Here is a 141,550-nt window from a genome sequence, read left to right as displayed (position 1 = left end):
AGAAATTTCTGAAAATTCTAAAAACATTATACCTAATACTCCGAAAAGTCCTGCATCTATAATCTTTGAAGTTTTAAAGGGTTTTATATCTACTTCAAATGAAGTATCTAATGATCCCAAAATTCTTATTCAAGAAGCTTCTTCGGATTTGAAAACTGGTCTTCACGTAGCTTCTTCAGACTTGAAAAAAATACCTAATGATTCCAAAATTACCATTCACGAAATTCCAAAAAGTCCTACATCTAGCTCAGATGAAACATCTATTGAATCTAAAATTCTTATTCAAGAATCTTCGAAAAACCTGAAAATTGTTGACGAAACTTCTTCAAGCTCTAATATTATTGTCCATGAAGTTTTAAAAGATTCTAAACCTAGTTCACACGAAATGTCTACTGATTCCAAGATACTTATCCAAAAAGCTTCGAAAGATTTGGAAGCAGTTGTTGAGGAAGCATCCTCAGATCCCAACATTGCTAACTATGAAATTTCAGAAGATTCTAAATCTAATTCAAAGGAAATATCCAATAACTCCAAAACACTTACCCAGGAAGCTTCGAAAGATTTGGATGCAGTCGTTGAGAAAGCATCCTCAGATCCCAACATTGCTAACCATAAATTTTCAGAAGATTCTAAATCTAGTCCAAAGGAAATATCCAATAACTCCAAAACACTTACCCAGGAAGCTTCGAAAGATTTGGATGCAGTCGTTGAGAAAGCATCCTCAGATCCCAACATTGCTAACCATGAATTTTCAGAAGATTCTAAATCTAATTCAAAGGAAATATCTAATAACTCCAAAATACTTAGCCAAAAAGCATTGAAAGATACAAAAGCTGTTATTGAAGAAACATCTTCAGATCCCAAAATTGCTAACCATGAAATTTCAGAAGATTCCAAATCTAGTTCAAAAGAAATATCCAATAATTCCAAAATACTTAGCCAAAAAGCTCCGGAAGATTTGGAAACAGTTGTTGAGAAAGCATCCTCAGATCCCAACAGTGCTAACCATAAAGTTTCAGAAGATTCTAAATCTAATTCAAAGGAAATATCCAATAGCTCCAAAACACTTATCCAGGAAGCTTCGAAAGATTTGGATGCAGTCGTTGAGAAAGCATCCTCAGATCCCAACATTGCTAACCATGAAGTTTCAGAAGATTCCAAATCTAGTTCAAAGGAAATATCCAATAATTCCAAAATACTTAGCCAAAAAGCTCCGGAAGATTTGGAAACAGTTGTTGAGAAAGCATCCTCAGATCCCAACAGTGCTAACCATGAAGTTTCAGAAGATTCTAAATCTAATTCAAAGGAAATATCCAATAACTCCAAAACATTTATCCAGGAAGCTTCGAAAGATTTGGATGCAGTCGTTGAGAAAGCATCCTCAGATCCCAACATTGCTAACCATGAATTTTCAGAAGATTCTAAATCTAGTCCAAAGGAAATTTCTAATGATTCCAACATTTCTATTCAAGAAGCGTCGAAAGATTTAAAAACTGTTGACGAGATTTCTCAAAATTTTAATGTTGGTATCCACGAAATTTCGGAGGATTTCGAAGATATTCCACGCGATGTTCCCAAACGGCCATACACTAATACTCCCAAATCAACCCAAGAATCCGAAATTCAAGAAATTCCTAACAAACCAACAACAATCGTACACGAAACTTTGAAAGCACTTTTGCATGTGTCTGAAAAAGTAGAGCAGTCTATCTCTGTAGCATGTCACATTCCCCAGAGCAACGACAAAATCGATACTTCGCCAATAACTTCAGCAAGTAAGTCTGTCGACTCTAAAGAAATTCGCGAGCAAATTAATATTCATTTAAAACCTGTCAAAGACGATCATCCTCTATCGATATCTCCTACAAAAATTAACGATATAACAAAAGACTCTTTGATAGAGATAAAAAAAGATTCTTCGACGATCGTGGAACGAAATAATTCAAACAAATCGATGGAAACAATCGATGCGAACAACGAGTCAGAAATAGAAAAGAACGACCAAGAGATATTTTCTGACTCTATTTCGAACAAGGTCGAGGCAAATACAACTTGCGAAGCAATAGCGAATATCGAACCGGCAATAGTAACTATCTCGAGTGACCCTCGTATTTCCGGTTCCTCGTTGACCTCGCATTCTTTGGACACCGAATCTGCCGTTAACAAGCTAAATTCTACGGATACTAACAACATTCCTAAGAACCTCGTTGTTCCTAATAACGATATGTCGTATAATGCATCGAACTCGAACGAAGAAAGTCAAGTTGTCGAGCTAAATCTGACCGATACGAATCTCGAAACTTACGTCGTTCCTAACGTGCTTGGAAACGTTAACGAATTTTCCAGTTCGATTCCCTGCAACGATGAAAGTATCACGAAGGATTCGAACAATAACGCGTCCCATTTATATCCGCTAAGCTCGAGTGAAATCGAAGGGAATGAAAGGGAAGAAAATAAGAAAGAAGATGCTGCATTATTTATTAAAGATTCTGTAAATATATTAAAATTCGAATTAAGCGTTAATTCCAATAATAAAAATCCAGAGACAGAGTGTTCGATCATCGATAATATTAACGATGTTCCTCCAGGAGTACCTGAAACTATAGAGATTAAAATCATGGAATCTCCCATGTTAGCGGTGAACGATTGTGCGCCAATAAAGGTTCTAGAAAGTCCATCAGAGAACGAAGTAAAACCGATTGAGACGGCGAAATTGCAAACAGAAAGCGCGACCGAAGCACGCAAGATCGTGACGATTTCGGGAGAAAGCGCGGTAGACGTTGAAAATAATGAAGTAGATGCAAATGAAGTTGATAAGACGGTTACCTCGAGAGTTGCAGTCAAGGAGAGATCCAAATCTCCTGCCAAAAAGGTCGGCAGAAGGAGGTCTCCCGTGAAAGTCGTTAAAAAATCTACCGGCATACCGAGAAGGAATTTTGGAAAAGTTAGCCCGAGAGGCGCGACGATTGCAAAGGCGAAAGATGCCGCGGCTGAAATAACTCGAAGATCGACTTTGTCGAACCAAAGGAGAAGTCCAGGAAAAACAATCGCGAAAGTCGTTAAGATCGTTTCATCGAACAGTTCGATAAATAAAACAAAATCAGCAACTAATACTAGGCAGAAGCAAGTTTCAAAAGGTTCCAAATCGACGGAGAAGAAAGTAATTCCGGAAAGGAAGTCGACAATCTTGAGTACGTTGTCCAAAGGTTGTGAACAAATTAAAAAATCAATCATGAATGCACAGACTAACGATAAAAATAGTGGAATGACGGCTAAAAAGTCTTCGAAAGGGAACAGCGCGTTAAAACATTCTTTCCTTTCAAGGATTCCCGTGTTCACAGCGAGACGTCGACTTCCACAAGTACAAGAGACTCCAAAAAGTTCTCAGCAATCTTCGAAAGCGGCATCCGGTGACGAGTTAACTAACACCTCGGCGAAACCATCGATTACCCAACAAACAGCAAGGAAAAGTAGTTCATCCGGAAGTGATTCGAAGATCAGAGCAGAGCGAAAAATTGAGCCGGATAAAGTCGGAAATTTAAATGACAAAAAGACGGTAATCGTAAAAACTGCAATCACTCGGACGAAGACTTGCGAAAGGAGCGAAAAAACGAAGTCAGCGATGGCATCAGGGAAAAATGACGAGGAAATAGACGTGACTGGGTCCAACGAAGATCAAACGATATCTAAGAAATTGGATTTAAATGATACCACTTCCAGCGAAGAATACGAGCTGGAAGAAGTTTCTGATAATGACTCTTCCACTTCCGACTTCGAGAGCGCAACGGAATCTGAAATATCAGAAACGGGGAAGCAGCTTTCCGATCGCACGTCAGACAGCATCGAAGAGCTAACCGATGCTGAAATCATGCTACAGGAAACAATCAACGCGATAAAAGCAAAAATATCCGACTCTGAATTCGAAGATTCTGAAAATGAATACGTAACTGATAATGACAGTCAAGAAGATTCTGATTCCAGTGAAACTCACGTGAACGTGAAAGACTCTTCTTTCGAAGAGGAAGAAGAAGAAGAAGAAGAAGAAATAAAAGAAATGGAACAAATAGATAATAAAGAGCTAAACTATATTTCGTCTGAGGAGGACGAAACTTTGAGAGCTGATAGCATTGACGTAAAGGACCAACGAAAGCAAATGACAAATTCAGACAACAATACCAAAGAAACATTAAAAAATACCACTTCTAAAACTCATTCCATTAAAAAACCAAAAGAACAGTTAATACCACTAAAGAACAGTACAGACGCAATTAAAGATAAGCCTGGTAAACTAAAGGGGAAACTTGAGATGAACGATAACTCTAGTAAAAACGGGCAGAATAAGACAGATCCTAAGACTGAGGTAGCGAAAGCGAGACGTACGAGCGACAAGCGAGTGAAAGCGAGTCGTAGAGCGAGCACAGGCTGTGATAGAGGGGTAGATCAGGGAGGAACATCGAAGAAACGATTCTCCTTGGTGGCCAGTTGTATCCGTCGGTTCGAGGGCGAAGAAAATACAGAACGGGAATACGTGGAAAGTAGAAGCGGCAACTTGAAGACAGGGGGATCTCCCAAAACGGAGAGGGAGGTCAGTAGACGTCAGTTGTCAGAATCAATTGTCGACTTTGTCAGTACTTGCCGCTGACAGACCAATGTCTACAAACAGCTCGATCAAAAGTGTTGAAACAGCGGATGAGACTTAAAAAAAAAAAATCGCACGAAAAAAAAAAAGAGAAAAAATACCCGAGAGTCTCGTTAAAATTTTAACCCTGTTTTGACTGTAGCTTTTAAGCATACTCTTTTTTTCCACCCAACTAGCGTACAGTTGGCTCTTTCTCTGTTTGCGCGAGGTAAGTACTTCTCTTGTTTCTCCCCGTGACTAATATTGCTGTTGTATAGCATGTCACTTTGTTTCGCGTTGCTCCGCTGTGTGTTTAAATTAAAAAGTAACAGAACAGTGGTGTACACGCGAAAACGTACTCGAGGTTTGTATGCGCTCCGCGAAGAAAGCACACCGAGAGTTTAATTTAATATCGTGGAACACGACTTTTCCATCATCCAATTTGTCGGATGCTTTCGGGGATTTTATAGTAATTTAAACGCACGCGAATAACATGCTCTCCTCCGGCACGATCGTTTCGTTCCAGGGAATAAAACAACATCTCTTGACGTGCTTCAAAGAACACAAGCATTGAGCAATTTTTTATTTGTTTACTATCATTGTGTATTCTGTGTTCGTCATTCTGTATTCTTTACGATCGTTCATTTACGTATTAATGTTCCATAATGTCAATTTCAGTAGTTCGTCCGTGACAAATAAACACGATATTAATATTTTATTCACGGATTTGACGACGTTACCTTAAAAATATGCAGAGCTCGTTTCTAGACGTTGGTGTAGTATCTTTTTATCGTATTTTTGCATGTCCATTGTCCTTGTGTACTATTCTGTGCGTCAATCTTTATTCTAAGTCTCAAATATTCCATAATTTATCTCATAATTTCGGTATTATTTTTAATCGTATTATCATATTTAAATGGATGTTATATACGTGTAATTATCATATCAGGTCCGTATTGTTTGATCGACACAAAATTGACCGACACTGTTTTCGCCGACACCAAACTTAGTCAACATTAGACTTTATCAGGAACAACTTTGACCGACAACATCGATGATCAACACAAAATTCGACAAACTGTTCACAGTGAACTCGGACAAAGTACGAATTTGTTTTCTAGTATTGTATCTCGCTTGAAGAAATCTAGTCCAGAGCACATTGGAGTAGATTTAAAAAAATATGTTTCGACCAAAAATCGGATTCTCTGCCCCCTCCCACGAATTGGTATTGTTTTGGTTTAGACTTGTTCGTGCGAGCGAGTAACGTGACCGATTCTACCACTCGCTCCTATCCAACACAACATAAAACACTTGTCAATCAACGATTCACCGATTGATAGTTGTCGACTAATTCTTGTACGCGGTAGAAATCGACGACACAAATGTAAATATCGTCGATGAAACTCGGTGACGATGAAAACATTGTCGGTGAAATAATTGCCGGTAATCTAAACATATCGATGACTAAATATCGTGGTCTTGATTCGGTGTCACTGAAATCGTGTCGATGACATGATTATCCATGAAATGATTCTCTGTAAAGTAAATGTTGCGAGAATTTCTTCTACACTTTCAGAGAATTGCTCGACGCCTCTTAGCGGAAGGAAAAGCGTCGAACTACGATGAGGCGGAAGTGGCCGCCAGTTTGCTGGCCTTGAAGTTTGGAGACGTCGAGGCTCTTCATGCGGCTAAAGAGTGTTCCAGCGTAGAATCGGCATTGGCTTTCTTGCAACAAGAATGCGAACTTTGTACAGGTCGCTTTGCGATGAGTCAGGTACTCGAAGCAATACAATACCCATTATTTCATCTGAGAATACAAAACTTTTATTTGTCTTTTATTTGAACTGATCATGAGTAGACTGCGAATGTTCACGCATGTGTAAAAGATTGAAGCCTACAAAGATATATGGAATACAGACAGACTGTAACACGTAAGAGTATACAAAATATGCTAAGTAAAGTACTATTTATAACATTGAAAAGATTAGAATACTCAAATGAAACCCTTGTTTGAGTTCTAGTTCTTTGGTAATGTACACAGAAATTGAAATATCCATGAATTTGCAGTATAATTGAACTTTAATTAAATTGAAACACAATTTTAATCCCAGATAGTGTCCATGCTGAAATGCGTGCACCGTTGTTGCAACGAGTGCGCGAAGAACTACTTCACTATCCAAATCAGCGACAGAAATATCACGGACGCAGTTTGTCCATTTTGTAAGGAGCCAAATCTAAAAGACGCCAACGAAGACGAGGTGTTAGAATATTTCAGTAACCTGGACATACAATTGAAAACACTTCTAGATCCTCCGATTCATGAACTCTTCCAAAGAAAGCTGAGAGACAGAACATTAATGCAAGATCCGAACTTTAAGTGGTGCATTCAGGTGTTTCTTCTATATAAACCGTACAATCCTCTTTAGTCAACGATTAGAGAAACGTCATGTGTATTGTTTTCAGTGTTCAAGCGGATTTTACGCCGATCCGGATCAGAAGAGATTAATATGTCCCGATTGTCGATCAGTCACGTGTGCATTGTGTCGAAGACCGGTACGTGCTGACGTTGATAATTACGCGAAAATTAAATGGAAGTTACGTAAGCGCGGACAAACATCCTCTCTGACGGTGGTTTCACTTTCAGTGGGAGAAACAGCACGAAGGAATTACGTGCGAGCAATTTGCTGCTTGGAAAGACGAGAATGACCCGGATAATCAAGCCGCTGGCTTAGCCAAGCACCTCGCGGATAATGGGATAGATTGTCCTAAATGCAAATTTCGCTACTCCTTGTCTAGGGGAGGTAAAGTATTTCAACTGGTTCTCAAGCTTTAATTACTTGGATTGCAATGAATTTTTCTTAAAATGCTGCTAACTTTAAACAAAGAATAGAGCTTTTATAAGCGACATATTCAATTAAGTATAAAGTATTCAAACAATTGCTAAATGAATTTTCCCTGAAATATTGATATATATTGTTATCATTAGACTGCGAACATTTTTAAAGGAATAAAAAGAAATAGAAGCTAAATATAGATTTAATTCACCTACTGAAAATTGTAGCGAATACTCTTACATACTTTGCATATTTTATATATATCTTTATCATTCGAGTAGCCAATTAATTCTGGATAAAAGATATTTCTTAATTTAAATACTAATTTCTGATTAATGTTAACGATAAATACCGAAAATGATACTTTTTCGTAGGTTGTATGCATTTCACATGTAGCCAGTGCAAGTATGAATTCTGCTGCGGTTGCGGAAAGGCATTCATGATGGGAGCAAAATGCTCGGTCAGTCAGTATTGCGCGAAACTGGGCCTTCATGCTCACCATCCACGAAACTGTCTGTTCTATCTTCGAGATAAGGAGCCTATGCAGTTGCAACAGCTGTTAAGAGATAATGGAATCGAGTACGACACGGAGGGTCCGGCTGGCGAGCGCAAGTGCAAAGTGCAATTGCAGAAAGAAACTCCCACCGGTGTTGTAGATGCGGTATGCAATTCAGATGTCGTTGTGGGACACGCTGGCTTGTGCAGGTAATTTGTTTGTTCCCCCGTAACTCTGCATGCGTTCGCCGTTATTACGACCACCACTTTTATAATTGAATACCTTTCTCGATGAAACCAAGGTACCGTTGTAATTATACGAAAAAAAAGCTCGTACAAATTATCATATTAGAGGGCTAAAAAGAATAAAAATGACTAAGAATAAAATAAATTAAAAAAGGAAAAAAGAACGATATAACTTGCGAGTAAAATAGAAAATAATGCTTTTGAGGTCTTCGTGGTTATCGATCTCCTTTCTAATACTTACTAGTTGCTATATTAAACAAAAAGAAAAACAAATCTATTTAAAAAAGTAGGAAACATATAATAAAAATGTTTACTTATTTAAGCTTTGAGCCAACATTGTTCCATAAAAAATAATGCAAATGTTAAAAAAAATAGTGTCCTTTTATCATAACGAGATATTCAAATATTTAGGATCCACTATATCGAATACCTAGTTCGAAAGATCCGGGAGACCCAACTGGAACCGCTTCCCTTGTTAAACGTAGACGATCTCGAGACTTGCGTGAAACGTGCGGGGATCAAATTGCCCCCGAATTGGTACGGTCGTGATCCAGAACATTACAAGAGGGACTTGATCGAGGTAAATGAAAAGGCATCGTGCATTGCACGACTAAATTCTGGGTACTTTTCCCCGCAGGCAGCACTACATTGAGTACTTGGCGGGCCTGGTACTGAAGGGCAAGCTGGATCCCGTGGCGATCTTTGACTTGAACGATGCCAAGCAAGAGCTGCGCCGTCGGGGAAAAGTTCCCCCTGCGAAGGACCAGGAAATGTCCGAGCGGGATTATCTCGAGGCGTGCATTCAGGTGACTAACAACTCCTCTCCTGTACTCCTGCCCCGACACACTGACCGAATTAACAAGAAATGCACGAAAGTAGACCTTCACGCATGACTTTCGCAACCGAAAAGTACGACGTGATGACGCGCACGCGCCTGCACGTTGCCAAAAAATAGAGATCTGCAATTGTGGATTAGAATTTGGTTTTATCCTCGTACATTCTGTTTATTTTTATCTTGAAATGAATAGTAATTTTTCGTACCATTAGGAGGATTTTATTCGTGACATCTAATGTATGGATGTTTTATAGGTTGTACGGAAGGAGATTCCACTGGAGTGATAAATGGGTAATAATTAATGAACGACATTATGTAAGTTCCGCTTCTGATACGTCATGTATAGTGTATTTATTTTATCATATGGACAGTGATGTAGAGAGCAATTATTGACGATTAAAGTAAACAAAGATTGAAAATTGTTTAGTATTTAATGTACAAAAGTAATCAATTTTTTAGTATAGAACTTGAAAACTAAAATATCAATTTTTTTATTCTTCTCGCTATCTTCTTTTTTTGGTTTATGTATAAAAGGGTGACAGATGTTTTTTATGTAATAAACGTGAATTTGTGTTTATAGAAAATTTTATAAAACACTTTAACAATAAACTAATTTTCAACAAAGCTCTGTTAAGAAACTATGTAAACTTTTCCTTTTTGGAGGTGTTACACCTTGATTTATTATGTTTTTTAATCGATTTATATTAATCGTTCTTATTTTCTGAGTTGGTGTAATAAAATTTGCAGTGCTTCCAACTTTTTTTATGTTGGTTTCTTTCAATTCCTTGGTTTGAATATTTCTCTCATTCAAATTTGAAATTCCAGGAACATTTAAGCCAGCTGTTCTATCCTTGGTCCTCTTCTTCTTCCGTTTTTTTGATCTTTCAATACTTTCTGTCCTAATCTTTTGTACTTTTTCCCTTTGTGGTTTATTAAACGATATTCTTGTACTTTTTGAACAAACTGAGCATTTAAGTACCAATTTGTTCATTTTATTTTTTAAACATTTTTTTGCTAAACTTCTTTGAACTTCAGGTATTTCTTTCTTACCGTTATTCATAGAGTGTACAATTTTTTCAATGGATTTAGAAAGTGGTTTACCTTGTGATAATCTAATGCTATGATCTATAGTATTCCAAAGCGATCCACAATATGGGCACATCACAGAAGGACCAAAATTTTGAGACGATAGTTGTATTCCATGACTAAACTTCCTACATCTTTCTCTAAAATACAATAATATTAAATATTTAATATGTAATGAATTTTTTATTCACTCAAAATATATATAAATATTCAAATAAATAAAATACATCTTACATGTAAAACGTTTGCAAATTTCTACTTTGTGAACAATTTAATTTTGTAATAAATTGATTCACGTTCCATAAATGTGTTAATTTTTCCATATCTGTTTGTTTACACACACGCACGCACGAAAACGGAATGATTCATAGAGTATTGTTACGGAGTGTTAGGTTAGAGCTATTTACACTTGATGATAAAATACAAACTTCCGCTTAAACAGTATTTGATACTATTTAGCTTTTAAAAAGTCATTAAATGCGAAAAGTATACTGACGAGTGGAACTGATCGAACTGTGTTAAAGTGTGCTACTATACGAACAGTAGAAGTGGTGTAGTATGACTCCTAAACAGATTACACCAATGCTTCAAAAAATTCTGGACTTTTACAATATCATTACCAATTAATAGTGCTCTTTGTTTTCGTTAGAAAAGTAGATAAAAAAGGAAAAAATAACCTCCAAATACGATTACATTGGAGACGTCACAATTATTGAGTAACAGGGTAGCCAACCTGTGAAAATGTTACAATGCCTGTAGAATTCCTAAACCAATCCATTAAAGATCCGTAATGTTGAAACCAATGTATATCTCGTTTCGATGAATAAGTTTCTGTTCTATGAACAGACAGAACCACGCAGGGTGTTAGAAAAATTTTTATTTTGTCATCCTTGTCATCGAAGCACCGGGAGTACTGTCAAACAATACTTGAAATAAATTGTTGTCATTAAGGGGTAAATTAATAGATCGACATGGGAGACGGGAAGAAGGGCGAACGACAACCGTTGTTAAAAAATGAAAATGTCACTTATAGTTCACACGGCAGCGATTTCGTTGGTAAATAATATTCGATTTTAATCACGGAAGAATTAAGTTTGTTTAATCCGATTGCTTATGATTACCTCTACTATATTTTACTTTAGATGAAGTGGAATCGACTGTTAGTACAGTATCTGCAATAGGTCCTGATGAAGTGCCACCTCCATACGAATCAAGTAGTCAATGTGGCAAGCCTATGGTCACTTGTAGGGTTTGTCAAGCTATGATAGATATTTCTGGCAAAAGAGATCAACATGTTGTCAAATGCTGTCAATGTAATGAAGCTACAGTATGTTATCAAAGTAATTTAATTCACTGGAATCCATTCTCATATCAGAAATAAAAGCCATATATCACTTTTTTAGCCCATACGAAATGCACCTCCTGGAAAGAAATATGTCCGTTGCCCATGTAACTGTTTATTAATATGTAAGAGTTCTTCACAACGTATTGCTTGTCCAAGGCCAAACTGTAAACGTATTATTAATCTTGCTCCAAGCCCAATTACACCACCTGTTTTATCTATGCCTGGAATGTGTAGGGTATGCTGTGCTCATTGTCATGACACATTTTTGGTAAGGATTTACATAAGGAACATTTTATTTGATTGAAATATCTTAATAATTAATATATGTATTATTAAATTCTTTAGTTTAATACCTTAAATAATGCTTTGGCTCGATGTCCACATTGCCGAAAAATATCTTCTGTTGGTCCAGATTTTGCTAGAGGTCGAGGTATTGCATTCACTATCGTTGGATTAATAGCCTTAGTAATTGCAATAGCTGTGACTGTAAGTATTTTTATAACATCTGATATGTTAAAAAAATTACATAATGAAGATTTACAATAATTTAGATAGATTTTAAAATAGATCGCAATTGATACCACTTTATTTTCAGGTTGGAACACATACATATGCAAAAACTAGTGGTGGAATTTATGTAGCTTATGTTGGTGGGTATGATAAAATTTGTTCAAATTGAATTATTAATTGAATATATAAACTTCTTGCATATAAACATTTATTTATATTTACATATTATTTAACTAATAAGTTGTCTTTTTTACTAGGTTTGTTTTTAAAATTTTATTTTCAGGTGCATTTCTCTTAGCACTTTTGTGCTTTGGACGCAGCATTTATTATTGTACAATGAAAATTAGTATGATAGAAGGTCCAATGTAATACCCTAAATGACAATCAGTTGCTAACATTTTTAAACCAATTCCTCTAACATCTATGTCGTATAATAATATATTTAGATCAAATGTTTATAGTAATAAAATGACATAAAGTCCTTCTAGGACAATTGGTACATTCTTACACATACATATGTAAGTTTATATTGCTAGTAATGAGCAATATTCTTACATATACATATGCAAATGTACATGTCACGGATGAAGAGGATGTGTAACTGTAATGTATGACACTTTCTCACATAAGGTAATATATCAAAAAGTACTAGAAGTTGGGGTATCCATTTAAAAAACAAAGGATTGTTCCTCTGCACTTTTATATTGTCAAGCACAGGACCAAGACAACAACCCCATTATATTGTTTTCATATTTGAATGAGAATATACTAATGAAAATATGCTTTCTACATCTACAGTAAATATACAAAATGCACATACATATATACATACATAGATATATATGCAAATAAAACATTCTTGCATGAATATTCCAATTGTAAGCAGCTATACATACAGCTATATATATTGTGTTTGCAATTACGAACTTGCATTGTCAGATAACAAAGAATAAAAATATCTTTCTAAGAAAAAATTATAAATCGATATCGTTTGACAGACGTTTTTGGATTTATGTATTATTTGACATGCAAGTAAAATTATATAAAATACATATGTTGAACTTTACTATTTTATTACCACTGCTGCAATTTAAATTATTGAATTATAACGATATCATTTTTTAGGAATGTAATTCTATTCAAGTGTTGGGTAACAAATAGTTGCAAACATTTAAATTTGTCGAATTTTTCAGATATAACATATTAGATAAAAGAGATTGAAATTAGAATCTTTGATATTATAAATGTTTCAGTAATATTTTTATTACACAAGATATTTTAAAAGAAATAAATAAATGAAATATGTAATATTACTAAATTGATTGATTCATTACTAAACAGCGAAGCTATTTATTACTTCTGTTTTGTAATGACATTCCAATCCAGAAAATTATTTATGTAATACTACATGCATCATATAATATTTGCAATCTAAAACCATTGTTTAAAATTTAAACCTAATTATCTGACAATAAATAGTGATTGTTACAAATTGTAGTTATATTTGTTTCATTTTTTAGTGCAAACTCGACCTAAGCTTATACTTCATGTTCTAGTAACTTTACTCATACTTAGTTATGCATATATGTATATCTCACATACATATGTGTGTAAACACCGCTTACCGCCAAAACTCAGTATGATCGTACCAATAAAGAAGTATTACTTATTACTTAAGTTTCAGAAATATTGATGATTTTTATATTTGTCACAAATAAAAAGTGCTTTTTTGCTATTTTTTAGAGATGGTGAATGTGAGGAATGGGCAATTGTTGAGTTACAAGGTGATTTAAAATTTAGTTCCATGAATATTACGAATGTATATATCGGAGATTTGCACTTTACAAAATCTGGTACACCTATACTTATAATCGGCATTCATGTATTACAAGGAAAAGAAATGGCACTTCAAAAACCATTTGCAGTTTTAGTTAAAAAAAAGAATGAAGAAACTAATACAGCTAATACTTCCGAAGTAAAAACGGCATACATTATTAAAGCAATTGTAAAGAAGAAATTAATTTTTAAGTCTAGGCCAAAACCTATTGTAACAAATGTCCCAAAATGTCATTAAACACATGTATAAATATTGTACCTTATTGATGTAATTTTATGGTATACTGTGCTATTGAAATAAACTATTGTGATATAAATATGAGTGTATTGTTGCTGATAAATAAATTTACATAGTTTTAAAAAACAATTTGCTTTATTATTATTTTTTAGTCTTACGTAATCTTAATCTTAAAAATAAAAAGTATTATCCTAAATTGATTTATAAACATTATGGGAACTAGTCTTTCATTTCTCCTTCCTCATCTTCCTCTTCCACACCTCTTATATACATTACATTATTACATCTGATTAAGACTTCACCAAGGTTGCCAGTACAATTTCCTTCTATATGTTCCTCTGTATTAGCTAATTGTAAGTTCATATATCCATCGACGGAGACAAGATAACCTTTATATTCATGACCCCATTTTAATTTTACCATAACTGGTTTTCCAGTTAAACCATTTAGAAATGGTTTTGGATTTATTGGCATTGTTGCAGCCATTGTGTAGTATTTTTCCTTAATTTCTGCAAAATATATTACACAGTGCATATGTTGTTATAAATATTTAAAACAACAATTTCAATAAATATAAATAGATATAACACCTAAAATATATATGCAAATATAATACATAATAATGAATAACAAAAATGAAGTCAAATGAGATATTGTTTGACAATTATATTAAATGTTGAGGTTAACATTATATATATAAATATTAGGAATATATCAAGAATTTATATATCGTATAATTGTGAAATTATTGTTATTTTTGATGAAACTTTTGTACTTACATATTTAAAAGATGATAAAATGGAAAACTCTTTGAATTTTTTAGAAGTCCTATAAAAAGACGCTCGAATCTGAAGCAGGGTGCAGTTGTGTTGTTAGAATTAGAAATGGCGCACGCTCTTAGAACACATAACCTAAACTAGTCACTTTTGCACTAATTTATGAGTTCTATCAAAATACACGATAATCCTCTATATACATTTAACACGATTTATTAAAAGGATCTATTAATAAAATTAAAAATAAATAGAGTTATGAGGATATCTAATTGAATTTGTTTCCGATAAAGAATTTGTGTTTTTCATTAAAAGTAATTACACTTTAAAAATGAACATTTTACCAAAGAAAAGGTATAATTAAAATTAATTCGTATATAATGAATATTTTCTTCTGGTACATTAAAATAATTATAAAAATTATTCCTTTTAGGTGGCATGTACGTACTAAGGAAAACATTGCTCGTGTACGACGTGATGAAGCAAAAGCTGCAGAAGAAGAAAGACTTAAACAAGAACGAATTCAAAAAGCAGTATGTATGAATAAGAATAAAACAGAAACTAATTGTTCATTGCTTATGTAATCAATGACGTTTGAAATACTTTTCTAGGAAACTGAAGCTAGAATTAATCTCTTAAGAGAGAAAGCCAGATCGAAATACGATGGACGAACAGAAGCATTGAAAAATGATACAGATGCCTCATCTTCAAAATGGGATCATGTTAATTTTTTTGCTGAACTTGAACAAGGAAAACTTGATTATAATAAACCTAATGTAGAACATGAAAAGGAGAAAAAGGAAGAAAAAGAAAAGTATGAGAAACAGATTGGTTATCTTACATATCTTGGACAAGATACTAATGAAGCAACAGGTAGGAAAAATTGGTATGAAGAGTTACCTGAGAGATTAAGAGACACAGGAAAGGATGTAGAAGTACAAGTTGAAAAGAAGACATTACATGATCCCATCCATGATATAAAGAAATATTTAAATATAATGGGATCTGGCTCTATAGAAAAATGTACAAAAATTAGAACAGGAACTATTAAAAGGAAAAGAGATGATTCAGATGAAAGTGATGATTCAGATCACGAAAAATTTTCGAAAAAACACAGACACAAAAAGTCTAAAAAACATAAGAAGCATAAAAATAAAGAAAGACAAAATGTAGAAAAACCGAGTATAGATGTAGAAAAGTTAAGAGCAGAGAGATTGTTAAGAGAACAAACTGAGAAATTAAGGACAGAAGCTTTATTGGCTAAATTGAGAGGAGATCCAGTTCCAACAGTAGCACCAAAGACTCCTCCCAAACCCATTATCAAACAAAAATATAATTCACAGTTCTTCCCTGAAATTGCTAGACAAAATGCTGAAAGAACTCCTAGTGTACATCCAATGAGAGAACAGTAAAATGTAAATCGCTTTTTATTTTATAATTACATGCATTTCTTTTATTGTGCTAATATTGATTATTACTACAATTATGTAAACATCCATATACATATATAGATATTTGTATAAAATTTCATAACATTTATGCTTAGTCTCTAATACGTTGTTATTTGTAAAATATGAAATATAACACAATATGAAGTATGTATATATATATATATATTTCTTAAATAGTATTATTTTATAAAGCGCAATAAAATACAAATAAAAAAGGAAAAAAATGAGTTTTAAATTATTGCCAAATGAAATGTCAAATATCCCTCGTTTTACTAGATTGTGCTAAATTTCGCGGTATGACGTGATGCAAGATGGTGGAATATCACGGATCTCATGGATAATGTATTAAAATTTGACGTTTATGTCATTTTTTCAGTATTCTTGTTCATCACTTGACATAAATAATTTACTCGTAAGTAATGTTCTCTCCTTGTATATATATTAAATATTTCCGCTAAAAATTTTGAAGCCCCATTTTGAAATCTCGAACCAGACGCATAGAACGCGCGAGTTACTTTCGCATAACATGATTTTCGAATTTGAACAGTTATGAATATACTTAATTACGGAGAAATGATAATTTGTGAAAGCTTTTGTTTTACGTCGTTAAAATATAACAGCTTAACTTCAATTATTGTTAGAAAAATTACATTTTTAAGTCATGTTACGAATCGACCTTAAGATAACCTCTTCACTAATTTATACAAATATCGGCATTTCAAAATGTAATTATAAATAATTCACTTATTTTGTATACTTTGAATATAGTGATGCGTACGTTTAGTGTAGTTTATAAAATTTTATATTAAACAGGTAATGTATAATTCAAGTAAATAAATATTGAATATTGTGTTATTGAATAGACTGTGCTATATATATGTATTCTTAAAATTTCCGTGCGAGAATATTAGTATATTATTAGTTATATATTCTACTTTCTATGTCTAACAATGTCAAATTTTGCTTTGTTAGTTATGTTTAAAATCCTTGTATAATAGGTGGAAATAAATATGTACTTGTATTACAGACAAGATGTTACTATTAATTTAAACGTCAAGAATTTTATAACGGTATGATTTAATTAAATATCATCACCATGAATGAGGAAAGAAGTGTTGAAGATTCTTCATATTTAAGTTATGAAATAAATGGCACTAGATATATTTTACAAACTGTATCAGATCCAGCTATAGATATATCAAAAGCTGTATCAAACACTCAAGAACAAAATACAATTAATGTTATAAATGAACCACAAGTAGAAAAAGATGATGAATCAATTTCTTTAATTTGCTTAGATGGTCAGGTTTATGCATTTCAAAATGGAGAATTACAAGAATTAGATTTTAGTCAAGTAATAGACGAAAATGAATCACAAGAAAAAACAGTGTTGCTACCTAAAGAAGATGATAATTGTGAACCACAGTACATTACCAACGAAGGATTAGTAATCGGAAATATTGATGAACATTCTCAAGAACAATATGAAATTATTGCTGATCAAAATGAAAAAAATTTTATAATGGAGAAGCATAATGTAAATGCTAATGATTTTGTGGAAGTTGTAACAGCATTTAAATGTAAGATATGTACTTATACCACTCAAGACAAAACACAATTATTACAGCATTTTCAGAAAACGCATGTAAATCCTAAAGTGGATATAGAGGTGAGCTACAATATTAATTATTTCTCTCCGAATACTTACATTGATATTGCATCTTTCAGATAAAAGAAGAATCTAAGATTACAGATGAAGTAAAATTGTTATATATGTGTGGAGAATGTTCTAATTGCTTTCCTTCTATTGAAGATTGTAAAGAACACATGATAAACGTAATTATTTAAAATTTATCTGGTCTATTATAAAAGGAAGTAAATATAAAGATATGTTAATGCTTTTTATTTTAGGATCATCAATTAACAGACACAGGAGCCAATAGAGGTGGTAAAGAAAATATAACAGATGATTCAAAAGATTCTGGGTTATTAGAGTGTATAGGACAGAGTATTGAAAGTAATGATATAAAACGTCAAGTTAAAATTCAAAAACCTCTAAATTCTGAATATATGCTCAATAAAAAAATGATTGAATTAATGGAAAGAAACATAAAGTATGTATATTATTCTTATGTTATATCAATCGTGTATATCAATCTTTTAAATCTATTATCTATTTTATTTACTCATTAAATTGTATATTTTGCTAGGTGTTCATATAGAGGATGTCCCTACAAATTTTGTACAGAGGAAACAATGCAGCAACATGCACTTTGTCATACGGAATCACAAAATGGAACAGCATTTAAATGTAGCGTTTGCCGCGATATGAAATTTACCAAATGGAGACAGTGTAGCTTACATTTATGGAAAAAGCATCAAATTGGTAAGTATCTAGTATCTATATCTGAACAATAAAATATTAAAACGTGTTTTTTTACTATGTATGTTTTCTTAGACATAGGATTATTTACTTGTAAAATATGTAAAGCATATAAAAGTGCAACAATGGTCAAACTTTTAACTCATATGCGTGTGCATAGTGAGACACGTGAGTATGAATGTTCAGAATGTGGTAAATGTTTTAAACAAGCCAGTCAATTGCGTAATCATAGAGTTATGCATTTGGATCGCAAAACATTGGAAGTAACGCGGTGGTATACTTCAAAAAAATGTGATATGTGTGGAAAAACTTATGCTAATTCCAAATGTTTGAAGAGTCATATTCAAGCAGTGCACTCAAAATTGCGACCATATGTTTGTAATGTTTGTGGACATTCTAGCGCTAGAAAAGCAATGTTGCAAATGCATTTACGACAACACACTGGTGACAAACCCTTTAGTTGTGAACTTTGCGAATATAAAACTGGTGATCACAATACGTTACGACGTCATATTATGCAACACACAGGTATGTATGATAATAAAGATGTGAAATGATGAAAAATATGTGTATAGTACAAGGATGTATTTAAAAATTACAAGTATAAATAATATTTTCAGGTTTTAGACCTTATAAATGCCCTCATTGTTCTTATACTGCAATACAAAGTAGTAGTTATAAAAATCATTTGAAATCTAGACATCCTTTACTGTCTGGTTTATTTACATGTGACCTATGTCCTTTCAAAACTGTTAAAAATCAAAGTTATATACAACATGTAAGAGACCATGAAAAGGGATTAATCAAAGCGAATATGCAAAAAAAAGGTATGTTTCAATCTTTTATTTAAAAGAATTAATGAATATATATAAAAAAAAATAAAATTATATACTTTTTCAGATAGTGAAAATGTCGAAGTTTTTCCTGGTAATCTCGCGGCGGCACAATTGATTTATAGTTGCTTAGGTGCCTTTTCAAAAGTGGGCGATACTTTAGAAGCAAATTTAATGTCTTCCTCAACGTCTGCAGATGGTACATCACAAACGATTACGATACAGATACCATCGAAACATCTTGAAGGTTCACTGCCAACAAGAGAATGTAGAACTAAAAGTAACTCAGCAATTGAACAAGAAGATGAAGAAACAATGCATTGTTTTTTAAAAATTCCAAGGGAAGAGGAAGAAAGTATAGACACAGGTGGTATAACTATACCTGCAGAACCTGAGGAATCAGGCGCAACAACTATTAATGTTGATACATGAAATACGGAATATTAAGTTGCTAATTAAAATATTTCTGTATATTCGAAAACACCTAGAAATTTATACTTCAAAGTAAATGAAGAAATGCTAGTCACACGTTACTTAGAAGGTATGAATCAATTTGTTTTCTTTTGACAAAAAATTAGGATTAATATATTAATTTTTTAAAATTCTAATTCTGATACTATGTTTAAAATTGTATATTATATCAGCAAACACAAACTTAACAATTTAAGTGTTTTCGTTTGAAAAAATTTTAATTTTATACATTATTTTTAAAAAATGATAACATATGCACATTCAATCAATTAATTGCATTCACGGTTTCTATGTTCATATGTGTTAAAAAAAATTGTTATTTTGTCCTGAAACAAGATTTTAGAGTTAAAAGAATGTAATTTTGAGATATTTTATTTTAAATTTTACTAAGAATGTAATTTACTATATATTTAAACACATTTTTAAGATTTTGAATGTATTTATTGATAATTAATAAGAAATTAGTAGAAGTGTACATAAAAATTGTAAAATAATAATCTGGGAACCGTTGTAAAATGTAAATTACAATGTCTCGTATGGTTTACAATACGAGTAAAATAATATTTTACATGATGGAGAAACGCTCTGATATTTTTGACTTAATTATTCATCAGGTAAAAATAATACTTATTGCTATGGAAGATTGAATTTAAAATCTTTTTAAAAGATTTCACATATTAATTATTGGATTTCACAAATATGTCCCCACAAATTGGAATTACGGTATCAATTTGCTTAAGTGCGAAGATTTGTGAAAATGGTAACTGGTGGACATATGTAAACATATTATTTTTAAAAGATCCAATAGGAAAGTTTTAAAATATATTTAACTATATATATAAAATAAAAAATATATAAATTATAGCATATAATACAGTTGCCTTTTTATATGTATTTTGTAAAAAAACGTGAAGTGAAATAAAAAATACTGTTTTTAAGGACATCCTAAGCAAATTGATACAGGTTATTATTTACAGCTAATTATTCATAAAACGTGAGAAGCTCCTTTTTTTAAGCAACTGATGTGGATCTTCCCGGAAATTACACCTCGTATCACAACTAACAGTCTCTGGGCAGTTCGCCATAATAAGCTGTTAAAGCTATTAGTTTTCTGTCAAGAAAGTTTTGTTCCACTTCTACACCACCACCTACTGCGGCTAACATGGCAAGCTGTAAATTTGTATATATATAAATAAAAGCAATTGATGTATAGTGCATTATAAAGTAAAGTAACATAGAATATCGAAATTTTTCGAATCTTCTTGAATCATAAAAATTTACCTGCATTGTATCTACATTTCTAGGTAGAAAGTAGGCCACATGATCTGTGATTTTTCTTGCTATATTAAATAAATTTATACCACCAATGGGATGCATAATATTATTGAGATCAAATGTTTCATTCTTGGTATATTCAGGTCCTCCCCATGGAGGACTTAGAAACACAACATCTGCGCTTAACTTTGATGCGAGTTTAATAAAATCTCCAACAATGAATTCTATTCTGTCTTCAACACCATAAACTCGAGCATTATTTCGAGCAATTTCGATTTTAGCTGGATCTATATCTATTGCGAAAACTGTAAAAATAAAGATGTTGAGTTTCTATGCTAATTACCCACACGCAACGAACGCACCTCTTTCACATGTAAAAGCAAATTGAATAGCGTTCCCTCCTGCTCCACAAAATGCATCGATTACGGTATCGCATTTGCATCTTTGAGCTATGTGCACGGCAATTTTTTCTGGTGTTACAGAGTACCAACTTTCTATAAAGAAAAGAATAGAAAAAAGTATTTTATTACAAAAATTGAAAAGTTCGTAAGCATGTTATCGAATAATTTATAAAATATTTCACTGTTAGTCTTTTGAAGATAATAAATCTTCATTATTATACATATAAATAATATCATAGAACATACCATGATCCAATTTAATGCCTTCATCAAATTTGCTAAATAGGCGGTATCTTTTGAACCAATATTTCATTAAAGTTTTATCATTGTCTATTTCTACTGGCAGGCTTACATTTCTTTTGGGTGGCTTCCTTCGTTTTTTCTTTTGCGTTTTCTTTACACTATCTTCATCTGATAATTTCATACTTTGTATTTCGTTGTTACTATAGTTTTCATCTATATCCATATTGACATTTAATACATCAAAGTTCTCTTGTTCGAAAACTTGATTTTCTGGTACACATTTTGTAGAATCGCTTGTTTCATCCTGATCAAAGTATATATTATCATCTTTGATACTTTGGAAAACATTGCCCTGTTTATCAAATACATTTAAGGTATCGTGAACATCATCGAATTGTTTTTTATCTGCTCCTGAATCTATTGAACTTGTGCTTGGTTTACTAAATACAAATCGTTTTGTTTGTAACTTTGACTTAAGGCTATGATCACATTCATCATCAGAACTTGATGTCAATTGTGTTGTGTAGGAACCTTTTTCAGAGGGTTGTAATTCTGTTTTTGCTGATGGCAAAACAGGACAGTATGATAAATAATGCTTCACCTGTAAAACAAAACACTAAAGATAAAATACTTATATATCTACGTTTTTATTTAAAAAAAATTATTTACTTTGTCTATAGTGTTAGTAATTTCCACTCCGTTATCGTCAAAGTATATATGTTTATTTATTGGCTTGGGTTTATAATATTTCATTTTTAATTGTCTATTCTGTAACCTAATATTTTTTTTTCTATATACTACTTCTCCTTGGAAATTAGATTGTTCGTAATTTTCGTTGAAAGTATATCCCATCAATGAAAATGCTTTTTTTACTGATTCCAGGCCTTCTTCCGTGTCATCATAATCAGCCTCATGACTAAAATAAAATGTATATAAATAAATATTACTTATTTTAACAGATTATAAACATAAATAATGATACTGCACCTCCGTTTTAATGTTATAGGTTTATCTTCATTGGGCTCATCTCCATCTCCTTCATTAGAATATTTACGTTGAATACTATTGTTGCCACTAGTATCATTGGAAATAATTACACCATTTTCATTTTCTGTAGTTGAAGTTTGATCATGTTCTTGTGAACATTCCATTTCATTAATTTTTTCATTTTTATGTGCATCAATTTCATTATCTTTTGCTTCTACTGTTAAATTTTGAATGAGCATTCCCACTGATTCCATAATTAATCGTTTCTTTTTTGTCTTATCTTTCTTAGAAGAAGAAAAATTTTTATTAGGTGCACTTTTACTTTCAGAAATATTAATTTCATTAGATGTGTCTATTTCCCTTTGTGTAAAATCTTGGTCTATACTTTCATCACTTCCTTCCTCTTTCATATCTATATCATTATGTTCCTGGCTATAATTTTGATTGCTAATTTCAGATTGCTCCCTTTTATATTTTTCTATAAATAATTTATAATGATTTTGGTACTCTATTTGGAAATTTTCTTTCCATAAATGTTGCCAATACTTATCAGTATCTTCTGGTGTGTATTCCTGATCATTATCTTGATCAGAACTTGTGTTTGTTATATTGCTTTCAATGGAACTAGTTACAGAACTGATGAGACTAGATGAATTTGTAGAAATAGAGTCACAACTAGAACTAGTAAGGGTCATCTTTGTGACGTTTGTCATAGAATCTGATGTTGCATTTGTTTTTGCTATTGACTCGTTAATAGAATCACACCTTGTTAAAAGTCTTTCGTCTTCCGCATTAGATTGCTGGTTGTAACTTTCTTCCATACTAAAAGGACTTAATGGATTCCAACCATCTCCAGTTTCCAATGATGCTTCAAAATTTGTCAATTTCTTTCTATTATCTTCCGCTTCTTTGTCACTTATCTCTTGCTTGCTTATGTCATCAAATGAAAAATTAATACTACACGTGTCTTTTGCTTTTATTTCATTATTACCAGCATTACTACTTTTGCTAAATATTCCCTCAAAATTTGAGCGATCAAGTTCACAATTTCTGTGCGCTTGACTAGGAAAACATGTATTTTGCTCTGAAAATTTTTCAATAGTATCTTTCACTTCTAACTTTTCATTACTTATTAAATGAGCATTTTGTTGCAAATATTCTGGATTTATATAATCTGCATATTTCCTAATCCAGGTTGTCCAAATTATACGTTCACCATTTTTAGACCAATATTTTTCCCATGCCATATCTATTATACTCTTAGTTTTAGAATACATAGAATAGTATGGATAGTCACACGAGCTATAGTCACAATTGTACTTAAGTTGGACATCTTCCTTATAAGTTTGTATATCATTTAAAGAAACATTTTTAAATATATTATGTATCTCAAAATCTTTGTCTTCTAAAATACATGATGGATTTTCTATATGAAGTTCCTTTTCATTACAAATGGATGGATCATAACTTAAAATTTCAATGTTATCTGCAAGATGATCTGATGAGTGAATGTTTGTTATTTTACATTCAAATTCTACATCTTTATCTTCTTGGTGCTGTGCAATTATATTCACTTTGTCAAATTCATCTTCCAGTTCAGTCTCTGTATTTTGAAAAGTTTTCCCATAAGATGCCAATAGATTTTGTATGCTTTTAGCCTCATGTTGATCATGATATTCTGATAGGTCTGCACCTGAATCCGACTGGTGCAGGCCCAATTTTTGCGTGAGGGAATGTGCAGTAGGACGATGAGCCGAATCACGAACAGAGTCATGTTCATCTGTGGAATAATTGTTGTCTGTGTGTGATGCACTGCAGTAACAGCTCACTGGTTCTTCCTAATTTTAAGGAAGAAAAATATGTTTTTGTTCAAATGCTATATCGAAATCTAATACAGATACCAATGTTACCAAATTAACTGAAAATAACCAATAGAAAACAAAAAACATTCTTACATCGTGCTTCTCTATGGATTGTGTTTCTATAATAGACCTTTTATGGAGGTCTAACATTTCTCCAACACAATCGCTCTCAATATCTTCATCTTTACTAGCATCTTCTAGAGCAAGGGCAGTATAAACTTCTGGGTGTCTAAAAGTAAACAAAAATTCACCTCATGTAAGTTCAAAGCAACATATATGTTATTATATTATTCTTCAATTATATTTATCTTATAAAAAATGGTAAAAATCAATTTACATAGTTTTTATTATATAAATTAGATGTTCAACATGATACAATATCTCAGTGCTTAATAAGTAGAAAGTAATTCCCACGTGGTATACGAATTGTTTATTTTCGATATTTCACAGAATCAAACAGAAAAACAAAAAAATACTTTCGATGACTGTTAACTTCTATACAACTCTATTTTTTAAGAAAACAACATTATCTCATTTCTATTATGTATAGTTGAACAAAGGAAAATAATTATTACTTTTTCAAAAAATACATTGTGACCTAGCTCATTCGAGTGGGTGTCAAGGTTAGGTCATGTGTCACACCACTGATCGATAAAATGGTACTATTTTTAATTTTTGAAGAATTGAATAAAGGCGGTATGGGGTACAGGATATGAAAATGAAACTGTGATGTTCGATAGTATAAACGAGTTATACTGTTGCAGCTGCATTTACCGAATAAATACTCTGCTGCAAAGACAATAAATGTAATGATCAGGGTCAGTAGACTCAGCTTGTTTTGCGATGTACACTTCGGCTAAAGGTTCCCAAAAGCGGTCACTCATGCCGATAGAAGTGTTTAATCGACTACTTGCTCGTGAATCGTCACAACACCCACATGTCTCACGCTCAAATTTTTACAACTTCCTCGAGTAAAAACAATCCGCCATTTCTTAGACAGCACACCATCGTGAAGTTGCTCCTGATTACCATCATGTTCTAATAATCAATCGATAACTGCTATTTTTGGTTAAGTTTCATTTGATTTTGAAAAACATGTGTACATCAAGTATGATGGTGTATTACAATTTAATGATACATCATAATTATACACACTACTTTGTATTATTTAAAAAAAAAATGTTAAATATATTTTCTAAGTAATTTTTATTCCACTCGAACAAAGTATGTAAATTATATTATATGTAGAAATTTATGAAGAACAAGCATTTTTTAAAAATTGGCTTTAGGCTACGTTAGATACATTAAAAATAACGTCACAGATGAGATGGATATATCTTATGCCTTTTTTGTTCTTATGAAAGTAACTTGACTTCCTTACCATTTTCGTGTCACATGCAACATTATCGATTCAGTATTGAAATAAATTACAGCGCCAGAGAAGCGGAAGAATGTGGAACTAGACAATGTTGCAACCGACCTAGTGATCAACAAATGATAGGAGTACTCTTAATCACTGTTGACATCGTTGACAAAAGGTACAGAATAGAGATGACATTCAATGCTTCTTCGTTTTCACGTTTTGGGGATCACTTGACTCCTATACAATTTTCTTATCGCATGCGACGTTGTCGATTTGGTATAATAGTGGTTTGAATTGAAACTAAATTGTTTTATAAAATTACAAATAAGGTATAGAAAAAAATATTTTGCGCATAAAGTATAGAATTCTATACTTCTATACTACTGTAATATGTATATACTCAATTGTAGTCCTTGAACTGTATTACATATGATACAATTATTGAAATGATGATTTCGTGCAAAACCTACTACCTATATTCTTAATGTTTTTCATTTTTATGCGTTCGGACTGTTGATATTTCCTGACATTTTTGAAACAATTAATTTAATAATACTATTTTCTTCTACTCATTTTCACGGAATTTTAAACTTCTTAAACAATTTTTTAAATTCAAAAGATTATTTCTATTACTTGAGTATTAGAAATCAATTTTTAATATGTACCCAATTTTCTAACGAAAACATTTTTGTAAATTAAAGGAGATATTAAAGGAGGTATTGTTTGAAATTAATTTTATGATTTATCATGTTTTCGCATACAATTTACTTGAAACTTAGTACTAGAATCAACTACATATCAATGTATTAAATCTTATCCTATGTGTTAATTTATTTTGCAATATTTTAATAAACATTATGAATGATCACGATTGTGTCACGATTGTCTTGGTTTTCTATATAAATCAACTACAATGCGATAATAATTTCTAAACGAAATCCATAAAAATTCAATATATAAATAGATCAACTATAATTTAAATTTAAATGATTTTTCGCAAGTTGTACGAACCCGCTGCAGCAAATCGCTACCCTCTGAGAATCGTTGTGCTGTCCAGGATAATTAGAGACATTCGCATCGTCGTGTCTGTCACAGAGAAAATAGAATTGCTTCAGATGACCCCTACATCAGAAATCCACGCGGTATTGTCTGCTCCCATTCCGTGGGAACTATTGCCGTTCAATGCACGCCAGAGTCTCTCTGTCCTCCAGGATTTCTGCATAGACGATTCAGCATACAATATAAATTTTAGGTGATGCTAAGCCATGATTGGCACCTAGTATTAGGCAATTACCGGTGTGTTCGAGTTAAAAGATCGGTGTACAGGCGTCCTGCCGTATAACTGGCTAAATGTATGGTTTGTGCCCTCTGTGGTTAAAAGATTGCAAACTCGTAACGTCCGTGAGGAAATCGGCGCAAGATAATTCTGCGCCGGTTCAATTCCGGGACGTAACACCAGACAAAACTATTTGCCTTATCTATGTCAAATGTTACGAGGCACGAACGAAATATATATATATACTTAACGGTGCAGGATCTAACACCACAGATAAGATGGACCTATCGTAACAGATTATAAACTAGCATAAACGATGTACAAGCATAGAGCAAATCTTGTACACTCGTCTGTGGTACCACTGACGAGGTACCTATCATCAGAAGTATTATTTACTAAGGACATTTCGTCGGTGTTACGTTTTAGTACCAAAGGTACCATCCTTGTCTGTGATGTAGTTACTTTCCAGGCAAACAACATGCGCCACAGTGAACTCTGACAGCAAAACTCCTTTTATGTTATTGTCTATATAACACTCTAGTTCTAGCAATAATTCATAAATGGTGCGTGTCGATATTGGATTATAATAATAGGTGTACATATAGCTCATTTTGCCATTTTCCAAGACTCCTAATATGAAGATAAACTTTCTTGTATTGTCCACCGCAGTGTTGTAATAAGGTAGTCAAAACAAAATCTTTCTTTTCCAATTCATTTTAAAAACTTCATTGCAAAAGTACACCGGAGTTGTTGGTAGCTAGTACCAAAAATTTGTTTCGTGTACAAAGATTAATAATGAAATCTAACAATAATAATAATAAAAATAAAAACAAACATTGGTTACTCTACAGAAATGCCGCTATTGAGCACTATCGAGCATCGAGCATGCAGAAAAAGGCGTGGAAAGAAGATGTGGTGAGAAAATGAGCGATTGTAATGTGAGAAAAGTCCTGTAGCGGTGACTCAAACCGCTTTGAGTTCTTGTCCGAAAGTAAAATCCTATTTCTAGCAACAGCTCACAGATGGCGGACGTATCGTTCATGATATAGGAACGGTGTTTTGTTCTTCTTACAGCAGGGAATAAGACTTTACTTCCATATAATATTAAACTTACAATTGGTCTTCATTCAAGATTATCACCAGTTGTTTTCTCATACGTCTGCTCGGTATCAATGTTAGACGCCAATTCGTACATTTCGTTTTATGCGCTTGCCGCATGTCTTTCTGAACATGCGCGTTGCTAAGCTTGCTGTGCTGTGTGTGGTCTTTATTCCCCACAGTTATGTAGTTACCATTCATGTTACAATGTTGCCATTTTCTAAGTTATCGTGCGCGCGGGTTCCGAGTTGTTTTTGTGGCATAATTTTTCTCACAAGTCGAAGTCGAAAATTGGAAATATCATTCAAATAATATTTTATATCATTTTTCCATTTGATATCATTATTATGCACATTCTAGCAATTGCATATATCTTCAGAATTTTAACAACTTTACTGACAATAATTAGGTACAAGCTATTCATTAATTCACAATTTGTTAATGTTGCTTGCAAATATGGCGTTATCAAGTATGGGGGTTTCCTCAGTTTAAGTAAGGAATTTTGATTTGTTAGAAGTTGGAAGTATTTTCAAATATTTATAAAAAATAATATAAAAAGTAATGTAATTTAGAGCTCTCAGACTGTATTCCATTTGCAACCTTTAACAAATGAAATATGAATGTTAAACTTAAGTGTTTAAGATAGTATCATATGTATAACAAGAGAGATGTCCGTAGATTATGTTTATGATACGTTTATTGCAAGTATAGTCTATCGACTAATATGTTTATTTTAGTTGTTATTTGATTTGTATCTTTATCTTAAATAATATTACTTAAATAACAATGTATTCGGACAATACATTATTTTAATATTTATTATTTTATTTTATAGATATTCGTTATTTGATTTCAATAGGAGAGCATTTAGCTCGATTTGATGGAATGTTTCGATATTCAGTTGTTTCTAAAACGAATATGTCATGCAAATAAATATATTTTCCTTTTTATATACGTATATATTATTTTTTTAAATATCTTTTTTCAATGTTACAATTAACTTGCTTCGAACGATCTTTTGAATTATGTTTTATTGCACTTCAATGTTCTGTGTTTTAATTATTATTAATCAAAAAGTAAAAATGATCAGTTATTATAAAAATTATGAATATTTATTCTCTTATATTTCTGAAACAAAATCTAGATAATAATTTTATTTTTATATTAGAATTCTAGTTGTATCATTTATTATTTAATCTTTATTATTATTCATATTTTAAGTTCTTACTATTTTAATTGTTTTCAATACTGTGTTTTTAATAATAAATTATGATATTTAATTCTTTGTTAAACATTTTTCGCAGTCTCGATGTCTTCCACGGGCGATGATAATTATCTTTACGGTGACTTCCTTTGGGCCACTGTAGAGCATTGATTGTAACGTTCTCTGCATCACAGTTCTAATAATCTCAACTGCATTGTATATAAATCTGGCAACGGTGAGAGTCCGGCCTTAATGTAAACATAACCTAATCAGTATGACTTCCCGCGATTTTATGAAATATTTATTTATAGTAATGTTAGTAATATATATATATATATATTATCATAGAAAATAGCAATAAAAAATAATATAATGAAACAATTATAATACAGTGCGACAGAATGTGCAATAGTGTGTGTAACACAGTGCAGGTTTGTTTCCTATTTATGTCAGTTGGCTGATGTTTATTACTGTTCTTTTTGATAACATTATTTCGTCCAATTTAAGGTCAAAATTGTCCAATAGTTATTCGATATATTTTATTTTAATTCTTTTGCTGTAGTATTCTGCAATGAATTTCTCTACTGTTGAATTCTATAAAGTTCTCAAAACTTTACATAATGAGATTTACTATTAACCATAAAAGTTTTTCTATATTCTATAGAAAGATTATTCTTATCAAAATAAAATACTATAAAATTTCACTGGGGACTAATGCGTATGCCAGGATAACTAAGAACTATTTTATTATTGTTTTATACACTAAAAATAAATATATTATTATACAATACCATATATATTTTATTAAAATAAAAGTAGTTCTTTTGTAAAGTATATGATAATTTTTGTAGATGACTGTATATCACCATTTGCAAGTATATCATACGTGAATTTGTTTATCTTGAAGTTTACCTTTGAAATACGTATGAACTAAATACTCACATAGGATTAAATGACTCACTGCTTATATTTTTTAAAATCTTTTCTTTATAGTGATATATGCATTGAAAATTAAGCTTGGAAATTAAGAAAAGTAGGAGGTACTTTTTATAATTCTTTATAAGTTTGCTTATAGAATCTTAGTAAAATATTTTCAAATATACCATTAAAAAGTATAACTTTCTCATATCTTTGAATCTTATTTTCTTAATTTTAAACAGCAAAATCTCTTAATTTTTTGAGAAATAACAATTATACATCATAATATTTCAATTTGAAATGCTATAGTGATTTCCCTTAGAACTAGAGTAATATCGTGGTATCATTAATTTATAAGATTTTAATATGAAAAAGCTACGTAATACTGTTACCTATGTTTATTAATTACTAATATAATGTAACATAATATACTTTAGTGTTATAATTGATTTCAGAAGTCTTCTGATTATTATCATTGTTGTTCTCATTGTTTTCTATTGAGTTATGTTTACTCATTTTTATTTATGTATTCATTAAACTTTTGTGTTTACAATTAGTATTAGTAATGTTGTTCTTTTTATGTTCCTACTATCTGATGTGCTTCTTTATCCATTTTTTATACCTGTAGTTATATCATTACTGTACTTTAACATTGTAAGAGTAGTTTAAGTTTGTTTTATACTTATATTTACTCAGAATCAATATACATAAATAATTTAAATACAAGCGTCGCAACATCGAATCTTCCTAAGAACCACAAAAAAATATGAATACAATATTTACAAAAACTAAAATGCTTATATATATATTACTTTTATATGTTGTGTTTATAGTATTTGTGTGTGTATTATTTATATGTGATTATTTAAAAAATATTGTGTATATTTAGTTGAATTTTTTTAGAAAAACATTAATTACACAATCTGTCAATAAACTGCACTATAAGACTTCTAAGCATTGAGAGTTGAACTATCGATGCTTGCAAGAGGCGGTGTTGCCACGTTCACCGCAGCCAGTGCCGCGTCTCAAGTAGAGACTTGCCTCGCCGCATGTAGCGTGTGTAGTGATGTATCAGGTTGCATGACATATCGTTGAGGCAATCGCTATGAGTCTGCCGCGGACGGGAGACGGGAATTTACCTCGAGACAGATCTCAGCTTCTATACGAGAGTAGCACGGAAGTAAGGCCGCGACGCCGTGGTTAAAACTTAAAACATCTGTAACTTCTAGTAGCAACCTCTGTAAGAAGATATGAGTGCAATAGAAAATCACACATTCTGGACAGAATTTATTGCATTATATAAGAGTCTTCCTTGTTTGTGGGACATAAGGTCAAAATCATATGTGGACAGAAATTTAAGAAATGATGCAATAGATGTTTTGATCGAAAAATGTAAAGAAATAAATCCTTCGTCAGATAAAGATTTCGTTAATAAAAAAATACACAATTTGCGGTGCAGTTTTAGAAGAGAATTGAAAAAAGTCAAACAGTCGAGATCAACAAAAAATGTATATATACCAAGCCTCTGGTACTTCGATATTTTAAGTTTTATAACAGATTGTGATCCAGGGAGAGATACAGAAAACCTTAGTGATGTTAGTATTAATTTGAAAACTGAATGCGATGATAATATGGTAAGTAATTACTTTTTAATATCTTTTAAATAAAAGTTAATTATTATTTGCTCAGTTATTTTATTTATATATTTATACACAATATTTAATTAATCTAATCCGTATAAACATTATTCTCTTTTTCAAATTTACGGCTCCGTCATTATTAAAATCATTTTTGAAATTTTCTCGTACTTCGCGCGAAGAAAAATTTAAAATTCATGCTGTTCGTTGTAAGAGTATCAACACTTTTATAAATTTTTCTATTCCTCTGAATGTGTATTTACGTTATCTTCATATAAGGGAGGACAAATATATATACATACACTATCGTTCGAATGCATCCGAACACATGTTTACTTTTGACAGGATGCAATTTAATAAAATTATAGTTAGATGGGTTTGCAATGATTTAAGTTTTTTTTGTGATCAATACAGTTATGTAAAATAAAATATTATTATATCATAAAATAAAAAAACGAATAGTTTAGATAAAGAAGTTTTTTCTAAACTGATAAAACTATAGACATTACAGTGATATCTAAGATATGATACTTAATGCGAGTAGACAATTTTGTGTGAATAATATTATATTTTAGTAACTTAATTATATTTTAATTTAATTATATTGTAGTATTTAATTATAATATGCTACTGATAACACGTTCATTGTGGATCCAATTTTCATTTCGTACAATGCTGTATGCTAACAAAAAATTTCCATACAACACTTCATATACGTGTTTAATATGAATTATTATGAAAATTTCTTCGTAATTTCGAGATTTTTAGTTCATTTGACACATTTAAGTCGATGCTATACATAATCTAAAAGTATGTGCTCATCCGATTCGAATATGCGTATCGTGCATAATGAACGTATTCAATTCGGTAAAAGGTGCATAATATTACTACAAATCAACTAATTTGTGCAGATATTAATGAGTAATAAGATATTTATTTTATGCATGCCGCTTTAAACATTGTTTAATAAGCAGTAGGTTGTTAATTATTACAGTGGCATTCACATGTTAAATGTCAGTACATATAATAATGAACAAAAGTATTTGCACAGATCAGCTTTTCCTACAAAATTTTCTGTAAATTTATGTATAAAATATACACAATTCTTTTTGTAAAATATACACATAACTTTTGACTTTAAAATTAAAATATCATATGAAACATATGATATTAATTATTAAAAAATCGATACAAAAATCGACTTCATAAATATTTTGGAACCGATTATTAGAACTAAAGAAATTAATCTAGGAGCGACATAGAAACCATAACCGAAACAATAATTTGTTTCTCGTAACAGTTATTCAAAATAAATATTATACATGATAGTTCTAAAAACTGGGATTGATATCTTAACAATTTTAAATCCTAGAAAGTTATATTTTATAAAAAAATTAAATAGAGTCACGTAGTTTTAGAAGCTGTGAAAGGGTTTCACAAGAAAAGCTAATTTGTGTCAATACCTTTGTTCCTCTGTATTAGAGGATTAAAAATATCAAACACTGAAGCCATCAAATGCGTTTCCTTTACAGTGAGCCCTACTAATTTTAAGCTCATAATTAAATATTTTATGTCTTGTTAAAATTTGCTTTCTCCTTTACTCATGAAGGAGCTTGAACACCCACAAATGTACATGATAAGATAAAATTTCTTTCTTTGGGTATTGTAATAAATTTCATTTTGTTAGCGAACTTTTGATAAATTTTGTATTCTGTAAAATTCTTTCGTCTTTATCTACATGAATCATTACAAGTTCATACTTTGCATTGATGGTTTCTGGTACAATAATAATAGATGTTCCTTTATAATTTTTGTGATATGATATAAACTACTAGCTAGTTTTACATATGTTTATTATATATCAATTGCTATAATACATTCATTAGTTTATCATAAGGAGTGAGAATCGATTAAGGCTAGATTAATGTTTTTGAGGCCTAAGTATATCGATTTCTTTAATAGAAAAAGATGGGGGAGAGGACTTAAAATGAAATAAATTTACGTAAGTGTGATATAAAATTTATATTGTAACCAATTATATTTAAATTTCTTGGTGTACAATTTTATGACATAGTTGTTATTTTTTAAATATTTCTTAACATAATTCGCCCGTTGTACTCGTAGAATAAAATGCATTTTTCTCGAATAGCGAAGTCCCTAAGGAGACAAGGCCCGGGGCTATAATTTCGCTCCCTTCAACCTGTGCCTGGAATCGATTGTCATTTCTGCTCTAATCGTAAGCCTAAAAAATGAAGAAATGTATGTATGCACATATCCTTATCTATTTCAGGAAGAAGACGATGTCGATACAGAAGGAAATATGACATCTTCATCTCCGGAAGTATCAACTAGATTAAGTTCTTCTTTATCAACAACTTCTTCAATGACAAGAAATGTATTCAAACGAAAAAGGAAGTGCAAAGATAAGAAAAGTCAACCGGTTGAACTTGCTCATAAAATTTCAAAGGATGCAATACCTAATACACACGTCCGAGAAGATATTTTTGATATTACTGGAAAAAAGATTGCCTGTGACCTTAGAGAATTAAACGAGCAACAAAGAATAATAGCAGAGAAACTTATCAATGATATTATATATTATGCAAAATTAGGTAAATTGAATGAAAATTGTTTAGTATGTCCTACACACATGCGGCCTACATAGCAAATTTTTTTGAGTATGACCTGTCATTTTAAAAATCGGAGTGATCTCCATCACGTATTTTACAATTTTGTGAAAATTTTCGAGTATAAAAAAATATACATATATTCATATATGCATATAGGTATAATATTTATATTAAACGTTAAAGCTGAACTAAGAGATATTTGTTTTAATAGAATTTAAATCCCATAATTAAAGAAATTTGGTAAAACATGTAAATAAAAAATTCTTTAAGAAATCATTAATAATATAGTTTCCTTTTAAAAATTTGTATTATTCACTAGGTTTCTGGAAATATTTGATATAAGAACTATAACGATATAGTGCAGGAAAATTTGTAAGCTTCGTAACTTCATTCGGTAACTAAATATTTAAGCATAGTTATCAGACGTTCTTCTGCAGATATAGTTTCTCGTGTTACAGTATTCGCTTTCTCGATATAAGAAAATGAAATAAAAATTTTTGTCTACATTGTGTGTGGATAATTTTACAAATATTTTGATCTTATTTATCAAACATTTCTGTAATGGTCATATGTAAGATTATTCTTTCTTTTGCTTTTCATCTCAATACTTTCTTTTTAATTTTCTCCTATTGCGTAGAAAGATATTGGAATGCTATTTACTTACCTTAACATTGAGATTAAATGTAAGTAGGTAACATGATACATATTGAGACTGCCTCATCTGGTTTCGAGTCATGTGGCGAGGCCGAGACTTTCACTATGTCTAGGGTACTTCACCGTGAGTCGTCTATATATTTTCGGTCACTTAATTACGTTGTATATTAGAAATTTCGAATAGATACACACACGCAACACTATTTCATATTACTCAGAATTTTATTGCAATTGTAAATAATACTACACACACACATACACACACATACATTATTATTTCTATATTGGTTAAATTTTTTTGTACACCACCGTTTTTGGATATTAATAATATGAAATTGCTAATTAACATAATATTAGTAATTAATATATAATATAACCCTAACATATAATGTTGATAATTAATTCGATTATTCGCGATGGAAAATGGAATACGCAACAAAATTAAAGAGTCATTCAATTTTCGTCGAAAAATTATCAATCTTCGTACTATTGTAACTTCCTTCTTCAATAAGTTCATCTGTGAAAAAGATGCTTTCAGAAGGTTGCGTAGTTCGACTTGTTCTTTCTGTATGTATATTTAATGCGTGGGTATACATGCCTACATACACAGATGTATGTATATACGCACACTAAACATACGCACTAAATTTATATATATATACGTACATATATTACCACATAGAAGTACGCGAAAACTTTGATAAATTTATTTTAATAATAATTAATTCAGTAGGTTATAAATATTTAAATCTGATCGGGAATACAATGTTTTTTTGCAATAAACCTACATTCGGCACTTTGTGAAAAGTTCGTTAGAGGCCGGTCATTGTTCGTTTCCATGCTAGCGAAGTATCATAAAGCCGTATCCCAAAGGATCTTCTGGAATCCAGATGCTCAGTTCCGAGCCTAACGGTTCTTGGTACTTCGTAGTGTCGAGTCTTGACCTAGCGGGATCATCCTGTTGCCAAGCAGCTGCGCCGTTTACCAGCGGTCAGCTCCTTCATCCCTGCTCCAAGGACATATCTTGCCACGATTAGACCGCAACGAAGTGACTAAGGGTTGGTCGCTTTTAGGTATAAGTTAGTCGCTTTTCGAACATCAGTAGTATTTTTTCGTCAATCACTCGCTGTCATTTCATTAGTTAGTTAGTCCTCGTAGTTAATCATATCTTTAATTAGTTAGCAGTTTGTTTTAATTTGTTTGTTGAAAATACATAGATTTTAGTCTTCGACACCGAGTGATTCGTTGAGAAGGTTTTTTATTAAACTGCACACCACGCGCAATTTTCAACAAATTTCGAACTATCCGTTTCTATCGACCACTGGGAATAAAGAAAATTATATGTAATGTAAATTTATTTTTACAATTAAATACGCGATTTATCAATATCGGTCGATTATTTATACAATTGTTTTAAATAATGTTACTAATCGTACGAGCTATTGTACTATCGTACTAGCTCTTGTATAATGTATTGCGTATCAAAGGATGAAATTTGTATATCTTTGTTGTAGAATTATATTCAAGTACAATTTTTGAGTAAGCATTATCTTCTCTCGTTTATATTTCTTTATAACCATACATTAAATTGTATAATTTTGTAACTAAATTAAGTTTTACAATTCGTAGTTTGTTCTTAACTGTTCTGTTTTCATTAGCTCCTAAACTGACAAGACTGAGTTTGAAATTTATGAAGATTAATATTATTGTTTGAAGGTAGAATTTGAAAGAACTGAATGTTGCTTTCTACCTAAGATGTTGCGTTTTAAACAGAATTTTCATCGTATTATCATGAATTTATATTTTTTATGCGTATAAGATACACGTGAATTCCTTAATTACATTTTTCGAAAAATTAAGTTAAAACAGTTATGAACTAGGGTAACAGTCTGTCTACATTTCGTTTAAAATGCAGCAACGCAGCAATGCTTTGAAAAATAAAAAAAGTCTGCCGTCGGTAACATTTGAAAAATACAAGATGTCGATTAACGTCTCTCGATGTCAATGTATTAAATTAATGTTACATTATTATGAACATGAAGAAATTTAATAAAAGGTATTTAATGAAAGGACATTTCTAGTACATGATCGACTAAGTCCAAATTGAACCGTATTTGCATATTTACATGGCCCATTGTATTCAACATAATTTTATTTCACTTTGTTCATCCTTCGAAACTTTGAACTTACGTATAATTTATCCGATCTGGATTTAATCGATCGTCTATTTGATAATTATGCAGTGATGTATATATTAATGTCGACGTTCGAGCTCAAGTGACAATTAACTGCGTTGACAAATTTTCTCACTCTCCTATAAATTTAAAAATTCACGGATCATAATTAATCCTCTGTTATAGTACATATCATTCACGATGGATCTTTTCCGAAATTGTATAAAAGAAGAAGTTAAAAAGTTTCTTATCTATTCATTTGCCTCCGATACTACATTTTACGGGAAAATGTTTTTTATTTTAAGAGCATATATAATCAATATATAGGATATGTATGATTAAATGAAGTTGGTTTATAATTACATATTTTCCATTATTAATATATTGTCAAGGTAGAGCCACAAACGAACTCGACGACAGTTGACCAATCAGGATATAAAATCTCCAGTGATTGTATTGTAATCGGCATCCTAAGAACGCAATACGATATACATGTTTCTCTAAAAATAAACAAATGTAAAATAAAAATTTTACATCCGTTGACTTTGTAGATTTCGCTAATTGGATTAAATACGTATATGTACATAATTCCTATGTAATAATATTTACATACATCCAAATATACTATGTAGATACTTTAAGAGATAGAGGGCATAACAGAACGTCTGATGTTTTGCACAATCGGTATTTCAGAATATGAGATTCGAAAATCTATAAGGTGGCAGATCTGTCTTATACTTTTTCTGTGGTGATATATCAATTCTGCATCTTGTACGCGCTAGAGTAAAAGGAAATCAAATAGCGTCAATAATACTATTAATGTATATCTTGATAGTTTATAAAATCTTCTAATTTTCAGTTAGTTTATCTTAATTTAGTTACAACTTCTAATTTATTTAGATTTGTAAATATAATTATATTTAATATTTCAACCAAGAAGCGCGAATACTAAATGGGAGGTAAATTATATTTTGAAATGCTTTAATTTAAAAGTTACTTCATAATATTGTCGTAGTACAATATAAACGTAAAAAATTAAAGTAACTTAAAACCTTGCAAGATGGAAACATAAAATTATGTATGCTTAGATATAATGAAATAGTTATTGTTAGATATAATGAGCATGTAAGAAAATTTTAGTTGCAATGTATGATATTTATTTTTCTTTTTAAGTACTGTATTAATATATACTAAAAATTTGTAATTTTTTATCATCGAACCATTAGCCTTGTAAAGATTTCTCCTAAACATTAAAAAATCGATTAAGATAATATAAAAATGGCAATAATAGCAAAACAATTATAAATAATATTTGGATCAATATTAGTAATTTCATTATCTCAAGATACGTAAGGATATGTATAGATTCATTAGTTGAATTCAAGGCTATAACGTCATAACATCACGATTATTCACTACGAGAGACTCGTAAAAAGTATACCTGGTGCGTTAATGTAGTAACAGTAGGTTCTTTAATGTATTTTTTATACTTCAGTAGGAAATCTGTATTTAATTATTAATGGTAGAATTAGAAAAACAAAAATAAAGAATATTTAAGTGATAGTTGATTCGTTCCAATTTTGCTTAAAATCCATTTTACCTTCAATTACTATATAAAAATGTTATTTTCCAAAAACATAAGATAATTTCTCTGGTTAATTGATTTATTATTATATATTATAAATTATTGATATAATTGATATATTCATACGTATAAAGATAATTTTCTTATCATCCAGAAGCGGTCATCCTTTTCAAGTAATAGGATTTTAATACAGTTCCGGAATCTACAAGAATAGCAATAGATAGTGACGTATCGGGAAAATGATCATATTCTAGACTGAAATCAAAACTTCCTTGACAAGTTCTATTTTGAATACTGTATGAAATATTTCACCATGAATAATATCAATATGTGTTTACAAACAACTTAAGAATATACACGCAAACCAATCAAAATACCAAATGAATTTAAAACAATTTAGAACTAAGTATACGTATATTTTATTAATTATGTATGAATATATCTATAGAATGAATATTTATGTTCATAAATCTTCCTATAGTTATTTCAATAATTATAAAATAAGTACAATCAAAAACAATAATTATACAGTTTTTACAATATCAATCATTTCTTCTGACCTAATAATTTGCAATTAATAGAACTTGAGTTTTTAAAAGTTGAAACTATTATATATAAAATAATATCTCTAATAGTATTAAAGTAATAATTGTTATTTTATCAATTCCATCCTTGAATAATTACGAATGAAGCAACTTTTGTAGGCAATAGGTATTAATTTCTTTCTAAGTCACGTAAAATTTAACATATTATATAAATTAAACCCATTTAACACATAATACGTACTTTCATATTTTTCATATGATGAATAAACATTACATATGAATAAACATTAGAAGGAAAACATCTATGACAGATATTTGAACAAAGATATAATGATATCGAAAGGAGATTACTACGGTATAGTTCAGCTTTTGATAACTTATTTACAGGCAATTTTGAAGCAATATCCAAAAAGGCATTAATAACAAACAATTTTGTGTGTTATTTAAATAACGAATTAAAAATAATTGACTCTCGAAGGTTGTTATGTTTCACATAATCATCGACACATATTGTTTAAAATAATTACCAACGAATTTCATACACACTTAAAACTTCTAGGTTTTTCCTACAAATTTCTTTATATTCATTGTTTCGAGTCATGTAATAAAGGACATGACTCAGGTATCCAGACCGTTTTGTTTTTCTTGAAAATTCTAAGTACTAAATTCAGAATTTCTTTTCTCGTATAAGAATAAATATCGTTTTGTATTTCTTTTTTTTTTGTAGAATTTGATTGGTTTTTATTCCTTGTTTAATTTAATATAATAGCGTTAAATATACATATTGATATAATTGCATGTTTATTAAATACATACAGTGATAATTTCTCCTAATTTATTATAAGTGTATATTAAAAGGGGTACAAAAATTTATATTTAAAACAAACATTTACAGTATATACGTATTTCGTCAATATATTTCGATCCTAAAGTTTTATTCCTTGCTTGCAATTTGTCTTTATTGAAATATTTATTATTTATTAATTACAACTTAATTAAAGTTGTATTAAAAAGTACTTACTATTATTTTTAAAATTTCCTAAAAAGAAAATTACCAATCGTATGTATGGAATATAAGAAACTGTTTCTTTCTTAAACTAAATATATCGTGTAATCATTAATGAAAATTTAATCGCGTGACCTATGACGCTTGTAAAATTTCCGTTCTGTTATATTCATTCAAAAGTTATAAATTCTGAAAATATCAAGGAACAAGTTATCATAGGAATGGGACAAATATACAACGAGAGAACAAAAACGCAAACTACAATTTTCGTCACACAGTTGAAAAATGTGTAGCTAAATATTGTTACTGCTCAGAATCGTAGAAGCTTGTCAGTTTGAAATATCAATAAAACTCTAAGCAGGCTGCGCAAATGTATTTGCGTTATAGTCTAAATTCATCGATGACAACTAAATTATAAATGTGCTAGTTTAAAATTTGTAGCAGTTTGTTTACTGAGCTGTCGGGAATATTGATACAGTAATTTCGAAACCCACGTTCGAAACCTTATTTCATTTTCCTTAATTATTAGGAACATATATTTAAAGAGCGTGTTAATAAAATACTTAACGATGTATAAGAGGAAATATTTTACTAATAATAGCTTTATGTAACGCGATTATTTACATCATATTTTAACACTGAATTATTTCCAATAAAATACACTTATTTCATGCTTATGCGGTATGCAATAGCGTAGGTAATTGTTTTAAGTGATTCGTTCTGCTGGCGGACGTCATTCGATGTGGCTATATTACCGGTAATTTAGAAAATCCCCGACCGTGGGTGAAACAACTAATTTACTAGTTGTCTCTCTAATTGCATATCGGTATATGCCGCGCATATTATGCCGTACATTGCATATCAATGTCAGTGAACAAACTAGTAAACTTTGTATCAGATTCAGCTTCCAAGAATTTTGTTTCCATATAGGAAAACAATTTGTATCTTACCAGTAGTATATTTGGTAGAATTAACACGGAAAATGGGTATATCGTATAATGTGTACAATTGTCTTTTTTAATCATTATCAATCGTATGTTACCTTTCCTAGGAAGGGAATATGAGTTTTAATATGAATCTCTGATTAAAATAAATAAAATTTATGTATAAAATATAAAAATATATGTATGTTGATTTTGTTGCTGAAATAATTATTATAATACTTGTGATGGGCATTCATAAGCTTAATGTTAACGGAGCTATGAATCATAAAGCGAAGAGTAACAAAAAACCATGTTTCTTGTAAACTATAATATTATACTTTCTTATGTTGTTATGCCTTTATAGGAATTAAAATACATTGTTTAAATTTTCCTTATCGCCGTATGGTGAAAAGTGACGATTTAAGAATTTCGTTATCTTTTTGCAGATGAAGTCAATAAATTAAAAGTCTAAATTAGTTAAAAAAGATAAACTAAAACACTCTATACTGTTAATTATTCGTGCGTTGCTAAATTTACTTTTAGGACATTTTTAGTTGAAAAATTCATTGAACTTTTAAATATATAATTTTATCTTCCATCCATCCTTTTTATTTATATGTACGTGGGAAAAATCTTTTAGCCGTTATTACACGTGCAGGTGATTACGACAGTGGCCTAAGTAATATACGTGTATTTTTTGCTCTGAGACATTTAGTTTTGCATTTAATGTATCAATTGAATTTTTTTTAACGACGCAACAAATAACACCAACCAGTGATCCAGTTTCTGTTACTTTGCAATAATAGTTTCAGATTATTGTGACGTCGATAGACGCGACGCAAAATAGCCGATGAACTCGTCTTTTTTAGATTCTTGACATAGGTCACTTTCACAATCATTGGCATATATCTATTTTGAATTGCTCGACTATTTACTATTTACTAAGACTTAACACTATTTAAGAATGCATGTTTATTCCTAAGAAATAAAAATAATTAATTGATTAATAATTAATAATGTTGTAGCTTCCTACACGCAACCATTCATCATTCAGTCGTGCATTCTTGTACTTGAATGAATATATAAATGCAAAAAGTGGAATTGACTAGTCACGATGCACATCGGAAAATGATTTATGGGATTGTGGAAAAGTACGAACGTTGAGTATAAATACAAATTAAACGGTGTGATCGCGTGAAGCACAATTATAGTTAGGGGCAATCAGATTTTTTCTATGGTTGTAGATTAACGAAACAACGATTTATTATTATTTTTATTCAAGTAGCATTTTAAAGCTACGATAAATCTCTTAGAAAGATATTTCATCAAAGAATAAATCTATGCATATTAAAAAAAAGAGTTATATGAACCGTCAGATGCAAAATTGTGCCATACTTAATAAAACACTTAAAGATATAAAAATTACTGAAACATTTCTAGCTACTTTCCAGAAACTTTTACTCCTTTCAATCTTTATTGAGAAATGTGTTCATCGAATTCTTTACTATTCATAGATATCTGTATAGGCCAAGGTTATGAAAGATTAAGATTCTAAAACAATCAACAGGAAGAACATGATGCGATTACTTGGCTGATAGCTCTTAAACTTCTACGATTCGTACGAATCGCATCAAACAGTGATCTCACCATTTTGCTTAAGAATCTCCATAAATTATCAATCAGGCAGACACGAATCAAAAAGAACCGCAGCTGTAGATGTACAATTTACGGTTTTCCTAGTATCTTATTTGACTATCTCTGTATATCATCAAAATGAACACAAATTACATTGTTGATAGTTCATAGAAGGGGAAAAGTTCGTTCCTGTGAATTAAGAAGTTGCGCAAGTATTTTCTTTGTATTGTATTATTATTGCATCATTGTGTTATTTCTATTTCCTTTATTTATTTGGTATTATTCCGTATTCTAATGTATTAGAACTTTTATTTTTTTTTTTTTTTAATATAAAATATTCTACCTTTAAAATCCGGCTAATCGTGATTCTCTAAAATAAATAAAATTGTCTACTATATTATTCTACATTCAGGTTCCAATTTACATTTATCGGAAACACATTTCGTCGAATTGAATTTTAAAAATAGTAACGTGTAAATCTTCAAATATTTTCTTAGCTAACAATTCCGAAATCGATTTATTTCTTGCGAATTATAATTTTGTGAAAATACGCTCTTAACACGAGAAAGATAAATCGTGACATAAACTGTTATAAAAACGATCATGATACTATAAAAAGTATATTTATTGCATTCATGTAGCGCATTTATGTGAATCATACGCTTATTTAGTATTCTGTCCTTCTCGAGGTCCTCTGTACCGTTTACTCATTTTAATATCTATTTCTACATAAGAATGTTTATCTGCTTGTTTATGCTTCTCTATATGCGTTTTTCTTTGAAAATAATATCGTAATTTGCGTATTTGAAGCACATAAAATTAATAGCAAGCGTTTATCGAACAACCACGATATTCCAATTCAAAGCCGTTGTAACTTCTAATGATCGTTACTACGAGTCATTGAATTGAATCGATTTGAACCTTCATACATAATAATGACAAATTTATCATCAAGATTGTAATATCCGATTATTTTCTTTTGTAATATTTCATTATTCCACTGTAACATTTTTTAGTAACATTAAGCGATGATAAATTGATATGATGATAAATACAATGTACGACAAATTCGAGGACAAATATAGGAAGCAAGAAAACGGTTTCAGTAAAACTAACGTAAAGTACTAGATCTAGATCCAGATTTAGATAATCGTTAGATTACTAGACCTTTTCCAGTGATCTATGAATATGTATATATGCATACTAGGTAATTATTGATTACGGTCGAATAAATTATAACATCTACTACGATGTTTCGAAACTGTCTAACTATTAAATTTATATACCTTAATTCAATTATTATAATTATCTTCTAACATTCTTTTTATTATTACTTACAACAATTATTAGCAAACAATATCATTATTTGCGACATATTTATTTTATCGTTATGTTAAAAAACATCGTTTATTTGAAAACAGTGATCATTGGCTATTGCATACAACATCTCGCGAGATAACGATGCTCAATTCGACCTTGAATAAATAAAATGCAATCCTTATTAATTAAAAGAAAAAAAAAGGAGTTATTAACAACTGTTGTCAGTATATGCATATATGAAGTAAGTCTTTACATCGTAATTTTACATTTTTTCTTAGAAAGGATTATATGAACTTTAAAGACCCATACGAACGTGGATACTAGTTTTCAATCATTTCTGCTCACTTCACAGATATTTTAATTCGAACCTATTATGCAATCGAAATAATGGCAAACTCAAGAGTTTTAAATGGAAAATAAAAGGCAATTTTTGTACGTTTTATTTAAAGAATAATATATATCAAGACAGGAGAAATTACTAAATCTTTGTCAACATCACAAGAGAACGTAAGAAGAATTGTCGTCTGTTTCTATGACAGAAAGTTATTTGACAAGTAAAAAGATCGTCAACTTGATGTATATTATCAGCAAGCTCTTTTATTATGGAACGTTATATTTTTATCACTAGATGTTATTTTTTAACGTTCTTTCTTGATATCTTGACGTAAAAAGTTTATGCTACATTTTATCAAACATAATACGTTCATTAGGGTCAAACATAGTCTAACTGCTGATGTCATTTAACGCGTTCGAAGAATCGATAGAATAGTTACTTTTGATTTCACTAATCTGTTTGGCATAACGAGAAGGTTATGTTATCGAGATAGTTCACGCGATGCTTTCAGAAATTCAATATATGCACATGACAAACACATTTCACAAGATAGTTTTTAAGATTCGATTATTGGCGTGTATTGTTTCCTGATTCGACACTAATTACATTTCTTTCAGTATCACCTAATTAACTTACGGCCGATTTTGTGATAATCGATAAAGCGATAAACACGTACACTGAATTCACTTGAAAACAACATTACAGTGCGCATGAACGCGTGAAACTGGAATTCCCACGGAAAAACCAAAAATATGAAGTTGTAATGGTAGTAGGTAAATGGAAAAAGGATGGGGAGGAGGCTCATCGCATTACTCGTAATGTTATATAATTGCTTTGAAGTAGTGCGTGTATAAAGATCGATGGCTATAAAAGCAGTAAGATGAAAGATCCGATGCACAGTGTGATCTGAGAGTTTCGAGCTCTCCACAATGGATCACGAAACAACTAGGAGTATTAGGAGCTTGCTCCTACTTCTCCTTATTACAGTCGTATCGGCTGCACCAACTATAGGTGAGAAAATATATATTGCATGTTCATATATGCAAATTTCTTAGAGAACCTAACAATAATTTTTTTAAGAAGCTTAACTTTATATTTTATCCACATTGCATTGTAAAGTCAGTGGAAGCGATATAAACGAGGTTGTTATATCGGTCAAGCGTTAAAGTTTACATGTTTGAAGATCTAAGTTAAGTCACTTTAGGGAAGATGAGGTGTTCGAGCCTTATCCAGGACCGTACAACGTTAACTCGGAACTACTTCTTTCTTTCAAATGGGTAGGTCGACAGTAATGAATCTTTGACAGTTGTTGTCATGGGACATGTACAACATACATGAGTGCGGTTAAATCAATCGGTGTGTTCGTTTAATCATTTAACGTTTTAATTTACGACTTCACTGTATCGTTTCCACTGGCTGTACGTTGCATGTATTCTTTTGTTTAATAGAAGGTGTAGAATAATCTGTAGTATTTCAAAAAGGTTTTACATCATCATTTTGTTCTATATAACGTCATATTATAAAAATTCTGTTTAAGATAAGAAGTGAAAAGTGTTTTATTGTATCATTTTTATCACGTATATGGTTGAAATGAAGGTAGTAATCGCTTTTTTGTAACAAACCTTTAGAAGAATTATCGACTACAGTATCTTCCAATGAGGAGAATACTACTTTATCGACCGAACTTAAACCTCCTCCTTATCCGCAAAAAGAAGAACACCAGTATATGGTTTTCGTTATAAATCTTTTTGGATTGAAAAATGCTAGTGGTGAAACTTCTGAAGAAATGTTTGAAAATGAAGTCATTCAAAGTGTTCCAGAGCTAACAGGTAACTAAAAACGAATTACACTTTACATGAAATATAAAAAAGGAAAAGAAGAGAAGCGTAAAAATTTGATTAACTTAAGCATAGCTAACGAAGTAGTTTACAAAGTGATAAAACTGTCCAACGCATGTATTGCATTTGATATTGTATGATACATTATATTAACGTTACGATGATACGTAATATTAACATTTTATAACATTTAAATTAAATATTAAATATATATATCATCAATTAAAAATATAAAATATGTATGCATATTCAATTTTGGAAGTGTACAAGTTAATATTATAATTAAATTTTGAATTTAATCACGTATCTCAATTCTTACAAGCATCAATCTTTCAGTTTCATAGTTACCTAAATTATAATCTTACTCTCTGCCATGATGTGTTAATGATTAATAGAATACTATTCCATGTAAAACAACAATGATCTGATTTACATCTATGATTTATGATTCTTAGACAGCTATGCACGATAGAAACAATTGAGATATCACATATATTATGAAGAAAGTAATCACTATGAACTAACTATAATTCAATTAAAATAGATCCATTGGCAACTGTACTACTAATCCTCGAGGTAGACGACAATGAGGAAGACACTGGTGTACTAGTTGATCTGGATGAAGTTGCAGATGAATTAAGAGATAAAGAGGGTTTGAATGTTGAAAAAATGAACAATACTGGTGAAGCCAAACTTATCAAAGTGAAGCTTTATAAAAATGACGAAGGAAACTTATATCCATTAAAAACAAAATTAAATGAATTAAGCAAAAGTCGTAAGAGGAGAACATTGTGCGTCAAATGTGGGGGAGGCGGATATCCTGGTGGTGGACTTGGAGGCGGATTCGGAGGTGGTGGCGGATTTGGAGGTGGCGGAGGATTCGGAGGTGGTGGTGGATTAGGTGGTGGTGGAGGAGGATATCCTGGAGGAGGATACAATAAAGGTGGCTGCGGATCTGGAGGATGTGGAGGTGGAGGATATCCTGGTGGAGGAGGAGGTGGATATCCTGGCGGTGGTGGAGGTGGATACCCTGGCGGTGGTGGAGGTGGATACCCTGGTGGAGGTGGAGGTGGATATCCTGGTGGAGGTGGAGGTGGATATCCTGGTGGAGGTGGAGGTGGATATCCTGGTGGTGGAGGAGGAGGACATAGCGGAGGAGGCTACGGAGGTCATCCCAACGGCGGAGGAGGTAAGATACAATTTAATGTTATTTTATTTTTTTAACAGTGATCATCTGTAAATTATATAGATTACATAGATTTAAAATTTCGCTTAACACGTTCGGTGTCTCGTGTAACATTTACTTGATAAAATAATAAAAAATAACATGTTAATATCACATTCCATCGTTTCGGTACTATGACAAATCGACAAAAGGCATTAAATACTAAACGTAACAAATTGATATAGATATTATAAGAATGTAACTGCTTATTTTCTAAATTATTCGATAATAAATATTAGCTGTATCACCTGTTACTACAAATATCAATGGTGGCGCAAAGTTATTGAATTAACAGAGCCCTTTAATAAGGATACACGAAATGATCTCACGATTTGAACTATATTTTAACGTGTTGGAATTGAAACAATAACCAAAAATAACAAATTACCGTTAATCGTAAGAATTAACGATATAGTATAGTAAGGGCTTCAGCTACTTGGTATTTGAAATTTAACAGATTCATAATTTGGCAACTTATCAAATAAGCGTTTATTGCAATTGCTTTACTAATACTTCAGATTTTTATGCATGCGATTTATAATATATTAACAGCATTGCGAGCATACGCGTAATCATATGCTGTGGTACAATGGAACATAATGATAAATTATTAATGAAAGCATATGGCATATCATATATACCATATATTTTATATTGTTCTGAAACTATTACGAAAAGATACAATGCATTTAATGAAGCTATATAACAGAGTAATAACGCATCGCTTCCGCTTCTAACGCTGGGTGATTTTTATAGGATATCAAAAAATAGACACTATACCCGTTATTGTTATACCGGTTGCAGGCGGTGGATATCCATCTGGCGGCGGTGGTTGCAGCACATGGTACAGTATTAAATTATCTCTTAAAATATTATAGTATATAAGAGTATCAACAAATAAGAAACAGAGAAGGAGAAATTTCACAATAGGTATTTACCGAATTTACTTGCAACTCATTGAATTTTTTGCTATACTATTATTTTTGCTTATCTCATTCGTATTATTGTTAACTGCCATCGACTGCTCATTTGATACTGTTATCTTTTTTTATTTGTAAAAATGATCTTATACCGAAGTTATTGAAATAGGTTTTCCAAATTATACTTTAGATTAGGTTTTTATATAGGAAGTTTCAGGGTTTAACTGTTGAACTTTATCACAGTATTTTATGGATATAACATAACAAAAATAGATAAGTCATTTACAGCCTTATTAAAAGGTTGCAATAGCGATACGAAAGGGAATGATAAGAACACGTTACAGTTACTATGCTATAAATAAGAATAGGTTTACAATCAACATGATCATTGACTGTTAACATTGCATTTCAAAATATTCACTGTTCCTATCGATACAAAACTGACAGTATCAACTTGTATTTGTTACTCAATTTAGCTTATCTTGATTTTATTTCTTCTCAATGAACCGTTCACCACACGCATGAAGATTTGTTTGTGTTATTATTCTTGTGTAAAGTTATGCAAGTTACATAAAAATCCAATTATTTTCTTTATATTTTGTATTTTTACTATAATTTTTTGAAGAAGCTTCAAATTATTTATGTTTACATAACATTTTCTGTTCGATTATTAAACTTTGGAACAACCTGTATATTTTAAATAAATCAGAAAACAATAGAACATTAAAGAGTAACGAAGAACAATAAAAATTGTAGTACAGAGAACATTCGACCACAGAAAATACATCTGAAGATTAATATTTTATGCAAGGTACACCATCATCATTAGTAGATACAAATGAAAGAGGAATATTTCTGCACTGAATAATAAATAGAAAAAAATGCTAGCATAAAACTTTGATAAATGAGTTTTCGAAAAAAAAAAAAAAAAAATGACTTTACTAGGTATGCATACGTTTAATTAGAACTTCATTTCACAATTTTCTGCGAACTACTTTTACTTGAGTTTACATTTGTATACATCGATAAGAGTTTTCAAGGCACGAAAGAGGAGACTGGTTCAATATTTGAAAAGCTACAAACACGATATCCGGTATAGACACTGCGTAAATCTCTTAACTGTTCTTTTTTCTTTGACTTGACAGGAACATAACATTGTTTCCACTTTTGTTCTAATTGATGGTAAACCAAGATAACTATTTTAAATCTTGTGTTCAATTATATTAAGCAAATAGTCAAACTTTTCTACGAAAATTCTGACATAATCTCTATAATGTTTTCTATTTTCTATACTTACCTCTATTAAGAGAGTATGAAATACAACAGGATGACGTCTTTCAACAATCCTACTTTGCAAAGTTGACTTTTCGTTTTTAATATATTATTCTCTAGAACTTTTAACTCTTCCAAGAAGTTTAAATTCAACTTGACTGAACTGAACGAGGCTCCATTTAAACAAAATTATTTTTGTCTGAAAAATAACAAATATGAATCAAAAAATCATATTGCTCATTTTAATGAAAGTTATATTAAAGTAGTAAAAGTTATATTATTATATAATACCGTTTTCGGAATATTAGAAATAACATCTTGTGATATTATATTATTGTAGTGGCGGTGGTGGAAATTCATATGCTTCAGCTTCAGCAAAAGCAGGTTCCAGCTGGTATGTATTAAACTTCCATTATTTATTCAATACTATATGTTGTGTTAATTATTTACTGTTGTCTATAGCACAATTCTCTTTTTTCAGGGGGAAATAAACCAAATAGAATATAACAACGAAGATGTTTTAAGTTATATGCTGCCCAAAATATTCGCAAAAAATTCAACGACTTTTATAACATATACGTGGAATCATATTCAATTAGTTTGTTACAACGTAACGTTCGTCATCTTAATCGCCGATTTATGTAACATGTATCAAGCACCGAATAAATGAAAAAATAGTAAACAGGTTTGCTTTTAATAAAATCTCAGGATTTCCAGGAAATAATCGCAGGTTCTATTCCTGATTGATGTTCATCGTTAAAAGGGGAGAGCGCAACGCGTTAACGAGCATCATTTTACATGCTGTGTGCATTGCACGTTACCTTTAATGCGTGTTAGTCTATTAATTTCTACGATCTACGAGGTACCTGTATTTATGATAATCAGATAATCGATCATCGGTACTGCGAAATCTTTAACTCGACCCTGCGCTGACCTTGGAAGGCTGTTGCCATTCTCGAGGAAAATCTAGTTAGACAAAGAAAAACAGAATTGTTTTTGTTACTCTGTTAAAACCATAAAGTAGTAGATACCACGTCACGTCACAATAATTAATCCAACAAGGATCAAAGAACGAAGTATAATTATTCTGAATAGCTGCAACTTGAGGCAAGATATTGAACCGAGTAGTGATTACTATTACTAATATAATCCGTGATAAAGTGGAAGACCGGTTTAATTACGCCTCCGATACCACGACTCTATATTGAATCTGCGTAAAGATTGGATGAAAATACCTGCTCATTTATGAAACTTCATTTAGACACGAACTATTCGTTTTCGTTTGCTCGAAATGCGGGCGCTATGTTCGTCCTTACGTACTTGTACTTATTGGTTCTTTTACATATGTTGCATTAAAGAGAATTATGAATGAGACGGTGAGAAAATTATATCTTCGTTAGTTTGCTCTGATAGATTTAATATAAATACGATAGGTTATTTAACAATTTTACCAATATAAAAGAAAAAAGATAACTATGTGTACTTACTACTTCTTCTTCTTTGTCCAGCTCCTGTACGACTTTTATACCAACTCTTATACAGTGTTACAAATTTTTACGTTTCTTAAATGAGAATTTTCTTCTATGAAGAAACGATATTTTGAAAAATTGCATCTTTATATCACTCAGTAATTAATAAACACAAATATTAATAAACACTTGGTTAATAGTTCACAATTCGTTGCAATTGATGATATAATAAGTTCGATAATCAAGACATTAGCGACAAGCTATAGTTTCTAAAGGAGTGACATTAACATCTAGATAGCTATTTCAGTACTAAGCATGCAATATACATTTACACGGCGATAATTAATGTCACACGCAAGGTAAAACAGAGATGAATAATTACATGCGTCGAACGTTGATAGATAGGCACGATTCAATTTCATGTAATTACTAAAAGAAACGAGTGTGCTGTTACTGTGGCATGGTCTAAACTGTGCACACTATATCGCTGGCTATGGTTGTATACATCTTGCAAGTAGCAAGTCCATGCTGTAATTATGGCGCGAGTTGGGTGAACATAACGGTAAGGTTTTGATTCTTTTCTCTATTTTTCCAAGACAGTCAGGAAGGAATGAGCACGCGCGCGCGTGCGGAACGAAATCCGCGCCGAAACGGAGTCAAATCTCCGAGACTAGGTGATAGGTTCCGTGCTACTGCGAATACGTGATCCGTATCCGTAGTTTCAAGTTGTGATCACACGCTGTTAAATTCTTTCTCATCGTTTGTCTCATCGAGCATTAGTATAAAAATAAATAAAAATTTATTTGATCTATACGTCCAGAAACGTCGAACGTGCTTCAATAGTACAAAAATAAAAAAAAATGCACCGTGTTAACTGTTTATGAAATTTTAAGTCTGCTTTCGTTTTCAACGTGCATTGTATTATTTCCATAAACTAATTTAGAAAATGTAAGTATTGCGAGCAAGAAGAAAGAACAGAATAAGTAAAGCGTTCAAAAATTACAGCAGCATTAAATATAACAATTACGTAGTAATATAAGGAAACAATTACCGTATAAATGAAACGAAAGTCTGGTAAGTTTGATAGAACAGATTTTTTGTGTAATTCTACGGTATAATATAAATTACGACTGGTAAACGAGTTGGTACGAAATAACAAAGAATTAAAATTTCATGAATTATTTATTCATATGAGTATTGTAGTTTACCTTTAGATTTTCATTGATATTTCAAATTCCTAGTATGCATTGGATGAGATTCCCCGAAGAATCCGGTAATAAATTACTCAAAGCTTTAGCAAATGTAAATAACTGCATTTGTTGTATAGACGTTTTGTTTTCACTTTTCTATAGTTAATGTACATATCAACGATAAATCTGAAGGTTTTTATTTAACTACATTTATTTTTTTCACATATTTATTATAATAGCAACTGAGAAAAAGCAAGATGTAATTAAATTCACTAAACCGTTTTAATATTTTATTTATATATTTGTATATCATGCAAACTGAATAATGTTACTATTTGCGCTAAAAAATTGCGATTAATTATTTTGCAGCTTGTCCTTTAAAAGTTATAGCACTTCTTATCTATTTATAGCTTAATCGATAAATTGCCATATACTTTTTGTAAAATATTGATATTTGAAGTAATAATCAAACAATATCAAATACACTTATTTTGATATTGCAAATTATTATAGAATTATTGTATGGTTATTATATAATTTGTTGCATAGCTTTATTTAAAATCATTGCATTTCTTACAAAGGATTTTTCGGTTAGATCCTAATTAGGTTTATTTTCTCTTTAAATATCTTATATTACGTGCTACAAGTATTTGTTTCTTAAATTTAGCTTTTCTTCTAAGTTACATTCATAATTCTATAGGTATCAATCTAATTTACATGATATTTCTTTTAGTCGATTAATTATAGCGTTGTATAGTATTTATTCTATTTATAAGTACTTGAACACTGATATTCTAATTATAATGCGTTTCAACTCTGAGATTTATATTTTAAATTCACCGTAACATACTTGTTATCAATAAAAAAGGAAACAACACAAATTTTTAAAATACATTCGTACATACAATTCGTACGTAGAATTTTACAACAAAAATCATTGAAACTGATCGATCGCATTGATTGAAATCATACAATCATAAAAGTAAGTTATATCAAATTTCGAATGCTGTAAAAAATTTCAAACTTAAAATACACTTAATTATCATATTAGCAGAGATCCAACAGGACTTCATAAGAAGCGAAGTGAAAATGTGGGTCTGCAGGTCGTTGAATACCTAGTGACTTCCATCAAAGTCTCAATCATGAGTAGTGCTTTGCCAGTCTTCTTCTTCATCATTTTCTTCTTCACGATCTGCAAGTATTTTCCGGTCGTTGACCGTCGCCGACGGCAAACGGCCCTCGAGGTCTTCTGGACGAGGAGTGCAATGAGGAAAAACTGGGCGAACAAGGGGCAAATCGTAAAAACTTACTCCGACCAGTGAAATAATCAGACCTCGGTTTCTCCTTCGATCTGTTCGAAAACAACGTTACCTGTATCAAAATTTTGTACACGTTGCGTCACAGAAATAAAAATCCTTCTGTGCTTTACTGCTATTTCCAGCTCTCAACAGACACATCTCTGTTTTTTAATATTGAAATTTATTAAAATAATCTTACGTTACAATTTACTTGTGAATTTATGTGTACATCCACAGAATTGTAAAATAATTCAAATAACATCTGAATCAAATGAAATTATTCTCCCGCGCAAGAAGAATTTCTTTTTATTATTCGTACTCTCATTGATAATTAAATTACGTTAAATTAATTAGTATTTAAAAAATCAATATCTTATAGCAATTATTAGTGATAAAATTAATACAAAATTTCAGTTTTATTATTTCGTGATAAATGTTACCACTAATTTAGGTAAAGAGAAATAGAGTTTTATTTATTATAAACTTGAAATGATATTTCGTTTGCTATAATAATAATCGTTTTTAAAACAAAGGTTTGAGATATACAACAATTCAAATGAAATTTTGTATAGATATTAATATTATATAAGTATTAATTCTTATTTTTATATCGTTAACAATGTTCTTATTTTAATAAATGACATATTCTATATATTAATTATTTGTAATTTTTTAAATATTGTAGAATTTAATTTGGACTGTCAACAATATCAGCATGGAAGTATGCGTAAAATATAACACGAACATTTTAATTTCAAACGGTATCAAAATTTATACAATTAATTACATGCATTTATATAATATTCCATATTTTCCGTTATAAAGAAGCAAATTACTGTAGTGATGGTCATAGTAGAAACAGTAGTGGTCAATAACTGGTAGGTACTTATAAGAAAGTATAGTAATATTTCATTATAGTGTTTCATGATTAGTATCTACTGACTAAAATATTACATCAATATTAACTGAATAAATCACGAGTCAAAAATATAACAACTGATCATATTTTTAATTTATTAAACGGAAACGAAAATTAGTTTAAACTATACTTGACTGAAGCCAGTAAACGTGTGATTAATTGCTTTCTGTGAGATCTGCACCTTGCAGTTTCACTGTTACACTTCCATGATTCCTTGCATGAATAATTTATCTAGATGATAAGCCGGTCTTCGAAACGTGCGTGTTGAATTCGTTCAGATTTTTACGCATTACAGTATCGAGACGATAAATTCAGTCTTTCGCAAGATTAATTGGTTTCCGTTAAATCAGTGAAGTTATGTGGTGCGTCGAAATAGACAGGAATACTGCTGACCCACTTTATAGCCTGTTATTTCGATGATTTTTTGCTGGCGATAATGAAACAGTAGTAAACACTAAAAATCATAGTTAACACTAGCGTGATTTGATGATTATACATGCATAATCCTGACACATAAATAATAGGTAAACGTGGAAAAACCTTGACTTAAATCAGTTTAATCATCCTCTTTTTCCTTTTGTATATTATTTAAATACGATATTTACATATTGTACACAAACGTCTTCATTGACAAGTCATTAGCCAAGTATAATATTGGTTAATGATTCATTAGTCAAGTATAGTATTGACTAATGATTTTAAATAACTGTCTTGTTGGAAAAACAAAAGCCGCGTTTACAGTTACAAACACGTTGCTATTTTATTTTTTTTTTGGTATACTTATGAAAAATATTTTTCAAAATCTGAAACATATCAAATCAGAAATGGGATCAAAGTTACCTTAATAACGTAGAAATATTCTTTTAATTATGAATCATCGGTATTACTCACTGCTGTTACAGGTTTAAGAAAAGGAATGTATATATATATATATTCCTTAAACCTGTAACACCAGTGAGTAATATATATATATATAACTACATAGCAGAGTTATATGCCAGAAATTTATACAATATAGATATATAAAAGAACGAATAAATAGAAAATGGAATTGTCCAAAATGAAAATTGGAATTATCTTCGAAGTCATACATGTAGGCTATTTTTTTCAATGTGTCATTTCTATGATTAATATGTAATCTTTGCGATTCAAGTGATAGTCACCTAAAACAACAGATTTTATAAATTATATTATCACTGGCGCATATCAATAGGAATAGCACTCTACCTTTCGGTCAGAATCTGCTACAGAAGACGTAATATACACGACGATTTATATAACTGTCGCCAGGCTTTCAATGTTCTCGTATAACGCAGACATCAGCAATCTAAATGCTAAACTGGTACCATTTCATGTTGTATTATTTTGCAAACGTCCCGATAATAATTGCACACGAGATAAGATGCAAGTTGTACGAAGTGAAATATTGTTAGATCGATGACGGGAGTTTTTATAAAATGTCAATTTCCCTTTTATGCGACTGGAACCAGGGTGGCTTAAGTTTGTTGATGATTGCAAAACGACAAGGCTTTAATTTAATCCTCAGCAGTTTTTTAGGGTCGTAAAACGAAACCGGTTGCATCCAGCTGGAATATACATAGAAAAGTCTAACCGCTAGAACCATACACATTCTCATGAAGATGTTCCTTTTCGTGAGAGGAATCGTATCCAGTTCGCACAACGGCGCCCATAAAAAGTTAAAACAGTTCTTTCGAGAAACGTCGTTTCGATTCGCAAGGAATCGATAATACATTTTTATATAACAACTCCGCCTGATTCTACAGTACAGTAAGAATTGTCAATATGCTTTTGCTTGTCAATTGTAACCGAAGTAGTCGTGCCATGTTTCACGATACACGTTTAACACGAAAATTAATATGCGATGGCCGAATTAATTTCATTTGATTTGAAAACATTCGAAGAATCAATGATTCATTCCCATCGTAGACACCCGTTCGAACATCTATTTCTTCCTATCTATTTTTACTCGAATTTTACTTTCTATTTCTTTATTTTTCAACTTTACGTTTAAGATATCATTTTTCTCATAGATATATTCTCAGGTAAAAATATCAAATTTTCTAATTAATTTACGAGGGATTAGTCGAAAATTAAATAATATGTTTAATATAAAATTATCATTTAAACGACAGGTAACATTTATACGAAACCGGTTTTCTATAGGAATATTCCTTATCGCTAGTTCAATACGAGGTAAGTAACTTTTACTGCAAAAATATGTTACAAAAAAATTTCGTAGGTAATACAATTTTTTTCCGAAAATAATGTGAAGAGCTGATACGAACGACCCACTAAACCAGAATTCTAACTGTGTCAATACGCGAGATTATGCACGCATATACATCCGGCAATATAGCGCTTAGTAGCAGCTCATCACTTACGCCCTTCTTCGACATGTACGAGCGGAAAAGGGGACGTCGATCGATGATGATACACGTTACTCGCGCTGACTGGTACATACTTACAAGCATTGTAAAATGGAAAGTGACGCAACTTTTTAATAATCCAGTCTTCGCAAATCTATTAATTGCTAAGAAACGTTGAGTTACATAGATTAAACTTCCTTGTCATAACATCGATCGTGAATAAACCACTCTACCTCTATTTTGATAGCGATTTCAACAAAGTTAAAGTATGGTACAAAGAAAAAACATTTTTTAAGGCAGTCAGTAACAATATGACTATTACTTTTTGTACAAAACGATATTAGGAAAGATTCAATATCTCATGAGGTATCAGTTTAGTTGTGACTTTTCTTTTTACTTTGAATCTACGGAAATATAATTTCTAATATATATGTTGTAAAATTCATCATAAAAATAAACTAGAAAGTGGTATATATACGGGTGGTATCTATAATTGTTATTATGCATATGTTGCCATAGAAAGAGTTTACTTAAGGCGGGCATGCGAATCTTTATACATTGAGTGGTGATCCTGACCTTTCGTTCAGGATACATTGTTGCCCTGGGGCTTAATCGTCACAATAAGATAGTACTAAAATTAAAAAGCAGTTTATTTTTAGACTCATATCGCATGATTGTATACAATTTTATCGAATGAAGTAGAATACAAGAATAAATATACGAATAACAAGTTAACACCATACATAGCTTAATGTTCTGCGAAAAAGTGCAACCCGATTTTATACGAAAATTAGATGTATCAATATTTGGTTACATACAATATTAGCAATGATTATCTGACATAAATAAGAACTTAATTTTTTCTGATATTTAAACGATTGAAGCTTTATTTTATAAGCGTCATTTTTTATAGGGAATTATCATAGGATCTCTTGTGCTGAAATCTACTGTAAAAAAAAAAAAGAGTTAACAGAACTACTATATAATCTCTTATAATTGTGAGACTTGATATTAAGAATTATAGTTTACAATATGCACGAGCTCATGTAAAATTTTCCAGAATCTTAAAAGTAGTATTGAAGTTTATACAAAAACGATATATGGTTATAATAAATATTGCTAAATTATAGTTATATTTCACAATCAACTAATCTAACTAACAATCAACTAATAAATTTCATAATTATCTGAGTTACGATTCTCCTAATAATAATGTTTATAGTAGAATATTGATACGTCTATTCTATGGTTTGATAGTAGTATAAATACTATCTTTTCAGCCATAAATATAATTCAAAATTCCAAGTTTATTGTGTATCCATGATTTTCCTATAGTATATTATAATTAATTGTAATATTCAATTAATGTACACTATAATCAAACGTAACTAGAATTTTTGAAAAAAGAAACAACTTAAACAATACAGGATCTCTGTGAAACAATGACCTCTAAAAAGAAAAAATTATATACATGTAAATTTGTATATGTATCATTAACAGATTAATTAAAGGACAAAAAAGTGACCTGGTAACATAAGAAAAAGTTTACTCAGCACTCAGAGACAAAAAAGTAATAAGCTAACGGTAGCTACGAATCTAAACGCTTGTTAAACAAACCTTAATATCTCGAATAGTATCTAAGTAACTAATGATATTTAGTATTTAAAACGTCCTACTTGACAAAACCTTTCCCTTGACCATCCTTTTTTCCTTTTTCTTACTTTGACATTAAGATTATAATTATTATTTCCTGTAAAGTAAAATATATTATGTGTAAGTATAAATTTTTATATAATATACATACGTGTATAGTACATACTTTACTTGTATTTATTTTCGCTTATGTCTATTATTAGCTATGAAAATAGAAGGAAAGTTACGAACAAGTCATTCTCTAAATAAGGAATTTTATTAGAAAAGAGTTAAATAACTATTATGATAAATATATGTTTTTATAAATATAATGCTACTTGAATCATAGAAAAATTTAGAAATGATATTACGCAAGAAATATGTATATAGATTTCACAAATAAATTTCATCAAACGAATCTACGATTGCAATTTATTAATACTTATCACGCGTCGATCAATATTGGCCTTCGATTCGTAAGATTTACGCACTATCGATCTTCGAATCGGACTCACTTGAACGATCAGGAAGAAGAAGATTCAAGGTCGAAGATCTCTGGCAGTCTTGCGGGGTACGATTACCTGCGCGAAGAGATCGAATCTATTCTTAACAGCAGCACATTTCGCGAGCGAAAGAGCGCACGAAGGTTTCTTCAACCTTCTCCTTTAACCAACAATCCTACGTTTGAACTTTTCGTCTTTCTCATTTCTAAAAAATGTTTCAAGCGCATAGAACACGAAACTCTGACAGATTATTAGAAAAAAATCGCAGCTACCAAATTATACGTATTTCCAACATACCTTTTCAAATGTTTACAAAAAAACAGAAAACACTCTTGATGGACGAATGATTAACGTTCGTTAATTTATTTTCAAGTGATCGAATTTTTCAAGACGGCATAGAATTTTTGTGGAACACGCAGCTGAGTCTATTAGTCTCTTGTTCAATGAAACAAAATCCTAGTAAGAGGATAAAAATGAATGCGGTTAAGTTACAAAACCCGGTTCTATATACCGGTGAATTTCCTAGAAAACAGCAAGAGAATGTCCGAATAGGCATCGTTGTTGGGTCGTCTCGATTGCCGAAAGTGAAGGAAGATTTGACTTTTTGCTCCGATATTAACGGAACGGCGTTAACCCCGAGGGGCCTCTCGGTAGTACAGACCGAAGGGGTAGAGGGGAACGTAGATATAAAGGAGAGAGCCCCGTGCTCCAGGGGCTTAGTACCGTTCAAAGATGCAGGCTGCTGAGATGATGCGTGGTACCAGGGCCGTCTACGATCTTGTGTTTCTAATATCTCTCTCGATTGCTTATGTCCGTGAGTAGAAGGAATTTTTGAAATTCCCGCGTGAACCAAGCGTGTATTCAAATCTACATGGTGCTTATTATAAATTGTTACGGGGACAAGTGTTAAGTTGTTTGTGTGCCTCTGGGATATTTGTGATTCGAGTAGCGATCAAATGATTAATGGAATTCATCGATATCATGAGAAGCAAGTGTATAAACGAAATAGCTAATAGCGGGCAAAAGTGTGTTGAATATTTGTTTAAATATCGTTCGTCCTTGGTAAACTATGACGGATCGGAGTTTATATTTTGCGCAAAATATTTGTTTACGTTGATTGGTACAATTTGCCCACGAGTTTTCTATTTCATATAATGCTCAAAAATAACTATACGTATGTCGTTTATCAATTATCTTCGTATACTTCTTGAATGTTATCTTCGAGTCTAATAATACAATGTGATTCGCAATTATAAAAAATAAATTACACAAGCATGACACGCGCGAGTATTTTTTGTAATACAAGACTAATGCACGCTGTCACATCAAATTATAGTTTTATAAATTATCGTTTGTCAAAATCTATAACTTGCTTCGCTCTGATATCAATTTACTTTTGATTTTTCATTCGATCCTAATTTCTTCTAGATTCCTATCCACTCCAAGTATTACCTGTCATCCCAGGCTATATTCCGGTTTATATACGGCATGGTGATCAACCATTGGAGGAAATAAATCCTGCGCTAGCCGAGGCATTTCACGAAGGACCGAGCTTATCTAAGGTGACTAATTCATTTGAATAATTCAACGATAAGCAATAAAAATTTGTAAAAAGAGAATTATGATTGTAATAGTTAATAGCATTTTACGAACTAATCCTTCTTTACTGGTCGAAATTAATAAGCACAACTGTAATATCGAAAAGCTACTACAACACAAGTTATTTTTTTAAATAATTCCAACTTTTTATTTCACTCGTTACACAACGAGTAATGCGATCGCAATCGCGACATTTGAATGTAAATTCGTAAAATGTCAAAATTTTTCCTTTAATTGCTGTTACAGAAAATCGATTTAAATAATACTTCTGATTTTCCGGCTATTATTCTTGAGGAAGGCGAAATTAATAAGTACGACGTTCACCCTGTAAAAATTAGACAAATGAGCAGTCGTTTTAATCCTAAAGATGAAAAGAATAGCAAATTAACAGAGGGCGATGTAAAAAGACATCGAGAGAGGCACGTAAAGAAAATAATTGCTTCAAAACCTGTGGTTAAAGTATGAATCTCATTTATTTCGTATGTTTTCATGTTGTTAAAATATAAATCAGAAAAACACCAAAAAAGCATAATTACTTTTTTTCTAAATCATATAATATTGATTAATTTCTAACGCTTTTCTTACCAAAAATGGATATTGCTTCATGATGGTAATCTGCGCATTAACAATGGATGATGCGAGTGAGGAAAAAATATTACCGCCAGTTCGATTAACCGTAGTAATTGCTTTTATATCCTATATATTTTCACCTGACACCTGCGTAAATGGTTAATCTCAGGGAGAGATCAATGACTCATTAAATCGTCTATTATTTCCATTTATTCTATCATAATACATTAATAGCGATAAATTAATACTTTAATGATCATCTCAAATAACTTGAAAAACAAAATTGAACAAAAATTCATTTGTGTAAACCTTTGATCACAAATTACATATATACATATATACACACACATGTACATATTGATTAGGTACATAAACTATATCTATACACTTGCATCGATGGAAGTTATTACTCTTGAGTACATGAAAGGCATAAGTCTAATATATGTTAACAAGAATGATATTCTTAGAATCAATCAAAAAAAGAAATGTTTAGAAGTGCGTCTTTCTCAAACTGGATATGTCAAAACTATATTAAAAAAAATTCATGTTTCATGCTTCATAATTACCAACATTGCCGAGCCTGTTATTGTTACATATACTACGTTATGTGAGAGTTTCGTCTGAAATCGGAACACAAACAAAAATTAAAGTACTTCTAACCATTAATCTTTTTGAAAGAAATAAATTATATCGGTTCTAACGGAACATACAGTTGTAAGAAATATTCGTAAATCCTATCACTGAAGTATTAGAAGAAAATTATAAATTAGTAGTTAACGAACAGTTACGAATCTGTATCGATATATTCTTTTCTATTGTAATTATGAATATAAAATATATACGAAAGATTATAAAACGAAATATGATTTCTTTGTGAATATTCTGTAAATATAAAATATGCAATTGAAGTTAAATTTACAAAGGGCAACTTACAATCTTCATTTTGAAAAATGTTATAACGATTTCACTTAAATATATAACAGTCATCATTCTGTAGTAAAACGAACTCAAAACTATTATTCAAATGTGTGTACAATTGGCAAAATTATTATTTTATTTTTAAGGTTAATCCATTAACTGAAGAAGAAAAAGCAGATCTTGAAAACTTACGAACTGATATTGGGGAAGGAATAAAAAATTTAGATAATATACACGATTCCAATTTGCATCTTTTAACATCGGTTTTGGACAAATCGAATCAAGAAACTAACGAACGAATTTCTAATGGAATTAAATTAAACGATCAAATCATCACCGACGATTCATCGTCAATATCTAAGGATCTTGCGCAACATCTTACCGAAGAAAGTCATCCGACAACTCAACTCACGATAAATGATAAACCACCTGTCAAGGAACAACCACTTTCGAATGTTTCGTCCAATGTTCAAAAAACAATCCATTCATCAAAAACGTTACCGACACCAGAAGAAGGACGAACAGAGAATCGATCTAGGAAATTCGAAGTGAAGATGATAATATGATCGGATTTAAGATAATAAGTTGATAATATAGCATTTATAGTGAGATTTATTTATAGCGATATGAACAATGTAGAATTATGTGATAAAACTTGTCCAATGGATTTTAAGATTCAAATGTTTACCGTCAAGTGTTACAAATCGAATTATAATATTGTGTACTATGTATTGTCGATCTACGAGAATACGTCACACCTATTATGCTCGAATAAAGATATTTCGAAGATAGGATACAAAATAAAATGGAATGCGAGCTATATTCGAATTACATTTATATCAAATATTTTAAATTACATTATAAAATTATTTAATTTCCTTTCAATTGCAATAAAGATGTAGTTATTGATATAATTACAATTATCATATTTACATGTATTGTGTACCTAACAAAAGATAATGAATTCAAAATTATCACCGGGTATTTGAATCTTCTATGAAACACGATTATTTCTTGATAATCTCTTAAAGGCTTTCTGATTGATCGACTTTTCCTTCATTAGGGATATTTTTGTGCGTTTCTATCCTGTAATTATTATTAATGCGATTTAAAATAAGTAGAGCAGGTACCACGTCAAATCCATTAATTCTAGACATTTTCGGAGCAAATTTTATATTTTTAAATGTATTTTCCTCAATCTTTACATCCAAATATGTTCGTCGATCATGAAGAAATCTTTCACTCGATAAGATGAACGTATTATTTCCAAATACACAAGCAAAAGCTGGTAAATTCTGCTTCACTTCTGGTATATAAACATCGTGAACTGCTCGACAATGGACGTTCGATGATTTCATCTGTTTCTCCGAAGAATTCTGAAAATATTTGTCATCGTTTCGATTTATGAAATTGACCCTTAACTGTCCTTCCTCCTTTATTTCTTCGTTAATTTTTGAATTTCTGGCGTCTTTTGACACACTGTCAAAAATATTTGATTTTAAACTGTGATGCGTCGAAGGCTGACTTAAACTAGCCACTTGAACTTTAGCAATTTTCGACAAAGAGAATATTAAGCACAATTCCTTACTTTCATGTGGGCATATGTGCTTGCTTTCACTTAAAAATTTCTGTTCTTTTTCATTACAATTTCCAATACAAGTAGTGTGATTTATTTTTCTATTTGAGCGTTCACTTTTGATTACCTCGGAGTCGAAGTTTTCATTTATGTTTTGATCTTGAACCCTCGAAGCATTATTTGAAATATTAGATTGAAAATTTCGATTTCCAATCGTCTTGTTTTCAACACATAGAATAAAGCTGAATAATATCACAATGAAAAATAATGATTTGCGAGGCATCGTACCGGAGATGACCAACTTGCCACTGTTATTTTTCGTTCACGTATCTTAAAGCGTCCACTAACAGTCTGCGACGAGATAGATACTGACTGTGCCAGAAAAACAATGTGAAGGCAAAGGCAAGCAAGGTGCATGGGGACTGAAGATTGGGCCGTTATGTCTACTGTGTTCATTTCGTGCGCACTGACCTTATCTCCTGTTTGGACATTGTTCGAATACCATTGAATTTGGCCCTATGTATCTTTCCAAGAATTTAACATCGACTTTGATCCTGCGTTCTGAGGGATGTTTCTTTATTCTTCTCTAACACATAATCGTTAGTGCACATCTATACTTAAATGCAGTATTCTTAAATGTAGACATATTGTATAAAATATTATTTATATAATTTTAAAATACAAGTGAAAAGAAATTTAAAATATACATATTATGAATGCAAATAAATAAAAGCGTATTTAAATTTTGTTGTAATAAATTTGGAATTGAATTTATCGCCAGGTATTATAATATCCATGTTTATTATAATAATGTTATATTACAGTATTTTGTAACATAAAAATTTTTGATAGTTTAAAAATAAAAGAGGTATATATTACATTTTGTATTTGTAAATTATATTCACATAAAATTCTTAAAATATTAATGTTATACATTTACGTATGTATAATGGAAATTTTGAACAGCAAAAAGTATAACGTATACTCACTTACTAGATTCTCAATGCACGTATATTGTGAAATATACATGAAAATAAACTAGAAAATATAAAGTCTGTAAAACGTAAGTATATGTATATATTCTTATTATAAATAGTATTATATTCTAAAGATACAGCTGTATATTATATATACAATGACGGGCGGAAGAAAGTTTAAAAGATATCACTTTATTATAATTTTAAGAAAGAAAATTCTATTCTACAAAAACAATGAATAAATATATTTCAAAATAGACAATTGTTACTAACATAGTGAAAACTACCGTCCTCACGCTCATACTATATTATTGCCACTATTGATTACAAGAATTTATATTTACGTAACTCTCCCTGTAAAAATTGTATTTTAATAAGATGACCTTTCAGATTAATATCGTATTTTATTTACATTATTTTTTAAATACAATATAATAACAGAGAGGAAATGAAAGTGCTCACGCTTATGGTTCTGGTTGTTCCCGGACTAGTGCTGCGCCATGCGGCGAAGTGCTGAAGGTCGCACAAGCCAGCATATACAAAACCCTATAAAATTAGGGATGTGATCTATTTGATTGTACGCTAGCATAGACAAGAACCTATTAAGTTTAACGCTACAAGAACCCTTGCATTTTAGCATTTTAATGGTATTTTAGGATTCAGAATAACACAATTACATAGTCCTTTTTCGATTCAAGATCGGATATCGATAAGCGAACAGTACAGTAATAAATCTTTTATATTATTGGCCCTTTTTTATGACATTTTTATCAATATGCCCGTAATATTTTGTAATTAAAATGATATGGTATTGTAAGCAAATTTCAAGGAAATATAATCTATTATTTATATAAATGCATCCTAATTTATCGAAGACGCCGCATTTATTTGCGATGGTTTCAGATAGAAAAGTAGATATGAACTTTTCCGCAGAATCGTACAATTAATTAGGTTTTTGTAGCATGGAACTCAATAGGTTCTTGTCTGCGTTAGTATGTAACTAAACAAGGCAGATTCCTAACTTTAAACTTAAATACATAGATTCTTGTATATGCCAGCGTGTGCCACCTTCAGCACTATACGCATGGGGCAGCACCTGTACTGTGAAACAATCAGAAGTACGGGGGTGAGCACTCTCATCTCCTCTCTAGTTTTATTGGAACGCGTCGTGATCGCTGACATTATGTGCGCAGTACAGATGCGCGATGTGATGTCAACAACGTATTTGTAAGATGTAAATTGTGCCTTTTACGTTGCACATGTTAGTGGAAATGTGCATATTTTATTATTGTTTCTGTGCTGATGGCGTGATTCTGTAATTTTGGATTTATTACCAAGTAAGAAACATCATATCGTAATAGAAAATATTGATTTCGAAAATTAATATAATTTGTGATTTTTAGGATTAGCATTTTAATGATTATTTTGCTTCTCACATTTGAAGATAAAATATCAGCTATTTGAAGAAAATTTTTTAAATACAAGTGTTGTCCGGAACTGTAATATATATATATATATATATATATACAAATATATATATATATAGCCAAAATATAGTATTAGAAGGGTACTTAACCTAACAATTTTCTAATTATTGCCTGAGTTGCTTTACACTATCACACATTTACACCCAATTTAATTTTTCAAATTTAAAGTTGTGACAAGATCGAAATAACATGGCTGGTCAGCAACATCCATTTCCATCTGGGTTCCCTAGTGTACAACAATCTGCAATGAGAACGCAGTTTGGCGGAGGGCAGATGGTATCGGGCTTAATGGGGCCACAACAAGGTAGTAAGTATAATGTGGTATAAGTATTAGTTACAGAAAGTGACCACGAGGCAAATATTAAAGGAATACAGTAATATTAATACAAAATATTGATAGGTATGGTAAATCCACAACAATTTGGAGTTGGTGTAGGAGTCGGAGTTGGTGTAGGTGGAGTAGGCTCCAATACTATGGGTATGCCCAGTGCTCAACAAGTATTGGCACAACAGCAACAACAACAACAATCAGTTGCAATGCAACAACAAGTACAACAGATGCAACAGCAACAATTACAATTACAACAACAGCAACAAGCTGCAATGGTACAACAGAGTAATCAAGCAGGCAACCAAGCTGCGACACAACAAACTCCCGTTCCACCTACGCAACCACCACCTCAACAACAACAACACAATAAAGAATTTAACACTGCTAGTTTATGCAGATTTGGTCAAGAAACTGTACAAGACATTGTTAGTCGCACCCTGGAAGTCTTCCAAACATTGAGAGTTCTTCAACCCCCAAATGGTATAATAAGATTACTTAATTGTTTTCAATATACATTCAATTATGTCACACAAAATTATAATTTTAGGCATGGCACAAGGTGCAAATTTAGCTAATGAAAAAAAGAATAAAGTACAGGAACAATTAAGGACACTTAAGTTATTATTTAGACGTTTGAGAGTAATTTATGAAAAATGCAATGAGAACTGTCAACTTCAAGGTATGGAATATACACATATAGAAAGTCTAATTCCTTTAAAAGAGGAATGGGATATGAAATCCGATGAGAAGAAGACTTCTGAAGCTTATAGACTTGCTTGTGAGGAGAGCAAAGAGATTATGGAAGTGAGTATAAACATTAATATGAAATATTGGAAACAAATATTTTTTTCATAAATTAAAATGTTATATTTAATTTTTTCAGCAAGTGGTATTAAAAAATAGACATCTCAAAGAAATCATTGATCACTTAAGACGTATTATCTCGGAAATAAATACAATGTTAAATATGCGTCGTTCGTAAATTATAAAATGTAAATAATATTTATATAAGTTACTAAAAAAAAAGTTGAAGAATAAAAGTATTCTTTCCTAACATAAGAGAGTTAATATTACTTACTTGTATTTTGAAGCTTTACTATTTTTTATTAATATCATGGATATTTAGATAAATAATGTCACTTGCTCTTAAAACAGCTTCTGGAATTATGCCTAATGGTGTTTCCAAGTTTCGTACATACACTTCTAAACAATCCACATCACAACCTCTAAATTGAGCAGAAACCCGTGTATTTTCATACAGATAAAACTCTGCTTGTTTACCTATAACAAATAATTTATAATTACATGATGAATCTTTTCAAATAATTCTAGTTAGTCTTAAAATATATATAATAATGATTCTAACTGTAAATTTATCGTGTTGCTTTGTGTTTCATATTCCTAAATTGTTTTATTTATAATATTTTCGACATTAAGAAAATTAATAATTTATGTACATTCGCGCATTAGGCTATGTTATTTTTTGATACTGGCGCCACATTTGAGCAATTTTATACTCAATTGCTTTGACTTCCTGGAAAGCTGTTATTATAAAAATTTAAACAATATTATGCGTTTATAGGAATGTTAAAATAACATTTTTTTATTCGATTGAAGAAAAAAGAAATAGGTTTGAAAAAGTGCAATTTCATACCAACAATTCCAGTAATTACACGAAGAAATCGTTCACGCAAAAATGCACGTGCTTCTTGCTTTTCAGGAGTCGCAAATTCCACGTTTATATTGTCGTTCAAATGTGTACTATCTTCAACTGAACCAGTCATTTTGTCTGAAAATTTGTTGATTCGTAAAAGGACTTCTATGGCGGAACTAAAGCTGCACGATATACATATATACAGATAGTGTCGCTACAATGCCCGCCAAATTTAAAAACTAAAATAATGTCGCAGCTTAATATTATGCTTGTATATTATTTCTTAAATTATTATTTCTATTAAAATAATGTATTTGTGTAAGTAATGAAAAATTTAATAAATAATTTTAATAATTAAAATTTTTATATTAAGGAAATTTGATATTATTGCTATAAATAATAATGTTAAAATTAGATATTTAATATGTATAGCAAAAACCCACATATTTTAACGAAGAAACTTAGACACAATTAACATATTTTCGACCATATCTAGAAAACACACTTTCACAAGATAAAAGATGAGGGCAACCCGCAGGTTTTGAATTTTGTCAAATAGCTTCCTCAGTTTCTTCTCATTCTTGTTCGGAACATCAAGCAGTAACAATGAATTTCTCGATCTTTGTGCTTTTAACTGTATTTATTAACTGCAGTAGTAAGTATTTATATTTATATTAAATATAAATAATAATAGATACATTTACATTCCAGTGGAATTGTATCATTAATTATTATGTTTTATTTAGGAATACGTTACAGAGTTACAGCAACGACAGAAAATTTAGAAGTAATCCATAGATCATTAAGAGCAACAACTACAGATAGTGATAATATCCAGATGCCAGAGAAAGAAATTTCTCGGATGGATACGTCTTTGAAACAAAACTCGGTTACATTACAAGGCTTAGAGAAAATTGCGAATGTGAAGATTGACTCTTCGAACAGGAAATCTAAAATTTTAAGGAGCTTGGCTTTTCTAGCTGGTTTAAGCGTTGGTGGTTTAGCAGGTGCAGCATCGTCCGATGTAAAAACCTATACCAAATTGCCACCGTTGAGTGTGAATGTTGGTGCTTCTCGAATTTCACCTCAAGTTGCTGCAATTTATAATCCTTATCCTTACGTGTCGTATCCTTATATATTAGCCACTCCTTTCGGAATTTATCCTTTATGGGATCTACTACGGTCACAGTCAATTAATGGGATACAAAACAATTTTCAACCATTAACACAAAATCCGCAAGTATTGAATTTGTTCGATAACAAACCAACTGATTTGTTAAATAATAGTGACGAATATGTAGAAGAGGCTCAGAAAATTGAAAGCATCAAAACACCGAACGACACTGAAGATACTGACAAGAGTGTAGAGTCCCAAGTGGAGGGCGATCGGAACGCGGAAGAGAAGGTAAGGATTTGGTAAAGTGAGCAAATAGAAATTAGACCAGAAAATTATCTGATATTTCATTTTTCATGGCATTTAATTTAAAGAGATATAATCATCATTTTAGTATACGCATTGTGTACGCATTTTCGATAAATATGTTCATACATTTAAGTATGTGTTTAACTTTTATTTGCGCCATATAATGAACTGAAATATCACTTTAATACTTATACATTATATGTATCAACCTTATTTTTTAAAAATTTATCATTTAATGAAAATTAATTTATTTATGCGTTTATAAATTATTATTAAAATATTTAAAAAGTATTTACAATTTTTTGTTAAATTTTGTTATAATTGTAAACATCTAACAATTAGTATGAATATTATAGGAACATTACGTATATAAACATTGCTGACGTATTATTTCATATAAATATGTTCAATCACAAGTACGAAAAATGAATTTAAGCTTAATTTCTTGTAGGTTACTGAATAATGTCCTGCTTTAACCAGTAGTTTCTGCAATACTTTATTCGTATTACTATAAGTAACATATAGGAAGATTACATAAAGTGGTGTAACAGATTAAAAATGAAAATCAAGTTTCAATAGATATCATTATACATACATTATAAAGCTGACTTTTGTTATAAGAAAATAAGAGAAATATTTAATTATTTATATAATTATCTCATTTAATATAATTTATAACACTATCTCATTTGTTAACAGATACAATCATCTCCTGCCATTGCGTGCATTATGCGGAAAGGAATTAATACGAAACAAGGCAACTTGGTGAAAGATATTGTCAAAGAACGTGAAAATGCTGGTAGTTCATTAATGACATCGAATCTACAAACTATAAATAAAACTATGGTTTCTCAAATTCCAATGACAATCAATACTACACAAAATTCAACAATGAATAACAATCAAACAAATCCACCTTTTTATGGCTATTATGAAGGATATCCACAAAACATAAACCAAATCGATTTTACTACTGAATCGTACGAACATAAATATCATGATTACGAACATACTAATTACAATTTACCTTCTTATGACAAACCTGTGAATTTTTATTCAGATAACAGATATAACTATTATTCCGTACCACCTGTTGATTCTTATCCGTCGAGTCAGTTTCATCAGGATTCCGAATATCCACCTAACGACTATAAACGATTTTTCTATACATCAGATAATACACCACCATTTACCAATACTGATTTCAGACCTGTAGCCTAGAATCATTGTAACGTATAAACCACGTAACTATGTAAATGCTTATGATAGAGTAATATGCTAATAAACAAAATATTTTATCCTCCAATTAATGAAATAAATTTCATGATATATTTTTAAAAGATATAATTAAATGTATAATATAACATGTATTCAGTTACATAAGTGTTAAATGATTATTATTGGTCGGTAGAATGACTTGTATGTATTGTATGATTTGTCTCTTAGTATACATACGCATGTATATGTCCTAGTTGAGTGTAAATAACTATGTCCTTCATGTGCTATACTAACAATGTATTGTGTATCTACGTTGGATAGATCAGTAATAATTATGGATTGCTTCATTACATTCCTTTAACGGACACGTTCTCTTACAATTCAAAGAATAGTTTAGAAAACATTACTACATAATATGTATTGTGAAAGAATAAAAGTATTTCTTCTACTATTTCTTACTTCAATACTTGTATATTATTATTGCGGAACAAGTAAGTATTACTGTGCATGTGATATTTCTATTCGATAATGCAATTCTATGATTACAGATGCTATTAAGCATTAAGTATTGAATTGTTTGAAAAGTTTATAGTGAAACGTACCTTTATGGAAATAGCATTTTTATTGAATATTGTACATATTACCTTTTTTCAATTACAATTTACTACTTGTTTGTTCGGAAAACTTTCGTTTTTTAAGAATAACGGATTCATTCAAACAGTTTTTATAGGTTTTTAGTGCCTGAAATTTTGTGGTAAAATATATTATGAAATAGATGGATAGAGTAAATAGGATAGAAAAAGTCCAACTAAGATTCAACATTTTTTAGTTTAATAGTTTAACTATTGTTTTTTAAAAAAATGATACCTCTTTCATTGACGATTAATACTGATGATTGATTGATTTTTTATTTCTTTGCAATTATTGTACTTAATAGCGAACTGGGAGTAAAACTGAATTTTATATTTAAACAGTCAGAACTGCTACTAACAACCCAATAATATAAATAACATTATACAACTTTGAAAAATTAACATATTCATTTTGAATATTAATGAAATACAAGATTTTATATTCTTAAATAGATAAACTGTCAAAGATTATAATTATCATATAATATTTCTATTGAAATTAATACTAATATTGCATTACAAAATAAAAAATTTTCATGCAACTTCTAGTATCATAAAGTAGAATAGTTGTTTTATATTAACAATATTTATGTTTCTAGACATATATTCAATAGTAAATGATCATGACGTCAATATCTCATCATTGGAAACCATGACACCTTCTTTATCAGCTAGAGAAGCTAATGACTCTTTTATGAAGTTGAATAGAAAAAGGTATTATACACGCGAAAATTCTGAGAAAGGATATGAAATACATGCAGGAACATATAATCGGACGAATATATGGTCTTTCGATAAAGACACGAAGCAATATAAAAATAGGAATGTGATTTTGGAAGTGAATGATAAAACACAGTCTTCGCAATCATTTAGTAAATTTCTGACTCAAAGAATTGCATATAATACAAATGCTAATACGAGGGAGAATTTGCCGAAGAATAGTCAGAAAAAGGTGAAAATACTGAGACATGCGTTGTTCATTAACAACTTATCGAATCAAAATGAAGATAATGGTTATTCCAAGAGTATGAATAAGAAAAAAAAATATTGGGTATCATTTCAGGATGAAGATGAATCAAATATAATGGAATTAATTATTTTTAATATAAATCATGGGCCAAATGTCTATCGCTCATACAATAATTATTCACATTGATACTGATCTTTATATTGTGTTCAGTTTTTTAAATTTATTAATTTTATTAATTTATTAAATTTATTAATTTTTAATTAATTTAACAGCATAACCTATAATTATTTTATAAAAGCAGCACGTTCTTAAATTTTACATAGATCTTAAGCTGAATTATAGACTTTTATGATTTATGACGTGTGATTTATGATTGTTTATTTTTTAAATACTCTATTCCTATATTAAACGAAGAAGTATTTGTTTTACAATCATCAAATTATCTTTCTTTAACATTTTGTAACTGTATTGTAAGTAATGTACCTAAATACTGTGATATAAATACTGTTAACCAAGTGTTTTTTTGAAATAATAATTTCCAGAATAATTTCTTTTCATTACATTTACAATATCTCTATAATATAATAATATACGCTTTTGGTAATATAATTTACAAATTGAGAAAATATACCTACTGGTTTTTGTGAACTGTAGATTGTTTGAACAATTAATAAAGTCGTTGTTATAATGTGTAAGCGGAAAGTTATTGCCAGTTGAAAATTACCTTTCTGTACAAAATCTGACAATGATGCAAAATAAATCGCAATTCTTTTTAATTGTCGCTTAATCGGCAAACTCTTCTGTCAGTCTACCAATCGGACAGCGTGGTTTGCAGGGAAGAAACCTGTTTTATTTTCGGACGAGTTTGGAGGGCTGGGCTTCTCGTCTATTTCGAGAAGGCCGCTACTGCTGGTATTGTGTTTCTAAAGACGCGAATACTTTGCAGCTTTTACGAGTGGTTTTTCACAAAGAAAATTTATCTGTCCTCTGATCTTTATTATTCATTCAATTAAAGTGTAAAACACGCTACCTACTTATACTGCTTACCGTAAGAATATTTTAATTAGCTTTAAGTTAAGAATATTTTAATCAAATTTTTTATTTAACGCCATTTTCATTATTTTAGATATATCAGGAGGCATAAAATTTTTAACAATTAAGAAATATTAAGAAAAGTTATAAGACATTCTATTTAATTGTGAAAACTTGAAAAAAGTGTAGCATATATAACTTACAAATTTTTGAGGAACGATCTGAAAATGAAAGTTTTGATAACATAATTATAGTTTCATTACGTAACGAAATCATAATTATTTTGATAAACTCCGGTAAATATTTAAGAAGTGTAAAACCTATACCTATACACATGCCTGGTTATTTTGAAACTTGATGTATGAATAGGGGTAGACTCGATACACTGACATAGTATTGCGTGCGTGATTATGCAATAAGCAAATAGGAAACGATCGACTTCCTTCACGGAAACATTATCTCTTTTTTGAGGAGGGAAGGGGATGTCGATATTATCAGGACAATGTGCTAACGAACATAGTTCCTCAGGAACGGCGTAGATTATCTATTGCACAAGTTTGCAAGTTGCCAAAGGATGCCAATGTACGCGTTATTTTAGTTCATTTAATCAATTTCCATTTTATATAACACGAACCGGGCATCTTCTGTATATTACTTATTATTGTTATTATCGTTTGTATTGTGGTTGTACTAGAGAAAGTGACTGATTTGTTTTTTAAAATACAATAAACTTACTATGCTTTAAGTTATTGCATTCGATAGGCTGTTCATTCTTATCTATGCGATCAGATTAGAGTGTGTCTCCTTAAGTCTAAATATATACCGGGTGTCAGGGTTGAACGCCCTGGGATTTCCGGTCTCCATCGTGCGTACTTTGATTTTCCGTTTTTTTTTTCTACTTTCAGTATAAGCACTTTTGCTCTCTTCATCTCCTGTCACTATTCCTCCTTCCCTCACCTTTTCCTACATCGTTCATACTTTTTTCCACGCGAAACCTAATAGCCTTGCATCCTCTAGGACACTTCAGGACTATTTCCTGCGTATCGGACAAACCGGATGAGAAACCGCAAATGTAAAACCCCACAGAGTATTTTAGTAAAACGATAAAATATTGCTACCGTATATATTCAAGAAACAATTACTGTAGGACCAGTTGGACATGAATAGAAGTACGTATAGTACAGATCTATGAAGTTTCAATTTATATTTGAAAACAATGTGAAGCATAGAATTTTTATAAAAATATAAACTAACCTTTTCACAAGATCTTTATTTTATATTCCACGTTTATTCTCTGTTTAGCGTGTTATCTCATCTTTCCGTGTATTTTACATCTTATTGAACATTTTTATGCACATTTGTAGCAAGATTTCTTTCTTAGATGGTATTACTATTTGCAAGTATATCTATTAGTATACACGCGTGATGAGTAAAGTAGTTTGATCTAATGAATTCTGTACAAACAAAATGTACGTTTTTTATTGTGATTAATACACGTAATACTTATGTATTACAATTTTAGCCGCACGTTCTTATTACGTATTCAGACAAATTAGCAAGCAAAATTAAAAGTGTCTACTGGAATGCGAAATATTATAAGTATTTGAAAATTTGTTGAAGAAACACTTCATTCCTAGACAATAAAAGTGTCGGTTCATCTCTTCGAGTCGTACATCTCGACGTTCCTCAAGGGTGCACCTCATCGAGTACGCAACGACGTAACAACGTACGTAAGTATACCTACGAAATATGTTTTGGACACACGCATTTTGAACTTGGTGTATATGCATGTAGAGGCGAAAAGGTTCCTTCTGTGTGGTAAATGCACTACACTTTGGTAAGAACCCCGGTCTCGTGTATGGGGGACGACAGAGAAGAGAGACAGCTGTGGGGCAGCTGGCAGCGCGTGCCACGAACCTATGGGGTCTCCTTCAAACGCAGACGACGATGATATCTTATACGTACTTCGTGACACGTAACTACGGCAGGTTTCGAACAATGCTACACACAGAGGTAACCGATTGTGCAAAATTGGAGGAGAGATTGGTTAAATTATCTTTGCCGCAATTATCTATGAGATCCTTTAAAAACATTACTTTTGCCTGTTTATTACTGCGGACTTCATACACATATGTATATTCAATGTTTTGAAAATTGTTATTTCATACGAGATTGACTCCTTTGTATAATAAATGATATTAACATAGGGTCATAAAGAAGGATACTCAGAAGCATTTGAAGTAATAAAAGTCAAATGAAATATAGTTTTGAAGTTACAAACACCGTGTTTAAAAACACCGTGTATTGAACTAAATCGAGAAATCTTTTATTCCTCTTTTCATTATTATCATTATAAATTGTTTCTTTTTTCATTTGTTTCACTCTCTTATGGAAAGCAAGGATAAGGAACTGGAGTATTGTGTGAGATTGAACGGGATGTTAGGCTTCCTTGAAAGTTTTTCACCCGCTCCGAAGAAAAGAGATCAGCGGGTTCAAAGCCTTCGAGGGAGCGTTTTAGCCTAGTGAACATCTGCCGTCGCCTGCAACGATAATAATTCGAACAGCTGATACTCCTCGACGGACCACCGCCTTGCCTCGTGGATCCTGTAGGATCATATCGGATTGGTATTGCTACTTTCCAACGCTGTCGTAAATGCAGCAATGCAACATTGTCTTTAAATTTTGTTACATTTTAACTTCGACATTGTTAAAAATACGTTAGTCAGTAGTAATTAAAAGAAGAAATAGGTGGCAATGGTGTGATTGTATGCATAAAAGTTAACCCACAATGTCTTTTGTTTGCTTTTCTATCCATTATAACAGCATGAATAATGATGTCATAAATTTTAAAAAGAGAATAAACGAATGCCGCATAGTTAAAGTTATATCTCGTGCTGTATGAGTAATTACAAATGGCGTAAATGAAAATCAATTTTATCTCTGTTTCTTTGTTCTATTCGCAAGAATGGGAAATCATCAGTAAAACGTATAATTATCAGAAAGTAAAAACATAGGATCTTTCATTTCGATAATAGTACGAAAGCTTCTAATCCACGGTTAATTAGCATTTAAAATCCCTCTACGAGGTAAAATGACGAAAGATTTGTCAACACGTCGTCACTAACTGATTTTACTTTTTGCATCTCATTCGTGTCTCATTCGGTCGTCGTTGAGCTACGCTACTGGTACTACACAATAGTGGGGGTTTGAGTGGACCAATGAAATTACAAATCGTCGAAGAACCCGACGAACTGGCGCGCAGCACGGTAACTGCAAACTTAAAGGCAGTTCGGTACTCGCACGTGGGCCTTCGTCCGTGTCGGATGTGTGCGTGTACAAAAAATTGTCAATTGTAAAGTATATCGTTCGTTACTTACTTACGTGTCGTCAAAAGTGTTTCACGTTAATACTATTAGTTTATTAAACGTGTCAGATTTCGAGAAATTCTCTACCATATCGTAGTAATGATTCAAATTTCTTCCTAACGCGAACGGCTGTTGAACGTGTGGACTTAATTTGTAACGTCGATTTTTATCAACTGATAATTTCACTGCTGGAAGGATACCTACGTTATTGGTGTGAATATCTTCCTGGTGTTTCTCATTGGGATTAAAAAGCAACGTTCCAGTGCATCAGGTGACAGTGCTTCGAAAAATTAAAGGTGCGTATTGAAAATTTGCGTCGTTTCTATACAAATATTCCCTTGGTGTTTCGATTACTCAATCGTGTATATAATATATCCGATATTTGAGCTCTTCGATAACATAATTATGGAGTTACTAAGTAGGCATTACATAGCACAATACCGTTACAAATACATATTATGATGTAATTGTTTATTCGCCATTGTTATATGTTAATATTTCTAAATAATAATTTGTTGCAAACGTTATGAAAGATTTTCTTGCGTGTACAATGCTTTAATGAATTTAGGTCGATGTTCGCAATATGAATGTTTGAATATTCCTATATTGTAATATCATTTTAATAAAGTACACGAAATGGGGCAAAAGATTATAAAATATGTCTAGAAAATACTGTTTATCCGATGGCCAAATGTTTCGGCGAGGCCATCTTGCGTGTTCGTAAAACGATCTGCTTATTCTCTCGGTCGCTCCTCTTTCACCCCCGTTGCAGCGGTCTCGTCGCGACAAAGGGGTACACGACGACGGGCACGTGTACCACAACGTTTATTAATAAACCTCGACGTCGGCTCGACGATTTCTCTTTAGCAGAAGGCCTGGAAACGTGTGCAGGTGATTACAGCCGTCTGGCGTAAATGAACGGAGAACCATCATTTTTTAAATTTCTTTTTTCTAACTTTTCGATAGATACGTTGCTTCAGGATATACAATATTTTTTACTAGAAAAAGAAAGTATATTTTTATTTCAAATTGTAATTTTTTATGTACAATACAATGATATGTATGTTTTATAGGAATTTTTATATAGAAGAAATGTATAGAAGATTTATATATGGAAGAAATAACATTATGTAAACAAAGTGTAGCGTAAAATTAAAATAATGATCGCGTAATAAGGTCACTAATTGCAGTGTCATCGTATTGTCTATATATTATTAAATATTCTATAAAATAATTTGATTTGAATATGTTTTATTGTTGTTAGAAGAATAATATGTGCTTGATATAAGAATCTAAAATATAATCTTCATCCAGGAGAAATCGTTTTTAAAGAATATGTATAGTATTCTTGCATTTCAAAAACAGTAGCAATTAAAATTGCATGGTTCTATGTATTTGTAGCATATACATTTTTCAAGACCATACACGATCATTGTCAATTACGTTTCAACAAGTTTTCTGATATAGAACATAAATAATTCAATGATGCTTTTAATTCTATGCACTCTTATCTTAAAGATACAACATTTAGAGTTACAATAACATCTCAACCAACGTGTTAAAAAAAGAAATTTCGTATATCCAACTGGTAATGGTATCGTTTGATTCACGTTTAAAAAGTTTCTTTCTGCAAAGTTTTTTCACGGTCCACGAGCAAAGCCGGGCATCGTCTCGTGTTTTCTAAAACTCTGGCCTTTGCGACTTTGGCCGAGAAGATATTTTAGTGTGTTTCGTCGAGCGCGTGGCAATCGGCCAGTGTCGAATGTGCGAAGCTGCACCGTGATCAGAACACAATTATATGTAGTTGAGACTTTCTTTAGTTATATCGAAACTATTTCTATGAAATTGCTTCAGTATTACTAATTCTAGATTTTAATGCACGTGAATCATTTTTTCTTAAGTGACTAATGAATATTAAGATACTATTATGTATGTTATTTTCATTTAAATATTATTTTGACCTATTTTCTTCAGTTTATAAATAACATTTTATCCACTATATGATTGAATTGATAAATTTAATATACCAAAATTATTAATAGCACAAATTATTTTTTGATTGTATAAAACATATCAGACGTTTATTAATGATCTTATTTTCAAATAGTGTAGTAGGATTAAACATACCTATGCACGACCCAGATCTTAGTTATCATGCTCTAGGTACAATTGTTACAGTGGCCGGTTATACTACCTGAAAGGATGAAACTATTTTTTTCGATGCTTTATACATGTCATAATGATTTCTATTAAAAGGAAAGTGCGCAAAATACATATTTACGATGTTAATGCACGTAGCTTTCAAGTACATTATACGAACGAACACATATTTTTTCTTGCTTTATAAAAATCAACTGATTTATAAGAATCTCGAATTGCTGATATTACTTTTTATAGAATCGTTTTACTCGACTCAGTGTGAAGATTCTTGTGCACTGAACCAAATGCACAAACGTTCCCGTTTTAAATAACTTTCTAATTTTGAATGTTACCCAAGTAACATTCATGGATATTCTACAATATCTTCTTCTTCCAAGATTTTCCATGTTTATATTATTAACAAAACGACGTCTTATTATTTTCATTGTTCGGTTGCCCTTTGACAGTTATTTTTGTATTTTTTATATTTTTTATTTTATTATATATTACATAATTATGATTTTTATTCAAGTTAAAAATTCGACATAAAATTCAAGTAGTCTGTTGTTATTGTTGTAACGAAGTCAGCAGATATGTAGAAGACAACAGACAATCAAGTGTTTAAATGATAACAAAGTTGAGAATATTCCATGTTTGAATTTCTATTTTTTCAAGAGATTCAGTTCCTATATTATTTGTACGAGAACTGGGATGTTCGAATTGTCCAGGCCATACTAACGTGCCTGTTATCTGAATTTGGATCTTCGAAGCACACTTGTGCTGGAGGAATACCTAAAAATTCTCGCAGCCGGCTGTCGAAATCTCATTTGCTAGCGTATTCAACAAGAAAATTACAAAAATGTTGGAATTGTAAAAACATAGTATTTATTAACTATGTACGTAATACGGTCGTTGCTTCCACGGTAACTGAATTCAGAAAAGCGGCCTTTATGCTCGACCGAACGTCCCAAGTGTAGTTACGTTTGGTTCTAGGATGAGGAAAGAGGGAGAAAGAGTGAAAAAGAGAAAGAGCAACGATGGTGGTGGAGGAGGAACCCAATGGCAATACAACAATATGATTATACGGCGTGCTGCACCGGTTTTCTGCAGCAGCTGCCGTCGTTTTGGGGGATCCGACAGAACAGACGAGGAAGGGCCGTCCTGGCGAAGTGGTGCACTGTCACGAATGGTGCTGGTAGTAGTAAGGCAGGTGGGGTGGGGGGTTGCAGGGGTAGAGGAGGGGATCAGAAGAGAACGTAGGGCCCACTTCGCAGGGCCTGTGCCTGGTGTTCACAATATGAGTGTGAGAAAGAAGTAGAAGAATATGGAAAGGAGGAAAGAGGAAAAAATGCGCAAGAGAAAGAGAGACAGAGGAAGGGAAGGAAAAAGAGGGCCCCTTCTGTATACCTCTGTTTCTATCCTCGCCTGCAGCATTGCAGAACCTCGAAAGCCGAGCCACACGAAAAATACCCTACTAGCTAGGTTCGGCCCGGGCAGTTTTGCTCCTCACAAGAAGTAAAACTGGCTCCCTTTTCAGGCCGTTACCAAGCCTTGAATGGAGGTCAGGGTCCCTTCTCTCCTTGTCCTTTTCTTCTTCTTCAAGGTACCTACCTTTCCGCATCCTTCTTCTTTTGGCACCACACCAGTGGTGCCTGTTTCTGTTTTTGTTCCCGACGGGCTCGCCGGTTTTTCCCGATGTACGGGGGTCCCGCTTCCGCGCAGAAGGGGATTTTTATCTGTTCTCTTTATATGCACGAAGGAATTATCGATTCAAGGGAATTGAGAGAAGAGGGTAGAACAGTACTTGGAGTATCAGGATAAGAAGGGGAGAAACAGTTTGCTTTAGTCTTCCTTTCACTGTCGTGCAATGTAGGATACATGAAATCTTTTTTATATGAACGTAAATCCTTGTATGCCTGTGCACGTATGTTTATGCATTTCACGAAGATCATGCGGGGCGATGCGATTCGTTGGAGGGTCGTCCATCACGGGTATTGAATTCTAAACGCGTACTTTCTGCTTTTCCCTTGTTCATATCGCGCCCCGTTTCAGGATGTTTCAGTCTTCTCGTAGAATTTTATTGATTTTGCTTTTCTTCGGTTACATACAACAAAATTGTATTTCATGCATTTCTTATTTTTAACTATGTATGTTCAATTTTATCAATTTCTCTCAAGTCTTAGCATAATAGTTATTATTATGTATGTATCTTTGATGCTATTTTTATTCGTTTATATTTTTAAAAAGAATTTCATTATTAAGTATTTCTGGAGTATCATGACTAGAAAGCCAAATATGTTCGCAAATGCAAAGAAAATTTAACGGTTTTCGTGTTTTAGTTGTGAAAATTACGTCAGAGATAACAGGAACTGATACTTAATAATTAATGATAGTAATACTTTGCATAAATGTGCAGTAGTTACTTTTTCATCTTAGAAAAAATTCTTCTTTTCTACAGCGCATACAAAATAATTACTTTCTCAATGAATACTAAACTCTAATGAAAAATATAGTTTCGAATATGTTCAATTGACTTCAATTTGATAAACGAAAAAGGATAAAATGTATGATTTCGATGGAAAGGAAATTTACAATACACTTTCTTTATGTCATAATATGCTTTTTTTTAAAGAGTAGTGTATATTATATTAAAAGGATGTTTATCAAATTAGAACGTCCTACTAAGAGAATTAGTACTTAATAAAAATTTGAATTTCTTTTCAATTCTAGATAACCAGATCGTCAATCGTCTAAATGGTGTTAAGCCTGTGACGTAATTAGCGTTGACCAAAGTATCACAGAAGGTGTCAAAATTGAGCAAGTCGTCCTCCCGTCCGGCGGTGATCTCGCCAAAATTTGGAGGATGTTGATGCCTGGTGCCGCTGGTCTCAGTGCCGTCGGTGCGGTTGGCGCTGTTGGGGCGCCAGGGCCGGACGAATTAGTCTCGGGTCTTGGTGCCTTAGCTGGTACTACGCCTCAACAAAAAGATACTACTTGGACAAAACTTTTTGTCGGAGGTTTGCCCTACCACACAACTGATAAAAGTCTCAGGGAACATTTTAACGTATATGGTGATATCGAGGAAGCCGTGGTCATTACCGATAGGCAGACTGGGAAAAGTAGAGGCTATGGTTTCGTAAGTATCGTAAATAACACATTCTATTTATTCGATATGTTTTTACTTTTTCTGATTCATAGTTAGATTCATAGTAGATTCACTGTTGTTGTGAAATGTTTTGACTTTGTGAATAGTTTAGAGTGAGTTGCTTAAGTATATTTCTATTTGTACCATTGTTAGTAATAGTAAAGGTATATATGTACTAAATCTTAACAATCACAAATCTTAACAATTTTGCAGCATAAGGTTTTACAATTAAAAAATGGAGCTAAGAGGAACGATAGAATTTAATTTTTTGTTATTTATAATCGAATCGATAATAACTTTTCAATGATAAATCGAAATAATTTGTTAATGATTTTGTTTGAAAAATTGTTGTTTCAACAAATGTATGATTTGATTTCATTCCTATGTAGGCATTATTTTTGCAGTAGTTTTTGTTTTCAATAATTTTATCCTCATAGGATTATATATTTTTACGAACTTTCATTTAAAATATAAACTCGAAAAGATTCTTCTTCAACCGCCGTTGACCGTTAGAACAAACGTGTTAAGTGCACAAAGATAATAGTATAATTTGTTACGATAACGTAACCAGTTTGTTCACTCATATTCAAAAAGACATGTTTTGTTAATTTTCTGTATATCGTGATGTTCTTTCTTTCGTAAAGGTATATACGTGTAGGTGTACTTCATTACCAGTTTCCCTTTCTATCAAATATACATTACTTATACAAAGGATAATATGGAAATCAACGAGTCAACGTTCTTATTACCCTTATTGCCCTTATTGTCGAAAGGAAATTCTGTTAAAAATATTCGTTATTGCTTGTAGTAGTGTTTACACTATTACTGGAAAACTAGTTGGCTATCATTATTACGGTGATTCCAGTAAAATTCCATAATATCTTAGACATTTTTTTTTTCTTATTCTTGTACTTTGTCTATAAATTCCGTAACCGTCTATACTTTGTTCGATTCGTTTATTATAAAATATAAAGTTTGTCTTAAATGTTCCTCATTCGTTTATCTATAAGTTAAAGAAGTTTCGTTTATTTTGAAATTAAATATTTTTAATATCAAGCTACAAATAAAACCGTAATGAAGAAAATATAACACGTTCCATGCTATACATACATGAAATAGTAGTTTCCGCAGGAAGTTTCGAACAAAGTTTAAAAATAATCAAAGAAATATGTTTGAACGTAAAGTTGATTGTTTCTTAAGCTTCTTTTACACGGTTTACCAATATTAGTTTAGAAACCAGGTTTTCGTTAATGAACCGAATAACTGTTGTATATAACAATAGAGGCTTATATTGAAAAATTGACATCGATTTTTAGAACAACCAACAGAATAGATTATCTGAAACGCCGTTGAAATATCCGGGTATTACATGTATGGTACAAACACGGCTTGTATCGTTGCTTATGAGGGAGAGGCGTGCAAGATCCAGGTGAAGCGGAAGGATTAGTCGAATAATCGATCGGATCTGTATGCAGGTGATCATGGGAGACAGACCAGCAGCAGAGAGGGCGTGCAAAGACCCTAACCCTATAATCGACGGTCGCAAAGCAAACGTCAACCTGGCAATTCTAGGAGCTAAGCCCAGGGGTAATCTACAAGCGAGTAAGTTTGTTCAGTAGTATACAAATGCTTATTCAATGAACATGAATTGTGCGAAATATTTGGGACAAATTCGACAATTGCTGGTGTTTGGTCTCTTGTCGCTTAAATGTTTTTATTTTGACTGGTGTCTAGGTGTTAACTCTTCGGTTAAATTTACTTTAAATTACTGGTTTGGTATTCTAGTATTACTTATTTTTACTTATCAATGGATATAAAAAAAGTTCGAATTGTCTTGAAGCTTTTAACCAAATATTATAAAAGATATCTTTTTACACACAAGGTGAGTCAAGGAATAACACCTGAAATAACTCGTTATCTATTGACTTTATCAAAAAATGTTTGAAATAAAATTTATTGTTTCTAAGGGACTGATCGCATGAATACATTTTGATTTCCTTGATGCCTTATATCTTTTGAGTTTTTTAAATTTGATCTTACATATATATATTTGTTTTTTTTTTTTTTTTTTTTTTAGTACTGCATTGCTTACTTTAAATCTAAGGCCCAAGTAATGTAAATACTGGAGGTAGCTTCTTTTAGTCGTTGGTGGCCAAATAACATTATCACAGATACAGTCAAACGTAAGAAAACATGCGTTTTAAATATCAAAATACTAATTTGTGTCTATCTTTAAGCCGATACAGAGCTTGCTCGACGCGGGATGCAGTTACGCTCCAAAAATTTTCGTTTCCTTTTGAGGTTCAAGGCCAAATGAATTGATCTCACAAAATATAAGACGTCAAAAAATGAAAATGTATTTGTCCGATCAGTCGCCTCGAATACAATAAATTGCAAACGTTTTTGCATAAAATAAATAGATAACGAGTTATTTCAAGTGTTACATCTTATGGATTCATTCTGTATTTAAAAATATACATATATTAACAAATATTCTTCATTTCACATTAATGTTAATATTTGATAAAATTTTGGAATATGGTTCGTTTGTATTACTAACGAACTAATTTCAAATTTTTGGCAAATTATCCATAATTCGTAGAATTGTACAGAGACTGCAATTCCAAAACCTTGTCCCGAGACATTGATAAATTTACCGGAATAGATATTATTTGTAATCTTTCAGATGATTTTTGCGCGTCATTGTCACGGGTTTTACGTTGTTGAAACATAGCCAAATCGGCAAATCCCATTCGGTAGAGCAACAGATAATATATACGTACTTCTTGGCCGAAGAGTTACACTTCTGCTTGATATATCGAGGACACGTGTTCAAGTTACTCGGAAATTCATCACAAAGGTTCTCTTAATGAGATATTTCATTTGGATACCAATTAGGAAATTCAGAATTTCTACCTTCCAGGAAAAGTAAAATATGTATACATCATTAGAATTTCTAATTTATTCAAATTTAAACTTCCTGGAAAATAACGACTCTGCCACTTCTGTAACTATTTAAGTTGACTACTTTTAAATTTGAGAACTTGAAGCAACAACGAAAGGGCAAAAGATAGCATTCCGAACGACATTTGTGCAAATCGAAAAGCGTCCCTCGAATCACTTTCTTGAACTCTAGTGGTGGCTCCGGGCCAAGATAGCTTGGCGCTTCGGCACCTAAGTCTAAAATTGCTTTAACCCGACTGCCGGCTCTACTTTTGTTTCTTGTTTCTTTCAACGTACAAGAATCATTTTTGTCTTGAAGTCAGTCTATGAGGCTTTTAATATTTTAATATTAAAGTACCCCTTCCCAAAGAATTTACCAATTTTGTATCAAATTCAATATAATTAATATTATCATTTAAATTAAATTTATATTTTATATTCAAAGTGCAAGTAACCACGGATCGTATTATACGCTATAATATTTGACTTTTAAAGTACATTTTTATAAGATACTTCGTATATTAAAAAATGTAAGTCTGAGTATTTGTAAGCAGCATTGAAGCATGACAAGTATATGTTATCACAATATGTGAAACATTTCTTTTAGTTTGTTTAATTGCATCGATTTATCGATATCAATTTCTTTAGTGCATGTTTTTTTTCTGAGATATTCTGCTTTTTTTTGTAGCGTATTTTACTATACATGTATAGAGTTACACATGTGTATCAATAATGATTTTGAATTTATTACGTATGATAATCTATTCTTCGATAGAAAGCATGTCATTACCATAATCAGAATATAAATGTATCTAAAGTGAATGCTATGTTATGCATATTACTCATACATGTAAACTTTCAATGCAGCTACATACTTCATACTTATTTCATCATAAAAGAAGTCGCAAAGCTTTGTGTCGGAAACGAACAAGTTGATATTTAAAAACAACTTGTTTATTATCTGTAATTTCATATTTACAATATTTATTCAAAAAAAAAAAAAAAAAAATAGTGGAATTGAAACGTATTATATCTTACAAGTTTATTTTATCTAAAATAAATGAAAAATTTTAATGTTTTTATTAAGATTTTTAATTTACCGCAGTTTAATATAATTTAAATTTAAAAAATTAATCCTGAAGTTTTATTCTATACAGTACACATTTTGTGATTTTTCATATTATATCCATATATACAAAGTACAATATGTACTTTTATGCTTTATACTAACTATACCTATTATTAAAGTTTAGTAAAGTATTATTAAACAAAGTATTATTAAGTTTAACTCATAAAAACGGTAAGAAAAATGTTTCATGATAATTATTTCTACATATCACAGATATAATAGCAAAAATGAGAAAATGTTAATAAATTTTTTGTTCTTTATCTTTTTATCCCCTCTGCAATCGGAAATCTATTCTTGGAAAAAAGAATATACACGTATCTTAATATATCTGTTGTCGCATATACTGTTTTACGAACACCGGTAAATAATATTCTCGTTTAGACTACATGGAAAGAAATATGTAGAGATATTTGCAAAGAACAGGATGTTCGATTTACACGAAGACGGGTGCTCGAGTTCAGGGCTGGCCATTAGAAACGTAAATAGGATTAACTCCGAACTGTTTATGATTTCAGCATTCCCGTTCGCTGCTGGCATTCGAGCTGGATACCCCGCAGTTCTTCCTGGCCAATATGGGTGAGTCTATGTTGATGTGATTTGTCGAAAAATATTAAGAATATACATGTTGTAATTGTAGTCATTGAAAAATAGCATAAGTCAAGAGGAGTCCTCGCTAGCATTCTTATTATTGAAATTGATTTGTAAAGTTGCATCGTTTATACATAATCTAACATGAACGTATCGAGACAAAAACGATGCACCAACGATCGTTCGGTTTTGAGTAGTTAAGGTAGTTTTTTTTTTACGACAGACCGATTATACTTTTCAAATGGCTTTTTTTAACAATATGCAATAATTGACGTATTTTGCTACAAAATTAAGGGAAAGATACATTAGAATAATTTTTCTCTGATTTTTGGTACTAATTTTGTTTACTACATACAACGAAAGAAGGGAACAATTTTAGGGAACTGAGAAATCGTACAAGGTCGGTAGAAAAAGAAAAAAAAAAAAAGAAAATACTCGAAAATCGAGAACGAAGGTACTCGCTTGACGGTTTCCGTTTGATAATGTTATGAATATTTTGTTAAAGATAGACTATATATAACGTTTCAGCATCCTGACGCTTGCGCGTAAGGGAGCAAGACGAGAATTCCCTTTTCGAGATCCTTGAGAGCGCCATGGCCGTTCTAAGGAGCGCAAATATAAAAAAATGTAAAGAGAGATGAATGGAAAGAGTCAGAGAGACATGAAACGAAAAATATATGAAAAGAGAAACAGAAAGAAGGGGCAGAGATATTTACAATCGATGAAAAAGAAAGGGAGGGAGAGAGAAAGAACGCGGCACACGCACACGTATCAGAAGCCATGAGTACCCACGAATTTATTTCTACAAAATCAAAGACTTCCGAGGATCGGCCTCTTCTTCTTCTACTACTGTATTTTTTTGGTTGTGTTTTTTGTTTCTTCTTTCTTGATGAGGTTGACGTGAAGTGATATGATAATGATTGCGGTTGCTGAGAGATTTGTTTGTTTATTGGTTTTGACTTTTTTGGTCTTTACTCTTTTACACTCTTTTTCTTAATCAACATAATCATAATAATCGTAATAATATTAATATTAATATTAATTACAATAATTATAATGTTATGTATAATTATGATCTTAATAGGAATTTGTCTAATTAATTCGCAATAATATATGTTAATTTAGTGAACAAGATAACAGTGAGGCAACGTAGTATGTTTTCCATTAAAATCCAAATTCTGTAACACAAACAGACGTATAATTTGCTATTAAATGTTGCAAAGTCGAACACCGATGGCGACATTTATTATCAAATATCAAAACATTTTATTTTATTTAAATAAATGTTTTGTTATGTTTCGTATAGGTTCTTTATCACTTTGGTTTTTTTTATATTAGTGTGTTTCATATGGAGTATCTTGTTCTTTTTTCCTAAATTTCAAATTTTTTATCGCGTGCATTGTTTTCATGTATTTGTTCCTTTTTTTTTATCATTTTGGTCTGTTTTTGGTGACGGGTCTTCTTCAATTTTAAAAGATTGGAACTTTATTATAATCGTGATAACTCGTTTTTTTGAATATAGTATTAATTCTACTAGTAGTCCATTTAAAAGTAATATCGTTAACGATTGTAAGTATTTATCTCTTCGGATTGAAACTAGTATAGGATATCATTCGCGAAGTTTCGACTATTTTTATGAATTTCAATTTGTTGAATGATCTTTTGCGGAAAACCGTCACGTAAAACGCTTGCTTTGTGAATTATTTATCTGATTATTGAAAAAAGGAGAGGAAAATAGCAAGAGGAGATTAACCGTGTGCAGCAGAATTTCGTTGAATTATGAACGATACGGTCGATTCTTCGAAGCGGTGGATCTCCCGTATTTTTCACCGGAAATCGACCCGCACCGCCGCGAAACACGACAACGTTCATTAATTTTTCATCGTGGCAATCGATTTTATCGCGGTTTACCCCGTTTGGCCCAGTCAGATTCTTGGGCGCAGCATAGAAATTCGTGGAGATATCGAACGGTATCGAAAGGTAGAATCGCTACGAAGAGAAAAAAGAACCAGAAATATATTCGTTCCTGTTTTACTAACAAAAATTGTCGTAACGTTTCTCAATATCGTTATCTCCCGTATTATAAATTTCGAGTAAATACCGGCGTTTTTAAATATCTTAATTCTAAGAGAAAAAGAAAGTATTTACTAACGCATTACCATTTGATGTATGAACGAATTTTGTTTAGATGAAACGGAGATTCGTCAAGTGTACAGGCTCCGCTAACCATTATAATATTAATAACCTTGTGTGTGTGGTTAAGGCTTACACTACACTTGGTGTCGCTATTGGTGTTGTATTTTTTGGTGTTGTACGTGGTGGTTTTTGGACTTTAATATAACACGGTGTACCGTCTGTCATTAGAAAATTGAAGAAAACAAAATCGAACTATTCCTTGTAACTTATTTTTACAGGGACATAAATATTTTATGCCATGACAATGCAATATCAAAATTATGTACTGGCAATTAGCAGAGCTGCAATGCAAAATGCCAGTAAATATTTCTTTCTTTGAAACGAGCTATCAAGCGAATGTTCTTATTCGAATCGAAAGACAACGGGAGGCGCCCTGACTTGTGTTACATTACGTTTCACAATGAAATTGAACGTGAAAATAAAAAGAACATCAGTATCCGAGGAAATTACATTTCATGCGATCTAGTAAGTCCAAAAGAAATTTACGTGTAAAATGTTCGGTAGATAATGGGTATAAAAATATTCAATTAATTACGCGTTGAAGCAAGAAGAAATTACAATAATTTTACATTCAATTTTTATTTATGATAGGGCAACGATGCAAACTATTTTTTTTAAACTAATTGGGAGAAATTACTACTTTAAATCACATAACTAATTTATATACATATGATAATTTGTTGAAACGTTGTAGGTAAAGTCGTGTAGTGGCTTAGTAAAAATAACTTTCATGTTTTTATTTTATAATTTCTGGATAATATTAAAATTATTGCCCGTCGTCATTTACTTCAAAACTGCAAAACAAAAATATCTTTCTATTTATAGTAAAAGAATTAGAATGAGAGAATTTTGCCAATATAAAATTTCATCAAATATTAAATACGCAAGTTCAATATATATCTCGATTATTAATATGAAAGAAGATTGGCAAGAATATCATTTACATCGAACGCATAATCGTAGATCCGTGTTGCGAAGCACATGTCCTCAAATTAGCGGAACGTAGGTGGAAAAGTGAAATCCAACACCGACCAGAAGATGCGTTGTACGTCAGAGAGGATTTTCTCGGTGCTAGTAAATTCGTAGTGTCGTAAGCTTTCACAACGGTCCGTCGCGCCGTCGACGACTACGACAACGACGATGACGACGACCACGACGATGACACGCCTCGCATCTCGCTTCAGCCATCTTGGAGATTCTGGCGTTGGTCCAATCTTTATTTAGATCCACCTGTCCCCCGTGTCAGCTTCTATGTTTGAGCCATTCCGTCGAGGGTTTCTACGAGAGAATTTTTAACACGAATTAAAACTGTTCTTTCTCTGTGAACGGAATTACAAAGAGCCGTGCCATAATGAAAATTTCTATTTCTATTGGGGTTGGTCGTTCTCTTTTATATCAGTAAATTACTCTTTTTCGATTCGTTTTGCTGTTCGTATTATTAGATGAGACAATTGTTATAATCGCGAGTCTTCATGACTTGTTAATTTTTGATTGATTAGATTTCAATAAAATAGACTCTTAAATTACTCTTTAATTTACATCAGATACGTGAGGATTATTTTTCCTCGATTTTAATATTTAATATCTTATTCTATCTGATACTAATTTATAAATAATTGAGGTAGTACTGCTGATATTACGTGTATTCTAGTACAATACAGTATAATTATTGATATAAAATATACTGTAGGTCGCAATTGCAAAACTAATTTAAGACAAACTACTTCATATACATAACTATAATTGTTAATGATAAATATAGAGCTTTTGCTTCGAATTAATTAAATTTTTCATATAACGTGCTTTTGTCTGTTAGACATTTCGACAAAAATTAGTATCGAATACGAAACTGAAACGTACGCCAATAATCATATTTTGTTGGAATCCATCCATTGCAAAGTTAGATGAGTGATGTGAATATATTCATCAGACTTAGCCGTGAATTTGTCGTAGTTGAAATATTGCTTTTAGAAAAGAGGTTCATAGTCGGTGCTCCGTATGGAATGTCTGTTTCTATTTTCATTGTCGATGCTTCTATCCACCTGTCGCTGTCACTCATTCGGCGAGTCTTATACACTCCTACTGGAGATAAACATTATAGTTTCTGGCGCTTAATTTTGCAGTGGTAAAATCAAGTATTCCAAATAACCGTAAAATGAGTCCTCCTGAATGTCGTGTTTCAAGTTACGTTTCACGAGATCATAATTTTTTGCACGTTCGAAGCGCAGTTTATTACCTTAATATCTCAAGGACGACCATGAATAATCAGTTTTTCAACACATAATGATACATGTACTAAAAGATAAATTTATGTTTTCGCTTCTAGGTTGCCACCTTTTCTTTTACGTAACTTCCATAACAGTTAGTCGTTTAACATGTAGGTACTGGAAAAAAGCTATTCCAATAAATTACTGTACTTTGCATCGAAATGTTTATATATCTTCATTAATTCTCAGATCTCTATTTCCGTAAGTTGTGTTCCAAAGATCTTCGTAAAAATCTATCTTAATAACATTTTTCGAATTTCGCGTTTACCTTCATTTATTTACTTTTCATCGATGCTCTACTTTCTTCGACCTTGGGTTGCCACATTTCCACGTCCAAGTTATTCTAATCGGACTGGTAGTTTGAATAGTAGTAGAAGAACGTGCTATCAAAAAAACAATTAAGTTGTGGAAGAACCACCCTCGAACTCACCATTGGTCTGTTCTGCTTCCAAAGGATTGGCAGATCATCCTATTGGATTATCCACGGCGCCGGCGCTCATACAATTTGTGCACTGCGCATTGACTCTACAAGTATACACACGCGTACACATACAAATTGATATGCATATATCGCAGAGCTGACGATTAAGCAGGTATTCTGTAACGCACAGGTGTTCGGATATACCTATACACGCTGGAAAGTACGGTACTCATCAACACGCAATCCGGAAACATTCTAAAGGGAAAATTACGGTGCGACCACCTGGCACACGTGCCGTCACAGTTTCACGTGTATGTGTTAACTTGATGATGTTATATGGAACAATCTTCGAAGTCCCTAAAAATGTACCTGAAATCATAAGATCACATAGAAATCGTGTCAAATGTTCTTCCATTAATTGTACTGAATTAGCAAAAATTAACTTGAGACAAGAAATACATAGTTTCGTTAAAAAACTTGATATTGAAATTTCGCGCATCGTCTATTATCAACTCTATCAGACAAATAGGTAAAAATATAGAGCTGTTTCATTGAAATTAGCGAGGCTTATTCATATGTAAATAGCGTAATTTTAATGTCATAGATAGTTTTGATTTTCAATATTTGGATATAACATTGAAATTATGAACCATTGTTTTATTAAGGGTATATTATGTATACAAATATACCCTTTCCAACTCTTTAAGGGTTTCATTTAAAAAGAAAATGTAGGATAAAGCCAATTTGAAAATTTTGTCATCTAATTATGGAAACATACAAATTGTTTATTTTCTAATGTGACACTTTTCAACTTCGATGTACTTTATGTACTGATGCTCCGGTGTTTTCATGTCTTGCATCAAGGAAATTTATTTCTTGAAATTTTTTCCTCATACAATCGTCAATCACTAAAGAGTTCTTTCAGTTTCGCGAATACATAGGTAGAGCCTGTGGAGAAAACCGAGGTTAAATTTGGAGGAAATATAATGGGAAGACAAGTTATACTTCAATTTAGCAATTTTTGCTACAGTTACATGGAGATTCGCGGATATCAAAGTAGCTTCCTTTAAATTAAGTTTGATAAGAAACTACTTCAGAGTCAGAGATAGATCAGCTTCAAAACTTGAAATTTCATTACAAAACAGATACCGTTTTACCATGTCCAATAGTATTCTACGTTCATCTAAAGTTGTTCTAGAAACCATATCCTTGCGCTCACAAGTCATGCATTTCAATTAAAGCAATTTGCAATTACGATACTTTTGATTATTTCCCATTTCGTTTAAGGCTAGGCATGGTTAAATTAGACGTTTCATAAGTTTCTAGCGAATTCTTACAACCCTCGTACATACAACGATCGTTTCGTGTACTTGAATATACAAGTCCTTGGAAGCGTGCGCGCATGAATTAGAAGGGACTATTAAGCATCTTTGTCCACGCGCTCACCCTCGCGTTACTTCGCGTAGTCAGGAGATCTTAATCGCGGTGTACGACCACTTTGCGTCGGAAATCGAGGGTGGTCACTTAGGTATGTCACGAAAGGACAATGAAAACCTTTTCGTGACTATGAAACGCCTTTTTTGTTTCTCTTTCACATTCTCTCTCTCTCTCTTTCTTTTTCTTATTTATCTATCTATCTATCCATCCATTCATATATTTTATACTCTTAACTGCTCTTTATAACTTTCTCTTTCCTTATTATCTTCTAATATTTCTGCTTGTGCTTTTGTGACCAATTGCACAGTATGAAATTCCCGGATGATATGATCAGTCGAGTTCAAACTTCTCGAGGACGGATCTCGATTTTCTTCCTAGATTATGAGAAATTTTTACTTTATATTTTGAAATTAGCTCGTTTTTACAATTATTCATTGTTCTTTATTTGCGACTGATAATCTTCATACACGGAGTAATTAAGGGAAATATAGTACAAGAATATGAGATACAAAATTAAACGGTTACTGAATTTAGGAAAATGTGTATTCTCCAATAATATTGTTCCCCTGTATCCATGAGTGTTCTGTGTAACGTTATTCCAATCGTTAAGATTGCTTCCTCGAATAGTTCCGTACGATTTCATTGCATAATTTTATTACTTATGAATTACTCGTCCAGCAGATACCTATCTTAAATCACCTAATCTTGGCCCACGTATTACGAAATTATATCCTTTAACATTGGATGCGATTCGTTGGAATCGATTTCGAGAGCGAATATGAAATATTGAACAATTTAACGAACAATTTAAAGTACGTGCTACGTTTAGATCCATTGACAACTGAATTAATGATACCTTAATATCTCATAAGTTTATCGGTATTGGTATCTATTTTTATCAGTTCGAAGTGGAACGAAAATGACGTTCTCTTTTTGTAATTGTCAGTACGTGATGGTCACACTTAATCCCAGGAGAAATTGTGTGGTATATGACATGTTTTTTTCGTTCACAAGCATATCCACGGGTTACATCGATCGTATGAAAACTTCTATGCGAGTCTCCTCGTGATGTGTCGCCGACAATTTCTCATCGCGAAAATTATGCTGACCATTAAAACAACCGTCTCGTTTTTGCACGAAGATCCCAAGGACGAATGCGCCGGGCGATCAATGTTATTGCTTGGAAATTATTCTGTTATAGTTAGGTCGAACTCATTGTTGACAATTAGTCACACTATTCATTGAGTAACATGTTATTACATCGATTGTTTAAATTTTATTACATCGATGTTTAAAATCTACGATTATCTTTTAATTAGATGAAAATGCGATATATATCGTTCAAATTTGTAATAATTTTTTTTCATCGGTAATCGATCATATACCTAATTGTATCTCATATTGATATTGTTATATACGATATATATGAATATTTAATCCTTCTGAAAACGGTTTTATGCATCTCTTTTAGTCTCCAAAAATTGAATCAGATTCTACTTAAGTCCTTTAAGTCCTTTCGATATCGCTGATTGTTAATAGCAAATAACTTCTGAAGAATAATTTTCATTATATGGATAATTGAATTCATAAAGAATATTCATAAAGAAAATTTTGAAAGTTAGCAACAAAAAACTTTGTTTAGTTTGTATATACGTTTTCCCATGTAGACGATAATTAACAACAAACATAGATAAATCGATTCGATTTATATATGTGAATTGTGATGCAAAATCTAAGTACGATCTTGAATCTCTGCTACGCAAATACCAAATATGTTCATGCCAAAAATTCAGTTCTGTAATTAAAATTTACGTTAAAATGATCGAAAAGCTTCACTGGTTTCCGATGTCAACTCGGTTAACTAGATTGTGTTGTGCGCGATTGTCAGTTGTCTAAAGTGATATTAGAATTAGAAGGTATTGACAACTAGGAAGATATATGTACACGTTGGGTAGAAGAATATATAGAGAAATGAACATAGAGGGGGTAAAATAAAAACACGCAGAGTAGAAAATGCGGGGTTGAGGACACGCGAGCCATCCATAATGCACAGACCGCGGTGAAGATGCGTCAGCAAGATAAATCCAATAGAAAATGGGGGAAAAAAAAAGATCATACAAAAGTTGATGAGGCGATTTCGTGAATTTATTAAGTTGTCCAAGGTCTGGACTGAGAATTGTGCAATGCAGATATTCAATATTGCATTTCAGTTACGTAATTTTTTAATATCTATGGTTCAGATTGACGTAAAATTTGAAAATTTAATAACGATGTAGTATAAAAAATTCGTGTAAGAAATAACTGAATGTACTATTTTGAGTAATTTTTAAGTTTGTTAAAGTAGTAAAGCACAGGGATCAAGTCTAAAATAGAATGAATAAATTAATAGGGAAAAGAGAAAACTTTTTAATATATTTAAAAATATTAGTATATAATATTAATTACTGTAATATCAATTTTTAATCGTATTACATATTAACAAATAGATGCGCATTGTTATTTTACATGATGTAACGGATTTTCAAATAATTTATCCTTTTAAGGACTCACTGAGTTTTAGAAAAATATGTGGAAAAGAAACGCTTTACGTAATATTACGATTTTTATCGAATGTAATATTACGGAACTAGAATTTTAAAATTGTACGCAACAAACGTAATATTACGAAAGTGGAGCTTAAGAGGTTAAAACGATAATAAGTATGTACTTTCTCGAAGTTTCTATGTTTGTGTATGTACATATATAATGTCACCAGGAATAGACTTCGGTAAGAAATATCCATTGAAGTAAAAATTCTTATTTACAAAATTCTTATTTGTAAATCAGATTACTTTGTCGTAATTTAGAGTTAGACAGAAATATTCAAGCATAGAAATAAACTTGATTCGAAATAACCTATTAATTTCCGTAAACTTGGCGTGGAGTTCTCGCCGGGGGAAATTGTCAGAATCGAGAAATTGGCTGCAAGTACCTCGAGAAAGCATCTGGTGGCCATCTGGTAACAAGCCAAGTGTAATATTTTTACGACGATCGCCGATATACCAATCTCTTAGACGATCAGTTCGGCAAAAAAATATAGCAGGTGATGTCTTTTTATGCATTCAGTGTGACAATAATAAAGCATTGTAAACCTAAGCTCGATCGCGTGGCATTTACATCAACATCGGGTTTAATAGATTGACGATTATTTCCGTAAATTAAAACGTTAAAACGTTTGCTTCAATCTTACCTCTATCATTCTCATTTATTCTGTAAGTTATGTTTTATGATATTTTCCTGATTTCATCTTCGTTTTGCCAACACTATGTAGACTCGTTTTATAAATGTTTCTAATTTATGATAACTATTACTTAAGGATTGTACCAGTTATAAATATATATTACAGTTTATCCAGTATTTACGAACGTGATATATAAGGATGAATATTTTTACATTATTACGAAAATTTCTTCATATAAATTGATTACAGATTATAGGTATTCAGAGACACTTTTGTAATTCCATACTACTTGTCTTATTTTTGTCATTTCTTTGCTATATTTCATTCTTTCTTTCATACGAACGTTGCTATTAATATCCCACGTAAGTAATCTTTTAAAACGTGCAATTAATCGAAGCAGACAATAACTGGAATTACAATTAATTTTTTGTTATTCGATCTTGTAACGTATCGTTTCAACTCAAGTTACTGGTTAACAAAATGTTCGTTTTAACCGAGTTATATTAATATCGTTTTACTTATCAATATCAAATTGTTTATGAATTATTGACTTATCAATAATGTCAGATAATTGTTTTATCGTTTCTTTTTATTTTTTTAATTCTTTTATCTTCGTTAAAAATACAGAATTTCGTAACGAATTAGAATAGTAACCCAATTTTGAGACGACGGATAAGGAATACGCGCTACTGAGAACGTTTTCAACGTTCATTAATCTATGTTGATGTGCACTAATTCGACGAAGCAAACTATCGTTCGAAGCCACAGGACAACATATTGATTTCCTTCGTGGACTGGACACTAGCTATTATCGATCCGCGAAAAAGTTCAGGGCTGTCTCCTGTGTTTGTATGTATGTCCTTTCAAAACGCGATTTGCCGGTTACATATCTGTTATAAAAACTACGCGCAAAAGTATGAAACAATTACGAAACAACGTATTAATAATTACGTGAAATATCGTGTTTAACAATACTATAATATAAGTACAAATGAAAAGAAAAAAATATTATTTCACAGATGTAGCAAAAAAACTTTCACTTGAAACGTAAGTTTCGCATCTTTCATATTTTAATGTTTACATAATTATTAATTACAGCTGAAGGCAACGAATTAATTTCGATACTGGTCTTTAGTTTCATACAGCTAAACGATCAATTATCGGTAAGAATTTGCAGAAAGATAATTGAGTTTGAAGGGTCGTTGGCTAAAAGAAAATGATCGTGTCACGATAAATTGAAGAACGCGCTAAGGAGAATCGTGTCGGGGCGGCAAGTTTTTACACGCGATCGTTTCGCGTTGAAAAAGAAAAAGAGGGAAAAGAGATAGAGACAGAGGCACTGCCGTGGAACGTATCACTTTTCTGTTTCTTTCTTACGCCTGTGAATTTTAGGTATACTAACGTTGGTGTTAGGTAATCGTGTGCCGTGTATCGAGAAGTATCTTTATATTCGTGAAATGACCTACACACACGTTTGTCGTTGGTTTGTTGTTGTTTTGCCGACACATTGAGGATTTTTTTTTATTTTATTGGATTTGTTGCGCATTTTTTTTGTCACGCCTTAGTGATACCACACTGTTACTATTCTCATAACGCGCCGCTTTCCGTCCACCTGTCCTCCCTTGTCCTTTACTCACGCATCGAATAATTCCTACACGAACACTACACATTTACATTCGCGTTTTTATCGAGTAATATATCGTTTGCAGTGGTATACACGTGAAAGTAACATTGAAATGATGGCATAAAACGCGGATAATACTCAGATTCGGTTATCAAATGTTATATCAAAGTACGGTTTCAGATAACACAGAATTGATTATTAATACAGTGACACATGTTTTTACAGGAAAAACTTTACGACCATTAATCCTCTCAAAGTGGAATTCACGTAAAAGTTCGTTTCTTTCTTGATCATATTTTCGATGATTTCCTGGCACAGTTATGGCGTCGGGGGCCATGAAATACAAATACGAACGCGTAGTCACATAATGTCAAGTCCGAGTCCATTAGCGATCGTCGTGTTATCTGTTGGAGAAAGTTAGCTATTACCAAACGCTTTTCCAATAAACCGTTTATCTTAATTGAGGGAGGGGTAAAGTACGAGATTGCATTCGCGCTTTACTTAGCTGCACGCAGAACATCGCTTGCGTGGAACATTCACTATACACATAGTTCTACACGCGCAAGTTTCCAACTGTCCTCCTTTCACACTTTTCCTCCAGTTCTTAACTGCACAGGGAGAAATGTACTGTTAAAGCTTCCGGTGTCCATCAAGTTCGGTTGATTACCTTAGAAAAGGTAAGAGAGATGATAATAGAATCAAGAAACTCGATGGACCATAGATTGTTTCGAACAGCAAGTGTGATTACGTAGGACTAAATGATCCTGGTGGACTAAACATAAGGAAAAAATGATTGTTTGAAGCTAAAATGAGAAATATTCGGAATACCTTGCAGATTGTTAATTATAGCAATTGCTATAGCGTTAGCTACTATGTACCCAACATATTGCAATTGCTTTACTATTTTCCAATGTAAGTTCAAACATACAGTACCGAAAAGTTGATATTATTGGCTTCTGCATCTAGAAGATGATTGCATTTTTTGATTTAATAGACATAAATATTTATGAGTATTATTATACCGTACTAGTACGAAGTTTCTTTTCTTCAAATCTATGAAAAACGTATATAAGGACCAAACAGATGGAATAATTCGTACAAATTAGGTAAACGGAAAACTAGTAGAGAAGTCAAGAAACGCGATACTCTGACCGCATATTGTTTTGTTACGATATAAAAAATAATGAGAATAATACAAAGTATTTCACGAAAGTCCATTACACAAATCAAAGACACAAAATAGATCTCCACAACATAAAAAGAATGGTTTTCATTTAAGTGTCACGAATACATTAATTTCTTTGAACTTCATACAAAATCTATATAGAAGAGGAAACAACGATAAAAACAATATTCATCAAATCCTTAAATCTTTTAGATATTAAAAAACAGAACAAGAATTGCAAATGAAACGTTGCGTAAATATGATTTACTATCGTACTAAAAGTGAAATGATTTTAGTCGCTAATAATATCAACTGACTACCTTATAATCATTTTATTACAACTATCCAGTATACAACCGTATAACGTTTTAAACGGTTCGTTGCCAGTGTTATAGTGTTAATTTCCTAGTCCACCATGATTAACCAGCGAGTATTCTTCGTATTAGATGTATGAGTGCCGTTGCGTGATCGTTGACCGTAGAACTGTCTAACCGTTGGATGATTTTGGTTTCAGGGTGCCACCGGGTTACGTGTACCAGTCGCCTTACCTGGCGGCTGCGGCGCCAGGTGGTTTGGTACCGCTTCCGGCGACGCAGTTGACCCATGCAGCGGCGATGGCAGCAGCGTCACAATTTTACGAGTACCAAAATGTCGCGGCAGCAGCCGCTACGTATCCGGGAACATCGTACAATTTCGCCGAGGCTTATCCTTATACCAGCGCCGCCGCGGCTGGTATGTGTTTGAAAAGTGTCCAGAGCAAGGACAGCAACGGGCTGATACACCACCACCAGCAGCACAACGGTAGCAGTCCTGCGGTGCTGGCACGCCAACGATTGGAGAAAGCTCTCCTGCCGCCCTTTCTGCCGTCCGTGCTACGTAGCAACGGTAGAAAATTATTAGAAAACCAAGCGCACCGAAAGAGAAGAAACGCAAGCGATAGAGCGAACGGAAATGTATGCGAGAGTGAGAGAGAATAAAAGAGGAATTGGATCATATCGTTCTTCTGTTTTTGCCGTAGTGAAGTAGCTCTACTTCCATGAGGAATCTCTGCAAGATTCCCACAAATTTTCCAAATTATCTATCAAACTTATTCTTCAAATGTGCACAAGTTTTTACCGGGTTTCTATTAGCTTTTTTCTTTTTTTACAAAGTTAATCTCACATCTATTCTGGAAAAGTTTAAAAAAATAGTTCGAATTTGTTAATGTTTAAAATTTGTTTGTTTCTACTGTATATCTAGAAGTTTTGCAAATTCGTAAAATCGTAGTGTTTAAGAGTAAAACATTTCTCTATAACTTTTGAACGCATGTGCGTATAATATATCTTAATATCTTTTATGTTGTTCATAGAAGACTGCATGTGGAAGCTAGATTACACTTGATAAAGTTTGCGTAACAAGGTAGTTTTAGTAAAGATTAACAATACTTAAAAAGCTGCACGTGTCGACATTTTTGGCAGATTTTTTGACTATGACGAAATTCGTGTTTTTAAGGCTTCTCAAATATCTCGTTTATTGCGTCTTTCTTACTGAGAACGAACCTTAACATGATTCTTAAAAGAAATTGACACAATGAGATAAAAAATTGATCTCGTACGTTTTTAGAGTTAGGAAGTGATATCTTTGATATCTATAGTGGGAATCTTGCTGAGAATATTTTTTATTCGTTTCACTTATCGCTTCTTCACATTTGTATGTTTTGTAGCTCTTTCGATTTACATCGGTTATTGGAAAGCTTTCTCAAAATTAAAGCAATGCAATTTGCATTTACCAGGAGAACTTTCTACAGTCTGTTTTCCGAAATTTGTGCTAAATGATCATTTTATTACTTTCAAGATTATGTGCTATTATTTTTATGTTATTCGTACGTTCTCAGAAATATGATCACACAAAAAAATGCTTGTATAGAAGTTTCTTTAATTTGCGCTGGAATGTTCTGCTGTTGGTATAACAGACATGGTAAAAAGTGGAAATGCAACATTGCATGCTTATGCTGGCTTTGCATTCAACACGATCGACATGCAAATTTTGTTAATGCTCTGATGTGCTGTCTACGGTGGTGGTGGGAAAAATGTCACGATGGATGACAGTAAGCTTTTATCATGCAATGATATTATTCTGGCAAAGAATCGAAAATGAATTTCGATAAATGTAAGACTTAATCAAAAATGAGTAAAAATTAAAGATATATTTACAATAATGATATTTTTTAGGAAGAAGCGCGGGTAATCCTGTTACAATTTTAAAACTACTTCTTCAGTACATACAATTTACTATACAAGACATTACAATTCGGTAATTTAATTTCTCGAAGAAAAATTAAATTGTCAATCCATGTCAACTCGTTGATTTCCTTCTAGTGAATCATTTAGAATGGAAAGCGTGAAAGCATACTGTAAATAGAAATGCTTTCGTGCAATATTTGAAAATATACGGTTTGCATTCATATTAGTCGTAATCGGTATTGTTTCCTCAAAGGATTACCTGCGCTAAGATCGGAGAAACATCCAGGAGCTTAGAATGCGGTTTCTTTGTTTTTGCAGCGAACGCAGCAGCAGCAAGTTACGTGACACCGTATACGTATGCAACGCTACCAGGTGCAGCAGCAGGATTACCAGCAGCAGCGGCTGCAGCTGCAACAGCGGCAGGCGCGGCTTTCCCAGGACTCCCGTATCAAACGACGCCTCAGGAAGCAAGATTGCAATAGAAGTTGGACAAATTGCCGCAAGGAAATTGGTACTGTCGTCAATTGTCCCACAGGCATTAAACTCGCAACACAAAACTTGATCCTCGCCGCCGTATAAACGTGTAGTCTTCATCTGCCTCTACGACGACTCAGTTCCTTCCTTCCTTATTCGAGGATCAGGCATTATTTGGTGCGGTGTACCGCGCACGAAGGAGCCATTGTTTCAACTACTCGGAATGTAGCTCCACGTTCTCACGAGTTAATTTTGGAAACGACGCCCGATGAGAGGCAGAAAACGAGGAAGCTACGTGGATGTGATCTGCGTCATTCTGGATCGGCGGTTGGCAGTTTTTTATTAACTTAACATTTAATCTTCCCCACCTTAATCTTCCTTTCCACGTTCTCCTTTATAGGGCCAAACTTTGGCATTCTCGGCCAATGTACTTCGAGATACAAGATGATATGTAATGTTGTTAGCATTATGATTATTTATAACAAATGGAGCATGATGGGTAATAGAAGCTTTCAGTAGATGCGCGAACATTTTAGAAACGCCGGATCTTTGTACGCTTACGTACCGCTTGTACGTTAAAGAAAAATCCGAGATCGAGATCTGCGATGTTGTCAGTTACAAATAACTGATATATGATTCGAACGACGTAAATTACTCGCTATTAGGTAGAACCGAAAGACTGATCCGTATTCAGAATTGATATTGTTCGAGAAATGTATTTTTACGAGATAGTAAGCGTTAATTAAATGATGATAAGTTCTGGGGGATGAAACGGTTACTTCCAGTATCGACGAATAACTTTTGGTGTTCTTCACGAATCGCTATTTCATTGCAATTGTTTATCTTACGATCCTTTAGGACTGAGAGTGATACAGATATCATTTCTGAATATTGGTCAAAAACTATAAACTTTTTAAATTTAAACGTATAATTTAGTTTATTTATATTAAACTTGATGAAATATGTTTTTCACTTTATGAAAGAGGAATATCGTTCTTTTTATGGCCGACATATGAAAAATTTAGAAATAAATTTTCCACGAAACTTTAAACTAGCTCTTTATCTACTTAGATAGAAAAAGAGCAATAGTTTTTCAATACACTCGTACCTTTCTTTTAAAGTACGTAGGAAAGTATTTCTCAATAAGTTAAGCTTGATTTTAAATTATGACGATGTTATTACATTTTTAGCAACTCCCGTTTATGACCAAACTATACGTTGTTTGCAATTATTTTAGTAAACGAAGATTGACTTAAAATATTAAATTTTATAAATTCAATATCGAGTGTTTGTTAAACTCTAATTTAGTAAAAACTTTTAGTTTCGTGGAATTAATTTTTTATTCGAAAGTATTCTATTTGAAATTCGCTAAAAAGAATTTTTATTGAACAACTATTCTGAAATGAAAATTCTGTCAATAGATTCAAAAGATTCATTTGAGTAAAGCATATCAAGGGATTGTAAGTAACGATGGTTGCGTTACAATTAAACCGATGTTGCCTTAGAATCGCGTGTCAGCGAAATCACCAAGTGTCTTAAGAAGATAATGCCTTCTTTGCATAATTTATAGATGATATTTAAATGAACAGTGAGGACCAACGGACGAACGAATCGACATTGCTGGTTATCGAATGCTGATAATCATGAAATTAAGCGAAGTCGAATACTTAAAAACGAAGACGTAAAAGCACCAAAATTCTGTTGATCAACGAAAGCTATTGTTTTATACGCGAATAAATGTTGTTAGAATTTTTTAAATACGAATAATAGGTGTATCATTTAATTTTTAGCGCGACTTCATTTTTATACTTGCGACAATATATTTATTAATGAATTACAGTTGTTATATATTGTTACAATTTATTCTAAATACGGATCAATTTACCTAATTATTAATTCTTCAATGTTAATGTGCGCTACTACTAATTGTTTATTGCTTAAGAAAAAATTGCAAAATACAAGGAATTCGTTCGTCCCATTTTACAGTAATTAGGTGCCTTAATTAGCACGACCGAATAATTTTAACGGTTAAAAACTAGTCAGTGTTTCGTTAGCGTGAAACTATTCGCTAACGCGTGTACAGGGGTGAAATAAAAAATAAAAGGAGACCAAACGGCAAGATCGAAAATAAAAGGAGAAGTAACTAGCAAACAAGAAGGGAGACAGAGGATCAGGCTATGAAGAATGAGGCTGTCTAGTCCTAAACCCTTCGAGATAAAGTTAATTAGATTCGTTAGAATTTTAAGTAGACGTAATATGAACGAAGAAATGGAGATGGAAACCAAAAGTTCTGTAAAAAGTTAGCAAAAGATGCTGTTAGGGAGACTTAGTGTTAGGAATTAATTATTACATTAATCGTTCGATTAAGATAATAGGAAAATAAATTAATGCTATTGATACATGATATTATTATTTTATTATTATTTTATTATTATTATTATTATTATTATTATTATTATAAATTGATAACTATTAATATTAATTATTGATAATATTATTGTCATTATCGATTACTCACTATTGTTCATGTACTTAATGACAAAGCGAACAGGATACGTGATCGTTCGAATTTACTGCGAACCGAAAAAATCTGTTGCGACGTTATGAAGAGAAATGCGAACTTTAGGATTAAATCGTGAGGAATTCGTATTTTCGTCACGGCTACCATCACATTTGCAAATATCCTATACTCTTAGGATTAACGGTTGTAATATATCGCCTGTTATCATTAATAATATTAATATTATACACCCTATTAGTAAGTTAACGAAATGAAACGAAAGTGAATATGTATATCGTCTCACAGAGAAATAAAAAGCGAATGCGTCTTGGTCTAATGATAGATCGCGACTATTGTTGTCTGTTGCTTTCGCACGTCATCTGAACTCTTTGCAAGAGACGAAACACAAACATTGATTACCGAAAAATCAGAAAAAAAAGAAATAAAATCCTAATTTTCAGAAGATTATGTATCGTTTAATGGTATCCTCATTGTCCAAACTTATTCCATCAGAAAGTCCTTTACGAATCGTTTGTCTCAATGATACGAAACGATTTACAGCTTTATTCAGCGCTATCGTTCACCAGTTTTACGAAAAATTTCCTTTTTCTCCTGTAACCAAGGCAAGTGACTTCGTCGCCTCGATGGAACCCGATCTTGTCGTTTTTCGTGGCTAAAGATAATCTTAATGGCCTTGTGGAATTGGACGCCAAGCGTCGCGGCGGACCGCAAAAACGAGCAAAGGGGAAACCGCCCTCGACGTCTAAGTCAGACCCGCAACGACCGAGCAAAAATAACCAGTTGCGCCTTTTGGCAAAATAACTCAACGATTTGGCTTCCTTCGTGAATCTTCATAAATTCGTCACTCTTTGATGTCCTGCCTTACAAAGTGTCTTTAAGGAAGAAAAAGTAGAGTTCCTTTAGTTAGATTAGTAATGTTGGTGGTGTATTTAAAAGCGATGGACATATTTGTACAATCGATTTATTTTTGTGAATTGCGTGCATATATTTTTAAGCTAATATTCCTTCAAAGGATATTTACACTTAGTGGAGAAAAAAATTGACGATTCCTTTATTGCATTCTTCTCAAACTGTTGAACCTCGAAAATGATTTCCTATATTTTTTACTCCTGAATTCGATAAAATGGTAAAGTTATTGCTTTAGAGGTTGCTGGATGCGAAACTTCAAATCATATTTAGCGAATTGGCTTTCATGATATATCAATAATTGATCAACCGACCTCTTCAAAATTTTACAAAATAGATACAGTCAAACTTGAGCTTTTGTGAGGAGTTGAAAGGATTAGTTCACTGGATGATACGAAAAAAGAACTTTAAGAAGAAAATTTATAGGAATGGCGATGAAAGTAGTAAAGGTTACTTTGTACAACCTTCTTATCTGTGCCTGTAACGAAAAAGTACGTCTAGTAGATCCATATCAGTTATATACATGCTGAAAATTTCATCGAAATCGATTGATGCAAAAACAAGCGCTAGACGTCGAAATATGTACGGATCATTTAAATTATTATTACATTTATTATTGTTTATTTGAGTTGTGGGTTAGAGTAATATCCACTCTACTCTAGTATCGATTCAGTACTAGTGTAATCGGCGTCATTAAGTGGCCGGCAATGTTAACACGAAATAATTTTTAATAAATTTATTGATATAGGAAATGTTGCACTATCTCTTTGTTCGTCGTGTATATACTAATGATATAATCAGAATTAGCAAATACATATGTATACATGTTTTCCTAATGAATACATGTAATTTAATGATAACCATATACCATATATATTTCCACTATATTTTTACACGTAGAATGACCTCCTGTCGATTACTTAGTTCTGTCCAGCCTGGAATTAGCCACGTTCGAGTATACTTCACAAATTTTTAAATTCGATCCTTTCAGAAACTAAGCTGGAAATGAAAGAATTCTATTCTATATTTTTCTCTTATTTTTACACAGGGAATCACGCCGCTCTTACATGTTATTCGGACTCTGTATATAAATAATAATAAATCGTAGTAGTGGACTTTATCATGCACTTACAAAATCACACGAACTAGGAACGCTTACGTTACCGGCCGAATGTTAATCTACTCCAACCTATAGCCCGTTGATTTATCCTTTTTTATTTATGTTAAAGATAACTAGCATCAATGAGCTATATCAAAATGTGACGATCTGTATGCCAGAATGAAGCGCAATCGAAATTAAATTTAATAGAAGATTTCTGTGAATATCTCGGAAATGAAGGACGAACGACGGTTGCATGTATGCAAGAAAGTTGTTCAGAATGTTGGTTTTGACAACATATTTCAAGCTCACTAAAATCTGTGAAGTGTGCCCCTTCCTATTTCCTCAAACAAAGAAATAAATGGAAAAGTTGAACAACGCACGAAACAATGAACGTTGACCGTCGTATGTTTAGCATAGACTGCAACCAATCGTAGTTCGAGATACCTTTGGAATCGGTACCAACTGGTCATCGTGGGTAAACATGATGAGATGTCAGCACCGGTGCTTCGTTGATAACGCGTCTTCTGAATGATGCCCCGTTTATCATTCGTTTTGATAGAGAAATATGTAGTAGGGGAGCATTGCCATTGACACAAGAGCGAGCCTCAGTTACCCCGCGTTTATTCGCGTAAACTAGAGCGCTCATAGCGCTCAGTGATTTTTTAGTTACTCGGCAGACGAGGGAGGTCACGAGCAAGGAAAGACTCGAGGATCGCGATCCATATAGGACTCGCGACCTGGAAGTCCTTCCTGAGTCCATGCGGAAGCACGTGGCCTAAGGTCAAGGTGAGACTAATAGAATTCTCGCGTGTTTTCGCTTTCTCTTGCATACTTTGTGCTCTCTGTTGTAACTGCTAATGTTTCTATCAGGATCGCCTATTTTTCCACACTATTTTATTACACATTTAATCAATTGCTTAGATATCTTGCGAATTACATCGTACGTACATAAATGGTCATGTGCTTCTATTGCGGCGCATACAAGCTTAGTTAAACGCATCTCACGGTTTTTGTTTTATATACAATTTATAATATTATTTATAGATCGTGTTTCATAAGAATATTGGATTTTTTGGAAAACAAAAATTTCTATCGGTTATCATAGTAAGTAGATGCTAGTATAGCGTCTACACTCTTTATTCGATGTTCACGTAACTATTTAAAAACAATGTAGCTTTGTAATTTTTACGCATGAAAGTCAAATATCTATCATTATTGTACTATGGTGTATAATGTTCATTGGATTTATTTGGTACGTACAATAGCTTCTTTGTACAATGACAATTTTGATCTTCCATCTTTTCATTTTGCTCTATTTGTCAATTCTTTCTCGCTCTAAATATTTCATTTGGCGGAATTTTCATCCTATTCTTTCATAAATATGTTACGTTGATCAACATTACTTTAAATTGATCGTTTTACTCTATAGATTGGTATAGAACTATCTTAGGTTATTACATTATATCATCTATTATATCATTATAACTATTATATCTATTATATCATCATGGACGTTTTTTGTCGACATTTACTTCCATTCACAACTGTTTACCGGTTTCTCGTACACCTATAGTTCTATTACGCGCATGTGTCGCGTATAAAAATGTTCGTGCTTTTGATTAATATCCGATGCCGGAAGCTCGTAACGTTTCACAGTACTTACTAATTACAGTACATAGTTATCGTCACGGAGCCTATATGACTTTCAGTGAATTTTATTGTTTATGAGAACATCATCGTAACATTTAGCTTTTCTCAGTTGTATTTTCATTTCTCTCTTTCAATTCTTGTCTATTTAGCAGTTTTATCGCGAACGACGAACGTCAACCAAGCCTTCATAATTTTTGCACAAGCTTTTAATTGAAATCTTTGTTTTTACGTTGAACGTTGCTGGTATTGCGACTTCTTCTCACTCGCGAATATATCATAAAGTTAGGTTCGCGATTCTTTGCGTGCTTCTTGTAGCACGACGAGGCGGAAGTAACAATCGGCTGGAACTCCGTATTAATGCAGTCTCCGAGCGTCACAACGAAATCTATACCCAGTTAAATTGCAATTGCGTAATCATCTCAGGTGCCCGTGGCGCACTCGACAATTACCAAGGAAATCGTTGGTAAATAAATCCATTACATCGTTTGACTTTTTGACATTTGCATACATGAGACACACATATTACCTTTTTTTTTAGTGAAAAAAGTAATATTATGCTGATTCTTCTAACGATTAGACAATGTTATATACGAATTTCGCTTTATCGCTTTATGCAACGAGGCATGCATTCGCAGTATCTGAACATTTAGCAAATAAATTATTTGGCAATATGAATTTCAGTTTGCAAAGTTGTTATCTTCCCTACGAATCGTAGATCTTTTTAAGAATGATTTGCGAATGCTATTATTGGACATATTTAATCACATTGAACATTACTCTATTTTACTGTAATTTCTCATTAGGTATTAAGTCTCACTTGTGCGTGCTTTTAACGTATACGCTATGCAGGCATGTAACTTGCAAAATTTTCAGATATTTTGCCAACGAGCTTTTCATACGTTGAATTCATAATGTAAGATCATACATACGTTACACATATGTGTCGGTGATTACGAAAGTGACCTAAGTCAGGAATTTAAAAAAACGAGTTTATCGCTTAATCAGCGTTGTATTTATTTACATTACAATAATCTGGAAGAATTTTTGTAAGCTAGTAGAAATTGAATGGATTGAATTGGTTGTTGCGCCATTGAGCAGAATTCAGTTCGTGCGTCAAACGTAAAACTTTAATAATTTCTTCTTCAAAACACTTTCGTTAAATCACAGGCACGTATTTTCATGATTGATTTTTTTAATTATCTTTCGATAATCTTAATTTTGTAATTTCAATTTCCCTCTTTTTAATGACAATTTCGCTGTATTTCGGAATTTTATTCACGATCAATTAACAAATGTATTAAATAGTGATCACACGCGATATCACTCTTGTGTCGAAAGTGTCATTGATAAAACTGACCGTGCTTATTTATGAATTTGATTCATGAAATTGCCTATTACAGAAAGGATAGGAACCATTGATTATTCCAGCTGTAAGATACTTACGAGTTGAGAAACTTTTTCAAAAATGTGTGAACTTGAAATATCATGAAGCATAAGGGAGCTAGGATGTCGAAGCTTTTAGAGTGTTGCTTACTTTTCATGCGTATCATTATTTTAGTTCCTCCGCTCGTCGATTCTATGTTATCTCAATTAGACGGTTTATTAAATATGAGAAAATTCATCATGAGTGGGGAATACATCTAAATATATCTAAAGATTTTTCAAAGGTAATTAATTTATTTGAAACAGATTTATTAACACAGAAACGTTTTGTCGTGATTTATATCCGAAAATTCGGACTAATCGTTATCAGAATGTAAGATTTGATGCAGCGAAATAGATAAAATTAACATTTGCACACATACATTCATCGAAACAACGCTTTGAATCATTGCAGCCACATAATTTATTCTACATATATTTATATGATAATGAGGAAGGATTAATGAAATGGTAATAAATGGAGCGACTGCTGCTAATCATTAAATGATTAAAACGGTTTATAACGGTAGATAACAGACTTATCGCTGCTAAAGGAATTGTATGGAAGAGAGAAGTGTTCTATAGAGAAGTTAATGCAATTATTATAATTGACCTTGTTAGCTTTTTATTTCTATATACATATACATGTGGTTTATAGGCTCTTCATATTTGATATTACGTTTAAACATGACGAACATATTTTTCGTATCTTTGTCGAGGCATATGATTTTTTTCTATTCGGATCATTCGATATAACAAGCAGCTATTTACAATTTTCTATATAGATAAACAAAAATAATTCATATTGGTTGTTTGATAAGAAGAAGCAAAAATACATAAATTACTGCGATATTTGATGATTTATAGCAGTATGCGAAAGTATTGGTCTGTAAATCGCATCAGTAATAAAGATCTATCGTTATACCGTTATCAGAAAATTATTCGTTCTTTATTCTTCGTTTCTAATATCGATATTAACGCATTAATTTCCATACTCGTTGCGTGTTGAACTGTTCGTGCTAGTTTATATTTGATATTATAAAAGATAATCGTAGCATGATACTTTTGCAAGTTACTATACAAAATGAAGAGCTTTTAACAGATTATAAGTGAAATACGATATGTATTTTATTCTCCGGTTAGGTTGTAATTAACAAGGTGTATGTAATATATCGTCATTAGAATGTTAATAAGAAAATATTTTATAACAATTTTTTAAAATGTTCCAAAAAATTTGGAAAAATGAGATATGTGAATGTTACAGTGCAGTCGGAGGGATGAGCAAAGGTTGTGGAGTTTGTGGGATTTATCCCCGATGGCTACGAGATCGTGCTACCCCAAAAAATTTCATCGCCGTGTACGGGCTCCTCGGTACTGTGCAGGCGATGGCCTTTATTTATATCGTTGTCACCCTCACAACCTTGGAAAAGAGATTTAAGATACCTAGTCGGACAACTGGTAAGAACCTTTTGACTTTATTAACCTGTCACCGTATTTCGTTTACCTGTACAATCTGAGTTATAATTATCGCCTTTGGAGTAATATGATCAAACGTACCATATTAATTAATTCCAAGGTTTAAAATAAAACGTGCTATGCGAGATAGTTTATGATTATTCTCGTACTTCATCGAACGTTCTATCACCTCAAAGTATATGAGATATATTATTGTTAAATAAATGTATGCAAGACGTTAAAATAATAAGTGTTCAATTCGTTAAAGATTTACAGTCGCAGCCGATACAGAAGCTAAAATCAGGATAAAATATATTTCTCGATAACGCGTTAAATACAAGGAATAAAGCAGATCTGAAAATATATTAAAGAAATATAAGAAGAAATGTTATCGTTAACATAAAAAGAAACATAGTTTATAAAAGAAGTTGTTTTATATTCTATGTTCCTTTTTATGTTAACGATAACATTTCTTCTTATGTTTAATATGTCTTCTTCTCATATGAATATTCATTTGTATAAATTATGAATTGACGTGTAATGTAGAAATATTTAAATATTCCTTGCCTTGTCTCATATGCTCTGACGAACGTACAGCTTTTACTTGCCATCGAAATTTTATTACAATTTTCTATTATAAACGAATGGACTAAATTGATTAAGCTTCTAAAGAAGGTATGAAATTATAACAGAAATATTGATCTTAGAACCTATGCTGAATATATGTACTTTACAAGATTTTTTCAAATTTTACATCCTTTCGTTTTTCAATATCTTATGTATTAAAGAAGAAATTTCAACAAATCCTACGTAAATAATTATATTTTCTCTGATTTTATGTTATCGTAATGTGCATCACATAAAACCGACTCTTTCGTGCAACAATAATAAAATCTGTCCGAGATATAGGAAGCTGTGAACACTCGAGTATTTCGCGGTTCTTATTTTTACTGTGATTTCTCTCGTCACTGATACCGAGTAGCCAAGTGTTACGATTCTAGTCGTATTAAAGTACTTGGACTTGCATTTGCACACGTACACGCATTCGGCCCCGACGAAAGATAAATCGCGTGTCGGTGTGCGTTCGTCTAGTAGGTAAGTAGAGTGTCGCAATCATAGAAGTGAGAAATCTGTCGTTAGAATAACGAGTGCTGGATACTATAAAGATACACGAACATACTGTTATACAATATGCTGTTTTCAAAGATCCTGCATGCTTTTCACTTTAAAAAGGGCGATTAATTTTTAGGCTAAGATAGAACACAGATGGATAAAAATTATCCTATACTTTTGAAAAGTAATGTACGTATAATACTCGAGGAAGCTGAGTTATAATCATTCGTAGTTGGATATTTCGGATACGTTATAAATTTCGAAAATCACTTTCTATTACGTGAAATTTATTACTGATTTTTTATTATTATTGCTGCTATTGATATTGCTTGATTTTATTGGACAAAGTTAAAAAGCGTATTAAATAGATGTACGGAGAATTGCGAATTAGTAGACATTTGAAACCTGCTTCTGTGAAGCTTAGTAATATTCAAAACCGTGTATGTGTAGATTTATTATATAAAACTGTTCCTGTCTAAACTTCGTCTAACGCTCATTGACTAATTACGCGTCGCCGTGCTCTGCCCCTACTACAGCTAATTTTCGTTAGGATTCTTAGGTCATTTTAATTATTATAAAACTCTCAACCAAGCAATATGTCTCCGAAGAAATATAGAGCGGTGGCTTCGCGCGCGCAAACTTTTAACCCACAAAGACATTATGATAATAAAACAATTCTGATACGAAATAATCATCGTCTTGCTTCGTTATTTTATCAATTTTCATTTCATTCGTTAAAGTTGCTCCGCGTTAAACACGCGAAATCAATCAATGACAATGCGTCAACAATTCCTTTTCAATTATTCTCTATATTCAACCATAATTTTCTACTAGATAATGATATCAACATCATCGAATATAATTTTTAATTAATTTCATCGAATATAGATTATTGGATTAATAGCAATAGGTGTCATATTATGCGTACGCATTATTTACGTGTCTTATATATATTGATTAGATGTTATATATATTACATTTTTTATTTTATCAAGAATGATTTAACAAAACAAAAGCCTGATTCGCTTAAAAAAGATGCCTTAGTAGTAATGAATATCGCGCAAACTTGTTGCTGAGTCCACGTGTAATGATGTTAATCTAATTGACCTCGCTTTGATTTTTCAAATTAATCCTTTATTGTCATCTTCTTTCGTTCGAGTCTCACAATTGTATGATGCAAAAGAATCGTAGAACTCTCGTTTGTTTCGCTTGCCACCCTGGCCATTAACTGGCCCACCGATTGAAACATTATTTGCATCGTGAACACGCAATTGGATGAACGTTAATTACGTGTTACAGCGGCTGCGTGAGAAATCGATACAACTCTTACGCATACGAACGTGTAGTATTCAGCCGGTGGACTTCGTGGTTTTACGAGGTCGGTGTTATTACGTTCATTCGATCGATCGATATCTGTACATATCCATTGGAGTTAACGATACAAACGATACGTTTTGTCGAATTACGTGATTTTTTAGAAAAGAAACAAATATTGCATACGACTGCGACGATGGATAATTAGGCAAAATTCTATTTGAAAATCGTAGAAAATAAAGCTGATAAGTTCGTCTTTGCAAACTTTCCTGATTTTAATACCATCAGTTATCTAAAAAGGAGTACTTGATGTAATATAAGTATATAACTTAATATAACACAGTCGAAAATGAGAATAATATGTCTATTTTAGGAAGGTAACATATTTACAAACAGTTGATAAATTCACTCGGTTTTCTGAAAAAGTGAGAATATTTTTCTGTTTCATTTAACATTTTTGGAACGTTCTGGAGGATAGCAAAAATACAAATTTAATGTAAAAACGAAATAAAGTAGCGTCTTCTTTATTTTAAAATTATTGTTTTATATTAAACATTCGAATAAAATTGTTTTATTATTGTAAAGTTGCTCTCCTTTAAGAAAAGACTAAAAATAAGATTTATACATTTGTGTTCTTTCATTGGAGTCTCCATATTATAATATTATCATTAATTTCAATAAATCAATGAAATGTATAAAACAATGGAGAAAAAATATTAGTAATCGTGGTTAGGATTTACAGAATCATTCTAACGTCCAACTTAAATATTATTTCCATTGGCGTATGTGGTTAATCCTTATGATTTGATATTATGGTTCAAAAAACACAGCTTTTTGATGAAAGTACAGTTATTTAAAACTTGATAGACATGTAGAATATCACTTATTATTTTCGATTTGATTGTTTTCTATGGATAAGATAATATACAGATGTATAAGAGATGTATGACTTTTTGATATCTTGCAAGTATTCAGATTAATCATTCTCCACAGTCTAGGTAGTTTGTATCTTAATGTTTTATGAATACATACTATGCTTAAACTGAAAGTAAGCTCTATACAATAATTTAATTAGTTACATTAATGCTTTTAATTTTTTAACTTTATTTTTTTGTTGCATCAACCCATTTCAGTGATTAATAACCAAAACTTATATAACTAAACATTATCTTACATTAATTTACTTAGGCAAACATAGATATTAAATTAAATTAAACGAAGAATTCTGACATATATCAAGAGAATTGTAATACTTTGTTTGAAATATTTTGGAAAAATTTAGCATTTCATAGTTGCAACGTCTATTATTTATACGAAAAATCGTTTGAAGTAATTTTCTCATAATAATCATTTCTTTTGGGCAAATTTTTGTAATATTGTTCGTTTTCAAAAATATCATGAACTCTACAATATTCATTTGATCCTTGAACGTATTGAGAAATGTGTTTAACTAATCATTTTTCGGAAATTTTAAGCAATTCTTCTCCAGAAATGAAGATTCCACAAAGAGCATTTATAATATTAATATCTTTAAGCGATGGCTATATTTGAAAAAATATCTATAATGAACTCGGTCCGTTTAATTTAATTAATAGAAGATCGTGAAATTCAACAAACTGTTTCTTCTGTATAATGTGCCGATATAAGATATAAATTAATTAAAAGAATTAATTACAAAATCATTATAATTAGTATCTCATAAATTATTTACAATAATTTCGAAACTTTTGCGACGTTTCAGGCGCAACAAATAACTTCCTTGTAACTTTGATCGGCTACGTGCTAAACTAATCTTTATTTCGTCTTATCATAATTTGATACTTTTATATTACAGAGAGTAGAATAATTCAACCTACTAAAGTTTTGCTTTAATATGATGTTGATTGAATTTACAATTTCGAGCTTTGTACACAATGATATACGATATACACAAACGTGTGTTTACACAATTATGTACGATAATTGTCATAAAGAAAAATGAAGCATTGTTCCCATTGCATCTCTTCTTATACTACGAAATAAGAAATAGTCACGTCATAAGAATTCATTTGAACCGAATTTATTTCAGGATTAATCCTTTCTGGCAATGAGATCTCTCAAATTTTATCTCTGATATTAACCTACTACGGAGGTTCTGGTCACCGTCCAAGATGGATCGCGGTTGGTGTCGGTCTTAGTGCCTTCTCGTGCCTAGTCCTTGCTCTTCCACACTTCTTGTACGGACCAGGACGAGATGCTTTGGCATTAACGAAGGAATACCTTGACCAAACTCTGCTGAATGCAACCACAGTACCCCAAGATCTAGCAATTTGTCCACGCGTCGTTAAACCAGACCATTGCGACGAGGAAACGCTCTTGGACGTCAGCATTCTTCCACGACTCTTGGTCTTCCTCTCTCAGTTTATCCTTGGAATCGGTACCACTCTCTATTACGGTCTTGGTCAGACGTACCTGGATGACAATACCAAAAAGAAGAATACTCCGATGCTTCTAGGTAAATATTTATTCTATGTAAATATTAATTGATATAAGCGAATCACGGATATTTATGCAAATTCATATTTTTATGAATATAGTGAAAAAGGTGGAACAGAGATAAAATGAAAGATTATTTTATCTATTAAATATCACAAAGAGTACCATATTTTGGATATTATATATGTACATTTTATATTATTTGCATTGTGTACATTTATGCAGCTTAAAATTTCTGTCTTGTTATTTGGTAAGATCTTTATTTTCAAATTTAATTTTTGATATTCAAACAGTAAATGTATGTGGTAGTATATATATATGTCGGAGATGAAAGGACATCGTGGTCTTTCTTTTGGAATGTTTGGGAAGGTCCCCAATACTTTAATCCAGACTTTTTATTATATAAATTATAAATTATAAATTTATTTTTTTTAATAATAAAACTGAGAAATAGCTGTTTATGATTTAATCCAATTATGTTTGCTCGTGATTTATGACAATGGATCTGGGTTCGAAGTGACATAACGGGTCGCTGAACGTAGCCACGGTTACGGGAGGGACGTGTACCTAACAGAGGTATGGAGTAATTAAATAGCTCTCCTTAAAAACAAAGATTGACCCGAGGGGTACAGAAAGGTATGGAGAGGAGTATATAAGGGCAGTTCCATTTGGACTGAGGATCAGTTCAATAAGTTTTACTAGTATAGTGAACAAGTTCGTTGAGTGACACCAGAATCTTGTATCAAATCGCATTCGTCATCTCGTTGACCGTGGATTCGTTATCGAACCTAAATTCATTGTCATCGACATCTCGATTATCCAATCGCCGCTATTACTTGTTAAACTCTGTAATAATCACATTTGTATCAATAAATATCATCTATAGTACACAACAACGATGGCCAATACACGTGAAGATTCGTTATACGCCCTTAACTCCAATGATAATGATAATGATATATATATATGAATTATATATATTGTATATTATATATAATTGTGTATATGTATATATGAATTATAAAAGATACATTTGACATGCGTGTTTCAACAGGTAATTTGAATTTATAATCTGTTGATTTCATAAGAAGGTAGTAAGTACTGGTTCTAATCATCGATTTATCATTAATTTGTACACGCTAATCAGATTCAAATAGTGTATCTATGCAAGGTATTATAATGTAATGTATTAAAGTTTCATAATTTAATGTACCTGTAAATGTAAATAGATTGTCAAATTCTACGGTTGTTCAGGGTTAAAATTATAAATATTTCTTTTGCATCTAAATGCAACGACTAGCTAATTTTAAAACATTAAAAAAACAATGTTAACGGATTTCCACATTTTCTTTTACTTTTCTAATTTATTTGTAAAATATGTAAGTTTTTTTAATATTTCAGTAAAGAGAACATTAATAATATCTATAAATAAAGCTTAAAGAAACTCTTTCCCTCTTTGTTGCTTTTGATAAATATTTACCAATTATTTTGTTTACCAAGTAATGTTAGCAGCCAACACAGTATAGGTATAAACATAAATTCTTTATTTTACTGGGAATCAATCTTGCATGGTTGATAATTTTATTTACTCGATTTTGAGTTTTTTAATTGTACTTTAAAACAAATTTTAGGAAGCTTAATTGTTATATATTTTCATTTAATATTATAGTTAACGCTATTCAACTGTTGTAACGCTGTATATCAACTAAAAATTCGTTACATATAATTCGTAAACTCTAAAAGGCTCGAATATATATGTTCCAATATTTAATTAATAGAAATAATGAATAATTATTTTATTGATTATCATAATTATTTTATTATTAATTGCCCAAATATCTGCGCTATGTACGATTTATAGAATACAGGAATATTAATTTTTATTTAATCTTTATCCAGGTTTCACCTTCGCTCTGAGAACTGTTGGGCCAGCAATAGGATTCCTATTGGGTTATGGTTGTCTCAGTTTGTACATAGATCCCAGTCTACATCCTGTGATTACAAAAAAGGATCCACGCTGGTTAGGTGCATGGTGGCTCGGTTGGATTATTCTAGGCGCCACTATGGGCATGTTCGCTATTCTAATAGCAATGTTTCCACGAAATTTACCGACAGAAACAAATACTGCAATCGACACTGCCAAGAAGGTGAAATATGATTAATACTATAGAATTTATCGTTCAATGTATAGTACGAATTTAATACAATATATATTTTGTTTACCTTGCAATGTCTACATATGCAGCTTACGTATGCACAGAAACGTATCGATAATGTTGAAGTTAGGTATAAAGATCTTAGGAATATTTACGTAATTTATGATAAAAATATTGCTTACTAATGTAGTATAGACGCTTGATATGTAGTATCAATATTCTTGATAATCTTTCGAGTTGAATTATGCAATATACAATGATGTAATTATGTATTCGTGATATAGTTAAAGGAGCAAATTGTTGTTTGCATAATAGCTATTTTAGATAAAAATACGGACAATTTCAAAGTGACGTATAAAATAATAATCCTAATGGTTGCAAGGGTAAAGTTTTACTAAGGGTTTCTGATTGCTCTTAATAATAGAATTTTACAGCATCATATCTTCATTCAAACGTCTAGTAGATAAGAGGAAATATCAACAAGAAAATTAACTAATTGAATTACTTGCTACATTTTCTGTATAGGTATACATACTCACTTTGAAATATTTGATTACATTTTATATGTACGTCTTTCGCATACGTTCATACGTCTTTCTTTTAGTCGATGATATAATGATACTTTATGCATTTTTTTCAGGATGGTAGTATTCCATTGAAATTGCACCTAACTGTGCAAGAGCAATACATGAAGCCGATGGAACCAAGAAAGTCTTTAGAAAGTGAATATATTCCAACTATGCGTGAATTTCCGAAAGCGATGATGAGGTTGCTAACAAATTGGCTGTTAACTTTCAATAATCTAAGCGGAGTGTTTTACGTGTTAGGTGCTTCGGCATACATAACATTTTTGGCGAAATATCTTGAGGTTCAATACAGCACATCTGCTGCTGGTGGTACTGTGATTGCAGGTGTGTCACTTGGAAAAATTACGTCTTGAAAATAACTGTTGTTAGTTATTTAACTCTTTCAGGACTCAATCTTTCTTTAATTGCGTAGACTCGATATTCAATATTTTGCAGACTTTTAATATGATAACGATCGGTATGCCAATAGATTAATTAATAATTTGTTAATGTATAATGTTGCGTATACGTAAGCATCAGTCCTGTAAGAGTTAAAGTAATTGATTACCAAAGTATGTAATTCCTCAAAGCTATTAAACATAAGATTTTATATTTTAAGGTCCGATATCGCTTGTTGGTATGGTACTAGGATTTCTGCTTTCTGGATTAATCATTAGCAAATTTAAACCTGGTCCTAGACCATTGTTAGCGTGGAATGTGTTTGTCGGTATTTGTTTCGTCGCTGGTCAGATACTCTTTATATTTCTTGGTTGTTCCGATACCGGCATTCAGGGTCTCAACTTAGAGACTATGCAGTGAGTACGTTTTCTTGCTTATAGAATATTGTTTACATTACTCTCAGATTATAAATAAAAGTTCCGTTATAAATAAAGGAAAGTGGAAAAGTACAATTTCATGAAGCCGTCACCAAGAATAAAGTAATGTATAAAGGAAAGTAACATAAGAAAGGACCTATAGATTGATCTATAAGGAATTAAATTGTAAATTCATTTGTAACTTTTTGTGTTGAAAATGTGATAATTTTATTATTACTCCTGTTTTTCTCAAAATTTTGTAATATAGTAATGCTCTAATATGTAACAAGATAATTGTAATTAATTATAAATAGAGTCGCTTTATTATGTTAACATAAAAATGTATACTAATAGAAATAATTAATATTTGAATTATTCTTAGTAAAGAGCATTGCATACTCTAGAAATCATCGGATAAAATATTTCTTTAGGTTTTATTATACTTCTCTGTTAACGTAAGTTATCGTTCTTTTTTAATATGTAGAGCGCTGTTCATACAATTTAGTGTGACTTTTACGTATTCTATATGAGTTACAGTGTCTTGAAGTTACATATATTAAAAACATTAAATGCTAGATCCAAGGAATATATTTTAGGGTCATATGCGCATTCGTTGTGTACAAATTATTAGAAAGTATAGAGATTATAATTTTTCGGAACTGGATAACTGTTTGCTGTATTATTTGATATACATGAAATTACATAGTGTAAATCGATATTGAAGCTAAAATTTGATAATTACATCGTTAATTTTTCTAGTTACTTTTATTGAAGAATGTAATTCCTATAAGTTTCTAATTTCTTCATTACAATATAAGTAATAGAACAGACGACTATATATGAAAACAAGTAAATTATTAACATACATCTATGATATTATAATTTTTTCTATAATACCATTTTCACGATATCTTCTCTATTTAATTATGCATTATTTGTACTTACTGTAATTGATTTGTACTTGATACTATGACATATCCTTTATGTACTTAAATATGATATTTAATACACGGTAAACTTTCATACTTATTTATAAATGTATACTAACATTATAAATCAGTTATACATTGCTGTGAAATTGTTATCTAACACCTTTATATTACAACGTTGTATCGATACGAATAAAATTTAGTTAACTCATTTTTGTTACAGGATGAACCTAACATTTAGTTGCAACACCGACTGTAACTGCGATGGCGTTAAATATTCTCCAGTCTGTCATGTATCATCGAAGACGACCTTTTTCTCTGCCTGCCACGCTGGTTGTCGAACAATAATCAACGACAAGGAATTTGGGAACTGCAGTTGTCTTCCTTTACTGAGTACACCAGATCTCGAAAGTCATTTCGGATACACTATCGATTACAATTCGAGGAATCAATCGATCTACGTGAACGATCCACATACGATGAATTTTGATAAAGTCAGAGCTGGACCATGCACGAATGACTGCAGCCGCCCTTATCTTTTGTTCACGGTGCTCACTTGTGTCATACAAACGTTAGCGTGTTCCGGAAAAATCGGCAACGTGTTGGTCAATTATCGCAGCGTCGAGAAGAAGGATAAAAGCTTCGCGCAGGGTATTACGCTGATGATCATTTCCTTGTTTGCGTTGATACCGGGCCCGATTATTTACGGAGCCATTATTGACTCGACTTGCTTGATTTGGGAGGAGTCCTGCGGAACACAAGGAAACTGCTGGTTCCACCATGGAAGAAACTTCCGATATTTAGTTAATATAACGTCAGCAGGTAAGTATTTATTAGTAGTAATTCTACAGTGTATTATAAATTGTTTTGATTAACTGGACGACAGAAGGATAATCCAATTTGTCGAATATTCAGTCGAAACGGAGACAAAAAGTATTATATTTAGAAGTTACATGCTTTTAGTAAGAAACATTTGATACATGTGGAAAGTAAAATGTAATAAATAGATTAGTATATCGTAAAATAAGGTGGAAACGAAAACTAAGTTACTTAAAAATAAAATTTCGTCTTCGAGAAAGTTGATTTCGAGAATGTATAATATGTCAGAAGGGTACGCACGCACTTAACTCTGATATCGATAAACTAATAGAAACTAGTAGCTCATATCGATAACAAGCTTGTTATTAGTAGTATCATAGTAAGTGGTAAACTGCAACGTTAATTATGTTTGTAAATGTAAGCACATTTACAAAGAGAGATGTATACTAAGGCACACCAAATCATTAATTACACGTATAAATTTCTAAAAATAATTTTCTCGAAAATGAAGTCTTACCAGAAAAGTTTTATTTTCGCTTTTGATTTATGTTTTTTTTTTTAAATTGTGCCTGTGTTTGATAGTACTATGTTAGACTTTACGGTGCATCCTATAGGAAAAGATATACCGTGTCAAATTCTCTCAACTTCCCTTAACTCAAACGCGTTTCAATTTTTACAACAGGAACGCTAAATAGATATTTATGATGTACATATAAAATTAGGAAAAGTATAAAGCCTGATTAAAATTATATCAAACATACTGATTTGTACCATACGAAAATTATTGTAATGTACACGTCTCCCTATTATGTATATTGGAATACAGGAGTTTCTATCATACTCAGAAAAGTATCATAAAACATTCATTACATTATTACCTATTACAAAATAATGTAAACGCAATAGTAGATTCGAATGATGGTAAATAAGCGATAAAGAAGTTTAAAATTTTTATCTTATCTCGTCTGGATGGAATTTTAAAAAATATACCGTTACGGTGTAAATTATACCACAAGTAGTGACATAACGATTCGATTTTGATCCAATTGTAAATTTTCAATTGTTAATAATTAGACATGCCTGATATCACAAGTTAAATAATTTTGTTAAATAGAACAAATTAAATATCATCAAAGATGTAGTTAATCCTCGTTATACATATTGAATTTTTAGCGATCTCGCCATGAAAGTACTTCGTTATTGTATGACAATGTGTTTTTTTTTTAGGATTCTCCATAATAGGAGTGTTTTTCGATGCAGCGGTTTGTTATCTCGGGAAGAATTTGGATCTTTACGGCGCCCAAGAAAGCGACAGACACTGCGAATTTATTCGAGAGGACGAGGCGTCACAAACTGCCGACGGTGAGAAGAAAAAGGAAATGAACGGAAATGTAAATTAAAAGACGAGCAATAATCGTTTCTATCGATTACAAGTCAAAATGTTCCACGTAAAACACTAGGTTTTATTCATTGTTATGTAAATTAAAAAAATTTCCATACTCAATATCGACGATTAGAATGATGTTATTTTACATATCAAATTGCATAGGGGTATCTTTAATAAATTTCGCGTGTCCTATCGAATAGTTAGTTAGAAAGATCGATTGTAAATTAAAGTAAAATTTAAAAGCATTTAAATAATGCCGATGTTTTTATCTTTTTTAAATTACATTCCAGACTGCTAAAATATTTGCACGATTGTACAGCGTTATTCCTATCTATTTGTAAATAAAACATGAGTTTTTATTAAATTTCTGATCGTGTATCATCTTTCTTTTGATCGTTAAATGTTCTTGTGCAAGTAAATATTAAAAACTGATTTTCAAGGAAAATCGGGCTTTCTTCGTTAAATCTATGGCAAACAAAGTTATAATACTCGACGAGACAGAAACGTTTGATCGAACTGAAATCAAAACAACCAGGTATGTATATTTTGGCGTCAAATGCGTTGTTCCTTTGTAACAGTTAATCAAATTCATTAAAAAGCGAGTTAAAAAATAATGCTACCGTACAATGATGTATAACGAAATAATTAATAAAATATATTTTATCAAACTTTTATAAACTTATAATATATTTACAATATATACATTTTAATAGTAGATTGGTTAAACTATATCAATCAATTAGCATCAATAATATAGTATTATGTGACAAACGATTTAATTGTAAAACATTTATCATTTCCAGCATAATGTAATGGTTTCCAACTTATATATATATATTACTTAAAATTTAGAAAAAGACATTTAGGCTCTTTAAATATCCTACGATTTACATCTAATCCTTGTACAACGAAGCCCGGGTTAATTTTATTTGGAAATATACATATCAATAACTCAGGGAAGTATTTAGATTCATAGACTCTGTTCCCGGATATGTTATGTTTGTTATGTAAAAGATTTTGTATGACATATGACATGATACAAGCAACATAATTTCATTGGTAAAATTCGGAACAAATCGGAAAATGTATATAAAAGTTTCACGATATTTGTTGAAAACACACACTTCACGAAGGCGACGAAATTATTTAAACAGTCGATTTTCTATTATAATTAATTAATTTAGAGCGAACACCTTTAGCATTAATTATATGTTCATACCAATTATTCACGCTATATATTAAATATTTTTTATCACTACAACGATAATCGTGTTTCATAATGGAAAAAGTTTTATACAACACACGCAACATATTCACAAAAATTTTCTACAATACGTGTCGTGAACCGTTATACATGAACGACTATATTTTTTCATCTCTTAATATGCAATTTGCATCGACTTAACCGATCAAAACCGCGCAATTTTTTTAACGAAATTCATTCTTGCTTATATAAATAATAACATATTGTTTTATAATTCTTACGTCATATCTTACCTTCTTAATACATAAAATACAAAATACAAAAGGTGAAGAAATAGCGTTTTTATGAATACGAAAACGATTTGTCAAAAACCGTGTATTGGCTAAGCTCGTGTCTCGCACGAGCAAAGCGTCAAGGATTTAAGTCAATTTAATCGCCATATAGGGGTAGAAAAGGGGTAGCCTCCGCCGAGCAAGAATTGAATAAGAAAATATATTATATATTCACAAAAATGTACTAAATATCTTTAAGTAACAATTTTAATAAACCATGCAGATCACTGGTAACGCAGCTGAGTTCGTCGCCGGCGAATAGGGTAAGAAATGTTTACTTGATCGAGCGTATTTAAAATTTCGTTATACGATAAGCGAAGATCGTCCCCTTGGAGCAGTCCGATGGTTCGTAATGGTTTCGTTAAATCGCCCGCAAATAGGCCGTAATGCTCACAGGGAAGAAAGGGGTTTCGACTGGCTGTATGAAACAGGAAGAAAAAAACGGAAAAGTATACTTAAATCGGGCGATCGACGGTTTCAGCTGATTCGCCGCTCAACGAAAGAGGAAGGAAAGCGTTTGGGAAGGGGGTAAGGTCTGAAGGCTTGTTTTCAGGCTTCCATCCCAAATTCTGGGGGTCGAGGCTCGTGCAGAGACCTCCGCTAGTCAAAGGATTACAAACCCGCGAGCCCGAAAGTAAAAAGGGAGTTTCTGTTTGAGAGCCTTTTAATTTTTAAGCCCAGACAGACACAAGCAGAAGGCCCAGCCGCGTAATGAATTCCGCGACGTCTTCGTGACGTCAGGTCGTCTCTATCGATCGCATCCTTAGGCACGCTCCTGGAGGATGCGCTTTGGCATTACCGGAGGATTAAGTGCCCTGCCTTACTCCTCCGTAAATAAAGAAAAATCACAACTACGATGGTCGCTCGTCGTCCGACCGCCTGCTCCCCTCGGGATCCGCTTGCTTCACGACCTTGTCTCTGATTCGGTGTTTCTTGTACGAGAATTTCTTGCTCGCCGACTACTACGAGCCGTGGCGATTGTCAGGTATATCGTTCCACGCGACCTAATCAGAGCCGAGGTGAACGACTAGCAAGAAGATTTGAATAAACCTTACACATGCAAAAACACGCAGCGTTAAAAGTTATTTTAATCTAAATATCGGTTTTGGTAACGTAACGTCAAAAAGTACTCACTTTTCTTATCGCCTCTTTATTTTGAGTACCAATTTATTCTTAAAATATGAATTATCGCATAATTTGTTAAAGTCTCTGTTACGTTTTAATGCTTCGTTAAGGATTCAGTGACGCATTCGATGATTAAAGGGGCTGCTATAATCAGCAGGCTGTTCAACTTTCCAGTAATTTCAATAAACAAACAAAAACTAACTTGAAATCAATCAGAATGAAATAGCTTCTTGAATTTTAGTATAAATTCATGCTTAATTAATATATTGATCGTCTACGAATGCTATAATAATAGATGGAAAATTCTGCAGAATGACAGTTAGAGGACAATCGAATGCGATCGGCTTCTTAACATCGAAAGCGTTAATTCGTTCGAATGTTTGCCGCGCTATTTATAATCGCGATATATTGACGAAACCGAGAGCAATTGATAAAACAAATACGTGACACTTGGATTTGTGTGAAATACGAAATCATGTATCGCGATATAACTGATATAGTTGTTACGACCAAAGATAAAACGACTAGTAGAAATTGAACATTTTTTACCAATGCCGGCCGCTTGAAAGCACGTGAACGCGTTACCGTGAATGTACGGGTCAGCTTCATGTTAGGAAGTTTTGTCGTTGTGTGTACATGATGCACTGTGCATGACCCTGACCCATCTTTCATATAGACCTCATCAACGTCTTCTGAGTCGAGGTATAGTCTGATCTAGACTAACGTCGACAATACGCATTGAACGAGGATAGAGGTATGCGGCGTGGCTTACCGGAAACGACCGGTTTCAACCGTTCTCTTGCTATTTCTAACCTGCATTTCTTTCTTAATATTAGTCGAAACACGTTTCGTTTATATACAAATCGATTTCTTTCGCTATCTTCCAGAAGATTTTATTTGTTTTCTGGTCGGACATCTCAGACTAAGATAAATATAACTAAGATAAATATAAAGGATTATTGACACGAAAATTCGATAAATTTCATTACAGGCGATACATGTGATTTCTCTTATATTCAGTTATTTTATTACATTGTTATAACATATAATTATCGTAATTATTCTATAACATAATACAATACGCGTATTGTATATGTTTATATAATTATATTAAATTATATTTTAAATGGTTGGCTCATAAGGCTATGTGTAGGAGAGGCTATGTGCACGAAGAACAGTCAGCATATAAAGTGCATACACAGAGTTACATCTAATACGAAATCAAAGACTCACAGACGCAGTGTTGATTAAAACAGAGAAAGAAAATAAATAAATATGTCGAACACAGAGTTGTTATTTTGTGAGTATATATGTAAATATAATGTTCAACGTATAATAAACGAAATAAGTGAAAGTGGAAGATTTACAAAATTAATCGAGCAAGGGAACAATTTTGCAAGAGCTATCAATATATTTGTTCGCATTTATGTCGGCAAAAGAATGCAAGAAATAGAAGGCCATTCGCCCTCGAGAAAAACGACGATTAGCATTAACTGTGGGTAATAATAATGATTCTAATGCAGCTCGTCCGGCCTTGATTCTTCTATTCTACGAATGCTGCGTAATTTAGCGACGCAAGTGGGTTGTAGCGTTCAGCGCGTCTAACAAAATTTGTCAATCTATTAGACCGATTCTCTAGGCTCTTGCTTTTTAATTTACCAGATCACCCGCACAATACGAACATTCTTATTGTGACGCGACCGCAACGTGATTAATACGTTTTCCTTACAATCGTCTTCGTCATTTATTAGAAAACTTCCGATTTCACGCGTATTCCAAAAAGAGGAAAAAAGTATTAGACGTCGATGCTTCTCCGTTTAACGGACAAAACTGGTATTTTAAGATCGTATTTACGTCTGAGACGAGAAATAAAAGTATCAACCGTATTTTGTAATTTCAAGGGAACGATGTCGAGGGATTAGAATTCTGTTGAAATAGGTTATATATAACACTGATTTACAAGTTCTGCTCTTGATTTGTCTCGTTTGTCATACGTTTGAAGGGAAAGAGATCTCGTATTCGAAAGGTTATCTTAAATTACGTCAATTACTTTATTTTGAATAATCTCATAAGATTTGTCAATGTGTTAAATTTACCGAAAGAATGAATTGTGCCTTTACGACCGTTTACTTTTCCTAAATACGGTGCCAGAAAGATAGTCGTAATTAAATGTTTTACACGTGTATCAGACAATTTTCTTATTTGTTGTTCCCATGAAATAGCCGGTAGCCGTCATTTTGCAAGAAGCATCAACATCTGTTTTATAAATTGTGCAAAATTCGATGCAAGACAAGTAAACAGTACCATGCACAGTGCTTCGTCGCTATGAATTTTCAATCGTTCTGTTCGCCAAATGAAGAGAACATTCAACGAATTTCATAAGTGGTCAGCGTGTTGTAAATCTACAATTATTCGACACCCTTTCCTAATCGAATCTAATTGGCAAAGATCACCTATGATCCACCTATGACTCGAAGTAAAAACAATTTAATTACATTTCGATATTTTTTAGGAGTAATTTGCAAACTTAAGAAACATCAGGAAAATATAATTACCCTTATTCGTTGGATTGGAATTTTTCATTTTATTACGAATTTCGGTGTACCATTACATTGTTAGCCTACAAGACCCAATTAGCAGAATAGAAGGAAAAGACGAGATCAGAACGTTTTGCTCGTTTAGTGACAAGATGATACTGTGTATTAATTTATTGCCGCCTTATCGTAGATGTAAATTTTTGCCAAGAAACGAATTGTCTGACATATGTTTGCAAACAAGAATACGAACGTCAGAAGAGAGATATTTCCTACAAGTCATGTCAAAATTGGTTAATAACTCTTTCGTGACTTGTACGTTTCTTTGTGTTCGAATGACATTGGCGTGATACCGTTATTTCTAACATTAGCAAGTAGGTAAGTAAAAGTGGTCGAAATATTAAACGAACCGGCTAGATATGATAGATACTATCTGTTCGCTATGCTTTACGTATTTCCTTATTTGTCAGTTAAATTTCCTCGTTTCTGTTAGTGCGCAAAGGTAACCACAAATCAGGAATATATACGCTACATACATACGTTACTCGGTTACCGCAAGCAGAAACACGTGCATTCAGAATTCATACCCGGTTGGTAATATCGTTTAATTATCTTAGTAGCCGTGATAAGAAGATTTCAATCGGTTTCGCAATGTCTTCCATTTTTCTTACTCCAAGGTTACCAAAACTGTTTGAGATAAACATTGTTGATTACTTATTAAACAGAAAAAGAGAATCGTCAACGAATAAAGCTTCCTACTTGTATTTTACGTGCTTCATTTTTCGATAGCCGAATTTTGTATAAATCATACGGTTAAGAAATTGAATAGCAAAATCAGTTGAAATAAACCAAGTTAAGATTTCATATATTTCAAAGGGTATTAAAATAGCGAAAGATGAGCGTCGTTTTTAAATACAAAGAAAACATTCTCATAAGAGACACAGTAACGCTTTATCGATGAAAATAATTACTAGGAACGTTAAGAACTGATCCTGATATCGCCTCTATCGAATAATTGTTTCTATATTTAACGAAACAATGATAAATATAAAATAAACTTAGTGGAATTATGAGCAGCAGAGAAAAAGACTTTCAAACTAACATCGTGAAATTTCATCGTTACCTAACACTTTAAAGAGCGATCTTTCTTTGTAGAAATGTATTCTCCATTGCGATGTAATTGTATTTTTCCGCTTTCTTTTTCCAGTGGTATACGGCCACTAATTAACGTGAATCGTACAGGTTAACGTGGAAAATCTCAAAGTATCTCGAGGTCGAAACAACTACGACAACACGGCCGCAGGCCGATCCATTCTTCGATGGAAAATTAAATTTCAGCAATTAACCGCCAGCTATTAGCGGTATAGCTGTTTGGTGTGTGCCATTAGCAATGCGCGGGAATAGACGGAAGAGTTTACCAGGCGCGTAGTGTGTGCGTGTGTGTACATCACGTCGGCTCTATTAAATCATAATGGGTTCACAATGTGAGACTCTGCTCCCGGAGGTTGACTAGAAACGAGCATAGACACCATACCCAAAGCCGAGGCTTCGTCTATCTTGCTGAGATCTGCATCTTTCGACCAAGTCCTAGTTGGGAATAGTCCTTTTTAAGAATGAGACATTGGAGGCAGCAGACGATGAGATAATTGGAGCGAATTTCGCTTAATGTACCTTTATGTTATCGTAATTGTCAATAGACATACAAGAACCAACGTTGGTACTTTTCTTTACCGGTATATCTGTTTGCCATAAATTTTCAATAATTTCTAGGAATTAAGCTCGAAGATTTTTTTCTTATCGGTGTTCTCTAGCACATTATAGTACGTATTACATTTCGTATTATCAAATATTGTCCTCTTGTTACTTATTATCTTACCATTATCACGAATCGTATTATCAGCTTTTTAGTGGGTTACATACAAAGTATTCAAGTGATTTTTATTAAAAATGAGTTTGTAGCTTTCTTTAGTACTCGTGGAGACATAAATGCTGGAGACAGTGGAATAAATTAACACTACGTTTTGCCGTTGTTTAGCGAAATATCTTTTTTATATCTAATCGCTTAACTTTCCATTTACTACAGAGAAATTGTAACTTTACCAGTAGCGGTAAAACATCGTATCGAAGAAACGTCATCGATCGTTTGCTCGTCAATATAGAGCTCTAATTATAAACCTTTCTTCTAGCTATTCTTTGTTCCCCATATAGCTATTCTATATAGAAAGTAATTTTCTAGTCTACATTGAATCAGCTTCGAAGTAACTTTTACTCTTATAAGGTCGCATTATCGATATGTCTCCGCAAATATAGATTATCAAAAGTAGACTTTTCAGGTTGGAGTCAAATACAAATAAATTCTTCTGGTGTTTGAAGAACGGAGAAGAATACAAATAATGGAGGAAGAAAGAAGGCGTGCGCGCAAGAGAAAGGGAGTAGGCAATAGATCAGACAGTGAGCGAGGAAATAGAGGGGAAGGAGACACGAAGTGATCGCAAGAGAGGTAGAAAATGTGCCCGCTTGATAACAGCAATGCGAACCGAAGTACCATAGATGCATCACAGTTCTCCGCGTCGTGATCCTCTGTCGTCCGATCGGTTCTTCGGGGTCGTAAGTGGGGGTCCGCAGGAGATTTCGAACACGGTTTCATCTGTGTCGCTCTCAGAAGACAATTTCAGTCGGGAAGGAATATCGTTCGTTTTCGGACACAACATTTACACATTTTGCAAGAACCGTGTTGTAATTGCTTCGCAAGACGAACTTGCCACTCCGTAGGATTCTTATAAATATTTTACTTACCCTTTCGGTGGCGTTCCGGGTATTGGTCCAACCATTATCCTCAATCGCTTTCGTTTCGACATAAAAATCTTTTTTATCTTACGGTAGGTGTGAGTGAATTTTGTAAGAGCTTTCATACTTTTAAATTGCCTCGTTTCGAAATTTACATCAATTGGTAATTATCAAGTTCGACGAGTACTTTTCATGGCACATTTTTAAATTGTTCCATTCGTTTATTTCATTGAAATTTATCGTGTACTTATTTTTGATATTACGTATTTTTATTGCCTTTCAAATATTTGTATTAGTTTAGCCAGATTTAACCAGATTTTGCGATTTCTCTGGTGACTACCATTAACGCTACTGAATGTTAGAAATAATTGTAAAAAGATAATATATTAACGATATCGGTTGAAAAAAGGCAAAAATCTGCTGTAAATAAATAGATAAAGCCAAATAATTATTTTGATATAAAGATAAGAAAATATTTGAAGAATTACTTTTATCATTGAATGAACTTTGTTTTTATTGATTATATCTAAATTAAAACGAATATCCCCCGATTTAAAGCATATACAATGGTACAGAAAATTTGCAATTACATACGTGCTTTCACATTTCCAAACGTCTGCTTTCATTAGTCATCTGTTCTTGTTATGTATCATCAAACTTCAAGACATTTCGTGTAACGTCAATATGAGATGTAACGTACATATGAAATGTCATTCTTAAGGTTTTCGTGAGTGATTAATGAAAGTGTAGTCATTATCCTGTCCAAACGAACTATTAGATTTCTAATCTGATCGCGTATATCTTCAGGTTAAAGGTCATCGACATATCTTGATCGAGTGTCAGAATCAGATCGACGCACGATCAGCTTTAACCGCGCGATACCGAAACATGGAGAACACGTGACCGTGGAAAAGTAAAACAGAAGCAGAGTGAGCAGAACGAGAAGCGCCGAGGAGCGTGTCGAAGGAAAAAAGCGATGCCAAGGGCCGCGAGAACAGCGGACGTCGATCGAAAACGTGCGATCAGCGATTGAGGTCAGAGCGATCTCGAAGCTGCAGAGTGGCTAAGTAGTCAACGCGTCGTCGACCAACATGAAAAATAATACGAGCAACCACGAGAAGAACGGGCCGGAGAGCCTGAAGTTGTTGAGGGTACCGTCCACGCCGCCGACCACCCCAACGACGCCTACCACGCCGAGTTCGAGAGGTCTCGAAGATATCTTCAGAGATTTACCCATCACCGACGAAACCTCCTGCGGGATCTGGTGTATACGGAGCCCGACCCTGCAGAGATTCGCTAATAAAAAGGCTTATGTGTTTCTGTACGGTGTTCTTGGATGTATATTCTCGGCGAGTTACGCGTATTTTAACGGTACCATCACTACCATCGAGAAAAGATTCAAGATACCTTCGAAAACGACAGGTGAGAATCGATAAACTTTGACGAAGACGAAGCAACGTTAGGTGTGCTTCCTAATATTGCACGACTTTCAGTCATCAGCTGAACGACTATTGTATGTAGAATACATGCAAACGTGTAAATGTTCTGATCGAGTTTAGGTGCGAAGCTTTTTACAGTTAGTAGAATGAGAATAGTTCAGATCTTAGATAGGTACGTTGAAAGAGTTTTTTCTTTTCATTTTAATTTAGAAGCACACCTTTACATGGTAAGTTTTATGTTAAATAATCAGGTTCATATAAAGGGTAGTTATATATTTTCAAGTATCGTAATACAACATGGATCAAAACGATTTCTCTGCGATAATGCATATGATAGCGAATGATCCATTAGCTTTGAGAGGTTTGTTAAACGGACAAGAAGTATGCGATGTCCTTTTTAACGTGTATCGAGTGTTTGTACTTTATATCATGAATCAATAGGAGCGAGGCAATTTAATTATTTCCACTGATCCAGAACATTAAACATGCATTTTTTTTTCTAGGTCTTATCTCTGTGGGTAACGATATCTCGCAACTGTTTGTATCCGTGGTCCTGTCTTATTACGCAGGAAGGGGTCACAGGCCTCGATGGATCGCATTCGGGATTTATACTGTGAGTTTTAACGAAACAACTTGCTCGTTCACAGTCACTTAAAAACATCCTGAGTTATTTATATACATATGTACTTGATTTCTTTCTGTCTCTCTCTCTCTCTCTCTCTCTCTTCTCTCTCTTTCTTTCTCCCTCTCTCTCTTTCGCGAAGACCGAAGAACGCAGAGAAAACTATCAACTATCGGCACACGCCCCGAAGAATGAACTAGGAGACGTCATAAACCAGCGGTTGGTCAGTTCTTAATTAAATTAGGAAGCGTTGAAATCGTAGCTCTACGCTCATTCACGCCTCTTTCCATCGTACTCTCGCCACAGTATGCTTAGCTAAGCACTCCATTCATTGGGCAGTGAAAAGGCGCTGCTGGTATGCGTGAACCAGCTCGCGTCACGTATTTTCAATAATTATGTTGAAATAATTCGCGTTTAATTAGAAGCCAGTTTGTACCACGTCTATTTGAAGCATTCAGAATTCTGCTTGGTTGTATTACGCATAATTAATATTTTCGGAAGTATGAAAATATGACGTTACTATGCTAAATAACGTGGAATAACAACGTGTTCGTATCAGTGACATTTCGCTTGATGTTTAGGTAACTGAAAGAACTTCGTAGTTGCTTCGTTTAGAAAAATTATTTTTCTTTTCTTCCTTTTTTTATTCTAGTTTATTTCTTTTCATATTGATTTGTAAACTATTATCAGTAGAAACATTTTTAAACGCAAGATAAATTTAAATATCGGCATATTACGTGAAAAAAGGTATATAATAAAGCAGAGTGACATATAAAAATCTAGAGATCAGTTTCTATCGACATAGTTTTAGTCAAGAATTGCTTGCGTATGGTAAAAAGGTATCTTTACACTCTGCTTACTCTGCACTAATTGTATTCCACGAAACATCGATTTTTTAAGAACCAATGAGCCTTAAGAAATTAATAAATCATTGTCGAATATTTGATTTTCTAATGTAACAATATAGAATACATAGAAAATTAAATTTAACAAAAGTTATGTTTTCTTTTTAAGTATATGTAAAGCTGAATAACGTTAATAGGGTAAAAATTCATAAACCTTATAACATTTGTAGGTTTTTCATAAATTAATTATCAAATGACGATTAATTCATATTCTAATTGTTTGAGATTGTTTTTAAGTCCTTCAGCATCTTTCATTACGTCTTTTCGACGAATTAATTACTCAACGTTTATCTCGCATAAGACAGTCGAATACGCGATGAATTATTGTCAGAGCAATCGTTAGATAACGTCACGGTAACAGTAACGGTAAACATGACTTGTAGACAATCGTATCTAACGATCGTGGATATAACAATTTCATAAAGTGTATGGCATTTTCCAGGCTGATTTTATTTAAGGTATTCACTCAAACTACCAAAGCAATACGTTTCATGATAACCAGCAATCACAAAAAATATGCAATATAAATCTTCAGAATCTTCATTTTATTTGATCTTCATATTGCACTGAATCATTGTAAACCAAAGATATCGTGTCTAGATACCTTTATCACGTTTACAATTTTTAATAAATTGCCAATACACTCTTGCCAATATACTATCCACCCACACGATTTACAGGGTTTCAGTATGGTGGAATATAATTAAAATTATGCCATTTCCGTTCGCAAATTCTAATTATACCTATTTTTCGAATACAAAGATAGAATTAGCTTAAAAGATTTGAGTGTTAACAGTAGCGTACTTTGGCTCATTATCGATCGAATCGTATCTACTATTCTGTCATTGGAAAATTTCTTAAATTTGAGGAAAATATGAAAGTATAGTTATTGATATGCATGACCTCTCTTTTCAATCGTATGTTGAGGACTTTTTTAAAATATTGAAAATCTTCTTTTTTCAATTGAAACTAAGGCGAAACCGAAACTTGAAAAATGCGCACACTAGAGTAGGCTCAAATAACGGTTGAAACGTCGAATAATTTAGTCTTGTTTCTTGACTAGATAGCATTTAATCGATTTATTAGGAATGTTTGGAAATGAACGTTTTTCAAGATTTTTTAAAACTACTATCTCTGTACTTACGACTATCAACAGCACAAAGCGAAAAAGATAAAAATTTCACTTATTACTAAAAATGGTAGTTATAACACTGAAAAATATAACTTTGTTACGAAAGACGTAATAACACGTCAGCAGTTATTAGTGTGTCAAACATTGGTCATCGATAATATTCATATTTTAATATCGTAATTAAACTAATGCGAACAACTTATGAAACAAACGAATTATTCCTGTTGTAGGAAGCAATAAAAAAATTTATTTGCTTTGTTCTTTAGGTAGTTCTCTTTTGCTGTTTAACGATGCTGCCGCATTTCTTATATGGTCCTGGAGAAGACGCTCTTCTGCTCACGAAAGAATACGGAGCGAAACCGCAAGCTGAAAACTCGAGTCATATACCTGATAAATACCGGAAGTTTTTATGTTTCGGGAAGGAGAGTCGAGAGAATGAATGCGACGATGACGATGGAAATTTCGCGCCTCAAGTGTTGCTGTTTATAGCACAGCTAGTATCAGGAGTTGGTGGTTCACTTTATTATACTTTAGGAGTATCCTACATGGACGATAATATACAGAAGTCAAAGACGCCAGCTCTAATCAGCTTTTCGTACTTCTTGAGAATGTTGGGGCCGGCCATTGGTTATGGCCTAGCTTCGTTTGCTCTCAAATTCTACATCAGCCCTACATTGACGCCTACGATTACAACACAGGATCCAAGGTACACTAAATAATTCATAAAACAGATGAATAGTTCGATTTTTTTGCAGTGGAATATAACATCGTTAGAAAATCGAGTGACAGAGTAATAAAATCACTTAAAGTCAAATTTCAGAATATCAAATTGAAATATATATGACACTATTAGCACAATGATTCGCAAAAGTATTTAAACACTTAGCTTTCCTTTTTAACATCTACATTATATTTACAACTGGCTTACGTTTACAACTGAAATCACAATTCTCTGCTATTTTTGATAGAACGATATTGTACGTTTATTATTTTAAATTTTATCATTATTATAAAAAAAGCCGATATATCAGTGAAACGAAAGAGAAACGGAATATTAATTGACCGTAAAGCTATATAAACGGATGATACTTCTAAGAATTGAAAATTATTATTAAGTGTATTCTCAAAATTTTAGCTTACACCATTGTTATATTATTATGAATCAAAACTTTCCTTTATATGTCTTTAAAGATACATCTTTACAGAATCTCTTTCATTTATTACAACAAAATATCAATAAGGAATTCGATCATATTTAACGCGTTAACTGTCATAGAAGTTATTCATCAATCAGATCAGAAGTGATCGGCGAGATCAAGAAATCAATTATAGTTATCTAAATCAAATACCCATAAAATTTGGAATACCTTTGATGTTACGATAACAGTATAAAGTGATAGATGCATCATGAAGTGCTTAAATAATTTGATTATTTATAATAAAATATGTTATCGCCGGATTATATAAAAAACATATATAATTCGTTTTGTAGTTAACGTGTTAATATTGCGCAAAATAAGTTTGATAACAGTGTTACTTTCTTTTCCTATATCATGGACGTAGTTAAATTTTCTATTAGTATATCTATATTTTCTATTAATAAGATGAACTTATCGATGCTTGAACGTTACTAGGTGGCTAGGTGCCTGGTGGCTGGGTTGGATTATCCTAGCGTTCCTTCTTTTCGTCTTCGCGAGCATCATCGCGCTTTTCCCCAAAACGTTGCCCAGAGCTGCAGCCCGTAAAGCATTAGCGTTGGAACGAAACAAATCGGGAAGCAATATAAAAGAAGAGGAGGAACCAGAGTTACCCGCCTCTATCTCGGACATGTTGAGGACGTTCAAGCGGCTGCTAACGAACACTACCTTAATGTGTAACAACCTAGCAACTGTCTTCTACTTTATGGGATACATGCCTTACTGGATTTTTATGCCGAAATATATTGAAACACAGTACAAACAATCCGCTTCCGTTTCCTCGTTAATTACTGGAACAGTCGGTTTGGTCTTCAGTGCTTTTGGAATTCTTTTGTCCGGTTTAATCATCTCCAAGTATAAACCCAAGGCCAGATATTTGGCCGCGTGGAACGTGATGGTTGGCGCTATATCGGTCGTGGGGATGATCTCTTACGCGTTCCTTGGCTGTTCCGCCAACGACAATCAAATTACGGTTCAACCGGATGGCGCCCTGAAGACTCTACTACCGTGTAACGAACAATGTCATTGCGATTACGTTACTTACAATCCTGTTTGCTCGGAACATGGAAAAACCTTTATTTCAGCTTGCCACGCTGGATGTCGCAATATGAAGGTTCGATATCGCATTTTTTATACATTTAAATTAATACCTAAATTAATACTACTTCTAAACTAACACTTTTACTGCATCATCTATTTTATTTTTTACAATTTTGTTTAAAATTTCAAATTGTGGATATTATTTAAGGACAAAAGGGAAAAACGAGGGACGTGATAAAATAGTTTGGCTTCGGAAGTTCATCCGTAAAGGAACAAGATTTAATGAATTTACCTATACCCTTTACAGGATGAGGTTTATGCTTCTATTATGAGGTTTAGGTGTCAGAAAAATTATGGACAAAGAAATAATTGTTATATATTACATTAATTTGTCTATCAGTCGAACATTGCAAGTTTCTATTATTATAAAAACAAGGTCAGTTATTTCGATAACGAGATACAATAGGACCTCGATTTTCGATTTGAATCGTACGTTCGATTATCCAAACCACATTGGTCAGTAAAGAAAATCGAATATACGTATATTTTAAATATGCTTGTTTAATATCGAGAACAGAATGTAGTGTACACGATGATAATGCAAATAGAATACATGAAATTACAGCAGGTAGTACGAAATCTTAATATATTTGAAAGATACACTGGACAGATTATAACGAAAATCAATGTTTTTGTAAACGATATTCAACATATTCACACATTCCAAAATATTTATAGCAACATAGACAAGTATTACATGATATGAAAGATAAGATAAAAGTAATCCTGCGGAATTACTTATTTAAAAGAAAAAAGAAAAATTAAAAAACATTCCCCGTTTTCCCCTAATCTTTTAATTCGAATAACGTTTAAATACTCAGTTCGTAATAAACGTTCGTATAAAAATAAGACGATTAAAAGAAAAAGAACACTTATAACTTAGACGCGTATTTTAATTTCAAATTTTTATAATTTATTAATTTTGTAAATGCATAATCGTTTTATTTCTATCTAATTATTTCTAGATGCAGGCTAATGGTAGTAAGATGTACACGGAGTGTAGCTGTATCAAACCAAAATTCGCACGTTTGCCATTTTTGTTCGCAAACAATAATTTTACATATACAACAGAGGATCCGCTTGAAACTCCAGAACCTGACGGGTCAGCTCCTTTAGGCACCGCGGTACCGGGAGCCTGTCCCGTGGATTGTATGCATAAATTTTACGTCTTTCTGGCTGTGGTTTGTCTGCTCAAGTTCAGTGGCGCGACTGGAAGGGCGTCGAACTTCTTAGTTTCTGTTAGGTGCGTCGATGAGAAGGATAAAACAGTGGCTATGGGCTTTGGATTAATGATTATGAGCTTATTTGCGTTCATACCATCTCCCATCTTGTTTGGATTTATTTTAGGTAAGACACGTTATTTAAAGAGAATAGAAGTTTTTTCGTTATACCATATGGTGTTTCGATTGGTTTCGACTGAACATTGTCAGTACGTTCTATAAATATAAATAGATGTTATCGAATTTTACTAAATTTACTGTACCTAATAAAATTTTAGTACGTAATATCTAATTTATCGAATATTATTTTTATGGTAGATTAAAAGTGTATGATATAAATTGCATTAGAACTTATATTTAATGTGAGAGAGTTTGATATAAATATGTCTACTGTATATGATAAAGTTTTACGGTATGATATGGATATTAAATTTTTACATAAACATAGACCATATGGTGTCTGATTGTGGTGCCTTAGAAAAATTATAATAAATGTGTAAAAGAGAGGGAACGATATTTCGGTTTTCACTTAATTTTACAATGTTAGATTTTTAAAAATACTAACATTCATACGAAGATTTTGTATTGATCCACGACGATAATGTTATGTGAAGGTTTTTACTGTTATAATTTTTTAATGAGGCTTCAGAAAAGAAAAATGTTTCTAAAATAATTTCTTATTATTTAACCTTACAGAACATATTGGCAAAGTTAGTCGAAAAAGAATTAGGGTAGCCGACATACAGAAAATACAATAATAAAATATACAAAACAGGTTGTGACAAACAAAATGACATAAATTCAAATTGTCATGTAAGAAATGGAAAATTTATTTTAACGAATGAAAAATTTAGACTATATTATTCAAAGTGATGTTCATTTTGAAACATTAGGAAATAATCTGTTTTTAATCACAAGAAATCAAATATTTATTTATATATATATTGAATATTTCCGTTTTCTGTTTAACGTGCGTCTGTCATTTATTCGACTAAAGATTGGCTAAATATTTCTCCTTACATATTTGCCCACAGATAAAACGTGTCTTGTTTGGGGAAAAACATGTTCGGGTACAGGAAATTGTTGGCTCTATAACGGGGAAACTTTGAGATATCTACTGAACTTTACAGCAGCCAGTAAGTTTGTTGTTTAATTCATTTTGGAAATGTTAACTTAGACTAAGCAAATATTTCACTTCCAAAGTAATAAAATCATATATCAAAATATTTTCGTGCGATCTTTTTGCATTTATTTCTACGCTCATTATCGAAACGTCTTTAATTCTTTTATTGCACTTACGAATAAATCGAAAAGTAAATGGAAAATATGCTATTATTGTGAAAATGCCAAAAACCGCACGAATTGTATTTTGTATCAAATATCGCTTGAAATTTCGATTCATGCTACATGATATTCTACTTTTAGAATAATAATAATCCATCTCGCAAGATAAGCCCGCTAGCATTATGATATTTTTCTTCTTAGCGTTCGTAACGATTGGTACGTTATTTGACGTGGGTGTCTGGTATTTCGTGAAAGACGTAAAAATCTTCGACGAGGAGATCGAGCTGAAAGACATAGCCGAAGAATCGGGAGAGACACTTTGAAACTGAGCCACCAACGATCAAGCTAGATCGCTTCGTTTCAAGGAAAGGTGGAGTTAAGGTTGAGGGGCGAAGTCATTGGTAAAGAGAGAAAAAAAAGATGGGAGCGTTGGAAAAAAGGAGAGCCGACGAATAAAGACTTTACAAGTACCTTAAGCAACTTTTTGGATATTTAAACGCTCGTAGTACCTCAGGTAGAACTTACTGTTGACTAGTTCACTCGTGAGGCATAGTATTTGAAGAAGAAAATGAATTTCATTTTTTACTGTCCCCGTTTTATTACCATAATTAATAATAGTTTTCATCGCTTATGAGAAGCCTGAAACCATCCTATCAGATATGAACAGCGTAAGAGGATACGAATGTAAAGAGGCTCACCAATAACAGTACGAGACTTTCGAATTAGTCATAAACCTGCGTTTCGTGTACAAAATATAGTCTAAAGATGAAACTTTCAAACCATTGGTGAAAGGAGGTTTTTTTTTAAATTTTTAATCGAATAGCGTAGCGTAATGTACCGTGTTTCTTCAAATCAACGAAGCGTTGCCATATTTTAGAATAATATTCAGATGAAAATCTGTTCAAATACGATCATTATATACATACATATATTTTTTACTCGAAGAAAACTAATTTACGTAACATAAACTCGAACGCAAAAGCTGAGGCGTTATTGAAATTATATCGTATTAATATCGAGGTTCGGTTGGTTGCAAATAATCTGTCAATTGACTTTTTTAAATCGTTAAAGGAGAAGGAAATTAATAAAAGTACATAGTATAAAAACATTCAGGTATATTTAATTTTTATTTGCAGCACAACTCGCAAGAATGTCACTTAATAAAGATACAGTGTTATGTGGAATTCTGTTGTCGTATACAATCCCTGTTAAAAATGAAATTGATATCGTTAACAATAGAAACAAGCAATAAATTAGGGGATTTCAATTTGAAATAGAAACTTATTATTTTGAAATTTTTATTTTAATAGTATATACACATGTTTCAATAAAACAATTTTATCTACACCAATCTGTATTTAAAACAACCCGACTTACTATTTGTAAGGATGATTCTTTATTTTTGAAATTCAAAAGAGATACTATATACCTATATATACCTACTTTCTAATTAACGAATTAAAATGGTACATTGATTTGCACAATTGGAGTTTAAAATTTGGTAATTGATTTTCATTTTTGTTTGATTTACTCATTGTATAAACCACAAGTTTCATTCAAAGACAAATAAATGAGACGAACAAGTTAATTAATAACATATTTGAATAATTTCGTAATAAATATATAAAAGAATTTAACAG

The 141,550-nt window shown here is 32.1% G+C and overlaps 19 protein-coding genes across 37 annotated transcripts in view; 14 read left to right on the top strand and 5 right to left on the bottom strand.

The window, feature by feature from the left end:
* LOC132908829 (E3 ubiquitin-protein ligase lubel) overlaps positions 1-9,447 on the top strand; it is a 24,818-nt gene extending 15,371 nt beyond the window's left edge. The window contains exons 13-21 of the mRNA XM_060963185.1: positions 1-4,585; positions 6,195-6,392; positions 6,730-7,008; positions 7,082-7,171; positions 7,263-7,419; positions 7,827-8,157; positions 8,605-8,730; positions 8,831-8,999; positions 9,283-9,447. The exon at positions 1-4,585 is cut by the window's left edge and continues 2,917 nt beyond it. Coding sequence (XP_060819168.1) covers positions 1-4,585; positions 6,195-6,392; positions 6,730-7,008; positions 7,082-7,171; positions 7,263-7,419; positions 7,827-8,157; positions 8,605-8,730; positions 8,831-8,999; positions 9,283-9,312 — 5,965 coding nt within the window. The 3' untranslated portion in view covers positions 9,313-9,447. The remainder of the gene's footprint in view (positions 4,586-6,194; positions 6,393-6,729; positions 7,009-7,081; positions 7,172-7,262; positions 7,420-7,826; positions 8,158-8,604; positions 8,731-8,830; positions 9,000-9,282) is intronic.
* Positions 9,340-36,111, bottom strand: LOC132908823 (uncharacterized). Its single transcript, XM_060963178.1, has 3 exons — positions 36,101-36,111; positions 10,349-10,522; positions 9,340-10,254 (listed from the first exon to the last, which is right to left on the bottom strand). Exons 2-3 carry the CDS (start codon positions 10,435-10,437, stop codon positions 9,645-9,647), a joined length of 699 nt encoding a protein of 232 aa, XP_060819161.1. The 5' UTR covers positions 10,438-10,522; positions 36,101-36,111; the 3' UTR covers positions 9,340-9,644.
* Positions 10,514-13,021, top strand: LOC132908822 (type 1 phosphatidylinositol 4,5-bisphosphate 4-phosphatase). Its single transcript, XM_060963177.1, has 6 exons — positions 10,514-11,170; positions 11,257-11,441; positions 11,518-11,727; positions 11,805-11,945; positions 12,055-12,109; positions 12,253-13,021. Exons 1-6 carry the CDS (start codon positions 11,086-11,088, stop codon positions 12,336-12,338), a joined length of 762 nt encoding a protein of 253 aa, XP_060819160.1. The 5' UTR covers positions 10,514-11,085; the 3' UTR covers positions 12,339-13,021.
* On the top strand, positions 13,177-14,124 carry LOC132908825 (chromosome transmission fidelity protein 8 homolog). Its single transcript, XM_060963181.1, has 2 exons — positions 13,177-13,628; positions 13,713-14,124. The coding sequence occupies exons 1-2, from the start codon at positions 13,555-13,557 to the stop codon at positions 14,041-14,043; spliced, it is 405 nt and encodes a 134-aa protein (XP_060819164.1). The 5' UTR covers positions 13,177-13,554; the 3' UTR covers positions 14,044-14,124.
* Positions 14,111-14,841, bottom strand: LOC132908828 (small nuclear ribonucleoprotein F). Its single transcript, XM_060963184.1, has 2 exons — positions 14,823-14,841; positions 14,111-14,552 (listed from the first exon to the last, which is right to left on the bottom strand). Exon 2 carries the CDS (start codon positions 14,527-14,529, stop codon positions 14,263-14,265), a length of 267 nt encoding a protein of 88 aa, XP_060819167.1. The 5' UTR covers positions 14,530-14,552; positions 14,823-14,841; the 3' UTR covers positions 14,111-14,262.
* Positions 14,962-16,679, top strand: LOC132908814 (leukocyte receptor cluster member 1 homolog). 2 transcript variants are annotated; one of them, XM_060963160.1, is made up of 4 exons: positions 14,962-15,170; positions 15,250-15,349; positions 15,428-16,231; positions 16,544-16,679. In XM_060963160.1, exons 1-3 carry the CDS (start codon positions 15,148-15,150, stop codon positions 16,226-16,228), a joined length of 924 nt encoding a protein of 307 aa, XP_060819143.1. In that variant the 5' UTR covers positions 14,962-15,147; the 3' UTR covers positions 16,229-16,231; positions 16,544-16,679. The 2 variants fall into 2 exon arrangements, with proteins under 2 accessions (XP_060819143.1, XP_060819142.1); XM_060963159.1 differs by lacking the exon at positions 16,544-16,679 and having other exon boundaries at positions 15,428-16,446.
* On the top strand, positions 16,561-21,321 carry LOC132908805 (zinc finger protein 836-like). Of its 3 annotated transcripts, none has more exons than XM_060963142.1 (9): positions 16,561-16,679; positions 17,295-17,936; positions 17,996-18,103; positions 18,179-18,381; positions 18,478-18,653; positions 18,726-19,178; positions 19,271-19,477; positions 19,551-20,024; positions 20,971-21,321. In XM_060963142.1, the coding sequence occupies exons 2-8, from the start codon at positions 17,364-17,366 to the stop codon at positions 19,913-19,915; spliced, it is 2,085 nt and encodes a 694-aa protein (XP_060819125.1). In that variant the 5' UTR covers positions 16,561-16,679; positions 17,295-17,363; the 3' UTR covers positions 19,916-20,024; positions 20,971-21,321. The 3 variants fall into 3 exon arrangements, with proteins under 3 accessions (XP_060819125.1, XP_060819127.1, XP_060819126.1); XM_060963144.1 differs by lacking the exon at positions 16,561-16,679 and adding an exon at positions 16,735-16,992; XM_060963143.1 differs by lacking the exon at positions 16,561-16,679 and adding an exon at positions 16,735-17,080.
* On the bottom strand, positions 20,374-25,789 carry LOC132908803 (trimethylguanosine synthase). 3 transcript variants are annotated; one of them, XM_060963137.1, is made up of 8 exons: positions 25,497-25,789; positions 24,816-24,951; positions 22,861-24,698; positions 22,543-22,789; positions 21,877-22,489; positions 21,592-21,723; positions 21,236-21,534; positions 20,374-21,124 (listed from the first exon to the last, which is right to left on the bottom strand). In XM_060963137.1, the coding sequence occupies exons 1-8, from the start codon at positions 25,604-25,606 to the stop codon at positions 21,014-21,016; spliced, it is 3,486 nt and encodes a 1,161-aa protein (XP_060819120.1). In that variant the 5' UTR covers positions 25,607-25,789; the 3' UTR covers positions 20,374-21,013. The 3 variants fall into 3 exon arrangements, with proteins under 3 accessions (XP_060819120.1, XP_060819121.1, XP_060819122.1); XM_060963138.1 differs by having other exon boundaries at positions 21,877-22,474; positions 25,497-25,784; XM_060963139.1 differs by lacking the exon at positions 25,497-25,789 and adding an exon at positions 25,060-25,486.
* On the top strand, positions 29,755-37,075 carry LOC132908820 (uncharacterized). Of its 5 annotated transcripts, none has more exons than XM_060963175.1 (4): positions 29,755-30,094; positions 31,485-32,215; positions 34,509-34,830; positions 36,433-37,075. In XM_060963175.1, exons 2-4 carry the CDS (start codon positions 31,832-31,834, stop codon positions 36,537-36,539), a joined length of 813 nt encoding a protein of 270 aa, XP_060819158.1. In that variant the 5' UTR covers positions 29,755-30,094; positions 31,485-31,831; the 3' UTR covers positions 36,540-37,075. The 5 variants fall into 5 exon arrangements, with proteins under 5 accessions (XP_060819158.1, XP_060819157.1, XP_060819156.1 ...); XM_060963174.1 differs by having other exon boundaries at positions 31,471-32,215; XM_060963173.1 differs by having other exon boundaries at positions 30,515-32,215.
* Positions 37,076-45,877: 8,802 nt separating this feature from the next.
* Positions 45,878-50,961, top strand: LOC132908815 (probable H/ACA ribonucleoprotein complex subunit 1). Of its 5 annotated transcripts, none has more exons than XM_060963162.1 (7): positions 45,878-46,035; positions 46,653-46,853; positions 47,407-47,805; positions 48,001-48,051; positions 48,844-48,931; positions 50,620-50,673; positions 50,761-50,961. In XM_060963162.1, the coding sequence occupies exons 1-7, from the start codon at positions 45,954-45,956 to the stop codon at positions 50,768-50,770; spliced, it is 885 nt and encodes a 294-aa protein (XP_060819145.1). In that variant the 5' UTR covers positions 45,878-45,953; the 3' UTR covers positions 50,771-50,961. The 5 variants fall into 5 exon arrangements, with proteins under 5 accessions (XP_060819145.1, XP_060819144.1, XP_060819148.1 ...); XM_060963161.1 differs by having other exon boundaries at positions 45,903-46,056; positions 46,671-46,853; XM_060963165.1 differs by having other exon boundaries at positions 45,904-46,056; positions 46,671-46,853; positions 47,407-47,712; positions 48,004-48,051; positions 48,892-48,931.
* Positions 50,962-60,369: 9,408 nt separating this feature from the next.
* LOC132908818 (uncharacterized) lies at positions 60,370-63,584 on the top strand. Its single transcript, XM_060963170.1, has 4 exons — positions 60,370-60,491; positions 61,106-61,239; positions 61,523-61,735; positions 62,911-63,584. The coding sequence occupies exons 1-4, from the start codon at positions 60,410-60,412 to the stop codon at positions 63,328-63,330; spliced, it is 849 nt and encodes a 282-aa protein (XP_060819153.1). The 5' UTR covers positions 60,370-60,409; the 3' UTR covers positions 63,331-63,584.
* Positions 63,585-63,608: 24 nt separating this feature from the next.
* LOC132908819 (uncharacterized) lies at positions 63,609-64,969 on the bottom strand. Its single transcript, XM_060963171.1, has one exon. It carries the CDS (start codon positions 64,621-64,623, stop codon positions 63,790-63,792), a length of 834 nt encoding a protein of 277 aa, XP_060819154.1. The 5' UTR covers positions 64,624-64,969; the 3' UTR covers positions 63,609-63,789.
* A 1,512-nt stretch (positions 64,970-66,481) lies between these two features.
* Positions 66,482-68,188, top strand: LOC132908816 (mediator of RNA polymerase II transcription subunit 30-like). 2 transcript variants are annotated; one of them, XM_060963166.1, is made up of 5 exons: positions 66,482-66,654; positions 66,973-67,111; positions 67,205-67,615; positions 67,683-67,939; positions 68,019-68,188. In XM_060963166.1, the coding sequence occupies exons 2-5, from the start codon at positions 66,994-66,996 to the stop codon at positions 68,115-68,117; spliced, it is 885 nt and encodes a 294-aa protein (XP_060819149.1). In that variant the 5' UTR covers positions 66,482-66,654; positions 66,973-66,993; the 3' UTR covers positions 68,118-68,188. The 2 variants fall into 2 exon arrangements, with proteins under 2 accessions (XP_060819149.1, XP_060819150.1); XM_060963167.1 differs by lacking the exon at positions 66,482-66,654 and having other exon boundaries at positions 66,829-67,108.
* A 25-nt stretch (positions 68,189-68,213) lies between these two features.
* On the bottom strand, positions 68,214-68,971 carry LOC132908826 (gem-associated protein 7-like). Its single transcript, XM_060963182.1, has 2 exons — positions 68,790-68,971; positions 68,214-68,416 (listed from the first exon to the last, which is right to left on the bottom strand). Exons 1-2 carry the CDS (start codon positions 68,917-68,919, stop codon positions 68,232-68,234), a joined length of 315 nt encoding a protein of 104 aa, XP_060819165.1. The 5' UTR covers positions 68,920-68,971; the 3' UTR covers positions 68,214-68,231.
* On the top strand, positions 68,967-71,912 carry LOC132908809 (uncharacterized). The gene is made up of 4 exons (XM_060963148.1): positions 68,967-69,060; positions 69,286-69,444; positions 69,536-70,194; positions 70,912-71,912. Exons 2-4 carry the CDS (start codon positions 69,396-69,398, stop codon positions 71,431-71,433), a joined length of 1,230 nt encoding a protein of 409 aa, XP_060819131.1. The 5' UTR covers positions 68,967-69,060; positions 69,286-69,395; the 3' UTR covers positions 71,434-71,912.
* Positions 71,589-73,792, top strand: LOC132908824 (uncharacterized). The gene is made up of 2 exons (XM_060963179.1): positions 71,589-71,921; positions 72,662-73,792. The coding sequence occupies exons 1-2, from the start codon at positions 71,846-71,848 to the stop codon at positions 73,216-73,218; spliced, it is 633 nt and encodes a 210-aa protein (XP_060819162.1). The 5' UTR covers positions 71,589-71,845; the 3' UTR covers positions 73,219-73,792.
* A 3,543-nt stretch (positions 73,793-77,335) lies between these two features.
* Positions 77,336-105,364, top strand: LOC132908812 (RNA-binding protein 24-like). Of its 3 annotated transcripts, none has more exons than XM_060963152.1 (6): positions 77,336-77,725; positions 82,299-82,704; positions 84,189-84,315; positions 87,301-87,361; positions 100,218-100,588; positions 102,244-105,364. In XM_060963152.1, the coding sequence occupies exons 2-6, from the start codon at positions 82,432-82,434 to the stop codon at positions 102,405-102,407; spliced, it is 996 nt and encodes a 331-aa protein (XP_060819135.1). In that variant the 5' UTR covers positions 77,336-77,725; positions 82,299-82,431; the 3' UTR covers positions 102,408-105,364. The 3 variants fall into 3 exon arrangements, with proteins under 3 accessions (XP_060819135.1, XP_060819136.1, XP_060819137.1); XM_060963153.1 differs by having other exon boundaries at positions 100,218-100,656; positions 102,244-102,418; XM_060963154.1 differs by having other exon boundaries at positions 77,338-77,725; positions 100,218-100,435.
* Positions 105,365-107,518: 2,154 nt separating this feature from the next.
* Positions 107,519-123,393, top strand: LOC132909164 (solute carrier organic anion transporter family member 74D). Of its 2 annotated transcripts, none has more exons than XM_060963788.1 (8): positions 107,519-107,714; positions 111,270-111,458; positions 115,951-116,376; positions 118,257-118,504; positions 119,154-119,424; positions 119,699-119,894; positions 121,047-121,645; positions 122,870-123,393. In XM_060963788.1, the coding sequence occupies exons 2-8, from the start codon at positions 111,278-111,280 to the stop codon at positions 123,040-123,042; spliced, it is 2,094 nt and encodes a 697-aa protein (XP_060819771.1). In that variant the 5' UTR covers positions 107,519-107,714; positions 111,270-111,277; the 3' UTR covers positions 123,043-123,393. The 2 variants fall into 2 exon arrangements, with proteins under 2 accessions (XP_060819771.1, XP_060819770.1); XM_060963787.1 differs by having other exon boundaries at positions 111,265-111,458.
* A 2,806-nt stretch (positions 123,394-126,199) lies between these two features.
* LOC132909285 (solute carrier organic anion transporter family member 74D) lies at positions 126,200-141,257 on the top strand. 2 transcript variants are annotated; one of them, XM_060964030.1, is made up of 8 exons: positions 126,200-126,444; positions 131,819-132,433; positions 132,954-133,063; positions 135,376-135,815; positions 136,744-137,419; positions 138,372-138,753; positions 139,661-139,762; positions 140,112-141,257. In XM_060964030.1, the coding sequence occupies exons 2-8, from the start codon at positions 132,103-132,105 to the stop codon at positions 140,231-140,233; spliced, it is 2,163 nt and encodes a 720-aa protein (XP_060820013.1). In that variant the 5' UTR covers positions 126,200-126,444; positions 131,819-132,102; the 3' UTR covers positions 140,234-141,257. The 2 variants fall into 2 exon arrangements, with proteins under 2 accessions (XP_060820013.1, XP_060820012.1); XM_060964029.1 differs by lacking the exon at positions 126,200-126,444 and adding an exon at positions 130,718-131,103.
* The last annotated feature ends 293 nt before the right edge of the window (positions 141,258-141,550 follow it).

The sequence above is a fragment of the Bombus pascuorum genome, chromosome 7 (genome assembly GCF_905332965.1).
Source record: "Bombus pascuorum chromosome 7, iyBomPasc1.1, whole genome shotgun sequence".
Lineage (NCBI taxonomy): Eukaryota > Metazoa > Arthropoda > Insecta > Hymenoptera > Apidae > Bombus > Bombus pascuorum.
This window is presented reverse-complemented; position numbering and strand designations above follow the sequence as displayed.

Bases quoted from the DNA above. Each gene is read 5' to 3' on its own strand.
- LOC132909285 (XM_060964030.1), top strand. From the start codon at position 132,103: ATGAAAAATAATACGAGCAACCACGAGAAGAACGGGCCGGAGAGCCTG. The intron at 133,064-135,375 runs GTGAGTTTTAAC...TTTGTTCTTTAG, and splicing joins TCGCATTCGGGATTTATACT to GTAGTTCTCTTTTGCTGTTT. The intron at 138,754-139,660 runs GTAAGACACGTT...ATTTGCCCACAG, and splicing joins CTTGTTTGGATTTATTTTAG to ATAAAACGTGTCTTGTTTGG.
- LOC132908812 (XM_060963152.1), top strand. From the start codon at position 82,432: ATGTTGATGCCTGGTGCCGCTGGTCTCAGTGCCGTCGGTGCGGTTGGC. The intron at 82,705-84,188 runs GTAAGTATCGTA...ATCTGTATGCAG, and splicing joins AAAGTAGAGGCTATGGTTTC to GTGATCATGGGAGACAGACC. The intron at 100,589-102,243 runs GTAGAAAATTAT...TTGTTTTTGCAG, and splicing joins GTCCGTGCTACGTAGCAACG to CGAACGCAGCAGCAGCAAGT.
- LOC132908815 (XM_060963161.1), top strand. From the start codon at position 45,954: ATGGATCACGAAACAACTAGGAGTATTAGGAGCTTGCTCCTACTTCTC. The intron at 46,854-47,406 runs GTAACTAAAAAC...CAATTAAAATAG, and splicing joins AAGTGTTCCAGAGCTAACAG to ATCCATTGGCAACTGTACTA. The intron at 47,806-48,000 runs GTGGCTGCGGAT...CTGGTGGTGGAG, and splicing joins TGGAGGAGGATACAATAAAG to GAGGAGGACATAGCGGAGGA.
- LOC132908819 (XM_060963171.1), bottom strand. From the start codon at position 64,623: ATGCCTCGCAAATCATTATTTTTCATTGTGATATTATTCAGCTTTATT.
- LOC132908814 (XM_060963160.1), top strand. From the start codon at position 15,148: ATGAACATTTTACCAAAGAAAAG. The intron at 15,171-15,249 runs GTATAATTAAAA...TATTCCTTTTAG, and splicing joins AACATTTTACCAAAGAAAAG to GTGGCATGTACGTACTAAGG. The intron at 15,350-15,427 runs GTATGTATGAAT...ATACTTTTCTAG, and splicing joins AAGAACGAATTCAAAAAGCA to GAAACTGAAGCTAGAATTAA.
- LOC132908825 (XM_060963181.1), top strand. From the start codon at position 13,555: ATGTATATCTCACATACATATGTGTGTAAACACCGCTTACCGCCAAAA. The intron at 13,629-13,712 runs GTATTACTTATT...GCTATTTTTTAG, and splicing joins ATGATCGTACCAATAAAGAA to AGATGGTGAATGTGAGGAAT.
- LOC132908823 (XM_060963178.1), bottom strand. From the start codon at position 10,437: ATGGAAAAATTAACACATTTATGGAACGTGAATCAATTTATTACAAAA. The intron at 10,255-10,348 runs GTAAGATGTATT...ATTGTATTTTAG, and splicing joins AATTTGCAAACGTTTTACAT to AGAAAGATGTAGGAAGTTTA.
- LOC132908803 (XM_060963137.1), bottom strand. From the start codon at position 25,606: ATGAGTGACCGCTTTTGGGAACCTTTAGCCGAAGTGTACATCGCAAAA. The intron at 21,535-21,591 runs GTGCGTTCGTTG...TTATTTTTACAG, and splicing joins TGCTTTTACATGTGAAAGAG to TTTTCGCAATAGATATAGAT. The intron at 21,125-21,235 runs GTAAATTTTTAT...ACAAATTTACAG, and splicing joins GAAATGTAGATACAATGCAG to CTTGCCATGTTAGCCGCAGT.
- LOC132908824 (XM_060963179.1), top strand. From the start codon at position 71,846: ATGTATTGTGAAAGAATAAAAGTATTTCTTCTACTATTTCTTACTTCA. The intron at 71,922-72,661 runs GTAAGTATTACT...TTATGTTTCTAG, and splicing joins ATATTATTATTGCGGAACAA to ACATATATTCAATAGTAAAT.
- LOC132908816 (XM_060963166.1), top strand. From the start codon at position 66,994: ATGGCTGGTCAGCAACATCCATTTCCATCTGGGTTCCCTAGTGTACAA. The intron at 67,112-67,204 runs GTAAGTATAATG...AAATATTGATAG, and splicing joins AATGGGGCCACAACAAGGTA to GTATGGTAAATCCACAACAA. The intron at 67,940-68,018 runs GTGAGTATAAAC...TAATTTTTTCAG, and splicing joins AGAGCAAAGAGATTATGGAA to CAAGTGGTATTAAAAAATAG.
- LOC132908805 (XM_060963142.1), top strand. From the start codon at position 17,364: ATGAATGAGGAAAGAAGTGTTGAAGATTCTTCATATTTAAGTTATGAA. The intron at 18,654-18,725 runs GTAAGTATCTAG...ATGTTTTCTTAG, and splicing joins ATGGAAAAAGCATCAAATTG to ACATAGGATTATTTACTTGT. The intron at 19,478-19,550 runs GTATGTTTCAAT...ATACTTTTTCAG, and splicing joins AGCGAATATGCAAAAAAAAG to ATAGTGAAAATGTCGAAGTT.
- LOC132908826 (XM_060963182.1), bottom strand. From the start codon at position 68,919: ATGACTGGTTCAGTTGAAGATAGTACACATTTGAACGACAATATAAAC. The intron at 68,417-68,789 runs GTATGAAATTGC...TATTTGTTATAG, and splicing joins TGTAATTACTGGAATTGTTG to GTAAACAAGCAGAGTTTTAT.
- LOC132908822 (XM_060963177.1), top strand. From the start codon at position 11,086: ATGGGAGACGGGAAGAAGGGCGAACGACAACCGTTGTTAAAAAATGAA. The intron at 11,171-11,256 runs GTAAATAATATT...ATTTTACTTTAG, and splicing joins ACACGGCAGCGATTTCGTTG to ATGAAGTGGAATCGACTGTT. The intron at 11,946-12,054 runs GTAAGTATTTTT...CTTTATTTTCAG, and splicing joins TAATTGCAATAGCTGTGACT to GTTGGAACACATACATATGC.
- LOC132908828 (XM_060963184.1), bottom strand. From the start codon at position 14,529: ATGGCTGCAACAATGCCAATAAATCCAAAACCATTTCTAAATGGTTTA.
- LOC132909164 (XM_060963788.1), top strand. From the start codon at position 111,278: ATGAGCAAAGGTTGTGGAGTTTGTGGGATTTATCCCCGATGGCTACGA. The intron at 116,377-118,256 runs GTAAATATTTAT...ATCTTTATCCAG, and splicing joins GAATACTCCGATGCTTCTAG to GTTTCACCTTCGCTCTGAGA. The intron at 119,425-119,698 runs GTGTGTCACTTG...TTATATTTTAAG, and splicing joins TGGTGGTACTGTGATTGCAG to GTCCGATATCGCTTGTTGGT.
- LOC132908809 (XM_060963148.1), top strand. From the start codon at position 69,396: ATGAATTTCTCGATCTTTGTGCTTTTAACTGTATTTATTAACTGCAGT. The intron at 69,445-69,535 runs GTAAGTATTTAT...TGTTTTATTTAG, and splicing joins TGTATTTATTAACTGCAGTA to GAATACGTTACAGAGTTACA. The intron at 70,195-70,911 runs GTAAGGATTTGG...ATTTGTTAACAG, and splicing joins ATCGGAACGCGGAAGAGAAG to ATACAATCATCTCCTGCCAT.
- LOC132908820 (XM_060963175.1), top strand. From the start codon at position 31,832: ATGAGTGCAATAGAAAATCACACATTCTGGACAGAATTTATTGCATTA. The intron at 32,216-34,508 runs GTAAGTAATTAC...TATCTATTTCAG, and splicing joins CTGAATGCGATGATAATATG to GAAGAAGACGATGTCGATAC. The intron at 34,831-36,432 runs GTAAATTGAATG...GGTACTTCGTAG, and splicing joins TATATATTATGCAAAATTAG to TGTCGAGTCTTGACCTAGCG.
- LOC132908818 (XM_060963170.1), top strand. From the start codon at position 60,410: ATGCAGGCTGCTGAGATGATGCGTGGTACCAGGGCCGTCTACGATCTT. The intron at 60,492-61,105 runs GTGAGTAGAAGG...AATTTCTTCTAG, and splicing joins TCTCTCGATTGCTTATGTCC to ATTCCTATCCACTCCAAGTA. The intron at 61,736-62,910 runs GTATGAATCTCA...TTTATTTTTAAG, and splicing joins CTTCAAAACCTGTGGTTAAA to GTTAATCCATTAACTGAAGA.